The 143,572-nt window shown below is 52.2% G+C and overlaps 4 protein-coding genes across 10 annotated transcripts in view; 3 read left to right on the forward strand and 1 right to left on the reverse strand.

The window, feature by feature from the left end:
* The window catches only part of SWT1 (SWT1 RNA endoribonuclease homolog), a 22,678-nt gene extending 19,937 nt beyond the window's left edge, over positions 1 to 2,741 (forward strand). For 3 of the 5 annotated variants that reach the window (XM_078877982.1, XM_078877984.1, XM_078877983.1), the window contains exons 15-16: positions 1,322 to 1,389; positions 2,190 to 2,741. In XM_078877982.1, the coding sequence (XP_078734108.1) occupies positions 1,322 to 1,389; positions 2,190 to 2,295 (174 nt within the window). In that variant the 3' untranslated portion in view covers positions 2,296 to 2,741. Of the gene's footprint in view, positions 1 to 1,321; positions 1,391 to 2,189 lie in introns of those variants that run through there. The other 2 variants (XM_078877986.1, XM_078877985.1) reach the window with 2 other exon arrangements.
* Positions 2,742 to 4,072: 1,331 nt separating this feature from the next.
* On the forward strand, positions 4,073 to 72,689 carry LOC144948479 (protein Niban 2-like). The gene is made up of 14 exons (XM_078877977.1): positions 4,073 to 4,556; positions 27,287 to 27,417; positions 39,471 to 39,599; positions 54,272 to 54,383; positions 57,040 to 57,186; positions 60,929 to 61,044; positions 63,734 to 63,838; positions 64,363 to 64,525; positions 65,411 to 65,598; positions 66,415 to 66,576; positions 68,170 to 68,286; positions 69,425 to 69,532; positions 70,060 to 70,171; positions 70,638 to 72,689. The coding sequence occupies exons 1-14, from the start codon at positions 4,502 to 4,504 to the stop codon at positions 72,122 to 72,124; spliced, it is 3,132 nt and encodes a 1,043-aa protein (XP_078734103.1). The 5' UTR covers positions 4,073 to 4,501; the 3' UTR covers positions 72,125 to 72,689.
* A 12,937-nt stretch (positions 72,690 to 85,626) lies between these two features.
* SLC31A2 (solute carrier family 31 member 2) lies at positions 85,627 to 94,852 on the reverse strand. 2 transcript variants are annotated; one of them, XM_078877993.1, is made up of 4 exons: positions 94,330 to 94,852; positions 91,341 to 91,407; positions 89,006 to 89,282; positions 85,627 to 87,921 (listed from the first exon to the last, which is right to left on the reverse strand). In XM_078877993.1, exons 1-4 carry the CDS (start codon positions 94,336 to 94,338, stop codon positions 87,564 to 87,566), a joined length of 711 nt encoding a protein of 236 aa, XP_078734119.1. In that variant the 5' UTR covers positions 94,339 to 94,852; the 3' UTR covers positions 85,627 to 87,563. The 2 variants fall into 2 exon arrangements, with proteins under 2 accessions (XP_078734119.1, XP_078734118.1); XM_078877992.1 differs by lacking the exon at positions 94,330 to 94,852 and having other exon boundaries at positions 91,341 to 91,488.
* Positions 94,853 to 102,213: 7,361 nt separating this feature from the next.
* Positions 102,214 to 108,414, forward strand: PIERCE1 (piercer of microtubule wall 1). 2 transcript variants are annotated; one of them, XM_078877980.1, is made up of 4 exons: positions 102,214 to 102,545; positions 103,313 to 103,436; positions 105,650 to 105,728; positions 106,727 to 108,414. In XM_078877980.1, the coding sequence occupies exons 2-4, from the start codon at positions 103,318 to 103,320 to the stop codon at positions 106,961 to 106,963; spliced, it is 435 nt and encodes a 144-aa protein (XP_078734106.1). In that variant the 5' UTR covers positions 102,214 to 102,545; positions 103,313 to 103,317; the 3' UTR covers positions 106,964 to 108,414. The 2 variants fall into 2 exon arrangements, with proteins under 2 accessions (XP_078734106.1, XP_078734104.1); XM_078877978.1 differs by having other exon boundaries at positions 102,216 to 102,643.
* The last annotated feature ends 35,158 nt before the right edge of the window (positions 108,415 to 143,572 follow it).

A 143,572-nucleotide genomic window follows, 5' to 3' on the forward strand; every position in this document is an offset into this window, starting at 1 on the left:
CAAATGCTGGTCTGTACGTGTCAGTGAAATGTGGGGAGCGGCGTATGAGCGCACGGTACCAAAGTTCTGTTGTTATTTTTTGCCCATTGCCATTGCCCCGGGCTGTGCACAACACAGCCCCGCAGCAGCTTATCGCAACCAGTTCAGCGGCGGTGCTCGCCCAAACAAGAACTATGGAGGCTCATGCCCCCGCTCTGTTTCCAAGATACGACGAGATCGGGCACATTTCAGGCGATTTGCCTTCGTAGGCACAATTCGTTAAGAGGAGGTGAATATTAATACCGCGGTCGTAGCGTCCCATTGGGGAGATATTTTCGACCACCGATAGTTTGTCAGGAAGGGTGGGCACCGATAGTTTGTGGGTACGGAAGGGGCAGGGAGGAGATTTAGGCGAGATGAGTGGGTCTTGTAAACATGCGGAAGAGGAAAGCGCGGCAGGAGTATTGAAGAGGGCCATGAGTCGCGATGGCGGTGGCGATGAAGGGGGCCGACTAGGCTGTGGATGTTGCACACGAGGCATATCCTGATGCTAGCCCCAAAACAATAGGATGCCAAACCAGCCGCGGGTAATAGCCCTAACTAACCAGCATCTCACTAGTCTGAACCCTGATGAGCCAACCAAATGGTAGTCCCTACTTCGAACTAGCCAACTATTTCTAGATTTGAAGCTTTCGTGACTGCAAGGATTCATATTCTTAGGTTTTTTCGGTAAAGTCACGTAGGTAAAAAATTAAAATTAATAAAAGTAAAAAAAAAACAACTATCCACGAGGACTAGATCTAACGCGCTAACCACAATGACCAGCCCAAACACTCACAATACCTCTGATCCAATAGCACTAGCCCTCTCGCCCACTTAAATCCTACCTGCAAGTCTAACCAACTCTACCAACCGGACACGAGCGCGATAGTTCTACCCCTAACCTCAACACGAGCACTTCGGCAAGACACCGTTGACTATTCTCTTTGCGCCGATCGGTAATAACCCAGAGCAGCACGGAGGCACAGGGCCTCTTGTCCCGGGGCTGACACTAACGACCCTTATACTAATAGGGTTTTTCCCCTTTTTTCTGGCAACAAAACTGACACCTTTTGCAAGGAATCATGCTTACATTAACCACAATACTTGCAGTCAAATGCAAACAAAAAAACAATACTCTGATAATTTATGCATTGTCTTTGAATCTGATTGTTCCACACCAGAGACAGCTTTCTTTGGAGCCTAGTCTCATATGGTATTCGACCAGATGACGCCAAAAGGTGCACAGTTCAAAGAACTAATGACCCTTGTTGGTTTCTCCCATGTTGCGAGTGCGCTGCAGCTGAGGCTTCGACAGTGCACGCTGACCCCACAGAGCCTCTTCCAGTGTCTCTTTGGTCCACAGCAGAGGTGAGATATGGCCACTAAGTGCCCCGGGTTTGGCTGGGACAGCCCCTCTAAAGGATTTGTGAAGAACATGATTTTGTCCCGATTTAATATTTTCTGGCCTCGTACGCCACTCATGATCAAGACAGAAGGCGGGGCTACCTGAGTAGTGGGCGGGGCTACCCGAGTAGTGGGCGGGGCTACCCGAGTAGTGGGCGGGGCTACCCGAGTAGTGGGCAGGGCTACTCGAGTAGTGGGCGGGGCTAGTCGAGTAGTGGGCGGGGCTAGTCGAGTAGTGGGCGGGGCTAGTCGAGTAGTGGGCGGGGCTAGTCGAGTAGTGGGCGGGGCTAGTCGAGTAGTGGGCGGGGCTAGTCGAGTAACTCGAGAAGTTCACGCAGCTCCGCGAGCGATCCGAACGGCCGCTTCGCCTCCTCATGGCGGTGACGTCAAAGGCGCATTTCGGATAAAATTAAAAGAGAAAAAGATTTAAAAAAAACACATTCCTTCAATTTCGATTTAAAGCTTTCGTGACTGCAGGGATTCATCTTCTTGGTTCTTTCGGTAAAGTCACGTAGAATGGAAATAATAAAATAATAAAAATAAAACAGAATTATTTTATAATGTTTTATTTTTATTATTTTATTATTTCCATTCTACGTGACTTTACCGAAAGAACCAAGAAGACATTCCTTCAAACGAAACTCCCCCCGCCCCCCTCATCGCCCCCCCACCGCGTTTGTCGTGAGGCCCACGCGCGTAACGTCTCTCTGTCCGCCCCCCCTCCTGCTCCCCCGTGCCTCGTCGCGCCACTCCCCGTGTGGCAGGGAGAAGCTGGAGATTGGATGTGCCCAGCTGGTGGAGGCGGCGGCGATGCTGGAGGGAGCGCGTCTGTCGCTGATGCCACACGCACAGCTCGCCGGCTGGTCCTGAGCGCGAGTTGGGGGGGTCGTCTCCCCCCCTGGCCCCCCCCGCCCCCCCCCCACCCCTCCCGCTCCTCCTTACCCCTTCCCCCATGCTTTGTCAATTGAATCGGGGGGCCCCAAACGATGACAATTTTCATCGCTAGCCGGGAGTCAATTGTTACACGCCCAATTTAATAGAACTACTGCGGTATTTTTTTTTCTTCTTCCAGATAATAAAACGCCCTCCGGAAAGTAAAGCAGCATCCCCCAAAACTTTCAGCGATGTCAATAAAAGTTGTACAACATCAGCTCTCTCGCGCACGCATACATACACAACAATAGGGGCAATGTCCCCACTGGCTTTAGAACACGGCGGATAAAGCGTGCGTCTGTTCGCAGCCTTGCTGACTGCAACTTACTCTTCAGAGTTGTTGCTGCTGCATTCGTTGGTTTTTCGGAATAAAACATTTTACTGAGCCGATTTGAATGTTGCGAACGTGTTCAGTTTAGCTCTGGGGCAGTCTACAAATACAGTACCGCATTGGCATGTCACTATTGAAAAACTCCGAATACCTGGTGAATATAATGAATCAAACATAACCCCTATGATGTTCTGGTCAACTTTGATGTAATTTTCTGTTCAATTTCCCAATTCACTCAATGACCCGTATATGGGTCGCCAAAACTGACACGAACATTGACAAAGGATATAAAGCAAACGTTTAAGCGGATTCCTGGAATTACTTTGAGAGACAGAGAGGATGACTTGAATTGAGGAATAAACGCAGTTTCGAAACATCGCCACATCGACTGCGAAGAAAGATGGGACGCGTCATGCCTAGCATGGATGATGCTCGGACCATCTCACGAATAAAACTTAATTTTTCGTGACTGCAGGAATTATTATTTGGTTCTTTCGGTAAATTCACGTATAAAGATAAAATAATAAATTAATTAAATACTAGCATACGACGTTTCGATTGCAACACAAGCAATCATCAGGTATAAATTAAATAGAAACACAAATCTAGTATAATTAGAAATGTAATGTAATACAACAGAGAGTCGGATAACATAACAGTCAACACCCTATCTGTTTGATTACGTTCTTCCTGAGAATGCTAAATTTGAGAGAGAGATTTAACACAGAACCAGAGATGGAGCGATGAAGTCCGCCCACGTGTGCGGGTACTCGATGGAGTGTGAGAGCGTGAACGCTGGGGCCAAGGGCTGTGGTGAGATGGGGATGGCAGGTGGAGTCTAGTGGATGTTTCCAGCAGAGGGCAGCAGCGGTCTTAATGGCAGCAATGTAACGAGGTACCATCTTGCCCCGCCCCTCCACCTTGCCCCGCCCCTCCACTGAGCCCCCGCCCACTTTGTGCCCCGCTCGACTGCACCCTTCCCCACTCTCACTGAGCCCCCGCCCACTCTAACTCAGCCCCGCCCCTCTTGAGCCGCTCTTCTACTCAGCCCCCGCCCACTAACTGAGGCCCCGCCCACTTTCACTGAGCCCCCGCCCACTCACTGAGTCCCACTGAGCCGCTCCTCAACTCAGCTCCCCGCCCACTAACTGAGTTCCCGCCCACTCACACTCATAGCCCCGCCCACTATAACTAATGCCCCGCCCACTACCAACTGATGCCTCGCCCACTACCAACTGATGCCTCGCCCACTACCAACTGATGCCCCGCCCACTATTAACTGATGCCCCGCCCAGCCCCGCTGTAGGCCCCGCCTCTGTGTGGGGTCGCGCGCCCCGCTTGCCCGGGGTATAAAAGCAGCAGCAGCGGCAGCACAGCTGAGAGGCAGTGGAGAGAAGTTCGTGGTGGAGTGACACAACAACCACATCGACCAAAGCCACCACCACGCACACAGCTGCAGCCTGGCGAGAAGAGAGAGAGAAGGCTGCCTCGGCTCGCCACTTGCCCCAACAGGCAGCAGGAAAGCCCGTCGCTTGTTCGCAATTGTTAGTGGCGGGAGGCGTAATTATCTTAATTGATTTAAAGGAGGGAGGGGTTGGTAATTTATTTGGCGTACATAGCTGCTCAGGGCGTGGCTGTTGGCCCCTCGAGTGGAGTGGTGGTCGTGGGGGGGGGTTCGTGGTGGTGGTGGTCCTGGTGAAGAGGTGGCTGGTGGACGAAGTGAAAGGTGGTGGTGGTGGTGGAGAAAGGTGGACTACGAGGTGGACGAGTTGGTGGAGGTGGTGGCTGGGTAGACGAGGCAGTGGATGAGACATGGGCGACGTGGTCTCATCGCACGTGGACGAGGCGAGGAAGCTGCAGATTAAAGGTGAGAGTGATGATGATTATTCTTCTTAACTTTTTTTTCCTGAGGGCTCAACACTGAACTACGCAGTTTGCCGTCACCAACGTGTCATTTAACATCGTGTCCACTTGATTTATTTGTTGCTTTGTTTCTGCGTGTTACCCGGCCACGGCTCTGCATAAACTTCTTTCGCACCGTACGTAGCGTAGCTGAATCGGAGAGGGAGGTGAGGGGCAGGGGAACGACGAACCAAACGCACAAAAATTAGTTCTAAAGTAACGAGCTTGTCAATCTTAGACGATGCTTTAAAGGCGCTTTTATGCCCCCAGTGGTTTCCGAATATTGGATGGAAGAGCGTTCCAGACGGCAGGTTTTACATCGCAACCCACGCCCACCAAAGACAAAAGATCCCACGCCCTTGTAGCCTTCACCAGACTGTTGGGGCAAGTGCTGTTAGCGAGTTTGCAGCACCTATGAAGGCCGGCACGGCACACGTGGGGATGGATAGCAACCACGCACGGCCGCCTTTGTCTCCCTAGTGGCGATGGTTACTCATTTGAGGCTGAGTCTACCTAGTCGACCACCACCCCTTCGCCAACCCGCACTGACCAGCGTGGGGAAGTATGGTCAAACAACCCCCAATGAGCGACATGGTGTGGAGGATTTTTCATCCAGCAGTGGATCGGGTATTGCCTGCAGCGTATTACGTGTGCAAGTGTTTATTTAATAATACACAAATGTCAACCCACTGGATTAAGGGGTTGTTTGACCATACTTCACCACTCTGGTACATGTATTTTTTAAATATTTATACACGGTATAGTTAGGCAAACTGCTTGATCGATTTAACACGCAGTAGGCTTTCGCGACCAATATTAAAAATATCGGTTTTATATAAATGTGTCGTTAAACCCGCCACCACCCGACACGGTCAGTTAGTAAGAGGGTTTGGGGCCGTCCATAAATGACGTCACGCACCTAGAGGGGGGGGGGTTTGAGAAATGTGACGTCAAATCAAAATTCGCAACTTTAAATAAATATAGACAACACATTCTACTTAAATAGACTTTTAAATAAATATTTTCTCCTACAACATCAGAGTGCAGCGCCACATTAAATACGCACTACAATGACAATAGTTTAAAGCGATTTGAAGCATGTTTTATTTGGGGGGGGCAGAGCTTTGTGACGTAATTTGAGGGGGGGGGTCTGACTTTTTGTGACGCCGTGTGACGAGGGGGGGGGTCATAAATCGTCCAAAATCGCGTGACGTCATTTATGGACGGCCCCTTTGTCCCGTGAACAGAACGTAACCAAATTCGTTCCTAGTACAGCAACAACGCCGGTGTGTTGGAGAGCAAAACCCGCAACATTTTACAACCTTGAGCTTGATCGACATTTGCTTTCGCGTGAAGCCCTTTGGCATGTGTGTTTTTTTTCTTATGTGAGGTTTTAATTTGCGAGCCGGTTACCTTGTGTTTTGTTAATCCTCGACGACGTTTATGATCCACGTTTAACCAACCAGCAATTGCCCAATCCACCCACACGTGACGATGTGTGACGAGGGGGGGGGTGGAGTTTGAGAAATGTGACGTCACATCAAAATGCGCAACTTTAAATAAATGTAGACAACACGTTCTACTTAATTAAATATACTTTTTAATAAATGTTTTCTCCTACAAGATCAGATTGCAACGCCACATTAAATACAATGACAATAGTTTAAAGCGATTTGAAGCATGTTTTATTTTGGGGGGGGGCAGGGCTTTGTGATGTCATATTTGAGGGGGGGCGGTCTGACTTTTTGTGACGTCCAAAATCGCGTGACGTCATTTATGGACGGCCCCTTAACACGTTTTCGTAGCATGCAACTGGGTGCGTACTGGTGCCGGATTATAAAAGTAGCTACGTATGCTACGGACTTTCAAGGGCCCCACGCTAAATGCTTTCACGCTATCAATTCCGGTTCAGTGACTCTGCACTTGCTCTATTACTATAGTACTATATCGCCGTCAACTTTTATGAACGACTGGGTGTGTAAGGTTATCGATTTGTCGTATTATCTGGCTGTATAGCAAATGAAAAAATACAATTACTTGACTATGCAAGTGAAAAATGTGAGAGTTGTTTTTATTTAGGGCCGCTTTATAACAGATGCTACAGGCCCGCACTAGCTTAATCGGGCAGTGCTCTACGATTTAATTCAGGACTATGGTTCAAAAGGAACACTTGATCTCACCGATTGAATTTGACGTCAAACAAATCTCAGCAGCTCCCCCTTCACCTTGCGTCTCTAACTTCAACGAGATCTCGTCCATTCTAAAAGGCCTTCAATAGGTTTGCCTAACATCTTGCAACTCTCCCTTGGCACCCGACTACGAAGTATAAGAATGCGATCTCACTCGGCACGGTGAATAAATAGCAGTCCAATGAGCCTCGCTTAACTCGTGTCTTTAACAACAACAACCACCGCCTCTCGGTAACCACGGCAACCCACTTGATCTGCTGTCAATCATCCGTCTCGCCTGTCAAGCGCGCACGTGCTCCGGAGCTCCACCCCTGCCACCTCGGTGACGTCACGTGCAAGGTTTCTGTGAAGACCTTTCATCCGTGCGAGTCCAGAGTGTATGTGTGTGGGGGGGGTCTTTGTAAGATTATGTGCTCTTCGTATGGGGCGCTGCGGTGGCTAGGAGATGTTAACTCCCTCGCCTGGTATACAGGAGGTCGTGGGTTCGATGCCTACCCTGACGCCTGCTGTATATTTTGAGTTTGCGTGTCTCTCTCTCTCATCATCATCACGGTGGCTAGGAGATGTTAACTCCCTCGCCTGGTATGCAGGAGCTCGTGGGTTCGATCCCGACCCTGACGCCTGCTGCTGTATATTTGGAGTTTGCGTGTCTCTCTCATCATCATCACGGTGGCTAGGATATGTTAACTACCTCGCCTGGTATGCAGGAGGCCGTGGTTTCGATGCCGACCCTGACGCCTGCTGCTGTATTTGGGGTTTGCGTGTCTCTCTCTCTCTCTCATCATCATCACGGTGGCTAGGAGATGTTAACTACCTCGCCTGGTATACAGGAGGTCGTGGTTTCGATGCCAACCCTGACGCCTGCTGTATGTTTGGAGTTTGCGTGTCTCTCTCTCTCTCATCATCATCACCACGGTGGCTAGGAGATGTTAACTACCTCGCCTGGTCTACAGGAGGCCGTGGGTTCGATCCCGACCCTGACGCCTGCTGTATGTTTAGAGTTTTCGTGTCTCTCTCCCTCATCATCATCACGGTGGTTAGGAGATGTTAACTACCTCGCCTGGTATACAGGAGGTCGTGGGTTCGATCCCGACCCTGACGCCAGCTGTATATTTGGAGTTTGCGTGTCTCTCCCTCATCATCATCATCAAGGTGGCTAGGAGATGTTAACTACCTCGCCTGGTCTGCAGGTGGTCGTGGGTTCGATCCCGACTCTGACGCCAGCTGTATATTTGGAGTTTGCGTGTCTCTCTCATCATCAAGGTGGCTAGGAGATGTTAGCTACCTCGCCTGGTGTGCAGGAGGTCGTGGGTTCGATGCCAACCCTGACGCCTGCTGTATGTTTAGAGTTTGCGTGTCTCTCTCTCATCATCATCACGGTGGCTAGGAGATGTTAACTACCTCGCCTGGTGTGCAGGAGGTCATGGGTTCGATCCCGACCCTGACGCCTGCTGCTGTATATTTGGAATTTGCGGTGTCTCTCTCTGTCTCCCTGTGGTCGCGTGGATTTTTCTCCGGGTCCTCCGTTTTTCCCCTCCACGTTTAGAAACGCGCGTTCAGAGTATTTCGCTGCTGCTATAAATGTCAGCGCGCTAAGCCAACTAAGTTGAGCTATCGCTTGTAATGGCCAGGCCGCTTCTGAAAAAAAGCGCTATGGGAGCTCCAGTGGGTTCATATAGCTACTAAAATAAAAAAAAGTTCAGTTTAAGTTTACGATAGTTCATACGAGTGCGCTGTGTCGGTCTCTACGCAAGTCTGTGGGTCTCTATGCAAGTCGCCGAGGGTTGGGTGGTGGTGGGGCTATTGGTCTCTCCGTGCGAGGCCTCCTGTATCCACCTCTGCAAGTTACAGTGGCGTACAGTATCGTGGGTCCACACACCGCTGCAGATCGTGCGGTGGCACAACATTTCTTGACATCATCCAGTCGCAGCAACATAACTCGTGGCCCCAACACGGTTGACGTCTCTCTCTCGCTCGCCTGTCAACCTGCAGCCCGGAACCGGTTTCGACCTTCGATTGAATCTCATCGCCAGGGCGTGGTTCGGTTTGCACCACCCGCCGACCCCAATGAGCTCATGGCGGGGGGGGGGTGAGTACGCTTGGCATGTGTCAAGCAGCCACAACGTGAAGAAAGGGCGTCGTACCACGAGTGAGTTCCACCACCACCCCCCCACACTCCCCCTCCACGTGTTCGAATCATCATCTAGAACCTCATTAAACCCCAATTTTTCACGAGCTCTTAAGCACCGGCATTGTAATGTCACACGTTGGGGGTGGGGGGGGGTGGTAGCGAGGTGTGCGGTGCCATTTAGCTCTCGCTGGGCGCGACTACGCAGTGTTGCGTTGCACGTTGGGACTAATTTTGTCGCCGTGCGTAGCCGGACCAGACCCCCCGTGCCCCATTGGAGGGTGCTGGGTTGAAAGGACCACACAGCGGTTCTAAAGGAACGAGTTCGTCGATCCTCTGTCGATGCTCTAAAAGGGGCACCCGCTTCCCAGTGGCTTCTTACACCCGTCGGGAAGGAGGAGGAGGGAGCGTTCCAGATGGCCGCGGGACGTCACCTGAAAGCGTCGAGTGGTGCCGGTTGCTGATCTTGGCTCGACGGGTTTCCAAAAGCCGCCGCTGCTGCTGCTGCTGCTGCATCACGCGAACTCGGATGACCGAGTTCGCGTGATGACGGTTCATGCTCCTTGACGTGACCTTGACGTGACCTTGACGTGACCTTGACCTTATTGGTCTGCCGCGTGCGACGCTCCATTTAATCCGGAACGCTCTGGAACGAATTGTTCTGTCACGCAGCATCCGTCTCACCGGTGCCTCTCGCGCCTGTCCTCGTGTCGCCGCGGTGCCGTGAGCGGTGGTCGTGCAGGGTGCCACAGGGTGCCACAGGGTGCCACAGGGTGCCACAGGGTGCCACAGGGTGCCACAGGCTGCTGCTGTTGCAGGTTAACGTCGGTGGTGACGGGGCAATATCTCAACCGGTCGTGGGCGCGTCCCCCCCACACCACCCTGTGTCACGGGTTAGGTCGATTCGGCTTTCCATGAAAGTACCCTGCCGTGGGCATGGTACACCACACACACTTGGGGGGAGGCAAAGGCGGGCCCGGATTTCCGTTGCGTCCCGCACCACAACGGACCCGGCGCACATGGCAACGCTGTGATCGCTCAATAGGTGCTCGCTAACAGCACTGGGGCGTGCGGGGGTGGTGGTGGTGGTGGTGAGATCTTCCCAATGGACATGCAACGCTGACGCGAACGTGGCAGGGAACGGCCGAACAGGATTTGTGAAGTTTTGGCGGCCACCCAGTGACGGATTATATCCTAGTAGCACAAGTAGCTACATGTGTAGTAGCTGCTACACATGTAGTAGTAGCTGCTACACATGTAGTAGTAGCTGCTACACATGTAGTAGTAGCTGCTACACATGTAGTAGTAGCTGCTACACATGTAGTAGTAGCTGCTACACATGTAGTAGTAGCTGCTACACATGTAGTAGTAGCTGCTACACAAGTAGTAGTAGCTGCTACACAAGTAGTAGTAGCTGCTACACAAGTAGTAGTAGCTGCTACACATGTAGTAGTAGCTGCTACACATGTAGTAGTAGCTGCTACACAAGTAGTAGTAGCTGCTACACATGTAGTAGTAGCTGCTACACATGTAGTAGTAGCTGCTACACAAGTAGTAGTAGCTGCTACACATGTAGTAGTAGCTGCTACACATGTAGTAGTAGCTGCTACACATGTAGTAGTAGCTGCTACACATGTAGTAGTAGCTGCTACACAAGTAGTAGTAGCTGCTACACATGTAGTAGTAGCTGCTACACATGTAGTAGTAGCTGCTACACATGTAGTAGTAGCTGCTACACATGTAGTAGTAGCTGCTACACATGTAGTAGTAGCTGCTACACATGTAGTAGTAGCTGCTACACATGTAGTAGTAGCTGCTACACATGTAGTAGTAGCTGCTACACATGTAGTAGTAGCTGCTACACATGTAGTAGTAGCTGCTACACATGTAGTAGTAGCTGCTACACATGTAGTAGTAGCTGCTACACATGTAGTAGTAGCTGCTACACATGTAGTAGTAGCTGCTACACATGTAGTAGTAGCTGCTACACATGTAGTAGTAGCTGCTACACATGTAGTAGTAGCTGCTACACATGTAGTAGTAGCTGCTACACATGTAGCTACATAATGCTGCGGGGCCCCGCGCGTTTAAGGGCCCCGCGCTAAATGCTTTCAAAGCTATCAATTCCGGTTCGTTGATTCTGCACTTGCTCTATTACTATAGTACTACACCGCCTTCAACTTTTACGAACGACCGGGTGTTTAAGGTTAGCGATTTGTCGTATTACTCGGCTGTATAGCAAATGAAAAAATACAATTCACTGTGCAAGTTAAATATTTGTGTTTTTAATATTAGTGGGTTTTTTTTTAATTTAGGGCCCCTTTATAACAACATGTGCTACAGGCCCCGCTTAATCCGGCACTGCTCCAGTGGCTTTGCTGAGTGTTCCGTGGGGGGGTGGGTGGTTCTTGGCGGCAGTGTTCCTGACCGTGGTGGTTAATAAGTAAAGGATTTATGTCATCGGCGGTTGTGCGTGGGCCGGCGATTGTGAGCCCTAATTGCACTGTATACGGGCCGGGAAGCAATTGTCTAAGAGAGAGAGAGTTTTACTTTGTTTTTTTTAATTATTGTTTTAGAGAGAGAGAGGACTGCCAAAGTCGGGGGCAGCGGGTGGGGTGCGTGGCACAATTCTGGAATGTCCAACTTTTTATGAGGTTGGACATTTTAAAAACAAACTCCAAATGTATTATCCCTGGTATGTGGTCAGGACAGGATAACTCCTCTAATCCGTGATCCTCATTACCCACGACTTCTATTATCCAACACAGGAGTTTTCACGGACCCTACAGCAATCATTCTAGATTTGAAGCTTTCGTGACTGCAAGGATTCATATTCTTAGGTTTTTTCGGTAAAGTCACGTAGGTTAAACATTAAAATTAATAAAAGTAAAATAAAATACAGCAATCGTCCGCTGCCCCCTATTTTTCCGCCTGTTATCCGTGATTTTACGCATAAAGTGCCAGTAGCAAAGGCGGCTTCTGAACACCGTAGGGGGAGGAAGTCGCGTGGGTAGAGGTCGCAACCGGGTACCCGATACCCGATACCCGGCTACCCGTACCCGACCGGGTACGGGTACCCGTTTGCGACCCTGGTGCGGCCGGGTACAGGTACGGGTAGGCCGTGAGTCACTGGTGAGTAACCGTTTGTCACTCATTTCCCAACGTCTTGACTCTTCTCACAATTCAAGTTTCTAAAATCAACCCACCCGCGCCTGCAACATGGCTTCATCCCGGCCGGGTACGGCCGGGTACGGCCGGGTACGGCCGGGTACGGCCGGGTACGGCCGGGTACGGCCGGGTACGGCCGGGTACGGCCGGGTACGGCTACCCGTTTTCGACCCTGGTGCGGCCGGGTACGGGTAAGGAATCAAAACCCGTTTGCGACCTCTGCGCGTGGGTAACCCTCTTATTGTCCGTGGGCTACAGCCGCGGGTAACGAACGTTGCGTCGTCGCTCCGAGCATCGTCGTACTCCCCGTTATCGACGCAGTCTGTGCAAACGCCTGGCTACGTGTGGACTATCTTGACCCTGCGTTCGCGAATCTGCGGCGTTAACCGCGTGGCGCTTGCGAGAATTTCCCGTCTGCCCCCGTCTGCCCTCCCCCCCGTGTGGGGCTGTCCACACCCAGGTTGGAGGAAGCACCTGGGCCACGTCAGACGGAGCACGTTGGCGGGGTTTCATTTTTAAATATTTTTTTATTTTCGCCACCGCGTCAACGCCCATGGCCCCAGCGGCAGGGTTCGGCAATCTCTGCGGCTCTAACTAAAGCCGCGCGCTAAACACTCTTAAAGTTTGACTTAAAACTTTCGTGACTGCAGGAATTCATATTCACTATTTTAAAAAATATATAAAAATGTTACTGTACTAGGTAGGGCGCCACTGAGCTATGTAGCTATTATTTCGGACACGACCCTGGCCATCGCAAACGATAGCTCAATGCAGAGGTCGCAACCGGGTACCCGATACCCGTACCCTACCCGATACCCGGCTACCCGTACCCGGCCGGGTATGGGTAGCCGTTTGCGACCCTGGTGTGGCCGGGTACGGGTAGGCCGTGAGTAACCGTTTGTCACTCATTTCGGGTAGGGTACAGGTACGGGTAGGGAACGGGTACCCGTACCCGGCCGGGTACGGGTACGGGTACCCATTTGCGACCCTGGTGCGGCCGGGTACGGGTAAGGAATCAAAACCCGTTTGCGACCTCTGGCTCAATGAGATGACAGCTTATCATCGTCGCGTGGAGTTTCATAGCAGCCAAAAAAACTCTTCAACGCCGTGTGGTGTTGATTCTAAAGTTGGATGGAGGATAAAGCGGAGGCCCCGGAGAAAAATCCACGCGGCCACGGGGAGAGAGCGAGAGAGACACGCAAACTCCAAATATACAGCAGCAGGCGTCACGGTCTGGATCGAACCCACGACCACCTGTATACCGGGCGAGGTAGTTAACATCTCCCAGCCACCGTTGGATTAGTAAACGACATTCTGGCGTTCAGTCGTGATTCGTATTTTGATTTATTTCGGTTTGGGGAGGGGGGGCCCGGTAAATGATCCGGCTAAATTCGTGCCATTATACGAAGCCGCCGCCGCCACTACCGCCAGCGCCACCACAGCCCGGCGTAGCCAAATCGACTTGCACCGGCCACGTGTGTGGACCGCTGTGACGCAGCGCCAGTCACCGTTTCGGTTCCGCTCCGACCGCGTGAGTTGGTTTCGCGGCTTTGGCTGCGGGGGAACAAAAAAATTCCGAGCGCGTTCACGGGTCGTACGGAAAACTGTTGTTGTCGTTTTCTCCAACGCCAAACGGATGAGAGGAAGACGTACAAACGCTCGCCGATTTTTGGCCGGGAAAACATCTCGATATGTAGAGAACTGCAGGGCAGTTTCGATTTAAAGCTTTCGTGACTGCAGGGATTCATCTTCTTGGTTCTTTCGGTAAAATCACGTAGAAGGGAAATAATAAAATAATAATAATAAAACATGATAAAATAATTCTCACGACGTTTCGGCCACAACGCAAGCAGCTGTCCTCAGGTGAAGAACAGGACTATCGGAAAGACACTGTGTCTTCGAGATTATTTTTTTTTTCAAAGCGGAGTGTCGTGGTGGTTGTGTGGGGGGAGCGGTGGTGTAGCAGGTTAGCGCACCGCGCTACGAACCCGGTGACCCGAGTTCAATTCACGCTCACGGCCAACGCCAGGTGACGGTTATATTCATCTGAACCGGTCCTGGGCCTCCCCTAGGTCGACTCGGCCTCAAATGAGTACCTGGTGCGGTGTGTAATAAATATCGCTACTGGGGAGACAAAGGTGGCCGGGCGTGGTTGCTGGCCACCCACCCCTTCGTCTGCCGTGCCGGCCTTCATAGGTGCTCGCTAACAACACTTGCCCCTACAGTCTGTTAAGGCTACACGGGGGGTCTTTGTCTTTGTAGCGGCTAGCCTGCCCAGCCATCAGTCTGGTGGCCATGTACCCACGCGCGGCCCTGTTGTGTAAATCCACTGCTGGATGAATGAGCGCCTCCTCGCGGTGTGACGTGTGGTGGTCACGGGAGTGTTGGGTGGGAGGGGGGGGTCTGTAAAGGCAGCGGAGTTTCAAATTTCACGCTTCAAGTTTATTTTGTTTTAACCAGGGGAGAACTCGAGATGTCGGGGGTGGGATCAATCCCGTAGACGCGGGTGCAATAGTAGAGCACAACATTGGATAGTGTTGTTGTGCTGCCACACAATGTAACCCACCCCCCCCTACCGCAGTACCCTGTAAACAAACGTGTTGTGCATGACGACAAACAATAACAACAATTTTTATTTTATCAGGTAAGGGCCCACTGGAAGCGACCTGCCTATCGCAAATGATAGCTCAACGAAGTGGCTCATCATCATCATCATCACGCGGAAACGCATATTGCAGCCAAATAGTCTGAACGTGTGATGTTGATTTTCTAAATGTGTAGGAAAAAAAATCCATGCCACCACAAACTCCAAATACGCAGGCCAATCGTCACGGTCGAGATCGAATCCACGACCTCCTGCACACCAGGCGAGGGAGTTAACATCCCCCTAGCCGCCACTGTCACCCTACCAGGCTCAACCCTTGCTCGGCTTCTGCCGAGATCGGATGAGATGGGGTGACCCACTCCTCCGGCCGACTTCTTTTGATTGCAAGGGCCCCCCCCCCCCCACAAGCTTTTGTGGTTCATTGGCTCCGGTTAGTCATCGCCACCGCGTGACTCACCGCATGTCCCAAAAGTCGCCCAAACTCTCTCGTTATGGGTGACGGCACCGGAAGTCGCTGCGTTACCAACCCCGGACTAACCGGCGTGGGGAAGTATGGACAATACTCTTTGGTTCTTTCGGTAAAGTCGCGTATGAAGATAAAATAATAAATTAAATACTAGCATACGACGTTTCGATTGCAACACAAGCAATCGTCATCAAGGTATAAATGAAATGGCAGCACAAATCTAACCAGAAAACTATAGACAGACATATAAGCGGACAGATATCACAGAGATACATAGAGAGAGAACACACAAGTACGTGTATGGCCAAACATACCGCGGGCGTCCGACCCAGAGCGCGCGTAGGGGGGGAGCGGTGAGGGGTGCGCTTTCATCCGGCAGCGGATCGACGCGAAAGAGGCCTGTTGCTGCAGCGAGACTCCGCCGGGGGTAGAGGCTTTGCGGCCAGGATCTTGAATCTGTCTTTGTTCTCGCAAAGAACAAAATAAAATAATAAATATCGATGCAAAGAAGAGCGGTCAAACTGCGCTGGGGGGGGGGGACGTGTTGGGGATGAGTCAGGGTTGACTGTGAGGAACACGTGTTTGTGTGTGTGGGGAGCGGTGGGTGTAGTGGTTAGCGCTACGCTGCGCTACGAACCTGGCTACCCGAGTTCGATTCCCGCTCACGGCTAACACCCGCTGTCGATTATTTGAACCGGTCCTCGGCCTCCCCTAGGTCGACTCGGCCTCAAATGAGTGCCTGGTGCGGTGTGTAGTAAACATCGTCATTGGGGGAGACAAAGGCGACCGGGCGCAGTGCCAGAACGCCCCCCCCCTCCCCCCGTGTGTGTGACGGTGCCGGCCTTCGTAGCCGCAGCTACTCGCTGGCAGCACTTGCCCCCCCCCAAACAGCCCGTCGAGGCTATACGGGGGACCTTTGCTTTTGTGGTTGTGTGTGGCTAAGGGGCTGGGGCCGAGAGAGACTTCGCAACAAAAAAAACCCAGCACACTCCCCCCCCCCCCCGGGACTCCTCCTCCGTTCCGTGTGCGGTGGGAAGAATTCTTCCAAACGTCTTTTGAGAGAGTTTGGATTTTTGTAGAGCAAGAGTGGTGACTGTGGGGGTTGGGGGGGTGGTGGTGGTTGTGGTTGAGAGGGTACGTGGTGTCGAGTGGTGGTGGTTGAGTGGTTGACAGGTAGTGTAGAGTGGTGGTGGTGGTTGAGTGGTTGAGAGGTTACCTAGTGTAGAGTGGTGATGGTGGTTGAGAGGTTACCTAGTGTAGAGTGGTGGTGGTTGAGAGGGTACGTGGTGTCGGGTGGTGGTGGTTGTGATGGTGGTAGGGAGAGAAAGTGGTTGTGCGGTTGGGGGAGCTATTTGGTGTAGAGGAGCGGTAGCAGCAGCGGTGATGTTGGTCGTGATCGGCGTGAGTGGAATTCTGGAAACAATCACGCAGCCGTTTCCCGTTATGCGTGCTGCTAACTTACTTCCTGTCACAGTTACAACAGCGGAGGCCAGGTCCGCTGCTCTGCGCAGACGCTGCCCGGATGAGCGGTTCGCGCTAACGAGGATTTTCCAGTCTCGAGACGCGCGATCCAAAATGGGCGAGCGGGCGACGCGACCCCGCCGGACCGAGGTCGATTCCCCGCTCGCGACCGATCACGGTTGGCGGATGGTTGTGACCGGTGCTAGGCCCTCCACCGGGTCTGCTCGGCCTTGAATGAGGCACTTGGTGCGGTTGTGTAGGTAGCGAACGTCAACACTCGGGAGAGGAAGGCGGCCGGGCGTGATGCCGGACGTTGACGGCTTGCCAGCGGGATCCCTCGTGGGTGCTCGCTAACGGCACTTGCCCCGACAAGCCGTGAAAGGCTATGCGGTGGATCTTTGTCTTTTTTTTTTGTGTTCATCAATTAGCCATGGCCGTTTTGGCAGTGCTTGTTAACGTGGGTTATATACCCGTGATCTCCACGGGTTCGAGTTGGGGTTACATTTTTTTTTGTGCTACAAAACAATGGTGACGTATGTCGCGTGTTAGTGTGACCATATCTCCAAACGTATTTTCACTTGATAGAGGGAGGCAGTCGGTGATATGTCTTCGAGTTTAGGTATCTGTGGATATATGGGTCTCTATATATGTCTATCTGTCCCTAATGTGAGTCTATGTACCTCTCTCTGAGTATATGGGCCTCTGCGTGATTTTACTGGTCTGTTTGGGTGTGGTAATGCGAGTTTATGAGTCTCTGTTTGGCAGAGTCTGTGTGAGTCAGCAGGTCTGTATGTGCGGTCTGGATCTCTGTACGAGTGTGTGTGAATAGTGTAGCGGTTAGTGCACTGCGCTCCGAAACCTGGCGACCCGAGTTCGATTCCCGCTCACGGCCAACACCAGGTGACGGTTATCTGAATCGGTCCTGGGCCTCCCCTAGGTAAACTTGGCCTCAAATGAGTACCTGGTGTGGGGTGTAAAAAATATTGCCACTGGGAAGAGTCTAAGGGGTCGCTGCATGAATCTGTGGGCCTCGTTTGGCAGTCGGTAACAATGCAACGCGTATTTCCGTTGCATGCAAACGGTGACCCCGTATCTCGAGCTGCCCGCTGCGGAGAAACTGCGGGCCGGCGTTTGTTTTGTAGATGTGGGTCGTAAAGTGTTGGCATGGTTTTTTTTTTGCGCTGTTGGTCATTGTGGAGGTGTGTTTTCAAACCTGTCAACCCCTTACCAGTGGCCCACCTTATTGCAGACCAATTCAGATATTATTGGTCATCCCCTGATCTGAAATCTCAATTTCTCCGTGCTAGAATACGGGATAAATCGTCTGGGTCGACAGGTTTTGGATTTCCACTGCTGTGGGATCCTGCCTGTCATCGGCAACGAGCGACCGCTCCCAACACTGCCACGCTCACACGGGCTTGGAAACAGACTTCTAAATGTAAATTAAAAAAAAGTTCCCCCAAAATGCGAATTTTCACGCGACCCTTCACGTGGTGAGCCGCGTCGAGCCGCGACCCCTGAGGTTGGATTCTAGGCCGTGGTCTGTAAACGTCGTTGGTTGGGCGACCCTTCACCTGGGAGCCGCTAGCCGTCAAGCACCGCGAGCCCGAGTTCGATTCCCAGGCCGTGGTTTGTTGTAAACGTCGTTTGGCTGGGCGAAATGTCTTGTGACCCGGATTAGTTTTATTTCTACGATCACTGCGACCTACGCTTCTCTACCCGGGGAAAACTTTTAGGGATTTTTTTTTCTTTCTCAAGACTCCTTTTCAGGAGGGTCTTGCCGGGTTTTTCACAGTCGTGTTGTTTTCGATGTCGCCGCTACCGTTTGCTGGATGTGTTCGCCGAATTTTTAAGTAATGTGCGGTGTAATTTGTCAGTCATTGGGATGTTTGGTCAATACCGGTTCCATTGTATATGGGGTTTGTTTTCTTACCTTAACTATGGGAGGAAACTGGAGAACCCTGAGGAAGCTCACGCAGAACGGGGGGGAGGGGGGGGGACATGATATACAAACTCCACACACACACATACGGAGGGGGAGAGTGGGCCACAGTCGGGAGTCGAACCTGGTGAAAATGTTGCTGCGAAGGCGCGAGCCGCGGTTGCTTCCCACCGATGCGCCAACTCGCATCGGACCGCCCGGGAGGGAACGTTGCAAAAGTTTTCCACCCCCCCCCCCACACGCTCGCACCCCTCTCCTCGCCGTTTTTCTTTTGCGCAACGAGGAGGGGGAAAATAACGACGACGACTGTCTCCATGCGCTGCGCAATGACAACGCCGCTTCGCATTTCTCAACTCGTCCGCATCTCTTCCCCGCCCCCCCCCCCGTGGATTTTTTTAAGTTCGGGTCCTCCTCCTGTTGTTATTGTTACTGCAGTTGTTTTTGTTGTTTTTCCTCCATTCCACGCTTAGAATCGACGCGCCACGTGTCTTAAGAGTGTTTTGGCTGCCGCTGTAAATCCCCGCATGTGACGATGATGATGGTGATGATCGTGATGAGCCAATTCGTTGGGCTGTCAATTAGTGGCCGCTTCTGAAAACGAGCCGCTACGTAGTTCAGGTGTGGGCCTTACGGGGTAAATAACAAATCGTAAAAAAAAGTTGGTTTCAGAATCTGAATATTTATTTATATTGCAGGAGGAATCCGATGAGCTACAAAGCACTTTTTCTTCTCAGAGACATCCAGGAAGGGCACGGGGTCAGAGCGTTGCAACAACAAACGACACAAAAAACACGATAGTCGTGCAAAGTACAAGAAAGGTAAACAAATCGCCCAAACACAAACAAAATAAAACTAAACCATCCCCGTCCCACCAGCCAAAACGCGCGGATTTATTAACTTAATTTTTCAGAAGCGACCTGGCCACAAACGAAAGACCGGCAAAAAAGTGGCTTGTGCCGCGGAAATTTATAGCAGCAAAATTATTATCTAAATAATCTCGACGCGTGTTTTTTTTTGAACGTGGAGGGGAAAAACCTGGAAGACCCGCAGGGGAGAAAAACTAAATCCACGCGACCACGTGGCGAGAGACATGCAAACTCCAAATACGCAGGTTGTCATACTTGTATGTTGAACTTCTTTCGCACCGTACGTAGCCTAACGTGATAATCGGAGGTGCGGGGAGTGGGGGGGGGGAGAAACTAAACGACAACAAGAATCGGTTCTCAAGAAATGAACCCCCGGTGGCGAAGCGATGTTCGATTCTGAACCGGTCCGGGGCCGCCCCTAGGTCGACTCGGCCTCAAATGCGTAGGCGGTGCGATTTTGTGTGGAAACGTCGCCACCGGGGAGACGGAAGGTTGCCCGGGCGTGGTTCTGGCAACCCCAACCAAACACCTCGTTCGTCCGTGCCGATCTTCATAGGCGCTCGCTAACACCATTTGCTCCCTGGCAGTCTGTGGGCTATACGGTGGTGGTGAGGGCGGGGGAGGGTTGATGGGAGCTTTTGTCTTCGCGGCGCGTGAATTGCTGTAGTTTTGCATTTAATTGAGCGTGTGATCGACGGGTGTCCTGAACCGAATCGGCAAATGGGGAAAAAAATAAATCCACCCACCCACCACCCACCACCACGACCACCAACCACCGTGGCGAATCTGAATGGATTCTCCCCGATTTGAGAAATTGGCAGAAACTCTTGTTCCAATTATCCACGCTTCGTTGCGGCCGAGATTGACGTCTGTTGCAAGTGGTGGGAAAAAAATGGGCTGACGACCGCCGGGGAAGGGGACGAGAGCGATTGCCATTGAGCAAATGCAGACACGGGGGGGGCGCGGGGGGGGGCGGAGGGGGGGCGGGGGGGGGCGGGGGGGGGGGCGGAGGGGGGGCGGGGGGGGGCGGGCTGGGTGGCATGGACAACAGCGACAATGACGACAGCGACGACGTTTTGACGTTCAAGCGCGAGTGAAGCGGACTGTGCGGAGCGGTCATCGTCACGCTTTAACGTCCCGTGCCACCCGCGGTGTTAACTGGGGTGGGGCCGCTGGATTCGAACCACGAAACCTGCCCCCCACCCCCCACCTCCCAACCTTTCTAGAAACGTTCGACCGCTCTGGGGCCCGTTGACGGATTCATTTGCGTCTCTCTCTGTCTCCCGCCGTGTCGTGTCGTGGGGCTTTTCTGTGGAGCGCGCGAGCGACGTTCGGCGGCCATGCGGCATCTCGTCTGCTCGCCCCCCACGTGCCCCTGGGGTGTTGGGGGTGGGGGGGTGGAACGAAACGTCGGACGACGACGGAGAAGCTGCGCGGCGGTCGCGGCGAACTAGAACGGCGAGAACCTCCGACGCGATTGTTGCGTTTTTTTCGGCCACACGGTGGTTGGGTGGGTGGGAGAGATGGTTGGTGGTAGAGGAGGTTTTGGGGTAAGTACATCGCATTCCTGGCGCATTTTTGGCGAGGAGGTGGGAGGAGGGAGGAGTGGGTGGGGGGTGGGGTGGAGGCAAGAGGGGGGGGGTGGAGTTGTTGATGGTCGAAGAAGACGAAAAAGGCGGCAATACATCTTCACCGGGTTCCCTCGAGGGGAAATGTGTGCGAGGAATGCTTGCTCTGGGGGTGTGTGCGTGTGCCGGAGTGCGCGTTTTAGTTGGTGGGAGGAGCGGTGGCGCAGCGGTGGGGGCGATGCGCTACAGACCCGGAGGACCCCCGAGGTTCGATTCTGGCTCGCGGCGCAACATCGGTGCCGATTTTTCTCGGAACCGGTCCCGGGTCCCCCCCCCACCCTCCCTCTCTCTCGCTCCTCGGTCGACGCAGCCTTGACAATGAGTGCCTGGTGCGGTGCCGTAGCAAACATCGGCACTGGGGAGACAAAGGCGGCCGGGCGTGGCTCCTGCCACCACCACCCTCCACCCCCTTCCCCCCGTCGTGTGCCGACCTTCGTAGGTGCGACTCGACTAGCTTGACCGCACTTGTCCCCCAGCAGTCTGTGAGTAGAGGCTATACCCGGAGGGGGGGGGGGCGAACCTTTGTCAATGTTGAGTGGCGCGCGCGCGAGTGTCACTCGATCTCGTTTTAGGGGAAGCTTTTCGGTGCTAACGCCGCACAGACACGGGCGGGAGGGGGTGGGGGTGTTTCACCATTGTGTGGTGTGCAATAAACAAGCACTTGGGTCAGATCTCCCCCCCCCCCGAGCAGAGTAAACCTTTAAGCCCAGTGGCTTGCGTGAAGAATGAATTGTGAGCTTTTGTTTTTGGCGAATTCTGAAGTTTCGTCTGCGTGCGCGCGTAGGGGAGTTAGATGCGCTGCGCTACGAACCCGGCGATCCGAGTTCGATTCCCGCTCGCGGCCAACGCCGGTGACGATTATCTGAACCGGTCCTGGGCCTCCCCTAGGTCGACTCGGCCTCGAATGAGTACCTGGCGCGGTGTGTAAAAGCATCTCCGCCAGGGAGACAAAGGCGGCCGGGCGTGGTGCTGGCCACCCACCCCCCTCGTGTGCCGTGCCGGCCTTCATAGGTGCTGCTCGCTAACAGCACTTGCCCCAACAGTATGTTAAGGCTATACGGGGGAGGGGGAGTTGGTGGAGCTTTGTCTTTGTCCCTCCCTACGTGCGTGCACACGTGGTTACGCTGCGCGTACACGCGGGGGTTGGTGGGTCGCTGCGAGACTGGCAGCTCACGGGGGGGGCGGGGGGGGGGGGCGTTTTACTGGGAGCTGTGGATGGAGAGGCGCGTGGCGGTGACGGCTCGCGACGGAGCGGCGGTCGCAAGCGGCGTGGTGGGGGAAGAAGCGTGCCCCCCCCCCCTTTTTTTTAGAGAGAGGTGGGGAACGTCCGCCGCGGAGACGGAGCGATTTTTGATTCGGATCGTACGCGGGAGCCGGGGGGCGGGGGGGGGGTACGGGCGACGGCTTTAAAATCGGGGCGGTGGGTGGGGGTTGCTGAAGACAATATATCGTCTATGCCCCCCGCGTGGTGAAGTATGGTCAACTAACTCCCCGAAAGCACGGCGTGCCGGAGGGCCCCCCCCCCTCGCTCTGAAAGTGGCTTGACGAGGGGAGGGGTTGGTGGGTGTTGTTGGGCGTGTGCGTGTAGGATGATGATGATGATTGATGATGATGGTGGTGGTGTACAGTACTCCTACTTATTTTCTCCCACATGGCATTCGCCGCCGAGGTAGCAAGTCTCCCCCCCACCCTCCACCCCTCCACCACCCTCCCCACCACCCTCTCCCCCCTCCCCACCACCCCCCCACCACCACCCCTGTTTCTGCAACTGCTCAATAGCAGAATCCCCCGGCTGGCCCGATCTGTGATGTTGCTGCAGCAGCAGCAGCTTCAGCCTCTTCCCGTCATCTGATAAAGGAACGCAAGTCCCTCTCGTGACTCTTGCCCCAGGGGCCCCCACGGTTACACCACAGAGGCACAGACACCGACCACCAGACGAGATGGACACGTTATCTGATAAAGCCACCACACCCCCCCCCCGAACAACTTGCCACGCGTACACGCGCACACACACGCGCGTGCACAGTCATCGCTTATTTCGCGATGACCACCGGATTTGGGTGGTTATTGTTTTGTCCATTTACTGGAATCTGTCACCGCTCTGTGCGTGTGTGCGTGTGTGTGTGCGTGCGTGCGTGTGTACGTGCGTGCGTGTGTGTACGTATGTGCGTGTGTGTACGTGTGTGCGTGTGTATGTACGTGCGTGCGTGTGTACGTGTGTGTGCGCGTGCGTGTGTGTGTACGTGCGTGTGTGCTGGGAGTGGTACTATAGCGGGTAGCGCGCTGCGCTATGAACCCGGCGACCCGGGTTCGATTCCCGCTCACGGCCACCAACAACCCAGTGGCGATTATCTGAACCGGTCCTGGGTCTCCTCTAGGTCGACTCGGCCTCTAAGAATGAGTATCCGGTATTGTCGGATATTCGGGGATATATGTTTCATGCGAGTGCCGGGGGTGGTCGGGGAGAGGCAGGAAGCGAAGGATGTGGCCCTGAGATTATTTTGGCTCCTCTGCTCTGCGAATGTTATGGGTTAGCCCCGTCTGTTGGGCGTATCGGCTTTTATTTGGATGGAATTTTTTTTGTGTGTGTGACCCAATTGCGTCTTCTTCCAGCGACGCGTGGGTGGGTGGTGCACAAAGAGCGTGTTTTAAACACCGATTTTTTTTAATTTAAAAAATCCTCCGGATGGTTAAGACTTGCCCGCAACATTCACATTCCTGTTAACCCCTTATCAGTGCCCTACCCTATTATCAGTGCCCTACCCTATTACACAGACCAGGTAGACCATTATTGGTCACCCCCGTGCCCTTGTACATCTCAACGTCCATCCTATACACTAAACTTTATACGGCGCTATACACTACACTATACACTACACTAAACTATACTATACACGCCACTATAAAATACACTAAACTATACACGGCGCTATACGCTACACTATACACTACACTACTACATACCTCTTGATTTAAAGCTTTCGTCACTGCAGGGATTCATATTCTTGGTTCTTTCGGTAAAGTCACGTAGAAGGGAATAATAAAATAATATTAACATAAAACAATAAAAAATATTAAAATTATTTTATATCAATATTATTTTATTATTTCCCTTCTACATGACTTTACCAAAAGAACCAAGAATACTACATACCTGTCAATCCCTTATCAGTGCCCTACCTTCTTACAGACAAGTCAGACCTTATCGGTCACCCCGTGGCCCTTACAAATCTCAGCGTTCATCCTACAAAGTCCCATCACAAGGGAGAAACACAAACAAATAGACAACAACTAAAAAAAATTGCCCGTATTGTAACGGCTGTGCGCCATATGGACCTGAACTCGATTTCCCTGCACAACAATACGGACGGGGTAAACCCTCCATGGTTGACGGGTCTACTTTAGTGCCGTTGAATGTGTGTTTTTTATGTGATCGTTGCTTGGGAGAATACGGTAATGTGCCGGAGAGAATGCCCTCCTTGTCAGAAGATGATTGTGGACACGCTGCTCTACGTTTTGGGGAGAAATTGTCTTCCGGACGGATTATTCCCAACGGGCGGATTAAAACACACGAGACGCACGCACGCACGCGCACTCCTTCTGGAACGTAACGTATTGGCTCGCAGGGCCGTCTTCCAGAAGATGATCACGAATGTGCCGCCTTGACGTTGTGGGGGGGGGTGGGGGGGGGTGGGGGGCGCCTTCCGGAAGACACTTCTGGGACTCCGGTCATCTGGGTGGCAAACATCGTGGAGCGATGAACTCGACGCCTCGTGCAGGGACAGGCGGACGGATCGCGGCAGCTTCGTTCCCTGTGCCCCAATCCCCGTGTTGGGTCATTCTCCCTCCTCGCAACCCCTCCACTGGAATCGACTTACCCTGTGCATTGAGCAGCACTGCACCATAGACTAAGTACTGCACCATAGACTCAGCACTGCCCACAGACTCAGCACTGCCCACAGACTCAGCACTGCCCATAGACTCAGCACTGCCCATAGACTCAGCACTGCCCACAGACTCAGCACTGCCCACAGACTCAGCACTGCCCACAGACTCAGCACTGCCCACAGACTCAGCACTGCCCACAGACTCAGCACTGCCCACAGACTCAGCACTGCCCATAGACTCAGCACTGCCCACAGACTCAGCACTGCCCACAGACTCAGCACTGCCCACAGACTCAGCGCTGCCCACAGACTCAGCACTGCCCATAGACCCAGCTCTGCCCCTATGCACTAAGCAGTCTCCCTCCTTAACCTCATTCCTTTCTTAAAGCCTCACCTCTTCTCCATCATCGCCCATCCCCTTCCTCTTCCCTCCCCTCGCCCCTCCACTCCTTCCCGTCCCTCCCCTGTTGCCCTCGTGACCCCCAACCCCCCCCCCCCCTGCTGTGCCCCCTGTTGCGGTCGCGCATTCCTCGGCCCTTGCGCTGCCCCTGAATCACGACTTTTGTTATCGCTTTTAAACTATGCAAAGCGCCTTGAGCTAAGCGGGTGGGGGGGCGGGGCTGAGGGGAGGGCTGGTGGGGGGGGGCTGTTCGGGGGGTGGTGGCACGGGCGGGGGGGGGGCAGGCTGCGGCATGGATACTGTGCAGGAGAAATGTTTTTGCCGAGCGCGGTGCGATCGAACCACGCTCTGCTCCCTGCCTCCTCGATGTGAAATTCCAAGCGTGTCGGCCGACGGGGTGCAGCCCCCGCCGCCGCCACCTTGAGCTCCGAGATTATTGGGGCACCGCGAATGTGCCGCCGCGGCCGCCGCTGCTGCTGCTGCTGCCAGGGGTGCGGCGGTGGTTGGCGGCGGTGGTTGGCGGGGTGGGTCGGCCTACGGCTAAACGGCATCGTCGTGCCGGCTCTGCCAGGCCACCAAGCCACGCCGATGAATATTTAGCACCAGCGGTCGAGAAAGTTCGGAGCGTGGGGGGGGGCTGGGGGGAGAGGTGGGTGGGTGGGTGGGGGGGGACGGCGCTTTGCCACAGGGGATGAAAAACAAGAATCAAACGCGCCAACTTTGCCGTGAGGTTGCGCCCGAAAGGAATATAAAGGTGCAGCCCCTGCAATTTGCTCGCTCGCGCCACCGCCTGGCGGAAGAGCGTCCCACTTCTTTTTTTTTTAGGAGGGCAGCTCCTTCGAGTGGCTCTCCTCCAGCAGGGTATGTTGGCCTCCTCTTCCACCGCCGTTCAGACGTTTTTAAGAAGGAGGAGGCGGGGGGGGGACTGGAAGCGGGAGTCGTCGCTATTTTTAGGCCGAGGCGGAGTCGAGCCGTGTGCCACCTTGCAAGATTGCGAGGATTTTGCCGCAGCTGATTAGCGCAGCACCAAGCGGATGATCCCAGTTCATCTCGGCGGGTGGGTGAGGGGGGGGCGGTGGTGAGTGGGGGGGAGGGGGGGAGAGGCTTGCGGGGGAGGGTGGCCGGCTCGTCGTTGAAAGTTCGACACAGGACAGACAGACGCACACGCGTGGCATCGATGGAAATCCTCTGGGGCATTTGCCCTCCTTTTGGCTGCCACTCTGTGTCCTTAATCTCGACCACGATCAATATTCCCCTTGTCGTTGTTATGCGCGAGTAGTCGTGTTTATTGCAATACTGTTGGCAAGTTTATTAAATTCGCCCTCTCCCCGTGCCACCTCCGTCCACCCCACGGGGTTCGCCGCGGTTGGCCAATCGGCAGGTCGCGTGTGGTGGTGGTGGTGGGGTCAGGCGGTGGGGTCAAGTGTCGGGGTACTCCCACGACGTCGTGGCCGGCGCGGGAGAGTCGGTCTGATACCCTCCAGTAGGGGGTCTGGCGGAGAGCTCGCTCTGGTGGTGGTGCTTCCGCCAGCAGTGGATAGACCATGGCTCGCGGTGATCATAGACGATGACGATGGTGATTGCATAGTGGGCCTCCATCCAGCAGTAGAGAGATTTTGGCTCCACGGTGTTAAGGATGATGATGGTGGAGGTGGTGACCGTGGTGGGATGGCGAGTCCTTCAACATTTGCTGGGCCGTGGCCCAATGATGACATGTAGAGGTCGTCATCCAGCAGTTGATAGACCATGGCTCTCGATGAGTCGTGATGACGCAATCACGATGAATTTGTGAGTTCATCGTCCAGCAGTGGACGGACCCTCTGAATGATGATCGTGATGATGATGGTGATGGTGGTGATGGTGGTGGTGGAGGCTTCCCTCCGGCAGTAGATCGACCGTCGTTGTTGTTCTAACGTCCTTCTAACGTCGTTCTCGCGATCGCCGTCTTGTTGCAGAGAGCACGGATGGCGTGCTGGGCCCGTTCGGCGATCACTACCGGGCCCAGTTCCCCGTCTGCCTTTTCAACCACATCCGGCGCGAGGTGGAGGAGAGGGGAGACTTGCAGCCACAGTTGCTACGGCGGAAGGTAACCGTGGTGACGAGCGCCGATGTTGTCGTCGTCGCTATGGGGGAACGTGAGACGTCGCACGAAGGCGATGGTTGATATCGTCCCAGGCTAGGTGCACTTGCAGCTCGGAGCGTGTGTGACGCTCCGCTGCTGCCAGGAGGTCACGGGACAGACCCGGCTGCTGTGGGTGAACCGGTCGATATGACCGGCAGATGCACCACCTGTGCTGCCCACTGTGCCACTCAAAGACAAAGTCACTCTCCCCCCCGTATGGCGCACAACAGACCGTCGGCAAGTGTTGTTGGTGAGCGCCGAATGAAGGCTGCCGGCACGGCACACGAGGGGGGGGGGGGGTGGCCAGCACCACGCCCGGCCACTTACCATATCCAAACACGCACAAAGACATCAAAGATCGCCTGTTTTAGCCTTCGGGGCCATCCATTTAGTAGGTACGCAAAAATCTGTCACAACTTGAGCCCTCTCTCCCTCCCTGTACGCACGCGTACTTTTTACACCCCCCCCCCTCCCCTACCTGCGTACGTACGGCTTGACGCCCCCCCCCCCCCCAATCCTATAGAACGGCCATATGTAATCCATGCAGAAACGATCAAGGATTAATAATATTAACGTGTTTAGACAAAGTCCACCGCCGGACTATCTAACTCATTGGAAGGCCAATGTAGACAAATTATTAATCGAGGCCTCACCCCCCCCCCCACCCCCGTTTCCGTTGTCAGTAGACCCCCCATACGCAAGCGAACGCATTTGGGTTAACCCCCCCCTCCCCCGTCCATGGGTACGTACTAAATGGATGTCCCTTAACAGACTGTTGGGGAAAGTGCTGCACCTATGAAAGCCGGCACGGCACACGAGGGGGTGGGTGGCCAACACCACGCCCGGCCGCCTTTGTCTCCCCAGTGGTGATGTTTATACCACACCAGGTACTCATTTGAGGCTGAGTCGACCTAGGGGGAGGCCCAGGACCGGTTCAGATAATCGTCACTGGTGTTTTCCGTGAGCGGGAATCGAACCCGGGTCACCAGGTTCCTAGTGCAGCGCGCTAACCGCTACACCACCGCTCCCCATTAGAGGCATACACGCGCACACACACACGCAGAGACACACGGCAAAGCGACGCAGATTAGCGGAACTGGGTTGGGGAAATAGGACTGCAGACGTCATATTTACGTTCGCTTTTAGAGAGTCGAGGAGGCAATGGGGGTCTGGCTTCATTGCTTCTGGAAACGCAGCCGATGCGGAACAACGCCACGGGGCCTGCGGGCTGCATCTGTCGAGCTCTCGCGTATTCGCCCGGCTCACGGCCTCAACGAGCCTCGCGAAACGTGGTTTGGCTTTTAACATTTTTATTTATGAATGAGATTACTTCCAAGTCAAATTTGTCGCTGCGTTCGTGGAGTATACAACTCGCCGTACGTGCGTGTGTGTATATAAAATAAAAATCTACTGCTGGATGAAGGCCTGTGAAGGCCCCCTCCTCCAGCACACCTCTGCTGGGCACTGTCGGCTATTAACAGTGAGAAGAGAGACGTTTGGAGGGAGGGAGGTCTTGCCAAGTTTTTCCCGCAGTGAGAGGGGGGAGACGGGAGGGGAGGGGCAGCGATGATTGCCACGTAGTCTACCAATGGAGTAAATTTGTGTGGTGTTAATTTTTAGTTGGTTTATATGTACTGCATATATTTTTTTATTTGGACCACGACGCCGATTGCGGCACACAGAGTGGGCCCCCCCCCCGCCGCTCCTGCGAGCAACGTCACGGGATCTTTTACATCCAAAACTCGCGAGTGCGGTCTGTGCACAACGGCAGCATTAATCGGGGTGGGCGCTGGGTTCGAACTAAACTAATTAAGAATTTTACTACTTAAGGCCTCACTGAGCTACGTAGCTCTTTTTCCGAAGCGACCTGGCCACAAATGATCGCTCAACGAAGTGGCTCGTCATCATCGACGTCATCGCATGGAAATTCATAGCCGCCAAATACTCTGAACGCACGTCGATTCTAAATGTAGGGGGGAAAAAAACCCACGATCATCCGTTGCCCCCTCTAAACGAAGTGAACGCTGAGCCGCTCACGCGTTCTGAGACTCGGCGGTGAACGGGACCCCCTCGACGGGACACCCCCTCGAAGGGGGTCCCCGTCAAGGGGGTCCCGTCGACGGGGACCCCCGGCACGCATCTCGCGGCCGTATCGTCACGCAAAAGAGTCAAAGGTCTAAACAATTAAAACCTTTTTTTAACGCCGGTGCTAAAATAAATTAAATGACCCTAAAATGTGTCCTGACATTTTTAGGGGGCCGCCCTGTAAGACCGTGTGTGTGTGTAATATAAACAAACAAACAAACCGGAGAAGAAGCAGTGATCTGAGACTGCCCGGGCGGGCTCCAAGCGCACGTGGCCCACTAAGCCATCAAACCAGTTCTGATTTGGAACCCCACGTCCGCCTCTCGGCACTAGTGAGCCCCCCCCACCACCACCAGCCCCCACCAGGTGATAAAGGCGCAGGCCGTGCAATTGCCGCTCTAGAACGAGAGCACCCTCCCGTGAGCCGTGGTCTGTCCACTGCTTGCCCGATGAAGGCTTCTTCTCCGGCCAGCCATGATCGTCGTTGTGGGCTGCGGTCTGTCCGCTGCTGGATGAAGGTTCCATCATACTCTTCGTTTTTTCGGCAAAGTCACGTAGGTCAAAATGAAATAAAAATTAATAAAAATAAAATAATAAAATTCACGACGTTTCGGAGGCAACACAAGTCTCCGTCATCAGGTGGGACCGTCACGGCTTGATGCAGCAAATCTGGCTGTGTCTGTCCCACCTGATGACGGAGACTTGTGTTGCCTCCGAAACGTCGTGAATTTTATTCTTTTATTTGTATTAATTTTAATTTCATTTTTTACCTACGTGACTTTGCCGAAAAGACTAAGAGTATGAATCCTTGCAGTCACGAAAGCTTCAAATCTAGAATTAAAGTTCCATCACCCTACCACCACCGTCACCATCCGCAATGAACCACGGTCCATCTACTGATGGGCAGGAAGGGCAACCACCAGAGTGCGCGCTTGCCCAGGGCTCCCCCCTGGTCGAGGGTGTCTTTTGGCCTACTCTTCCATGCTCGGCAGAGGTGGGAGGTCGTTTACCGTTGGAAATTCGGTTATCCGATTTTTTTTTTTTTACGTGGTTACTTTTTTAAGTCTCGTCTTTAAAACGCGTCTTCTCAAGCCCGTTCATCGCGTTCATCTCCTCGTCTCCGCCTTTCCGTATCCTTGATCTTGCAAGGCGCCTCGAGACGTTAGCGGAAGGTGCCCTTTACAGACAAATGTGAATTATTACGATTTAAGTGCCCACCAACGCTCGAGCCCGGCACGTGCCACGTGCCCCTGCGGGCATGTGGGGGACGGCAGGCAAGGTGACGATTCGGTGGCGGTCGGTCGTCTTGGGCCTGTTGCCCGCCACTAATTGCGAGGGGGGCCACGCGGAGGCCTGCAATTGCAAACCGATATAAAAAAAACAGTGACTGCAACTTCGATTTAAAGCTTTCGTGACTGCAGGGATTCATCTTCTTGGTTCTTTCGGTTTCACGTAGAATGGAAATAATAAAATAATAACTTCATTCAGACGCTGTCTCCCCCGACAGACCTGGTCTTCACCTGAGGAGGACGGCTGCTTGCGTTGTGGCCGAAACGTCGCGAGAAATATTTTATTATTTTTTAGTTTTTATTATTTTATTATTTCCATTCTACGTGACTTTACCGAAAGAACCAAGAAGATGACTGCAACTTGGCGCGGCTTGTCCCATAATGATGGTAATAGCAGTGGCGGTAATTACGCATTCGGAAGCCCTCTTTCCAGCGCTCGAGTGTGCTTATGTTGGGTCTTGTCTCAACGGGGAGGGGAGAGGGGTGGGGGGGGCTGTGGCGTTGGCGGGCGTCGAGAGGCGAGTGATACGAGATGCGCTCCTGGCTCCTCCTCCCACCCCCGAGATCGACTCGGGCCCCAGTTGAGTACTGTAACCTGGTGCGGTGTGCAAATATCAATAATGATGCTGGGGAGACAAAGGCGGCCGGGGTGCGGTGTTGGCCACCCCCCCCCCCCCCCTCTCGCGTGCTGTGCCGTCCTTTTTTTGTCCTTCCCCTGCACCTCCGATTTGGCCACGGTTGGCTACGTATGGTGCGAAAGAAGTTCTACGTACAATGGGCCCCCCCCCCGAGGTCACGCTCGTTCTGGTCTCTCGAGTTCTCTGCTGGCTCTTGAAACTCGGTATAGGCGAGGCCCTCGCGAACAGCACTTGCCCCTAGAAGTCTGTGGGGGATCTTTGCCTTTGTGATGACGCACGTGCTTTGAACTTCTTTCTGCACCGTACGCAGCCAACCGCGCTGATGGGCGACGCGGGGGAAGGACAACAAACTAAACTCGTTTCTGTCGTTTTGATGATGACGACGACGGTGGTGACGATGATGATACTGGCCGTGTGCGGCGACCCGAGTTCGATTCCCGTTCCCGGCCGGTACCAGTGACGATTATCTGGACGGGTGCTGGGCCTCCCCTAGGTCGACTCGGCCTCAAACGAGTACCTGGTTCGCTTGTCGACAACGTGGCCACTTGTGAGACGAAGGCTGGCGGGCGTGGTGCTGGCCACCCGCCCCCTCGTGTGCCGCGTCGTCTTCGTTGGCGCTGTCACTCCTCGCGAACGGCACAAGCCCCCAACAGTCTGCTAAAGGCTACACGGGGGGGGGGAGGGGGGGTCATGATGATAATTGTGATGATCGTGATGATGGTGCCACCCTTCAATTAGAACACTTGGTGGGGGGAGGCGGGGGGGGTGGGCAAGCCACCTTTTTTTCTCCGCCGCGTTCCTGCTCGCTCGCTCTCTCCGCTCTCGGCCTCCTAACCCCGGTGCAAAGTTTCGTGCCGTGCGAGTCTCGGCCCGTTTCGGTCTCCAGCCACACCCCTCGTGCTGCGATGCCGAGCTACCAGAGGTATGTCGACGAGCACAAAGACAAAGATCCCCCCCCCCCCCCGTATAGCCTTCAGCAGTAAGCTGGGGCAAGTGCTGTTAGCGAGCAGCAGCACTTTGTAAACGGGTGACAAGGGGTGGGGGGGGGAGCGTGTGGGGTGGTCTGCACTACTACGCCCGCCCAGCCCCCTTTGTCTACCCCCCCCCCCCCCCAGCGGTGATGTTGACTGCACACCGCCCGCACCAGGCACTCGTTTGAGTCCGAGGTCGACCCTGAGGGTCGAGGGCCAAGGGGGGACCGGTTCGGATCCTCGCGATCACCGGTGTCGGTGTTGCTGGTGGGCACCTGGAGGGAGACTCGAGGTGGTAGAAATCGCGGAGGAGCTGAGAGAGAGAAGAGGCTCTGGGGGCGTGGCACGGTCGTGTCGTGTGACAACGGGGACCTTCACGTGGGTCAGAAGGTGCCAGCGATGCAAGTGGACAGGAAAAGAGGTCAACAGAAGAAGAGGTGGGGGGGGGGGGCAATGTGGTGCGATCGGTAGTGGCGGCACTAGGAGCTGAAAGAGAGATGGCGTGGACAAGGTTGGCAAGGGACGGGGGAAGGGAGGGGACCCCCCCCCCCCCCCCGCACGAGTGGGACAAACGCGTGGTGGAAGAAGACTAAGACGAAGAAGATTGACGTTGCTGTGATGGTGGCCGCGATGTGGGGGAATCGAACTCGCACCGCTGCCGCTCGCATGCTCCAGTCCCCCAGCCGCACCCCTTGAGCGAGCCCGGGCTCGCAGACGTTGCGTCGACGATGGCAAAAGATTACGAAGATTTCCCCCCCTGGCTTAGCGCCGCTTGTGATCGGCACCTACGAAGGCGGAGAGGGTGGGTGGCCAGCAGCACGCTCGGCCGTCTTTGTCTCTCTGTGTGTATACACACACACGCCGCATTGGGTACCGTTCTAATTTTAGGCCGAGTCAACCTGGAGGTGGCCAAGGACCGGTTCGGATTAATCGCCACTTGGCGTTGACCGTGAGCAGGAATCGAACTCGGCTCGGCAGCTTCGTTCGCTCTGTTGGCTACGTGGAGTGTGCGAAAATAAGTTTTTACATGCTTAGCGCAGCGCGCTAACCATTGTGCCACCCCTCCCAATGCACACACGCACACAACCACAAGCGACCGCAACACACACCAAACCAGATGTGCCGCTTAAAAATAATCCCTCCCCCCTCTATCCCCCCCCCCTTACGCCGGATGCTCACGTCATCCACAAGCCGCAAGAGACGTGGGCTGTCCGGCTGAGCCAGCCGGGCAGATGCCGCGTCGGAATACCGAGCCGGATCTGCCGGGGATCCTGCGGTTCCGATCCGGGTCTCCGGTTTGAGAGTGAAGTCACTTTCAGGGTCTAAACATTTGCTGAAGTTTCACTGGAAGGGGTAGGCAATGCACGGTGCGAAATAACTTGAACGTACATGCAAGAAATGAAGTAACTTTATTGGGACCGAGGCTCCCGCAAGGCCCTATGCAGGAGGGCGTGTGGCACAGTTTAGAGCCGACTGTCGCAGAAGGGCGGTTGTGTCGCTACAGTTGTATTTTTTTTTCCCTGAATAAAATTACCGCTGAACCACTCGCGCATTCTGAGAGTCAGCGGGGAACGTGATTTCCCCCGCCCCCCCCCCCGCCGCTACCCTTGCGACCCGCAGGCATCTCGGGAACGGGTGAACGAGCGTTTGTACGCGTTGGTGCAAAACCGGAGCACCTGGAGAAAATGCGCGCGCGTGCAGATGGAACGGGTGGATTCCTCATTTTGCCGTAACCAAGCGAGGTCGAGGGAGGGGGTGGGGGGTTAGGCGGGTCACGTGGCCGTAGACTGGCGTTCACCTTCCTGGCAGCGAGCCCGACGCTCGCAGCTCCCGCTGGGTGGGGCTTCCTGCGAACTTTGGATAATTTTCAGCGAAAACAACGCCAAACCCTGCCGCGATATCCAACCTATTCTTCAGCTACACAAAGCCATTGGCAAGGACCATTGTTTCACCGCAAGGTTATGCCCCCCTCCCCCCCCCCAAAAAAAAATGGGCGCCACGGTGGCTAGGAGATGTTAACTACATCGCCCGGTATGCAGGAGGTCGTGTGTTCGATCACAACTCTTGACGCCTGCTGTGTATATTTGTAGTTTGCATGATCTGTCTCCCCGTGGTCGCGTGGCTTTTTCTCCAGCCCATCCGGGTTTTTCCCCTCCGCATCGCGCGTGTTTGGAGTATTTGGCTGCTACAAATGTCCACACGATAAGCCCACGGGGCCACACGGGGCCACGGATCACTCCTGCTAAGCTGATCCAACGCGATTCAAACTTAATGTGGTAAGGGATCGACTTGGGAGAAAACCGAGTCGCGCGTCTGTCCGTCTGCCGGTCTATTTACGATAACTCCTGCGGACACGGTCCGATGCGAACGCAAACTTCGGCGTGAAATTCGCCCCCCCCGAGTGGAAAACCGGACATTTTCGTACGAGGGTTTCCTCCACAACGTAACGTGAGAGACGCGGAAGCGCACGCGGCACAACGGACTACTGTAACTCGCGAGGATTAAAATCCAGCTGGCTCTGGCCGCTGCCCCCTCCCCCCTCCCCCCTTCCCCCGTCAGCTTCCGTACGGCCAAATAAGTTATTGCCCCGGACGAAAGGGGCGCGTTGGAAAGCGTCGCAGCATTATCCCGCGCCTGTTGTCACGACACACTTCCCCATCTTGTTTGAATCTCTTGCTCGGTCCCCCCCTCCCATCGCTATTCTGTTGCTACTCTGCCACCCCGGTGACCGATTCCTGTGAGCGTCACTCGTGGATTCCTTCCTTCACCTGCCTTGGGGACTCCAGGGATGGGAGCCACACCGTGTTCAACCACCACCACCACCTTCTTGGTTCTTTCGGTAAAGTCACGTAGAAGGAAAAGAATAAAATAATAAAAATAAAACATAATAAGATAATTCTCACGACGTTTCGGCCACAACGCACGCAGCCTTCTTCAGGTGGAGAATAGGTCTGCCACCTGAAGACGGCTGCTTGCGTTGTGGCCGAAACGTCGTGATAATTATTTTATTATGTTTTATTATTTATTATTTATTATTTTCCTTCTACGTGACTTTACCGAAAGAACCAAGAAGATGAATCCCTGCAGTCACGAAATCTTTAAATCGAAACACCACCACCACCACCACGTTCAACCACCACCAGACTGCTTGTCGCAATAAAGGCTTAAGATCCCCATGTCGACTTAACAGACTGTTGGGGCAAGGGCTGTTGGCAAGCACCAAATGAGAGCCGGCACTGCACACGATAGGATGGGTTGCCAGCACCACGCCCGGCCGCCTTTGTCTCCCCAGTGGCGATGTTGACTACTCGTTTTGAGGCTAAGTCGTCCTAGGGGAGGCCCAGGACCGGTTCGGATAATCGTCACCGATGTTGGCCATGAGCGGGAAGCTAACTCGGTCGGCTGGGTTTGTAGCGGAGCGTGCTCACCACTGCCACCGCTCCCCACTTATCACCTTACTCGCTCATCAACTCACTCGCTAACCCCCTTACTCATCAACTCGCTCACTAACTCACTCGCTCACCACCTTACTCACTCAACTCGCTCACTAACCCACTCACTCGCCGCACTGCAGGTCACAACGCTTTGGAATTCCCTGCCGTCATCTCTTTCGCCCAAGTTCTTAAAGCAATAACTTTCGCTCAACTCGAGCAACTTATTCTTTACCTACGTGACTTTACCGAATAAACCTAAGAGTATTATTCTTACTTGTGAACTATTGCACCTTCGGGTGGTGCTGTTCGTTGCTGGCCGCTTGGGCACTTTGGGCCTGTGTGCTCGGTAACTCTGCGTGCAGTGGAAAAAAAAAAAACCTCGACCGTAAAAGCGGGACGGAGTCCGTGCGTCTGCATGGTTTGTCTTCCTCGTTTATCTCCTGCGCCCTTGGACATGCTTTCCTTCCACCCCTGCTCCCACCACCGCGCGCCGCGACCACGTCAATAACCACGTCAATAACCACGTCAGTAATCCGGCCTTGGCTCCCTCGCGGGAAGCCGGCCCCACTGGCTGGGAGAAAAAATCCTGCGGAGTCTAGGTCTCTCCTTGGCCCCCGGGCGAAAAACAGATGTCGGAATGCTGCTGCTGCTCCTGCTGCTGCTCCTGCTTCGCGTTTCCATCGTCGAGGACGTTTGGCTGGCGGTTGTTGTTGTTGTTGCTCGCGCTGGTGGGAAACAAACCCAGCGGACCTCGGCCGATCAAGTGAGCCCCCTCGGGGTTTTGTTAGTCGGGAGAGAGGGAGGGGGGGGGTGCCGTAGGTGTCAAGACATAGGTGTGGTCCAGGCCAGGGAGGAAACCGGTTGAGTTGCATGCAACAAAGTTGTTGCAAACTGGTTGCCCGTTTAACGCGAGACGCAAAAGACTCGACTCTCAAACGGTTGGATCTACCCAGTAGGTTTGCGCAACCTCGCGATTTGGTTGCTACAATCCCATTGTGGGTGGCTCGGGTAGGTGGAGCTAAGCAGGAAATGGGCGGGGCTCTGCCGTGGGGGGCGTGGTCAGACTTCAGCTACATCCCAGGCAGTGATACTATTTGTTCAGACTCGGACAGGCGATTTGAGTCCTGCGGATGTCGAGAGCGGTTTGCTTGGTCTGTTGATCGTTCAGCTGGGGGCGCCGCGGTGGCTAGGACATGTTAACTACCTCGCCTGGTATGCAGGAGGTCGTGGGTTCCATCCCGACCCTGACACCTGTATATTTGGAGTTTGCGGTGTCTCTCTTTCTTTCTCTCATCATCATCACGGTGGCTAGGAGATGTTAACTACCTCGCCTGGTATGCCGGAGGTCGTGGGTTCCATCCCGATCCTGATGCCTGCTGTATATTTTGAGTTTGCGTGTCTCTCCCTCTCACCGTGGTGGTGCTTTTTCTCTCCCACATTTCGAATCAACGATCACGCGTTCTGAGTATTTGGCTGCTATCGATTTCCACATGATGATGATAAGCCACTTCGTATCATTTGTGGCCACGCCGCTTTTGAAAAGAACTTCATAGTCCAATGGGCCTTACCTGCTAAAATGAAGAGTTTAGTTTTCGTAGCTCAGCTGGACCTCATTCCAGATATTGAATCTCCCGTTGTGGCAGCTTAAGCAACGGTGCAGGTTTCTTAAATTCGCGCTCCGCCCCCCCTTGCTCCACCTCTGTCCACCCGGCAGCGCCAATGGGGTTCACCGCCACCTCCTTTCAAGAGTCCTGAGACTCGGTGAGGCTTTCCTGGATAAATAAGGGAAATGTCATTGTGCAATCATTTCCTGGCATAGTAGTAATTGTGGTTGAACCCGGAGTTCAATTCCTGGCCGCGGCTAACCCGGTCCTTGGCCCCAACCAACCAGCCTGCACTGTCCAAACGTGCTCAAGTATGGAGTCCGACTCCCAACACATTGCTCATCACTACAGCAGTAAGTGGCTTTCAAATTTCATTTATTTCCGTTGCTGCCTTCGCCACGACATGCAGGAGAGATGGGAGCTGGCCACAAGCACACACACACGTGTGTGCTTGCGTGTGCCTGTGGGGGAACGGTAGCATGGCGGTTAGCGCGCTACGCTACGAACCCGGCGACCCGAGTTCGATTCCCGCTCACGGTCAATACCAGGTGACGATTATCTGAACTGGTCCTGGGCCTCATCTAGGTTGACTCGGCCTGAAATGAGTACCTGTTGCGGTGTGTAAACATCGCCACTGGGGAGACAAAGTCGGCCAGGCGTGGTGCTGGCCACTCACCCTCTCGTGTGTCGTGCCGGCCTTCATAGGTGCTGTTCGCTAACAGCACTTGCCCCTTCAGTCTTAAGGCTATACGGGGGATCTTTGTCTTTGTGTGCCTGTGGGTGCAAGCAAGTTGGCACAGTAGTTGGAGCACAGCTTGGGACATCTGCCAGTCATCTCAATCGGCCAACCCATGGCACCACCTGACTGTCAGCGGAGCCTTCGACACTTCACGTGGCCTCAAAGCCTCAAAGGCCTGGCACAAGTGCCGTGGGGACGTCACCACCACTTATTGGCGAATGACAGCTGTTGTTGCGTGTGTGTGCATGAGTGTGAGCGTGGGGAACGGTGGCGCAGTAGTTAGCGCAGTGCGCAACAAACCAGGTGAACCAGAGTTGGTGAACAACAGTGTTGATTATCTGAACCGGTCCTGGGCCTCCCCTAGGTCGACTCGGCCTAAAACATGGCCAGTTGGAAGACAAAGGCGGTCGGGCGTAGTGATGGCCACCCATCCCCCTCGTGTGCCGTGCCGGCCTTCATAGGTGCCGTTCGCTAACAGCACTTGCCCCTACAGTCTTAAGGCTACACGGGGGATCTTTGGTGACCGCTTGGGCGAGGCCTTCATCTGGCAAGTGGATATCTCCCTGTGGTGGTGTGAGCTGTGGCTATTGCAGGGCTGCGCCTTAACCTTTTCCCCAGCTCCAGCGCTTGCCCCCAGAAAGCGTTCCCGTGCGGAGCCCTGCAACGGGCGACCGGAGTTTGCCCAGTGCGCGCGTGCGTTGAACTTCGCGCCGTACGTAGCCAGCCTTGGTAATCGGAGGTGCGGGTCGAAGGACAACGAGCAGTTCTAAAGAAGTGAGATTGTCAATCTAGACGGTGATTTTTTTTAAAGTGCGCAGCTCCCAGTGGCTTGCGAATATCTGGAAGGAAGAGCGTTTTTCCGGACGGTCGCGGAAGCTCATCTGAAAGCGCCGTGCGATGCGGCGACCGCCTTTGTCCGACGGGCAGCCGGAAAAAAAAAAAACGCCGCCGCCGCTGGCGAAGATGGGACTGGAGTTTTTTGGCGTGGCGATTTTTTTTTTGTGGTTTACGTTCTTTTCGACGTGATTGGCTTTAGGGGCATCGCGGTTCGTCTGCGGGCGAGCGCTTGGTGCGTGTGCATAACGAGAGCCCCCCCCCCCCCCCCTTTGCGTTTGTGCTCCTCGTGCGTCATGCAGCAACAGAGGTGTGGACTCGAGTCATGTGACTTGGACTCGAGTCAGACTCGAGTCATGAATTTGATGACTTGCGACTCGACTTGGACTTGCATAACAATGACTTTGTCCCACCTCTGTGCAGCAAGCGATCAAGGAGCGGCCGGTCGGCGACGGCTCCCTGCTGATGCTCGAGGACGGCAAGAAGTGGAGGGAGAAGTACGTCCGCGTCACCGCCGACGACTACCTCGTCCACGTGTTCGACAGCAAAGAGGTGAGGTGTGTGTGTGTGTGTGAACTGTCGTGGGCTGGTGGGGCGGGTGGGGAGGGGTGGGGTGGGTGGGGAGGTGGGGAGGTGAGGGGCGGGTGGGGGGTGGGGAGGTGGGGGAGGGAGGGGACTTACTTTAAGAGACGTGCGCTGCTGTTGTTTCAACTCTCACACTGCGAGTGCTAACAATGACAGCACGGCATCTTCCATGTGTAGTGGCATCGCGGATGTCACCGTGTAATGCCGCCCCTAGAGAGGCTCGGTGAGCACTGACTGGCAGCGCTGGATGATGGCCCCACGCTCTGCGTGCAGTGCCGACCCCTACAGGATAGGGTGTGAGAGTGCCGGCCGTGTGAATGGGGTCACTAAGGGCCATGGTACTCTGGATGACCCCGAAGGACACGTGACCGGTAAAGTCTACACAGGGGCCTCCAGGTGGGGGCTAGGGGTGGTCACGTGTCAGGGCCGATGTCTTGCTCGAGGGTTCTCTGAGGTGGTCGTGGCTAAGGGCGAAGCTGGCCACGCCACGGACGAAGATAGAAGCCGGGTCCCCGAGAGGGACCGGCTGTTGTTGTTCATCCTGAAGAAATCTACGTCCGGGGAAGAATCGCCAACACGTGGACCTGGACCCTGGTTGGGGTCCTGTCCGTTGTAGCTACTCCCAGTGTGATTGGTGTAGTTAGCCGGGTGGTCCGCTACCATAGGATGTGACCTGGTCAAGGGGCAGTAACCCTTTTGTGTTGGTATCAATAAATGTGTTGCCTCCGAATAGTACGTCTGCGACTCAGTTGAACTCGCTACACATATATATATAAATGTGTATAAATGCGTATATGAAAGGTAACTTCGCTTGAAAGCACTGTGGAGAGAGTGCCAGACTCAAACCTTGGAAGGTTACGAGATCGAATTCCGGTCAGTAATTAACTAAAATAATGCGTCTGTGGTGGGAAAAACACGGGGGCGGGCGGGGGGCCAATGAGGTTGCCGGTGCAAGCGAAGGCCCCTCTTCGTTGCAGCGGTCGTTGAGCGCCGTGCGTGCGTGCGCGTTGACCCGGATGGATGTCATACTCTTAGGGTTTTGTCGGTAAAGTCACGTAGGTAAAAAATAATAATAATAGAAATAAAATAAAAAATCACGACGTTTCGGAGGCGACACAAGTCTCCGTCATCAGGTGGGACCGTCACAGCCAGATTTGCTGTATCAAGTGAAGCAACAAAAATGTTGCAGTCACGAAAGCTTCAAACCGGATGGATTTCTCTTCTTGGTTCTTTCGGTAAAGTCACGTAGAAGGGAAGTAATAAAATAATAAAAATAAAACATAATAAAACAATTCTCACGACGTTTCGGCCACAACGCAAGCAGCCGTCCTCAGGTGAAGAATGCTGCTTGCGTTGTGGCCGAAACGTCGTGAGAATTGTATTATATTATGTTTTATTTTTATTATTTTATTACTTCCCTTTTACGTGACTTTATCGAAAGAACCAAGAAGATGAATCCCTGCAGTCACGAAAGCTTTAAATCGAAATCGGATGGATTTCGTTTACCTTTTTTTCTGGTCGGCGCACCTGCGGGGTGACATCCACCCCCACTTCACCCCCCCCCCCACCCCCCGTACCTTTGTCAACGCCGTTGCAGTTGGGTCTGCGTGAATCTCCCTCCTTGGGTGTCTGCGCGTGCCCACAAAGTTTAATGACGAGCGACCTCAGAATCTCAGATTCGAACCCGGGAAACCCCGGGCAGTGCCGGCTAAGGGTGCCATGGCCCGGTGTCTCTGCCACGGCCGTTTCACGAACCCCTCCACCACCAACCTGGTCCCCAACCCCCCCTTCCCCCCGCTCCCTTACCTCCTGTGCGCTCGGCACTAAAGTGGCTGTCGCAGAACAACCAGAGAGAGAGAGAGAGAGGCCAAAGCCCGTGGCGCAAAAAATAAAGATACGACGCTTGGCTTGACGGAGAGCGACAAACAAAAAACATAACTCTGATAATGATATGATAATTGTTTTTTTACCCTTCTATCTGGCAACAAAACTGACACCTTTTTTTACAAGGAGTCATGTTTGCATAGACCACAATACCTGCAGTCCAACACCATGTGAGACTAGGCTCTAAAGAAAGCTGTCTCGGGTGTGGACCAATCAACTTCAAGGACAGTGCATACATTATCAGAGTTGTGTTTTTTGTTTGCATTATGACTGCAGGTATTGTGGTCTATGCAAACATGACTCCTTGTAAAAAAAGGTGTCAGTTTTGGTGCCAGATAAAAGGGTAAAAAACCAATTATCATATTTTTTACTGGCAAATGAGGTTCCAATGGTGGGAGAGCGACAAGTTTGTGCGGCGCGAGTTCCCCCCCCCCCAAGTCTCTCATCGCGGCCGCGTGACGCCGCGGCGGCTTCGTGACTCGGGGTGGCGGGGGGCGTGGGGGGGGGACGACTCGCCCGTAGGGTGCACGCGGCGGGAGAGGCTGCTGGTGGCGCGGTAGCCGCGGGGTTGTTGCGTCATCACGCCACCCTGTCTCTCTCTCCTCCTCCTCCTGGCCGACTCACGCGGACGCCAAGTCTGCCCTTGGCTCAGAGGCAGCGGCGGCGGCTGCTGCCGCTCTGTGTGTGTGCGTGGAGGCGCGGCCGTGTTGGCTAAGCAGCTTCTGTTACGCGGCTGAATTCACGCGCGCAGTGCGGGGAGGGGGGTGAGCGGGGGAAGAGGACGAGTGGCGAACGGGGCGTGAAGAGGAGCCCACGTGGGGGAAAAAAAGTAGCTGAGATTTTTATGATTTCTAGCTCGAAAAAACGGGCGGTGGGGATGTGGGTGCAGAGGGGGGCCCCCACCCTCTCCTAGTTTGACCTGATGGTGAACGTGGGTGTTGCGGTACCCTCTCTTGTTTTGTTTTATCTTACCAGGTAAGGCCCCCGCTGCGCTGCGTAGCTCAACGAAGTGGGCTTATCGCCACCGCGTGGGCATTTATAGCGGCGGCCAAACACTCCAAACGCGTTATGTTGATTCTAAATGCGGAGGGGACAAACCGGAGTGACCCGGAGGGAAAAATCCACGGACGTTGGGGGATCGTAGAGGTTCAGTACAACAGTGGATTTTACTGCACTGCTAACGGGGGGGGGGGGGGGGGCTATAGCACCCGTTTTGCACGGTGGGAGTCACCCATTCAAGGAAGTTTTTTCCAGGCTCGCCCTCCCCCCCCCTGCTTAGCTTGCGAGGATCAGATGCATTCGGTGGTGGGGGGGGGGGAGTGATTTGGTCGTGGCAGCAAAGTAACGAGAGGGAGAGACTTTCGCAAGACTCCCGCCGCTGCTGCTGCGAATGTAAAAAAGAAGAAGCGATCCACTGTGTGCGATGGGACTGAAAGTGAAATAACCGGCTGGGGAGAGACCGTCCGCGTATTCTGATGTTTATTGCCAAGCAGCCGGCGGTGATGGGTGCGGGAATTGGCAACGACCTCAAAGTCTCGACGCGCAAGAGTTGTGCTGCGGGTAGAGGTGAAAGCCAGTTGCTCAACTAAACTGTTTATTTTACCCGGTAAGGCCCACTGAGCGAAACAGCTCTTTCAGAAGTGACCTGGCCACAAATGATAGCTCCACGAAGTGGCTTCTCATCATCGCGTGGACATTTATAGCAGCCAAATACTCTGAACGTGTGACGTTGATTGGAAATGTGGAGGGACACGCAAACTCCAAATATACCGCAAACATCAGGGTCCGAATCGAATCCACGACCTCCTGTATACCATGCGAGGCAGTTAACATCTTGCATTGAATGATCATCTGCCATTCAATGATCATGACGCGAGGCTGGGGTCACTGTTCAATCAAATAGTAGATTTGTTATTTATTCAAAATCTTTGTAACCCGTAATAAATAAACAAATAGAATCAAACATTCTAGATTTGAAGCTTTCGTGACTGCAAGGATTCATATTCTTAGGTTTTTTCGGTAAAGTCACGTAGGTAAAAAATTCTAATTAATAAAAGTAATATAAAAAATAAAATAAAAATTACATCACCTTAGCATTCTTAAGAATAGTGGCTATTTCAGCTCTTGCTACATCCGCATGGATGTGTCCTATGCCTCCTGAGGGCTACATCAATCTGAGAAATCACATCCTCTACTGGTATATATTTAGGGGTGACAGCGAAATGTAGTCCTCTGGCTAGTTCCGTCTTCAGATTGTCAGAATCAAACAATCTCAGGCGGCCAAATCTTCGGGATGCTCAACCTCCCCTCCCCTCCCTCCTTTAGCTCCGCCCACTTATTACATAGACACGCCCACTCCGCCCCTAGCACCGCCCACACAGTGGGTGGACCTGCCCACCTCGCTGTCAACACCCTGCCTCCATACAATTTGAGTCTCCTGGCAGCAGGTACATGACTTTTGAGTCTACTGGCAGCTATTCGCAGGCGTGCGTTCCACACGTGAATCCGCGGAACGCACAGCTGCCAAAGACTACATAGGTCGGCAAGCATCCCGAGTTGAGAGTGAGATCAGAACAATTTTTAGAAAACTGGGGAACAATCTTGACGAATTTTTTTTTGTCGTAAGAACAAATATCATTCCTTCACGGGGTGGACACCAGGACAGACTTTTCGAGCCCCACTGCGGCTGTCCCAGCCAATCCAGAGGCATGAGGTGGCGAGATGTTGACTACCTCGCCTGGTATACAGGAGGTCGTGGGTTCGATCCCGACCCTGACGCCTGCTGCTGTATATTTGGTGATTGCGTCTCTCTCTTATCATCATCACGGTGGCTAGGAGATGTTAACTACCTCGCCTGGTATGCAGGGGGTCGTGGGTTCGATCCCGTGTCTCTCTCTCTCTCTTATCATCGTCATCATCATCACTGTGGCTAGGAGATGTTAACTACCTCGCCTGGTATACGGAAGGTCGTGGGTTTGATCCTGACCCTGACGCCTGCTGTATATATGGAGATTGCGTGTCTCTCATCACGGTGGCTAGGAGATGTTAACTACCTCGCCTGGTCTACAGGAGGTCGTGGGTTCGATCCCGACCCTGACGCCTGCTGCTGTATATTTGGAGTTTGCGCGTCTCGCGTGGATTTTTCTCCAGGATCCTCCAGTTTTAGCCCTCCACATTTTAGAAACGTGCATTCCGAGTATTCGGCCGCTTCTAAATGTCCACGCGATGATAAGCCACCTTGTGTAGAGCTATCGTTCGTAGCCTGCCAGGTCTCCTTCTGAAAAAAAGATCTGTCTAGCTCAGTCGGCCTTGCCTGGTAAAATAAAAAAAGAGATATTTTTGGTGGTCTGAGCTCTGGCTTGGGGCTGTGACTGCTGGAGTTCAATATTTACTCCGGGCTTTGCTGTGGATTTCCGTCAGCGGGTGACTTTAAGTGCAGCCAAACAAGTGACTCCTCTTTTTCATAAACGTGTTTTACTTTTTCACGAGTAATAAAAATGTTGGAATTTGCATCGCGGTTCACCGGTGCTCTCCCCGTGTACTCGTAAAGAATACATATTTGCAGATATAGGCTCTACAGTCCTTTTGGCGTCATCTGGTCCGACCCATGTGAGACTAGGCTCTAAGGAAAGCTGTCTCGGGTGTGGACCAATCAACTTCAAGGACAGTGCATATATTATCAGAGTTATGTTTTTTGTTTGCATTATGGCTGCAGGTATTGTGGTCTATGCAAACATGACTCCTTGTAAAAAAGGTGTCAGTTTTGTTGCCAGATAGAAAGGTAAAAAACAATTTCTACAGTCCTTTGTTAATCCACTCCTCAAATCTGTAAATTATCTGGAACAGCCATTGTAACAGAATAATAATATTTTTTACAAATGTGTTACATGGATAGTGGTGGCTCTCTTACACAGACCGATGGAGATACATAGAGACCCATAGAGATAAATAGACAAGACACGGAAAGAAAGAGATACACACACTGGTGGAGCCGGTGGGGTGGCACGTGCCCCCCCTCAATGATTCGATCGAAATCCCTAATTTCGATCGGATCATTGGGGTTTATTAGTAATAAATCGGCATTTTGCGACCCCCACTGCCACTGTGTCGCATATTATTACGTGCCAGGGACTCTATGAGATGATAGGACAATAGTCTGAGTCCATAATTGGCAATACGTAACGGCAAAGCAGTTATAAGTGACTCACAGAATTGTGCGCAGTTGCGTATACAGTACACGACTTCCCTGAAGGCATCAACAGCTTCAACGGTTCGAATTCGACCGTCAATCGATGGCTGCGCCATCGCTGCACACGCATCGAATAAAAAGCAAGGGACAAGTCCTTACTTGCTAACAACTCCTCTATCATTTTTCATTGCTGGAGGGGTTGCCCCCTCTACCTGAAACTCCATAGAAATAAAGGAGACCCATAGAATGTAAAAAAACAAGAATAGCTTTTACTCCGTTCTGGCAATAAAACAGGAGGTGTTATGATGTTCTAACGCCAAATGGAATCAAGTCTGCATTGACCACACGTTACTTGTAGAAAAACGTGCATTGTCTTTGAGACTGATTGGCAGTTTCCATTGCTGCATCATCATCGTCATCGTCATCTACAAACTAAACTTGACAAGCTATTTGTTCCATTGGAACCTCAATTGCCAGTAAAAAAATATGATAATTGGTTGTTTACCCTTTTATCTGGCAACAAAACTGACACCTTTTTTTTTACAAGGAGTCATGTTTGCATAGACCACTACCTGCAGTCCAACACCATGTGAGACTAGGCTCTAAGGAAAACTGTCTCGGGTGTGGACCAATCAACTTCAAGGACGGTGCATACATTATCAGAGTTGTGTTTTTTGTTTGCATTATGACTGCAGGTATTGTGGTCTATGCAAACATGACTCCTTGTAAAAAAGGTGTCAGTTTTGTTGCCAGATAAAAGGGTAAAAAACCAATTATCAATCTATTTGTTATTTTACCAGGTCAGACCCCAATGAGCCCACGTAGATCTCTTTCCAGAAGCGACCTGGCCATTGCATTGACAGCTCAACGGAAGTGGCTCACCATCTCGTGGAAATATACAACAGGCAGCCCAAATACTCTAAACCTCCCCTGGCATTCCAAGGCGGTCTCCTATCCAAGCCAAGTGCTAACCAGGCGCTCGGCACCTGCTGTCAATAAGAATAATGCGCCATGCGTGGAAAGCGGGAAACAAAAACGGAGCCAGGGCAATTGACCAAACTCAAGAGGGGAAGGCCATATTCTTAGGTTTTTTCGGTAAAGCCACGTAGGTAAAAGAAAAAATTACAGCACGATACAGCTATCGTGCTGTGACGGTTCCACCTGAAGACGGAAGCTTGTGTTGCCTCCGAAACGTCGTGATTTTTATTTTATTTTTTATTTTACTTTTATTAATTTTAATTTAAAACATTTCCCTACGTGACTTTACCGAAAAAACCTAAGAATATGAATCCTTGCAGTCACGAAAGCTTCAAATCTAGGGGAAGGCCATTTGAAAGAGATGGATTTTCAAAGCAGACTTAAATATATCTACCGACCTCCGATGGCCTGATTTCAAGTGGCAAGGCGTTCCATAGCTCGGGTGCCACGTTAACAAAATCCCCATCGCCAAAAGGAGCGCAAGCTAGAGACCTGGGAGTGCTGAGCAGTTGAAGATCGGAAGATGTTAAGGACCTTGATGGAATTATATAAATGTATTAGTTCCTGCAGGTAATGTGGGGTGTGAGCCCCCTTTTAAAGCCTTTTAGGTTAATAACATTATCTTAAAATCCACTCTGAATTTGACCGGTAGCCAATTAAGAGATGAGAGGACCTGGTGTAATGGTGCTCACGTTAACAGTCCACGTGGTATAAGCACTCGAGCAGCCGCGTTCTGAACCAGCTGGAGTCTGCCCAGCACTTTGCTCGGTATCCCACCCAGTGAGGCGTTGCAGTAGTCGGGTCGGAGCAGAGGTCGCAAACGGGTTTTGATTCCTTACCCGTACCCGTACCCGGCCGCACCAGGGTCGCAAACGGCTACCCGTACCCGTACCCGGCTGGGTACGGGTAGCTGGGTATCGGGTAGGGTACGGGTATCGGGTACCCGGTTGCGACCTCTGGGTCGGAGGTAACACAGAAAGCATGGACCGGTCTCTCCAAGGTGAGCTGGTGAGCAGGTGACAGGAAGTGGTGCTTCCTGGCAATACTTCTTAGGTGGATGATGACCAGTCGAACTGAATGCAAAGTGTTTCTGACCTCCCGTGTGGAACTGACACGTCGTGACCATCAATCAACAAACGAGGCGAGCCAATTTTGGAAAGATGCCGAGTGGGGGCCGATGAAGATGGCTTCGGTCTTGTCAGCATTTCTTTTTTGTAAGCAAAGAGTTTCGGCGCAACCATGAATTCACGACTGTTGGTGATGCAGATAGCGCGGAAGAAACTGTTGCATCGCAATGGTAGTGTAATGACAACTTGACACTTCTCTTGAGATGGCACTTTATTGAAGACACATTCACGTGACATCGGGCGGAGACCCCCATTGCAACAGCCCCGAGTCTCCCGCGCATCTCCCCCTTTTATACCAACACGAGGCCACGCCCCCCCTTCTGGATCATTCTCGCTGACTCTGGACGCTCGCTCCACCGGCAGACTCCACCGTCCTCTTCCGTCGCCTGACCACGCTCCCTTCTCGAACATTCCCGTAGCCACTGGTCCCTTCACACTCACAACTGACTCCCTCGTCATTACCTCCCGTGGCCACCAGTCCCTTCGCACTCACAGCTGACTCCCCGTCATACCTCCCGTGGCCACCAGTCCCTTCACACTCACAACTGACTCCCCTGTCATTACCTTCCGTGGCCACCAGTCCCTTCGCACTCACAACTGACACCCCTGTCATTACCTCCCGTAGCCACCAGTCCCTTCACACTCACAGCTGACTCCCCGTCATACCTCCCGTGGCCACCAGTCCCTTCACACTCACAGCTGACTCCTCCGTCATTACCTCCCGTGGCCACCAGTCCCTTCGCACTCACAGCTGACTCCCCTGTCATTACCTCTCGTGGCCACTAGTTATTTCGTACTGTAGGCTGACCTCCCTGTCATTGCCTCCCGTGGCCACTTGTCCACTCACACCACATGCAGGCTCTGTTGTCATTACAGTAGGATAAAGTAGGATAAGCCAATGTTGTTGGAGCAGAGTACCCAACGGTGCCACCGAGATGCTAAAAAGTGATGGGCCAAGCACCGATCCCTGCGGAACACCACGGAGAACCGGCCTAATTGGTGATTTGAAGCTACCCTTTGTAACGTGGGACCCGCGATTATTTAAGTGAAGAGTGGAACCACAACCCAGCTATGCCAGAGATCCTCTCCCCCCATTGAAACGTCGAGTTGCTCAGGGAGAAAACCCCGCGGTCAACGGAGTCGAATGCCGCGCGCAGATCGAGCAGAATGAGGAGGCTGACGAAGCCTTCATCTGCTGACGAAAGTAAATCGTCGACCACCCTTGCCAGAGCGGTCTCGGTGCTGTGCTGTGGCTTCTGAGCTCCGGCGACTTGAGCCTTCGGGTGATTTGATTTTGTTGTTGTAGTTTTTTAACTTGGCCGTGGGGCAGTAGCCTGGCAGGCTTCCCCACCCACACAGTGACTCGATGGCGTTGTCAGAATCTGTAGGAAAGAGATGTTTGTACAAGGACTGGGGGAGGTGCGTGGGGGGGGCAGTGGAGGGAGGTGCGTGGGGTGGGGGCATGGTGGGTGGGGGGGGTGCACTACTGGTAGCCGTAAGGGATATTTTTGTAAAATGTGGATCGGCACGGATATTTCACCCCATTTAAGGAAACGTTTTCCAGGCCCCATTTCGATTTTGCACGAGCTGGAGTAGTTTCTGCATTTGTGCTCTTCAACTGAGGCTGCGATGAGACCAGGGGGGGGGCGATGCTGTGGCCGAGATGTTAACTACCTCGCCTGGTATACAGGAGGTCGTTGTGGCCAAGTTGCTGCTGAAAAATCTGGTCAAATAAAAAAATAGTGTTTTTAATTTAGAACGGCATGCAAATTCAACTAACAGTTCCTGAAGAAGTGCATTGTGGTCCTTGTTTTAGACTGTACCATCGGTCTCTCCTTCGTTACCGCTTCCAAAAATCCGACGAGGATGATTCCGTCTCAATTGTAATGTTTTCTTAAAGCTGTACAGCAAAACGGAACATTCATTCTAAGAATAAGGTCAAGAATCGTACTTAAGTTTGGGGCGCGGTGTGGGAGACTTCAAAGCAGCACCGCCCTCCTCCTCCTGTTGGTGCCTTTTTCGGCTTAAAAATATTAAATTTGGGAAAGGGAAAAAAATAGCTGCGTCTGAGCCGTAGCCACGGCAGTCGGTGTGCCGCCCGTCGTGGTCGCGCTTGGGGAGCGGCTTTTCAAAGGCGCAGTTTGCAAGTTGAGATTATTTATTGTTACTGTTACGTTGCGTTTTCATTTTTAAATTCTTTATATTAAGTTCACTTGCTTGCTTGCACGCTTACGATCGTGCAAATCTTTCGGTCGTTTTTTAACCCACTTCCCGTGATCCAATCGAGCTGACATTTTGCACACAGACTCGTTGTGCGTGACAATTTATTTTCGTGAAAATTTTTTTTCCATGACTTTACACTTTTTGGGGAAAAAAAATTATATTTAATTACCAATTGCTTAATGGTGGCAGGCAATCATCTGACCCATAGGTGGCAGCCATCTCAAGCCAGAGGACGAGAGGACTCTAGCCGCCACGCATATAAAGGATTTATAGTGAAAAACTTTGTTTTTACAGGTTAATTTTTTTAACGCTGCGTTCACTCGCAAAGGCCACACTTTTCCAAAAATACAATCCCTGCCTCCCCTGCCCGCAGAACGACCTCACCGCACGCCGTTTACCGTGACACTGCTCATGATGCCCCTTGTCCTTTACCCCCCCCCGCCCACCAAAAGGCCCAACTCACACCAAGACGTCACCGTCGAGGGTGTAGGAGGTCACGGTACAATTTGTGCCAAGTTTTGAAAATGATCGTCAATTGTAACTGATGGGTTTTATTGAGCGTGGCCGGTCTTCACTCCCACGCGTGCGCGCAAAATCGGTCGGTCGTCAGCCGGTCGATGGCGCAATGCAGAGACGGGGGGGGGTGGTGGTGACAACGATAACGGCAGTCTGTGTCAAACCGTAAAAAAACAAATCACGATAGGGCCGTCCAAAAACAAACGTGCGCAAATTCCGCAACAGTTCCTAACACGCGTTTTAACGAGCGATTTAGTAACGTCAGTAGGCTGCGATGACACACCGGGGGCGGGCGACGTTTCGAGCAGCGCGCGGCCGGTTTCCTCTCGGGCGACTGCCTAAAGCGCAGCGCAGACTTCACACACCGGAAGTTGCGTTCGTGTCGGATCCACACGGCAGGAGTTATCGTGACCCCACTGACAGGTGAAAAATAAAGGCAAAAGTGGGTTTCCGGCTCGAAATGAGCATTGAGGCGTTGGTGCTCTTTTTTTACCGTTCACAGCTCTGAGTCTCCCACATTTGGGTGGAGGACTCGAACTCAGGTTGCCGAGTTCGTAGATAACCGCCGGGACCAGCCACTACTCGAACGCTGCCGTGTGATTTGCGCGAGCGATTTTTTGTTAAATAATCGATTCCGAGTCGCGCGCCGTTTGACGCCTGAGACACGAGCGCGGTGACCGTTTTAATACGGGAAATATCTTTACACAAATATACGCGCGCACGCGCAAAATAAAAAGGAAATGGCCAAACAATATAAATCAAGCCCCTTTGGGCTGTCCGAGACGCGTCTCCGGGTAAATAACCAAATTCTCCCGCGCGAGTGTGTGACGGCGACGCGTGAATGCGAGCGCTGTCCTGTGCACATCGTCGCTGCCCGTCGGTGACGACGCGGCACGGAGCCAGGTGAGGCCCAGGCGGTTGGAACCACCCCCCCCGGCAGGCCGCCCTGGTTATTATCGCCGCGGTTGTTGTTGTACCAACCGCTCGCGTGCCGTCCCGTTCCTTCCACGGCGAACGTCGACGATTCCGCGGCGTCGCTCGTCGCCCGGCCGTCTCGCGGTTTACAAATTCCAACGGTGGGGGGGGGGGGCAGGGGGGAAATCCCACACGCGGGTTTCGCAATCCGTTTTGGGGGCTGACGCGTTGCGATCGCCGCCGCCGCTGCCTACTGGCCAGACTCGTGCCCAAATGGAGGCTGGCTGCGCAGTCGCCTTGCTACAGCTGCCACTCGGGAGAGGACTGGGGGAGAGGTGGGGGGCAGTTTTGGGGGGCAGGGGGAAGTGTGGGGGGGCGGGGGTGTGGGAGGCGTGGGGGGGGGGGCCTTTAAATATTTTCAGACGCGACGCAAGTCGCTGGTTGCGCGTCGAGCGGTCTGCGACGCCACCGCTCTCGAAGAGGAGGGTGGTGGTGGTGGTGTTGGTGGTTGAGCTGCTGCTGCTGCTGCTGCACGTGGCTGCCTGTAATCTGCCCACTGTGTGGGGGTCTTCAAGTTGCCGGCAGTCGCTGGAGACGAGGAACGGGTGGCGGGGAGAGCGTTTGTCACCTGGCTGACGAGCGCTGTTACGTGCCACATTCCTGCTGCCGCCATTCGCGTTTCTACCGCCTGGGTTGTCGTCTTCTCTCCGTGAGCCCCCGTTGTGTGTCGGTGGCGGCGAGGCCGTCGGCCACCGCCGCCTCCTCTGCCTCCTCCACCACCTCCTTGTTGAATGTTCATCGGCGTTGGTCGCTGTCGGACTTTGCCGACGCGTCGAGTGTGTGATCCGGCGTACGCACAACGCAGTGGAAGCTGGACATGGGGATCGAGCTGTTACTGCTGGCGCTGCTGCTGCTGGACTGGTGATCCAGAGGTCCCGGTTTGACCCCCATCATCCGGCGCGGCAGTTGAAACGATGGGGCAAGTTTCTTAAATCCAACAGCAGCAGCAACAACAACGACGGCGGACGGCAATCGGCGTTCACCGTTGAGTGAGTGGCGGTGATGTCACCACGGCGCTTGAGCCAGGCTAGGTGCGGTTTGAGGTCACGTGAAGTGTCGAAGGCCCGCTGGCAGGAGGTCACGGGACCGACCCAGGTGCCGTGATAACCCCCCCCCCCCACCATCGCTCCCCCTTCACTCCGCTGCCCTCTTCACCCAACAGCCACATGAATGTGTTGGGCACCACAGCTCTTCAAGTGTGGTGGGGTAAAGTGTGGGTACCCCACTACCCATGACCGACATGGTATGGGGGGGGGGGGGAGGCCTTCATCCAGCAGTGGATTCGCTGCGTGTTGTAAATAACGATAATTATTTTTAGTAAGCAAAGTGCTTTTAGGCGCGGTAGGGCGGCTACGGGGTGGAAAGGGGGGTTTGGCTCACGGCTTCCTGTTTGTTACACACAGAGAAGCTTTTGTTGACGTTTTGCTAATGGCGAGTGGCGGGGGCCCGCGGAATGTAAATTAAAGTCATATTTTGAATTCTCAGAGTCCCGAGCAATTAAGCGGAGCTTCCAGCGTACTCTGACAACCTTGTTTATACTCTACCCGCCCCGGGGGGGCGAGATTACCCTCTTAATGTATCCCGGGTTTCTGTGGTAGACCGGAGGAGGTGGCACGTGACTAGTGGTGCTGGCCGCAGCCACCGGTGGTGAGAGAGGAGCGGTATACTGGATGTGGTGTGCTGGGCTCGGGAAAAAAATGTGCGGGTCGCCAAACCCAACGCACCGTGACCCCCCCACCGAAGATTCAATCTTTAATTTTTAATAATTTTTAGCTGCTGTAGTTACGTTGTGACGAGCCTCCCTTCGGCACTGTTCCCAAACAACACGACGGGCCTCATGCGCCCCTCCCCGGCGTCGCGTCGTCGGACGAAGGAATCGACGGCGGGTCGTCGTTGTACCCCCCCCCCCTTGCCCCCGTCGCGTGAGCCCTTGCAGAGAAGCAGCGCATCGGTTGGAAGCAGATTTCGCAGAACTATTTCCTGACATCCCCCCCCCCTTCAAGTGACCTCCCTGGGGGGCTCCGTGCACTCTCCAACCGAGGCCCCGCTTTCAGAGACGGTCGCCTTGCCAAGCCCACCGTGGGCCGCTAACTTCTCAAGAGCTGGAGGAGATCTGGCGAAAGCGAAGTGCGTTTTGTGCGGAAAGCGAAACAAAACAATTGCCGGCGCGTCAATTACGCAACCGGGCCGCGGAACGGACGGAGATCGCACGGCGGTGCACGTTTGGACGAGACAACGAGAGGGAGCGCGGGGGGAGGGGTTGCAGGCCCATTCGTCGGTCCCCCTCCGTCGGTTCGTCGCGGCGATCGGACAGCGCACGGTGGACACGCTCGTGGTGGCGGACCGGAATCGCTCGTCGGAACCGAATCGTGCAAAAGGGAATGCGCCGTGTCCGCTCCTGCTCAGAGGTCACCGTGTGCGTGCCTGTACCCCTGTGTGTGTGTGCGTGTGTTAACAGCACTTGCCCCCCCCCACAGTCTAATGAAGTCTATATGGCGGGATCTTTGTCTTTGTGCGCGTGGGGAGTGGTAACACAGCGGTTCGTGCGTTACGCTACGAACCCGGCGACCCGAGTCCCATTCACGTTCGTGAATGGGACGATTGTCCGAACCGGTCCTGGGCCTCCCCTAGTTCGGCTGAGCCTTAAAAACCAGCACCTCGTGCGGTCTGTAAATCTCGCCGCTCGGGAGACAAAGGCGGCCGGGCGCGTGGTGCCTTTGTCATGCGTGCGTCTTCCTCCGTGACAGGTGTGCAGTCGGGGAGGGAAGCCGCGGCTGAGCTTGGACGCGGCAGGATGCAAGCTAATCACGTCGCTGGAGGAGTACCAGGGCCTCCTGGATGGAACCCCGGAGAACAAAGGTCAGCGAGGGGACTCCCACGCGCGTGTGTGTGCACGCACGCGCACGTGTGTGGTGTGTGTGTGTGTGTGGTGCATCGGCAAAGATCCCCCGTATAGCCTTAACAGACTGTTGGGGCAAGTGCTGTTAGCGAGCACCAATGAAGGCCAGCACGGCACACGAGGGGGTGGGTGGCCAGCACCACGCCCGACCGCCTTTGTCTCCCCAGTGGCGATGTTTACACACCGCACCAGGTACTTATTTGAGGCCGAGTCGACCTAGAGTGGGCCCGGGACCGCTTCAGATAATCGTCACCGGTGTTGGCCGTGAGCGGGAATCGAACCCGGGTTGCAGGGTTCGTAGCGCAGCGCGCTAATCGCTGCACCACCGCTCCCCAGTCATCTCAGTCAGTCGACCCATGGCACCCCCTGGATCTGTTCCATGACCTCCTGCCGGCGGGCGTTCGACGCTTCACGTGGCCTCGACGTGCACATAGCCTGGCACAAGCGCCGTGGTGACGTTCACCGCCACTTAGTGGCGAATGGCCGTTGTTGTTGTTGTGTGTGGGGTGCAGCGATTGGCGCGCTCCGCTACGAACCTGGTGGCCCGAGTTCGATTCCCGCTCGCGGCCAATATTAAGTGCGCCTCCCATTAGGTCGACTCAGCCTGAAATGAGTACCTGGTGCGATGTGTAAACATCGCCACTGGGGAGACGAGGGCGGCCGGGCGTGGTGTTGGCCACCCACCCCCTCGTGTGCCGTGCCGGCCTTCATCGGTGCTACTCGCTAACAGCACTTGCCCCAACAGTCTGTTCGGGCTACACGGAGTGACGTTTGTTTTTGTTGTGTGTGCGCGCGTGTGTGCACACGTGCGGTTGTCTGCGTAACGTGCGCGTGCGCATGTAGCGTGTGGCTTGTACATGAAGACGCGTGGAACAGTCGCGTGTGCACTATGCGTGTGCCGTGTAACGAAGTGGCAGCACCACGGCATCAATCATTCTCCCGACGAGACTCGATCACCACCGGCTCTCAAGTTGCCCTCCCGAGAGAGGCGGCGGGGGGGGGGGGGGACCCCCACCTCCGATTCGAGTGTCACCCCGTGGCACTTGACCCCAATAGCTGAAACTGAGATTGTGGCTGTGGAGTGTGCGTCACTGTATGAGTGTGAGTGTGTGTGCGTGTGCGCGCGCGTGCATCCGTGTGTGTGCATCCGTGTGTGTGTGTGCGTGCATCCGTGTGTGCTTGTGCGTGCGCGTGCATCCGTGTGTGTGCATCCGTGTGTGTGCATCCGTGTGCGCGCGTGTGCATCCGTGTGTGTGTGTGTGTGCGCGCGCGTGCATCCGTGTGTGTGCATCCGTGTGTGTGCACGCATGTGTGCAGCGGTTAGGACGCCGTACTACGATCCCGGCGGCCCGAGTTTGAATCCCCGCTCGTAAGTGCTGGGCCTCCCCTAGGTCAACTCCGGCGTCCAATGATTACCTGGTGCTGTGCGTAAACATCGCCACTGGGGAGACAAAGGCGGCCGGGCGTGGTGCTGGCCACCCACCTGCCCTCGTGTGCCGTGTCGGCCTTCATAGGTGCTCGCTTAACAGCAACTTGCACCAACAGTCTGTGTGGCTATGTTGGGGGGAGGGGTGGGGGGGGGATTGTATGTCTGTGTTATTGTGTGAATGCCTGTACATGTTGAAGTGGTGGCATGGGCAGCTCAGCTCGTAGTGGGAGGCGGGCGGGGGGGGGGGTGTAGGGTGGTATGGGTGGCAGGGTTGGGGCGCGCAGGCGGTTAGAACGCTGTAGGGGCGGCCGTCATATAAATTCTTAATCGGGTTCGTTGCAGCGCACAAAAGGTCGTTGTTACGCAGCACGAGCTAGGAGACACGGGGGGAGAGGGACACGGGGCGAGAGGGACGCGGGGAGAGGGACACGGGGAGAGGGACACGGGGCGAGAGGGACACGGGGAGAGGGACACGGGGAGAGGGACACGGGGAGAGGGACACGGGGCGAGAGGGACGCGGGGAGAGGGACGCGGGGAGAGGGACACGGGGCGAGAGGGACACGGGGCGAGAGGGACACGGGGCGAGAGGGACACGGGGCGAGAGGGACACGGGGCGAGAGGGACACGGGGCGAGAGGGACACGGGGCGAGAGGGACACGGGGCGAGAGGGACACGGGGCGAGAGGGACACGGGGAGAGGGACACGGGGAGAGGGACACGGGGCGAGAGGGACACGGGGCGAGAGGGACACGGGGCGAGAGGGACGCGGGGAGAGATTTTCACCTACGGCTACGATGGGGAAATATTCCACGTGGAGATTTGAATATATATATGAAAACATGGGTTGGTTTTCGCAGGTGCACCGCTACACGGTCCTCCGATTGGGTTTTTGGGGTCGTGCGGCGCACGCGGCGAAACGTCGGACGTCACGCCGCGTGGGCTGTATGTATGTCTACAAAGACAAATATCCCACTCCCCGTGTAGCCTCAACAGACTGTTGGGGAAAGTGCTGTTAGGGGTGCACGAGGGGATGGGTGGCCAGTACCCCTACCCCCCTTTCCTCCCCCGGCCGCCTTTGTCTCCCCAGTGGCGACCGTGCTGCTCCACCTCTGGGCCCCCAAGCCGCGAGACTAACCTTCGACGTCTCCTGACCTCTGACCTCTCCCGTGCCCGCCCGCTCGTTTCCAGGCAAGCCGTGGCTCTCCTGCCCCACGCCTCACCCCATCATCCTGCGCCACCCCTACGAGAGGGACCAGTTGTTCGCCGCCGGCAAGCCCGAGGCCCAGCGCCAGTGGAGCGCCGTGCTGGGCAGCTGCCTGCGTCACCGCAACAACGGTGAGGGCACGGGGGCCGCCAGGGCGCTGAGGTCCGCCAGGGCACGGGGACCTCCAGGGCACGGGGACCTCCAGGGCACGGGGACCTCCAGGGCACGGGGACCTCCAGGGCACGGGGACCTCCAGGGCACGGGGACCTCCAGGGCACGGGGACCTCCAGGGCACGGGGACCTCCAGGGCACGGGGACCTCCAGGGCACGGGGACCTCCAGGGCACGGGGACCTCCAGGGCACGGGGACCTCCAGGGCACGGGGACCTCCAGGGCACGGGGACCTCCAGGGCACGGGGACCTCCAGGGCACGGGGACCTCCAGGGCACGGGGACCTCCAGGGCACCGCGATCGCGATCGGGTAGCGGCTCCGCGCTGGTGCCGTCCGCCGCGTGCGTAGCTCCCAGGTGACCTGCCTGCGGCAATTCATTGTCCACCTGCATGTCGAGCGGGTGGCTCGACGACGATGACGGCGGTGATATACGGAGGAATAGAAGTGTTTGACAGGGTGATGGTGAAGTGTTTATATCCCGTCAAAGATGGGGAGGTGGGGATGGCAGGGGCGTCGGTTCTTGGTTTTGTTCTCCCCGCTGTACGGCGCCGTCTCCGCTGGGAGGTTTCCGAGTCCTGAAGTCGTTGAAGAAGATCCCGGCACGTGGGGGGGGGGGGGGGGGGGGGTGGAACGTCGAGCGCCGTGCCGCCCAAACCGCACGCGGTCACGACCCTGCCCAAACCGTGCTGCGCGGAGAATCATTCCCCCCCCCCCCCCCCACCGTTCGTTCATTGAGGTTGAGCAAAGTGTCCCGGATGTAGCGTCCGCCGGAAAGAGAGGGACGGTTCAGAATCTTGTTGCTCGGATTTGGAAACAAAAAAGAGCATTATTAATCATCGGTGCCCATGCTCTGTGTAAAAAAACATAATGTGTGACCTTTCACAAGACAAGTTGAGAGCCGCGCGAATGCGAACCGAGGGAAATGAAAAAGGGGCATTCACTGCTCACATTTTAACAGATTCCTGCCCCCACATTCCTGCCGTCGTCGTTGTGCCCACCCCAGCTACTACCCAGCCAGCCGAGGCGAACGCCCGCTCGCCCATCCGCCCAGCAACGCACCGAGCAGACGTGGCCAGCTAGCGAGCCAGTCCCCCGTACAACCAGCCGGGGTTCCCCGTACAACCACTCACCCGCCCACCCACCCAGCAATACTTCCACCAACCCAGCCAGCCACCCACCAATACTAAAGCTAAACCCACAATCGGTCCCCAATCCATCGACGCAGCCAGCCAGCCAAGCCACCCCATAGTTGCCATACAACCGCCCCCTGTACTCCACACCCTGTGTTCCCAGTACCACACAATGCACTGCGTTGTGTGTGCGGGGGGGGGGGCGGGTGGAGGTGGTGTCGTGAGTGTCACGGTGATTGGCGTGCGGCGAGTTCGTTTTGCCGAGCGAAGGGAGACCGATTTGTGTTTTTGGAAAGTGTGGTTTTCGCCCGTGTATACTGCGGCTTTTACGCATCGTGGGAATAATAAAGACTAAATAATCTCGCAACTATGCAGCAGCAGCCGCAGTAGCAGCAGCAGCAGCAGCCGCAGTAGCAGCAGCAGCAGCAGCAGCCGTGCAGCGCGCTCCCTCTGCACGCGAAGGCGTTTGGCGCTGAACCGGCGAAAAAACAATTGTGCCCCCGAGCTCTCTGCGGCCCTCTAACATGCATGGGGAGGTGTTATCGGCCAATTTAATGAGCGGCTTGCATGTTGGGGGGGGGGGGTAAACCGAATTGTTGGGAAGGGCTGGGGGGAGTGGGGGGAGTGGGAGGAGCGCCGCGTCGCGTTTTCACCAGCAGAGGGCGGTGCAGCACCGACAAAAACTTCACCGTTGTCCGCCCCTGCCCCCCCCCCCCCGCGTCTACACTCCCACGTCTCCTGCTGTCCGCCTACACCCAGCCACAATGACCGGCCTGGCGAAGTATGGTCCAATAACCCGCACGGGGGTGTGTGTGTGTGTGTGTCTCTGTGTGTGTGTTTGTGTGTGTGTGTCTCTGTGTGTCTCTGTGTGTGTGTGTGTCTCTGTGTGTGTGTGTGTGTCTCTGTGTGTGTGTGTGTGTCTCTGTGTGTGTGTGTGTGTGTCTCTGTGTGTGTGTGTGTGTGTCTCTGTGTGTGTGTGTGTGTGTCTCTGTGTGTGTGTGTGTGTGTCTCTGTGTGTGTGTGTGTGAGCGGTGGTGTAGCGGTTAGCGCTACACTGCGCTACGAACCCGGCGACCCAGGTTCGAGTCCCGCTCACGGTCACCAACGATTATCTGAACTGGTCCTGCCCCCGCTACCCCCCCGGTCGACTCGGCCTTAAATGAGTATCTGGTGCGGTGTGTAGTACACGTCGCCACTCGGGGAGACAAAGGCGGCCCGGCATGGTGCAGGCCACCCCCCCCCCCCCTAGTGTGCTGTTCCGGCCTTTGTAGGTGCTCGCTTTACAGCACTTGCCCTAACGGTCTGTTAAGGCTACACGGGGGATCTTCGTCTCTGTTTGGGGGGCGGAGGGGGGGTGGAGGAGGGGGGAAGGCCCCCTCATCCAGCTGTGGAATTGGCAGAGAAGGCCGTACGTGTGGCGATCGTCGCCCGCGGACCCTAGCGTCTTGAACGGCGTTTGTTGTCGCGCGGTAAACAGTGAATTCTGCCGAGGGGCAGAATTCACTGTTTACCAATCGGCAGGTGCGAGCAGTGCGTTGCGACTTCTAATAGCCGAGCGGCGGTGGTGGTGGTGGTGGCTACTATTACCACTACGATACAAATGATCGTTTTCATCAACACGTATGGTGCGGCCTTAGTGCGTTTGCTTTTCTGAACGGACACAAAATAAATAAATCGACCCACCCCCTCTGCCCCCACAACCAGGATTTGAACCCTCGAATCTCGTGCTCACGGGATGTGCCGCAGTAGTCAACGCAAATGATGTCAAGGGGGGGTGGGGAGGTGCTGGCAATGCTGTGAGCCGCAACGGTTTTTGGGAGTTTTCTCATTTTTTTTTTTACTTCACTTTCGTGACTGCAGGAATTCATATTCTTGGTTCTTTCGGTAAAGTCACTTAAGTAGAAAACCAAAAAATGTATTAAAAAAATTTAATGAAATAAAAATAAAAAATAAATTGAAAATAATGAAAGCAAAAAACCCACGACGTTTCCATCGCAACACGAGAGCGGTCTTCATCAGGCGGAGAGAAAAGAAGGGGGCAAGCCTCCAAATGTATTTATAGTTTTCTCGTTCCCGGGGTGGCTTTGCGCTGCACTGACCCCCCCCCCCCGTTCCTGATGGCCTCTTGCGGGAGGAGCTCCCCCGGGCGTCGTTCGCCGGTCTTTGCCTCACACGGTCGGCTACGTACGGCGCGAAAGAAGTTCAACGTACATACGTACGTCCGACGTTTGGCGCCACGTGCCATGGCCAGGGGGAGGAGGGGGGAGGGGAGCTTTTGCGGGAGACCATTTCTGATCCCGGAGAACCTGAAAACGCACGGTTCAGAGCACCGCGGGTACGCGGTACGTGTGTTCAATCGCGAACCCTGACGATGCCTGACGTCACGTATGTTGATCTGCTTTCGCGCACCGTACGTAGCCAACGGCGCAACAAGACTCGCCCTGCCTTGCGATGGCGTCATCAGCCGCCGCCTCCGAATAAAATCTCATCGCTCGGTGGGCTTTACACGGTAAGATGAAATGTTAATTTGTGTGTGTGTCTCTCTTGCGCGCTCTCTCTCCGTTCTGTGCAGGCCTCTCCGAGCCAGACTCTGTGGAGACCCAGACTTTCTCGGAGGCCGTGCGCCTCTACCGGCAGGACAAGAGCCACTTCTCCACCTGGGACATGTTTTGCGGTAACGAGACGCAGGTAAATGGACGATTGTCGTCGTCATTATCATCGTCGTCGTTGTTATCATTGTAATCATCATCGCCGTCATCGTCGTTATCGTCGTCGGCATTATCATTGTCATTGTTGGCCGTGATCAAACCGCCGCTGGGCGAAAGCCTCCCACAATCCGTAGCCAAGTCAAAGTATTATTTTAGTTCAACCGCGTGAGATTTGTAAGTGAATGGTGGGTGAGTAAGTGGTCACGCTGAGAGCGGTCGGTTTATTTAGTCCAACCAAAATGAGAGACTCTAGAGACGAGGATGAGTGCCGACGATGCTGCGAGTGGTTGTTGGTTAAGTTTCTACTTTTGTTTTAACCAGGTGACAACTCGGGGGGGGGGGGGGGGGGGGCGGAGTGTGTTATCATTCTCGCTTTGTAAAGAGAGTGACCCCGGGTCCCGTGTTGAGACGGTGACACGGCGGGAGGTCATGCCGCAATTGGGGTCAACGTTGAGACCGTTATAGAGTGACGTTTCTTATCTCATTGAGTATTTTTATTTTTCATTTAAAGACTGAGAACAACATACCACTTTACCCGACATGGTACGCGCGCGTAACGGACAGTCGTGAAGTGTGTCAAGGCCTCTGATTGGTGCATGGAGGCCTCGAAGGGGATTGGCTAAGGACGGAGAATTAAAATGATTTGGGGGAGAGAAATTCAACCGTAAAAGGATGAGGGAACGGAAGGTGGGCTGGGAGGGGGAACGGAAGGCGGGCTGGGAGGGGGAACGGAAGGCGGGCTGGGAGGGGGAACGGAAGGCGGGCTGGGAGGGGGAACGGCTGAGAACCGTTGGATGAGGATTGGTTGAAGGGGAGAGGTTGAGAAAATCTTCCAGGTAGAGGAGGCCGATCTAAAATGTTGACTAGCAACAAGGGGAAGGGGATGGTAATGGAGAAGACGAAATTTAAACCGGAAGAACCGAAGTCTCCGGGCCTCGGGATAGCGTCGGTGTCCACAACAAAGGCGCTTGGTAAAGCAAGGGAGGGGGGGGTGTCGACATCGTTACGCTTGTGTATAGAGAAAGCCTTCACTCAAGGCTCTTGCTGTTGTTTAGAAAAAAAAAACGATGACAGAATGGAATGGGGCACCGCCGCGGTGACGAGATGTTAACTCCCCTCGCCTGGTATGCAGGAGGTCGTGGGTTCGATCCCTGACCCATGCTGTATATTTGGAGTTTGTATTTCTCTCTCTGTCCATGATGCTGTGCTCGGAGCATTCCTACGACTAAACCACATGCGTGTTCTACTCGTTTTTTTTATCGCTAAAACCCGCCCAGCCTTTAGCGCTGCTACAGCGGCGGCGTGTAGACACGTGGAAAGTATGCGGCTCCGTCACAATACAGAGATTCTTTCGGACGGGGAAAATGTAATGAGAAGAGACGTTTGAGAGAGGATTTGGTGACATTTCGCGATCGGGCGGGGGCGGTGGGGGGGGCTAGGGGGGGGTGGGGGGGGGGCTGGGGGGCGATTTACGCCTCCATCGGAAAGTTCTTTCTGTCCTTTCGTCTATCCACCTCTTCTCAAAAAATGACGGCGGCGGCGTTCGTGATGGCGGGACGTTAGTGGCCTGCGTTATCGGGACGTACAATTCCGCCTTTGACGAAGAAGAAGGGGGGGGGCAGCGGTTTGTCTTGGGAACTCGTGCAGGATTTTCCAAGAATTCGGACCGACTGCCAAAACAGCCATTGGCCGTGTAGGTCATCCCCCCCCCCACCACAACCCCCACCACCACCACCCACCCACACTCCCATAGACCCACAACACACACACGCCAGCAGTGTATTCACATGATGAAGGGGTTTTTTTGGGGGGGTTAGATCTGGTAAATATAAATGTGTCGTTAAACCCGCCCAGCACTCGACCACGTCAACAAAACGTGGCAATTAGTTACTGCTTCAGCACACCGCTTGTGCGTTGGAGGGTAAACCCACCACACTTACAATTTGAGTTCCTTAACGTTTCGCTAGCGACGACGACGACGACAACAGCTTTTCAGTTTTCTCAGTTTCATTGATTACAACCGGCTTCATCGGGTGACGAGCCAAAACTGTGAAGAGATCTTCCTGCGTCGCCAATCGCCGTGAGCCTATCGGGCGTTCGCCGAGAATATCGATGGTGGTGATTTTATGATTTTCACGGCCCATTGTGTGTCCATGTTTTGGCCGGATGAAGGCCCTCCGCCCGGTCGTTGCCATGCGACCGAACGTTGCGCCCGACGTTGAGCCCGGCGACATTCCACGCTCACCGGGCCGTGCGCGGCGCGTGCGATTCTTGGCCATCCAATTCATATTCTTAGGTTTTTTCGGTAAAGTCACGTAGGTAAAACATTTAAATTAATAAAAGTAAAATAAAAACTCAATTAAAATCACGACGTTTCGGAGGCAACACAAGCCTCCGTCTTCAGGTGGAACCGTCACAGCACGATAGCTGTATCAAGTGATTTTTACCTACGTGACTTTACCGAAAAAACCTAAGAATATGAATCCTTGCAGTCACGAAAGCTTCAAATCTAGACATCCAATTCATCTTCATCGTGGTCGTCTTCTTCTTTGCTGCGGGGGAGTCTGGGGGGCGGGGGGGGGGGGGGGAATGGGCGGTGAGACGATCGCCACGCGGCGTCGTCTCGCGGCGTCGGCGGATGATGATCGGCGACCGTTGCCCGTCGACAGATCCTGAGCAACCTGGTGATGGAGGAGCTGGTGACGAGCCTGCAGGCCGACATCACTCCCAGGCTCAGAGGGCGACCGCAGGAGAAGCACAGAGCCTGGGCCATGGTGAGATGGAGCAACGCGCGTGCACATGCATACACACGCACACACGCGCGTACACACACGCGCGTACACACACACGCGCGTACGTACACACACACACACGCGCGTACACACACACGCGCGTACACACACACACATGCTTACGCATGCGTACACACACACACACACGCTGCTGGTGACGCGCGGTAAACCTCCAGCATGGGTTATTCCTCCAATATCAATGCGTGACGATGCTTTCACGTTGCGTGTCGGCGGTGTTTTTTATCGCCGCAACGTCGTACCGACGTCCCCTCCCTCCCCAGCCGCACCCCAATTTTCCTCCTGCACGGTATCCACACCGCAGCCTGCGCTCCGGGGCCCGAGGTTGAAATCCGCAGGATAGTCGGACGTGGCCCCGGGGCTCGGGGGAAGCCCTTCATCCGGCAGTGGATCGGCCACGGGCGACAACAACAACGACGACGACGATGATGTTGAGACTCCAAAAAAAAAAAAGCCCCCGTGCGCCACACCCTTTGCCACCACCGCAGATCTCGTCGGCGGTCTACCGCCTGGTGCAGGAGCAGACGAGCGAGGGCCACGCGGCCCTCCGCCAGGAGTGCCAGGAGATGCGGCCGGCGCTCGAGTCCCTGATCCGGCCGGACCTCGACCAGATCATCTCCTCCAAGGAGCAGGTCGCCGGCAAGATGCGAGGTGACGATGCGGCCGTCGCCGTGAGAGCGGGGACCCAACTCCCCTGGGGTCTTTGCCCCCCCGCCCCCTCCCCCGGCACCCCCCCCCCCTCCCACCACGGCTTCAGAAGGCTACCGCCCCCCCGCGTTTCGCAGAGACGAAGGTTATCGCCTTAATGGGCTGTTTGGGGGGGGGGGGTGCAAGTGCTGTTAGCTCGTTGCAGCACCGCCTACGAAGGCCCGGCACTGTGGCACGCGACGGGGTTGGCCGCCTCTGTCCCCCCCCTCCCCCCCTCCCCCCGCCTAAGTGGCGACGGTTACTACACACCGCACTGGGTACTCGTTTGAGGCCGAGTTGACCTAGGGGGAGGCCCCAGGACCGGTGCAGATAATCGTCGCTGGCGTTGGCCGTGAGCGGGAATCGAACTCGGGTCGCCGGGTTTGTGGTGCGCACACAAAGACAAAGATCCCCCGTGTGGCCTTAACAGGCTGTTGGGGCAAGTGCTGTTAGCTAGTAGCAGCACCCTACAAAGGCCGGCACGGCACACGAAGGGGCGGGTGGCCAGCACCACGCCCGGCCGCCTTTGTCTCCCCAGTTGCGATGCTTACACACCGCACCAGGTACTCGTTTTGAGGCGCCTAGGGGGAGGCCCAGGACCGGTTCCGATAATCGTCACCGGTGTTGGTCGTGAGCGGGGTGGGGATCGTACAACGTAGAACGACGCAATGCCCCGATCCACAAATACGAAGGGGACATCGCGACAATGACGACGATGATGATGACGATCCACTCCTCCGCTTGCTCCTGACGCGGTTATCTGGCATCTACGTCAGCGGTACAGAAGAAGCGGGAGAGTTTTGTCGCGCATCGCGCTAACCGTCGCGCCACCACTCCCCACGCACGCAGGCTTCCTGCAGCCCAAGGTGGACGCGTGCTGCCGGCAGCAAGTGCAGCCCGTGCTGGGCGGGGCGCTGGAGGCGCTCATGGGGTGCGTGAGCGACGGCTTCAGCGAGGGACGCGGAGTTCTCGCCCGCGAGGTGCAGCACCTCGTCAAGAACACGCAGAACGACGGCGGAGCCAAGCGCCTCGCAGAGGTGGGCGGGGGGGGGGCACCTGGGGGGGGGCACCTGGGGGGGGGCACCTGGGGGGGGGGCACCTGGGGGGGGCAGCCTTTATTGGTCCTGACTAACAGAGCCAATGCAGAAGATCCCACTGTTTTGATCTCCCAGTGTTTTTATGTCCCAGTGTTTTGATCTCCCACTGTTTTGATCTCCCACTGTTTTGATCTCCCACGCGGCTCGTGGGTCCACCCCTAAACAACCGTGGCGGCAGCAGATGCGCATGACGCCTGACGCACGAAAGGGGGGAGCGTGTTTCTCGAACGCCTCCGGCAGCGTGCGGGACCCGCGGTCATCTAGAACAGGGACCGTAGTACGCAACCGTGTAGACGACGCGGCGATGATGTTGATGATGATGGTGATGTTGATGATGGTGATGTTGATGATGGTGATGTTGGTGATGGTGATGATGGTGATGTTGATGATGGTGATGTTGATGATGGTGATGTTGATGATGGTGATATTGATGATGGTGATGGTGATAATGATGGTGATGATGGTGATGATGGTGATGTTGGTGATGGTGATAATGATGGTGATGGTGATAATGATGGTGATGTTGATGATGGTGATGTTGATGATGATGGTGATGATGGTGATGATGGTGATGATACACTGCTCCACGCCGCTCCACACGTGCGGTTGTCTCCCGGCGGTCGTTGCTCCGCATCTCCGACGTCCGCAGCCGTCCGGAAGAAGACGACGACGACGTCGACTTACCGGCAACAGTCCATTACGGCTTCACGGTGTGGTTGTTGTTGGTGGTCACCTCTCGTGTCTCTGCGCGTGCAGTACGTGGAGAAGCTGGCGATGGCGCCCTCCGACCCGGTGAAGATGCTGCCGTGCGACGAGAAGGTGGAGAGGCTGAAGGCGCAGCTCGCAGATCTCAAGCAGCGGGTCGACTTCTCGTCGTCCGACGCGCTCATCCACAGGGGCCAGACGCTCGTGCAGGAGGTGGTGCCACGCTCACACACAGACACGCTCACACACAGACACGCTCACACACAGACACGCTCACAGACAGACACACTCACACACAGACACGCTCACACACAGACACGCTCACACACAGACACGCTCACACACAGACACACTCACACACAGACACACGCGCACAGACACACGCGCACTGCTACACAAAGACAAAGATCCCCCGTGTAGCCTGAACAAGCGGTTGGGGCAAGCGAGCAGCCGGGGGTGGTGCTGGCCACCCGCCCCCTCGTGTGCCACAGTGCCGGCCTTCATCGGTGCTATTCGCCAACAGCACTTGCCCCAACAGCCTGTTAAGACTATATGGGGATCTTTGTCTTGCGTATGACGTGCACCCGCCCACCTGTGTGTGTGTGTGTACATACGTATGTGATGGTGTACATGTGCTTGTGTGTGTGTGTGTGTGCGTGTACGTGATGGTGTGTGTGAGTGTACGTGATAGTGTGTGTGCGCGCGTATGACTGTGTGTGTGTGCGCGCGTATGACTGTGTGTGTGCGTATGACTGTGTGTGTGCGCGCGTGTGACTGTGTGTGTGTGTGTACGTGACTGTGTGTGTGTGCGTGTGACTGTGTGTGTGCGCGTGTGACTGTGTGTGTGCGCGCGTGACTGTGTGTGTGCGCGTGTACGTGACTGTGTGTGTGCGCGTGTGACTGTGTGACTGTGTGTGTGTGTACATGACTGTGTGTGCGCGTGTGACTGTGTGACTGTGCGTGTGACTGTGTGACTGTGTGACTGTGCGTGTGTGCGTGACTGTGACTGTGTGTGTGTGTGTGACTGTGTGTGCGTGCGTGTGACTGTGTGTGTGTGTACGTGACTGTGTGTGCGTGTGACTGTATATGTGTGTACATGACTGTGTATGTGTGTGCACGTGTGACTGTGTGTGTGTGTACATGACTGTGTATGTGTGTGCACGTGTGACTGTGTGTGTGTGTACATGACTGTGTATGTGTGTGTGCACGTGTGACTGTGTATGTGTGTACATGACTGTGTATGTGTGTGTGCACGTGTGACTGTGTATGTGTGTGTACATGACTGTGTATGTGTGTGCGTGTGACTGTGTATGTGTGTATACATGACTGTGTATGTGTGTGCACGTGTGACTGTGTATGTGTGTATACATGACTGTGTATGTGTGTGCACGTGTGACTGTGTATGTGTGTATACATGACTGTGTATGTGTGTGTGCACGTGTGACTGTGTATGTGTGTATACATGACTGTGTATGTGTGTGCACGTGTGACTGTGTATGTGTGTGTGCACGTGTGACTGTGTATGTGTGTGTGCACGTGTGACTGTGTATGTGTGTGTACATGACTGTGTATGTGTGTGCGTGTGACTGTGTATGTGTGTATACATGACTGTGTATGTGTGTGTGCACGTGTGACTGTGTATGTGTGTGTACATGACTGTGTATGTGTGTGCACGTGTGACTGTGTATGTGTGTATACATGACTGTGTATGTGTGTGCACGTGTGACTGTGTATGTGTGTGTGCACGTGTGACTGTGTATGTGTGTATACATGACTGTGTATGTGTGTGTGCGTGTCTCTGAGCAGCTGCTAGACGACGCGGTGTACACCTTCGAGCGTTATCTCCACCAGAGCCTGGCCCCCGAGGCCACGCCGACCCCCGTGCCCACCGCCGCCCAGCGCGCCCTCGAGCGCGTCCTCAAGGTGAGCGCACGCCCGGCGTGCAGGCGGTGAGACTGCACCGGGAGCCTGTGCGCCAGGCTGCGAAGAGAGAGATGTTAGACAGAAAGTTCTAGATTTGAAGCTTTCGTGACGGCAAGGATTCATATTCTTAGGTTTTTTCGGTAAAGTCACGTAGGTAGATTTTTATTTTATTTTTTATTTTACTTTGATTCATTAAATTTTTTTACCTACGTGACTTTACCGAAAAAACCTAAGAATAGACAGAAGGTGTCCGTCTCCCCCCGTGTGTAATTCCTTGCACCAGGGTCCGTGCCAAGCTTAGTTTAACACGCAAGCTTTCGTGACCAATATCATCCATAAGAGGTATTTTTTGGGTTAGATCGCGTAAATGTATAAATGTGTCGTTGCACCCGCCACCACCCGACACAGACAACTAGTAAGGGTTGTCACGTAAACAGAACGTGGCCAATTCGTCACTAGTACAGCACTAGTAGTTGTAGTGTAGTGTACAGTGTAGTGTATAGTGTAGTGTAGTACACTAGTACAGCACACCGGTGTGTGTTGGAGAGCCAAGCCACAACATTTACAATCTGAGTACGACGTTTCGCCAGTAATTGTAATAAGCTTCATCAGGCGACAGCCACAAATGTGGCCTGTTAAGGCCCTCCAACACACAACCGGTGTGCTGTACTAGTATAGTACACTATACACTACACTATACACTACACTATACACTACACTATTATACACTACACACTAGTGCTGTACTAGTATAGTACACTATACACTACACACTAGTGCTGTACTAGTATACTACACTATACACTACACTATACACTACACTATACACTACACTATACACTACACACTAGTGCTGTACTAGTATAGTACACTATACACTACACTATACACTACACTATACACAACACTATTATACACTACACTACTAGTGCTGTACTAGTGACGAATTGGCCACCTTTTGTTTACTTGACAACCCTTTGCTCGGTTGCTGGCGGGTTTAACGACACATTTATATATTTACGCGGTAGTTTAACCGTGTTTGTGCTGTGCTATGTGGGATGAGTAACTCGATGCAAATTGTTCCTTGTTCCCCTGCCCCCCCCCCTGCCCCCCCACCACTGCCCCCCCCCCACCCCAGAAATACGACTACGACAGCAGCACCACCCGCAAGAGGTTCTTCCGTGACGCTCTGCTGCAGATCACCGCTCCCTACCTCTTCGCTTCGCTCGGACCCAGCTGCAAACCGGTGCGTGGTGGTGTTGATGGAGGAGGGGGGGGGGCTGTGGGAGGGGGGGGCCGAGGGGGTTGGCCCCCCTCCCACCCCTTGGCCTGTTGTCCGGGACGTTCCGTTACATTTCGGGGTGCGATCTACGGCACGCGCAAGTCTCCTTGTCGCTACTACGATTGTTTGTTTATTGTATTAGTGTTGTTAAGTTACGTCGGATGGCTGATGGCTGGATACTCCGATGGTTCCCTTCCACGTGTTGAGAATTTTTACTTCTTTTTACTCCATCGCAATTTAAACGTCGTCATCATCGCACCCCCCAACCACCACCACCACCACTGTGAAAACTCGGCCAGGTGGGGGGAGGGGGTGGGGGAAGGGGGATGGGGGGGAGGCCTTCCTGGGCGAACGTGGGGAGAAAACGGAACGCATTTGCAGCCGTGATAATGAGAATCGGTCCGTCCGTGTGACCTAACATCGCAATCGCTGGCTGTGGTGGTCACCCCCTTCTCCTCACCCCCCCCCCCCACCGGGACCCCCCCCTGCAGGAGCTGCCACGCTACGAGGAGACCATCTTCGAGGACCACTCGCGCGTGGTGCGCGTGGAGAACGTCTACGAGGAGATCCTCCTGCAGTCGCTCTCCAAGGACATCTTCCAAGGTACCGACGAGCCCCCTGCCAGCAGCGAGCGCCAAACGCGTCCTACAATCCTACAACGCGGGGGGGGGGGGGAGTGGGGGGCGGGAGTGGGGGGGGGGCTCATGATGGCCGTGTCGAAGACACCGTCAAGATGCTCGGTTTTTCACGCCCTGTTGATCGGTGTCGCTCTCTCGCTCCCTTTTTCTCGTGGGATTCATGATGGCCGTGTCAGGAACATTGAGATCCCGGGTTTTTGAAGTCCTTGGGTTTGGGTCGCAATCCCAGGAGTTTCCACGCTGGCCGTGTCGGAGACTCTCAGCCAGCAGGGCAGAGGTCAAGCCGTGAGTCTGGGTGTCTCCACGTCTTTCTGTCACGGGGTACAATAATGGCCAACGTTCCCCCTGTACCTTCTCTCCCTCCTCCCTCCACCTCCCTCCATCTCCCTCCTCCCACCTCGCTCCCTCTCCCTCCCATCTCTCAAACGCAGTGGTGAAGGCGGCGGCCGTGCAGAGCCGACACAACCTGTACCGCGACAGCATCGTGTTCGTGGGCGACGGCGACCTCAACCTCGCCGCGCTGGCCGACGACCCCAACATCGACTGGAGGGCCATCCTGGCCGGCCAGGCCTCTCCTCCGGGCGCCGGCACGGCCGCCACCGACGGCCGTCGCGCCGTCCCCGAGAAGAAGGCGCGCAAGCAGCTGCTGAGCGCCGCCGCCGACGTGGACGGCGAGAAGCCGGCGGCGGAAGCGGGCGACGCCGCGGACGGGGTCAAGGCCGCGAATACGCGGGACGTCCTCTTCGTGGAGATGACGCTCGTGGAGAACAAGGCGGCGGCGGCGGACGGAAACGTCAACGCCAACAACCGGACCGCCGGTACCGAGACGGTGGTGGCGGCGGCGGCGGTGCCGGCGGCGGACGGAAACGTCAACGCCAACAACCGGACCGCCGGTACCGAGACGGTGGTGGCGGCGGCGGCGGCGACGGTGGTGGCGGCGGCGACAGTGGCGTGTGGTAGCGCTGTGGCCGAGCCGGCGGAGGTGGTGACCAAGGAGGTTGAGGAGGAGGCAAAGGCGGAGGTGAAGGTGGAGGTGAAGGAGGAGGTGAAGGAGGAGGTGAAGGAGGAGGTGAAGGAGGAGGTGAAGGAGGAGGTGAAGGAGGAGGTGAAGGAGGAGGTGAAGGAGGAGGTGAAGGAGGAGGTGAAGGAGGAGGTGAAGGAGGAGGTGAAGGAGGAGGTGAAGGAGGAGGTGAAGGAGGAAGCAAAGGAGGAGGTGAAGGAGGAAGCAAAGGAGGTGGAGGAGGCAAAGGAGGTGGAGGAGGCAGCAGAGGCACGGCCCACGCGGCCGGAGGACGAGCGAGGCGCCGGCGTTGCGGAGGCGAAGCCCGACTTGGGAGACTCGGGCAGCGGCGCTCCGGCATTGCCCGTCAAAGATACCGGCGAGGTGGGCGGCGGCGGCGGCGGCGACGCCGACACAGCCGCCGACGACGGTGGTAAAACCGCGCAGGGGAAGCCTGCCGACGGAAATGATTGGGGGCCGAGCAAAGGTGACGCCGCTGCCGATGACGACGATCACGCGCGGATGCTCGCGGCCGCCGTCAAGGAAATCGACGACGCCATCCTGGAGGCTCAGCCCGCCGCCGAGGATTCTGGGATCTCGTCTCCCGTCGCGGAGAAGCAAGAGGGGGGCGCGGCGTTCGCGCCGGAAGCCGAGCCGCAGCTCCCGCTGCTGCAGCTGTCGAGCGAGGGGGAATCCGGCATCGTGGAGGAGGAGGAGCAGCAGCAGGAGCAGCAGGAGCAGCAGCAGGAGCAGCAGCAGCAGCAGCAGGATGAGGATGTGACGGAAGGGAGCAAAGCCGATGGGAGCGTGGAGAAGTCGTCGGTGCCGGCGTGCGGTCCCGACGTGGAGAGGGGGGCGGCCGGGATGTTTGACCGGCACTCGAACGGCTTCGAGGAGAGGGAGCCCGTGTTCGTGTGACCCTCCGCGCGACGGAGACGAACCCCACCGACGACGCATTTTAATAAAACAAAAAAGCGCGTGCACACACGCACGTACGTACGTGTACATGCCCGCTGATCACAACAAAAAAAAACTAAAAAACATTTTACGCACGGAGTGGGAAGGCTGTAACATTCTGCGGCACGACGGGGAGGATGACGAGGAGGGATGACGAGGAGGGTGACGTTCGTGTCTGGTGTTCTGCCAAGGCTGCCCTCGTGTAAAGTGCGGGCAAGACGGCCAGTTCCGTCCTGTCCGCGATCACACACTCGGCAGCCATCCCATTCGCACGCTCCCGCGGTCGTGCCGCTGACGTCGCTCTCAACGCATCGTTCGGGGGCGACGTCCGACGTTTTGCCCGCCCGCCCGCCCGCCCGCCCCCCCACTCCCGCGAAAGACCTTGTAACACGGTGGTGGCGGGTAAAGTGGCGCGCCGACAGCCACGCTCCACCCGGGGGCCCGCCCGCTGCAGCCTCCGATAAGGCCCGTGCGCCGCTACAGGAAATCCTGCCCAAAGAAAGAGTTTATCGTGGTGGGGAAAGGGGGGGGGGTGTTGATGAGTCATCGCTGGGGGGGTGCGGGGCACGGGGGGAGGGGGGCCTCGGCCCCCCTCCCCCCGTGCCGTCGAGCTGCGGCGCCGACCGAGCGCCGTCTGTTCCTTCGCGACGGCGCCCGTTCACGCTCAGTCGCGCCTCCAGAATCCGGCCGGGAAGGGGGGCGGTGGTTTGGCCGCGTGTCCGGGGGGGGAGGTTTGTCTTGTTTTTATCACTATGACAGGGTTTTGTGTAATCCGCTGAATTTTAGCTTTAGTTCTTTTTTTTAAGTTTTAAATTAAACTGCGGTCACGGTCACCGTGACTCTGAATGCGTAGAGGGGTTTCTGCTTGTCCAACCCCCCACCCCCCCCCCTCTACAATCTTTACATCGAATCAAACAATATGGATTCGACGTTTCACACCCCCCCCCTACCCCCGTCGTGGGGGGCAGCTCATCCGGCATTGGCGCACACGAATTGGGGTGGGTGGGGGGAGGCAGCGGTGGCCGACGTATGTTGAACTTCTTTTGCACCATATGTAGGCAACCGTGCTAAATCGTGAGGTGGCGGGGTTGGGGGGAGTAAGGACAACAAACGAAAACGCAAAAAGCAGTTCTCACGAAATTCGTTTTCATTCCTGCATTTTAAAATGCATCGCGAGGGGCTGTCAGGAGGCGAAGTGACCAATCAGAGGTGCAGCCCTCCGATTGGTCACATACTAGCCAATCGGATGCCATGAACTTGCCCCGAAACTAACAAACTAACCGGATGATAGAAACTTGCTCTAACACGAGCCAACTAGCCAACTGAGTACGAGCAGCAGGCCCTAACACTAACAAACTAGCCAATCGGACCATACCCCTAACACTAACAGACTAGCCAATCGGACCATACCCCTAACACTAACAGACTAGCCAATCGGACCATACCCCTAACACTAACAGACTAGCCAATCGGACCATACCCCTAACACTAACAGACTAGCCAATCGGACCATACCCCTAACACTAACAGACTAGCCAATCGGACCATACCCCTAACACTAACAGACTAGCCAATCGGACCATACCCCTAACACTAACAGACTAGCCAATCGGACCATACCCCTAACACTAACAGACTAGCCAATCGGACCATACCCCTAACACTAACAGACTAGCCAATCGGACCATACCCCTAACACTAACAGACTAGCCAATCGGACCATACCCCTAACACTAACAGACTAGCCAATCGGACCATACCCCTAACACTAACAGACTAGCCAATCGGACCATACCCCTAACACTAACAGACTAGCCAATCGGACCATACCCCTAACACTAACAGACTAGCCAATCGGACCATACCCCTAACACTAACAGACTAGCCAATCGGACCATACCCCTAACACTAACAGACTAGCCAATCGGACCATACCCCTAACACTAACAGACTAGCCAATCGGACCATACCCCTAACACTAACAGACTAGCCAATCGGACCATACCCCTAACACTAACAGACTAGCCAATCGGACCATACCCCTAACACTAACAGACTAGCCAATCGGACCATACCCCTAACACTAACAGACTAGCCAATCGGACCATACCCCTAACACTAACAGACTAGCCAATCGGACCATACCCCTAACACTAACAGACTAGCCAATCGGACCATACCCCTAACACTAACAGACTAGCCAATCGGACCATACCCCTAACACTAACAGACTAGCCAATCGGACCATACCCCTAACACTAACAGACTAGCCAATCGGACCATACCCCTAACACTAACAGACTAGCCAATCGGACCATACCCCTAACACTAACAGACTAGCCAATCGGACCATACCCCTAACACTAACAGACTAGCCAATCGGACCATACCCCTAACACTAACAGACTAGCCAATCGGACCATACCCCTAACACTAACAGACTAGCCAATCGGACCATACCCCTAACACTAACAGACTAGCCAATCGGACCATACCCCTAACACTAACAGACTAGCCAATCGGACCATACCCCTAACACTAACAGACTAGCCAATCGGACCATACCCCTAACACTAACAGACTAGCCAATCGGACCATACCCCTAACACTAACAGACTAGCCAATCGGACCATACCCCTAACACTAACAGACTAGCCAATCGGACCATACCCCTAACACTAACAGACTAGCCAATCGGACCATACCCCTAACACTAACAGACTAGCCAATCGGACCATACCCCTAACACTAACAGACTAGCCAATCGGACCATACCCCTAACACTAACAGACTAGCCAATCGGACCATACCCCTAACACTAACAGACTAGCCAATCGGACCATACCCCTAACACTAACAGACTAGCCAATCGGACCATACCCCTAACACTAACAGACTAGCCAATCGGACCATACCCCTAACACTAACAGACTAGCCAATCGGACCATACCCCTAACACTAACAGACTAGCCAATCGGACCATACCCCTAACACTAACAGACTAGCCAATCGGACCATACCCCTAACACTAACAGACTAGCCAATCGGACCATACCCCTAACACTAACAGACTAGCCAATCGGACCATACCCCTAACACTAACAGACTAGCCAATCGGACCATACCCCTAACACTAACAGACTAGCCAATCGGACCATACCCCTAACACTAACAGACTAGCCAATCGGATTGCTAGAGCTACTGTCCCTAAAAACTGAGCAACCAGACCGTGGCCCGACCTTTCTAGCACAAACAAAACTAGCCAATCGGATTGTAGCCCAAAGCTTAACTCTAATCTCACTCGCCAACAAAACCCTTAAACGCTTAACCAGACTGACCAATCTCACACTAACGCCACCCCTAACCCTTAACCACACTAACCAATCGGACACTAACTCCACCCCTAACCTCTGACCTGTCGTTCCTGTCTCGTGGGTTGGTTGGGGTGCCCTGGTGGCAACATGTTGACTACCTCGCCTGGAATACACGAGGTCGTGGGTTCGATCCCGACCCCGACGCCTCTTTATTTGGAGTTTGCCTGTTCCCTCTCCCCGTTCAGTCGAATCGACGTGCGTTTAGAATATCTGGCTGCTATGATATTCCACAGAAGCCCATTTCGTTGGGCTATCATTTGTGGCCAGGTCGCTTCTGAAACACGTACTTACCTGGTAAAATGAAAATAGTTTATCGTTGGTAGGTTTCCCCGTCGCACTTTTCACCTAGTGTTAGGGTAGGTGGGGGGTGGGGGTTGCTTCACCACACTTCGCCACGCTGGTCAATGTGGGTTTGGCGTAGGCGGTTAGCGGCTGTGCCCTCTTGCTGCCACACGCAATGCCCTTAGCGAGCACCTGTGCGTCTGTAGATGCCGGCTCAGCATCTGGCCGCTGGGGGTTTATTGCGGCGGTCCGTAACTCCGCCGCCTCCGACCGAGATGACGATCACCTGCCCAGGGTGGAAGAAAAGACGCTCAGAATAGGTTTTACCCCTTGTTGGCAATAAAAAACAGGTGTTGAGATGTTGTTCAAATGGATGATAACCTTTCGCAAGGAGGGTCGTGTACCTGCTCTGATAGTGCGCAAGTGTTTGCACGTTCGGTGCAGGTACGTGTGGTTGATGCAGACGCGATTCCTCGCAAAAGGTTTCTGTTTGGCGTTTGAGCATCTTAAACACCTCCTGTTTTATTGCCAGAAAGGGTAAAATAAAATAAAAACCAAACCTATTCTTATTTTTTCATACTTTGATACTGGCAACAACAAAAAAAGTCCCATTTTGTGGAAGAGTAGGCCAAACACACCCTCTCGTGGTGGTTGTGGTCCCCTCTCCAACGGCGGCGTTGAGAGCAGGCAGTTTTCAGGGCTGCACCTCAACATTTCCGGAGAGACGTTACAGAGAGCGCCGATAGTATATTGATAAATTGAATAAATGGTATTCACGGTGCTGTAATCGAGCGTCGTCAACACGGAGTTGCGTGCTCGCGCGTTCGTTTAACCCGCTATAGGCAAGTTGTTTTGTCGTTGCCAAGCCGCCCGTCGTCCCGTTTGCTGCGTCGCATTCACAAACGACGTCTTGCGTCCACACACACGAGGATTTGTTTGGGTTTGATCGCGTAAATATGAAATGTGTCGTCAAACCCGCCACCACCCGACACAGCCACTGAATAGTAGCGGTTTGTCACTAAATTGGCTGCGGTCGTGTGCTGGCGGGTTTGACGACACTTTAATATTCACGCGATCTAACCTAAAAAAAAGCCCACCTTGTGGATAATGTTGGTCGCGAAAGCCTCACTACGCGTTTGCAAACTGGCGTGTTGCGTGTATCCCACGTCCGGGGCGATCCAATTTCTAGATTCCCCCACGAACTTCTCAGTACGGTCAGTATTGTCATGCGCGTTACTGCTGCCAACAGGGGGCGGTGATACGACCGTCGTGCTCGAATTGTAAGATGCTGTGCGAGTGCTGAAACTGGTAACCAAAATTGACACGTTTTTGTTTCCGTGACGAACCTCGTTCGTTGGCCGTGTTGGGTGGTGGCGGGTTTAACGACACATTTTATATTTACGCGATCTAACCACCCCCCCCCCCCCCCTCCACAACAAACATAAAACGCATATGGATAACCGTTCGGGGCAATCCGTTTATGATGCCCCCACAGATTCTTTATGATGGGGGCCCCCTCTGCTTTCATGCAAGCACGTGGCTGGTGACCAGAGTCCGTGCCGTTGGATTGGCGCAAGCCACTTTCCACCCCCTGCCCCCTCGCCAACTGGATTGTGCCCCCACATGAGATGTCGACCACCTCGCCTGGCCGCGCAGAGGGGTCGTGGGTTCGATCCCAAACCGGACGCCTGTGCATTTGGAGTTTGCGTGTCCTCTCTCTCTCTCTCCCAGTGGTCGTGTGGATTTTTTTTCTCCGGGTTCTCCGCTTTCTATTCCCGCCACGTTTGAGAATCGATGTGCCTTTCGAGTAATTAGTCTGCTGCTATGAATGTCCACGTCATGATCAGCCGGCTCTGTTTGGGGGGGGGGGTATATCATTCGCGTTGACCGGGCCTGTTCTGAAAAAGAGCTACACACCACGACGGGCCTTAACCTGGTAAAAATTAAAAAACTAGTTATTAGCATTATCGTTTAATCCACCACCCCCCCCGGACTTAACCCAACTGGGTTGTGTGCCATACGGCGGTGCATCACGGAATCGCGCGTGGGTACACGACCAAGCCACGGCACGGTCGACAGCAATGATGATGATGACGACGACGACATCATCGTCGTCTATGACAATGACGATCTCCGCTGTCGCGCGCCGTCGAATGCACGCTGTGGGCAAGTCGCGCACCCACCGGACCCGGGCAGTGTTGGACAAAGTGTGCACAGTATCGTCACGCAGAGACGTTTTTACACATACACACACATACGCACACGCATACAAAATATATTTAGCCGGTGAATTGAGCGTCGGTGGGAGACGGAGGCTGCGAAAATAACATCGGCGTTTTTCCGTCGTCTTCATGATTTCTCCCGATTTTGTAAAAAAAATATATAAAAGGGGGAGGGGGGGGTGTATCTACAAAAATGGATCGCCCCGCGTTCCCAACACGCCTCTGTTGGCATCCACGCCGTCGCCCGCCCTCGTCGCTTCTCTCCGTCCGGAGGCAGGCAGCCGTTCGTGGCCTGGACAGGGGGTGGTGGTGGTGGGTAACGCGAGCCGTCGTGCGGCGCCCAAGAGGTTCTTGAATCGCCGGCAAAACGCCGACGCGACAAAACCCTCTCGCGGTGACCTCCCCCCCCCCCCCCCCCCCCCATTTGTTGGTCGGGTTCGGAGGTTTCGTTGGAGGGTCACGTGCGCGCCGTCTTTGTCTTCCCGGCAACCGCGGACGATGACGCCGAGGCCGCCGATGGCATTTTTCGTTTTTTTTGGTGGCCGGAACGAGCTCCGATCGTCAGCCGCCCACTCTCTCTCTAAAAAAAAAAGATGTATGTTATTATTATTTTATTACTGTTCTTGTTGTCGTTATTTCATTTCAATCGCTTTTCATGTCGGAAAAAATATATATCTACGTTAAGCCGCGAATGTGTGTGTGGGTTTTTTTTGTTTAGCCTGCGGTGGAGATACACTGATGTCCACTTGTCAGTGGCCGTAGCATGGTTGGTAACGGGCCCTGGTGCAAGGAATTATATTGGGGGGGGGGGACCCCCATCCAATTTCCCTGAGCCCCCTTCACACCTTTAGTCCGTGTGATGGGAGCACGGTCACATGGTGAGTTTAATGGGACTCTATGCAAGTTGCAAGTCCATGGGTTCTGTGCAAGTCTAATGGTCCCCCACCCATGCCTGACACTCAGTCGCAGCCGATTGTTGTGGGCGCCACCATCGCGGTGACCTCGGGTGGTGCCAAAGGGACATTTGTTGGTGCAGTGCCCCACCCTGGCTGGCACCAGCCTTGTGGTCCACTTTGCAGGACTAATTGGGGGGTTCGGTGTCGTCGCGTAGATGACATGGGGCCCAAGAATTTAAATTCCTCTAGCACCCCCCCCGCCGCCCATCCGATGTTCGGAGGCCCCCGACGCGTCGATGCCCCCCCCCCTTCCGTGGCCCATGGTGCCACCGGTGCAGTTGCACCGCCTGCACACTCGCTGGCTATGCGCCACCCTGTCGCTCCGAAAAACCCCGGGCGGGCGTGCCAGGCGGAAACCACAAAAACAAAACAAAAAGCCAGGCTGGGTTTCAGGCACGCACACCCCAGGTTGGGGCTCGGTCGCTGGGAGTGTCACAAACTGGTGTTGGCAAGTGGCTTTATCTCAATATGTAGTGGCTTCGCATGCCGGGGCCTGGATTTTATGAAGCGACATTGTGGTGCGGCGGCGACGGCGACCTGCCGGGGCTTTGCGGCAATTGTTATCGGATTTTAATATTTGTGTTGTTGTATTGCGTTGCACTGGTACCTGCTTTGTTACTCTCTTATCGATGTGTGTAAAGTAAAACACAAAACCTAACACGTCCAATGATTACGGACGCCCACAGCGGCGTTAATGGATCAGCGCGCTGGATTTGCAATCCAGAGTTCGCCGGTTTGATTCTATATCTCCCGGCGCGGTGGTGGAAAACAATGGAACACGTTTCTTAAATACCCCCCCCCGAAACACACACACAACCCGAACAAACAACGGATGGGTACAGCCGCATTTCAGTCGATCGGCAGGATCGCGTGTGGGGGGGAGGGGGGGAGGTACACTGTGCGTGCTCCCCACCGCTTCCGAGATTTCTGGCCCTGCGTGAAAGAGGAGGCCAGGATGTATGCCCCGCCATCCAGAGCGGGGGCCCGTCCAGGAGCTCCCTCCTCGGAGCAGTTGCAGGGCTGCACCTTTGACTCGTCTTAAGACGTCGGCACCATTCGTGGCTTCGCGGGATGGGATGCCCTGTCCACGCTTCCATTTCTCTCTTTTCGATGTGAAGTAAAACAAATACCAATTTTATTCACCAGCCTTCCTTGCTTTGAACAATCAAAAGCAGCTTTGCCGTATTCGTGTACAGAATAAAAATCAAAAGTATAACAATCAAAAGTATAAATGCTGTTGTTGCTGTCCTCGCCGCGGTAACTGGCTGGGATTTTTGTTTTGTGTTTTTGTTTTGTGGTGGTGGTGTGTATCGTGCCGCGGCTGCGCTTAAGAGGATTGGTGAAGCTTCCAATAAACCAAATTTGTCTCAAACTCTCAGATCGGCGGGTTGGCTTCTTGGAGAGATTTCTCGTGGCCGCAGCGCTAAGTACGAAACGGCTCTCATCTTTGTCAAGCCCCCCCCCCCCCCCCCAGTGCCGGATTAAGCTAGTACGGGGCCTGTAGCATATGTTATAAAGTGGCCCTAAATATTACAAAAATGACGATTTTTTTAAATCCTTTATATTAAGTTCACTTGCTTGCTTGCGTGCTTACGACCGTGCAACTCTTTCGGTCGTTTTTTAACCCACTTCCCGTGATCCAATCGAGCTCACATTTTGCACACAGACTCGTTGTGCGTGACAATTTATTTTCGTAAAAAAAAAATTTTCCCAAAATTTTACACTTTTTAGGATTTATTTATTTAATTACCAATTGCTTAATGGTGGCAGGAAATCATCTGACCCATAGGTGGCAGCCATCTCAAGCCAGAGGACGAGAGGACTCTAGCCGCCACGCATATAAAGGATTTATAGTGAAAAACTTTCTTTTTACGGGTTAATTTTTTACTTTCATAATAAAGTTATTGTATTTTTTCATTTGCTATACAGCCAGGTAATACGACAAATCGCTAACCTTACACACCCAGTCGTTCATAAAAGTTGAAGGCGGTATAGTACTATAGTAATAGAGCAAGTGCAAAATCACCGAACCGGAATTGATAGCTTGAAAGCATTTAGTGCGGGGCCCTTGAAAGTGCGGGGCCTGTGTAGCATTATGTAGCTACTTGTGCTACGATGATATAATCCGGCAAAATTTGCCAAATTTTGAACCGTGTGACGAACTGACGTGGGGGGTTTGGTGGGGGGGGGTGCGCACGGAACGTCGTACACCTCGCTTCGAATGCCCGTCACACGGGGCGGCTTGATAGCCCATGGCGTGAGAAGCGGACGGCAATGTGCGGTGAATGCCCTCGTCCATGCGAGCCCTCCTCGTCCATGCGAGCCCTCCTCGTCCATGCCAGCCCTCCTCGTCCATGCGAGCCCTCCTCATCCATGCGAGCCCTTCTCGTCCATGCGAGCCCTCCTCGTCCATGCGAGCCCTCCTCGTCCATGCGAGCCCTCCTCGTCCATGCCAGCCCTCCTCGTCCATGCCAGCCCTCCTCGTCCATGCGAGCCCTCCTCGTCCATGCCAGCCCTCCTCGTCCATGCGAGCCCTCCTCGTCCATGCGAGCCCTCCTCGTCCATGCCAGCCCCCCTCGTCCATGCGAGCCCTCCTCGTCCATGCGAGCCCTCCTCGTCCATGCCAGCCCTCCTCGTCCATGCGAGCCCTCCTCGTCCATGCGAGCCCTCCTCGTCCATGCCAGCCCTCCTCGTCCATGCCAGCCCTCCTCGTCCATGCGAGCCCTCCTCGTCCATGCCAGCCCTCCTCGTCCATGCGAGCCCTCCTCGTCCATGCCAGCCCTCCTCGTCCATGCGAGCCCTCCTCGTCCATGCCAGCCCTCCTCGTCCATGCCAGCCCTCCTCGTCCATGCGAGCCCTCCTCATCCATGCGAGCCCTCCTCATCCATGCCAGCCCTCCTCGTCCATGCCAGCCCTCCTCGTCCATGCCAGCCCTCCTCGTCCATGCCAGCCCTCCTCGTCCATGCCAGCCCTCCTCGTCCATGCGAGCCCTCCTCGTCCATGCCAGCCCTCCTCGTCCATGCCAGCCCTCCTCGTCCATGCGAGCCCTCCTCGTCCATGCCAGCCCTCCTCGTCCATGCGAGCCCTCCTCGTCCATGCCAGCCCTCCTCGTCCATGCCAGCCCTCCTCGTCCATGCCAGCCCTCCTCGTCCATGCGAGCCCTCCTCGTCCATGCGAGCCCTCCTCGTCCATGCCAGCCCTCCTCGTCCATGCCAGCCCTCCTCGTCCATGCCAGCCCTCCTCGTCCATGCCAGCCCTCCTCGTCCATGCCAGCCCTCCTCGTCCATGCCAGCCCTCCTCGTCCATGCGAGCCCTCCTCGTCCATGCGAGCCCTCCTCGTCCATGCCAGCCCTCCTCGTCCATGCCAGCCCTCCTCGTCCATGCCAGCCCTCCTCGTCCATGCGAGCCCTCCTCGTCCATGCCAGCCCTCCTCGTCCATGCCAGCCCTCCTCGTCCATGCGAGCCCTCCTCGTCCATGCGAGCCCTCCTCGTCCATGCCAGCCCTCCTCGTCCATGCCAGCCCTCCTCGTCCATGCCAGCCCTCCTCGTCCATGCCAGCCCTCCTCGTCCATGCCAGCCCTCCTCGTCCATGCCAGCCCTCCTCGTCCATGCCAGCCCTCCTCGTCCATGCCAGCCCTCCTCGTCCATGCGAGCCGTCTCGCTTCCTTTTCCCTTTTGACCAAAGCCGAGGGGCTGCGGCGCGAACGACTCAGTGGTGGCCCGCGAGACGTTTTACTCCGAGGCACAGTAAAAGGTCACGGGTTTTTACTCGCAGCTCGTGGGATGACTAAAATAAATGATAATAAACATTTATTAGCCTGGTGAGGTCCTCCTAAAACCAAAGCGCCCTTAAAAAATATGTTGCAAAGCCCTTCAGAAGAAACGCCGGGTTGTAATAAAGTTGCAAGCCTCCGTGTTCTTCTCGACCCCACCCCACCCCCCCGTCTGTTACTTTCATGGCCACATTCCGCGTAACTGATTCTCAAGTCAATCGGACGGGAACCCTTCCCCCATGGTTTTGAAGGCCGCACTTTAAAGCCAGAGGACCCCCCTTTTTGAACGGGAATGAGCAGGCCAAACCTGGTTTTAGCCGCTGCGTACATTTAAACTAAGTTCTCATTTGACACCCCCCCCCCTACCCCCACCCCACCCCCCCGTTATAATTTCATCTTCGTCGTGAGTGGCCATTCGTAACGCTCGCACAGCGATGGGACGCTCCATCAGAGGGAATGGCGCACACCCGAAGCGGATATTGCAGAACTACTGCCGAAATGACTCGGTAGGCAGCTCTATCCACAGACTCAGGAAGGGGTGGAGCACTTTTCCACACACCCCGCTTCTCATCGTGGCGGCCTGCTAATGTGGATGATGCAGAGCAGAGACGACAATTTCACACACTCGGGTGGTAAAGCCCCGACAACCGCGTGGAGAGCAGGGGAGCGTGGCATCGCTGCGGTGGCAACTTCGTATTTTGTGGATCGGGGGGGGGGGGGGTCCCGTTGCGTCGTTTTGCTGTCACGGTCTGTTCTGGATGACCACAGTTACACGTTGGAGAGGTTCATCTTCTTGGTTCTTTCGGTAAAGTCGCGTAGAAGGGAAATAATAATATAATAAAAATAAAACATTTAATATTTTTATATTGTGATATTGTATTATAGAATTATATTACTTTACTTTATATTATTTTATTGTTTTATTATATTATTTTTATTATTTTATTATTTCCCTTCTACGTGACTTTACCGAAAGAACCAAGAAGATGAATCCCTGCAGCCACAAAAGCTTTAAATCGAAGCTGGAGAGGTTTTTATGTTTTACATTTTGTGCATTGGGCGTATATTCGCGTCCGCCATGGTGTGTACTGCCTGTTACAAACATATTAATTGAATGGCAGTCCAGCCGGAATTTATCCAAATAAAGTGAAAGTAAATGTACCAAGTTGTTGTTGTTGCGTGTGTGTGCACAGCCATTGGTGACTAAGCAGATGCCATTAACTGGGTTACAATCGAGAACCAAGTTTGAACACGGGGGAGCTGTCACAAGAGATCCAAATCTCTTTATTTGGTTTGAGGTCAGGGGGTCGGGAATCTGCGGCACCAGAACTGCCTGGGGTGGCTCTTTAAGGACTCAGGTGTGCGGCTCTTGAAATCTAAAAACTAAATGGCTATTCTTGTTATTTTGGTTGCTCACCTCTCAGCATGGAAGTCTAGTTTACCGTGGGAGTCCAGTTCACCGTGGGAGTCCAGTTCACCGTGGGAGTCCAGTTTACCATGGAAGTCTAGTTCACCGTGGAAATCCAGTTCACGTGGAAGTCCAGTTCACCATGGGAGTCCAGTTTACCGTGGAAGTCCAGTTCACCGTGGGAGTCCAGTTCACCGTGGGAGCCTAGTTTACCATGGAAGTCCAGTTCACCGTGGAATTCTAGTTTACCGTGGAAGTCCAGTTTACCGTGGAAGTCCAGTTCACCGTGGAAATCCAGTTCACGTGGAAGTCCAGTTCACCGTGGGAGTCCAGTTTACCGTGCAAGTCCAGTTCACCGTGGGAGTCCACCAGTTCACGGTAGAAGTCCAGTTTACCGTGGGAGTCTAGTTTACCGTGGGAGTCTAGTTCACCGTGGGAGTCCAGTTCACCGTGGGACAGGAGTCACCAACCTGTGACTCTGGATCCGAATGCGGCTCTTTTAAGGACAGCTTCGTGACAGTGATGTATTAAGGACCCACCGTCTCATATTCACCCACGTGGTATTGCGGCTCTTGAAATCGTTTTTTTTACTGAATTCGAAAAAAATGGCTCTGCTTGTTGTTTGTTTTGGTTGCCCGACCCACCGGTTTAGGTCGCAGTGTTGGATACGAAAACGTGCAATTTAAGTTGACCGTAACAATTCCACGCAAACAACGGGGCCAGCTACCAGCCCAGGTGATGAATACCACCCCCCTAAAACTCCAGCACAGTCGGCACCTTTCTCAGCTTTATTTAACGGCTGTGTTCAGAAAAGGCTGATGCAGCCACACCGGGAGGTATTCGTAAATCAAAACATCCACTGCAAGACAAATAGAAAGAAGAGTTAATCAGCACCTTACCAACCCCTGCAGCCGAAAACGCAACAGCATTTTGGCAGATTTGAAGCTTTCGTGACTGCAAGGATTCATATTCTTAGGTTTTTTCGGTAAAGTCGCGTAGGTAAAAAATTAAAATTAACAGCTGTCGGGCTGTGACGGTTCCACCTGAAGACGGAAGCTTGTGTTGCCTCCGAAACGTCGTGATTTTTATTTTATTTTACTTTTATTAATTTTAATTTTTTACCTACGTGACTTTACCGAAAAAACCTAAGAATATGAATAAGCAGTTTGGCAATGAAAAGGGGGACGCTTGCTTTGCGTGTTAAAATAAAGTAGAACCCCTCTTAACGACCAGCCCTGCTAACGAATAATGAATCGCTTAACTACAGGCCTCCACAGAGCCCAACGTTTCGATTTAAAGCTTTCGTGAGTGGTTCTTTCGGTAAAGTCACGTAGAATGGAAATAATAAAATAAAACATAATAAAATAATTCTCACGACGTTTCGGCCACAACGCAAGCAGCCGTCCTCAGGTGAAACTTCAGACGCTGTCTCCCCGACAGACCTGGTCTTTACCTGAGGACGGCTGCTTGCGTTGTGGCCGAAACGTCGTGAGAATTATTTTATTGTTTTATTTTTATTATTTTATTATTTCCCTTCTACTTGACTTTACCGAAAGAACCAAGAAGAAGAGCGCAATGTGTTCGCTTACTGGCCCATTCCCCTGTTAACAACGGGGCTATTGTAGGTACAGTAAATATTAATTAATGCATTGAATAGTATGTGTTTATAATGTGAGTTTAACACGTAGGCTTTCGCGCCCAATATTATTCATAATAAAGGTATTGGGTTAGATCGCGTGAGTATAAATGTGTCGTAACCCTCCACCACCCGACACAGCCAACTAGTAAGGGATTTGTAATGTAAAGAAAACGCCAAATAGTTAAGCGACAACTCCCTTACCAATTGGCTGTGTCGGGTGGTGGAGGGATACGACACATTTATACTTACGCGATCAAACCCAAAAAACCTTTATGATGTTCATAATGTTTCTAGATGATGTTCATAATGTTTCTAGTATCTTCATATCCATTGTATAAATATGACAAAATAAGTTTTTTTGGTGAAAAAGGGGTAACTGGATGCTTTTTGAAACGCATTTAGCCTTTTAACGTCCAATTCCTCGACTCGCCTAACAACCAAATCGCTTCACGATCGGTTTCGTGGAACCGATCACCGTCGTGAACAGGAGGGGGGGGTTCTACTCTATACACGCCTTCAAGCTCGACACTTGTACACCGGACAGAGACTTAAAAAAAAAGAGAAATCAGTCAAACAATTCAATTAGGTATTTTTCCACGTTGCAACAATCGCCGTGAAAATAAAATCTGCAGGTGCCTCTGCACGGTCGAGTCGAGAGAGAGGCACCGATGGAAAGGGGTGTAAGACTCCACTAGAATGATTCACACTGACAACAATTACAAAACAGGGATATCTCCTGCAGTGCCGTGGGACGATGATTTTGAGTGTCGGATAATCTATTTCCGTCGGGTTCGACAATCTCGTCGAGTTGCAAGGCACTTGGGCGCGAGGATACAACTTGATGTGTACTGCGCAGAAAGAAATGTCGCGATAAGTCAACCCTTAAAGTCGGACAGTTTTGTTGTGCAGGGATGCAGCAAAATTGCAGGAAGTGTACGTCTGTACGGTATGTAAGAACAGATGTGCGTACATTGCACGATGGCCTGAGGGATTGGGGGGGGGGGGGAGGCCTTTATCCAGCAGTGTATTGATCACGGTTGATGTTGACGTTCACATTAACCCCGCCTCGTATTTTACAATTTTAGTATTTTTTTGGCATCTCCGAGATGGCTGGCATAAACGATTGACTTCAAACAATAATCGTTGTCATCGTCAGGTGCGATCAATTCACTGCTGGATGCAGGCCCACCCCAAAGCCGTCGCCGTCTCTCGCGATCCTGCCACGTATCAATCCCACCTGGCGTCGACCTCAATTGCCCGCACAGGAAACAAGTCAAAGGAGTCGTGAGGTCTCGTGCCCTTGTTGGCAATCCAATGGCACGCCGCGCCTCTCCTCCTAAGGGCCGACCTGAAGCCATCTCTCCGCTGTACGCGCAAAGTCAACAGCGTGCGCACGGCGTGGTCCAGATATCGCGAGGACCAGCGAGTGGAGGGCTGTGGTAAGGGCGGAAACTTCGTAGGTCATGCACCGGCTGCAGAATCTTGAAAACGGTAAAAAGCTTTGGCGAGGTGGTGGTGGCGGTGGTGGCGGTGGTGGCGGTGGTGGCGGTGGTGGCGGTGGTGGCATCAACGTTTTCGGCCGTGCCATCTTCTCAATCTTGAACGCCCCCCTCCACCGCCCCCTCCCCCAACTGACGTTTGCCGCACCCCGTAAACAACAGGAAGCGCCGACGATGACGGCCGACGATGACAGCAATTTCGAATCGTGCGCGGAGCCTCGCCCGTGTTCACGCTTCCGATTGCCGACTACTCGGCAGCTGGGGCTCCTCCAGCAGCGTCGCCATCCATCGTCGGCGCGAACTCCGACGCCGGCTGCGATCGCGGGTCACGCCGATTGGGGGACGACGCCGCTTCGGCCTCCACGGTCGCGCCGGGGAAGGACGGCGACGACGACGGCGACGGCGACGACGACGATGACGGCGGCAGCGGCAGCAGCAGCAACGCCGGCAGGAACGGGTAGGCGAGCAGGTACCCGAGACCCGCGCCCAACACGACGGCGAGGAAGACCCACGCGTTGTAGGTCATGGCGGCGAGCATGAGCAGGTAGCCCAGCGTCACCTGCACGACGTGCAGCAGCGTCAGGAGCAGTTGCCGCTTTATCGGCCTGCCCCCAGCGTGAAGAGGGGCATGGCGGGGGGGCGGAGAGGGGGGGGGAAGCATATCTTTGTTACATTAGGTACAAGTGTGCAGCCCCGCAACTGCTCGCTCACCGACACTGCTGGTGGAAGGGCCTCCTCCACTGGAAGGAACTCTAAAGAGTGTCTGTTTTATTTTTTTCCGCGGGCCATTTGGCCTGCTCATCCCCCACTGGTCAGATGGACTTTGGTGACACGAGTCCGTCTACTCTTGACCCTTTCCCGTTCCGAGACGGCTGCAGTTTACAGGGTGCGGGGTGTCCCGTTCACCTCCAAATCTCTTACGTAGAGAGGTGCAGCACCGTTGTTTTTAAAGACGTTGCTACTCGCCGCAGAGAACTGTAGCGACGCGACCGCCACTCTACGATAGTACGGCACCAAAAAACTGCCACACGGCCTCCCGCACGGCCTTGTGGGAGCCTCGGTACCGATAGAAGTTATTCGATTTTTGGTACTCACGTTCAACTTATTTTGCACCGTCCACAGCCCACCGTGCTCATCGAATTGTTTAGTTTGTGGCCCTTCCCCTGCACCTCTGATCCAGCAGTGTTGGCTACGTCCGATGCGAAGTTAGTTCAACGTACATACATCCATACGATCGTACGTCATCGGAATCGGAATAAAAACTGATGACGTAGGCGTACGCGGGTGTGCACGTACGTACGAGGCAGAGGTCGCAACCGGGTACCCGATACCCGTACCCTACCCGATACCCGGCTACCCGTACCTGGCCGGCTACGGGTACGGGTAGCCGTTTGCGACCCTGGTGCGGCCAGGTACGGGTACGGGTAGGCCGTGAGTCACTGGTGAGTAACCGTTTGTCACTCATTTCGGGTAGGGTACGGGTAGGGAACGGCTACCCGTACCCGGCCGGGTACGGGTACGGGTACCCATTTGCGACCCTGGTGCGGCCGGGTACGGGTACGGGTAAGGAATCAAAACCCGTTTGCGACCTCTGGTACGAGGGCGTGTACAAAGACGTACGTCATCAGAACGGGAAAAGGGTTACATCGCGACGAACCTAAACAGCAGGGGGCGGGGGGCAACACTCGCCTCCTCTGCGCGCCGCCGATCGGCTTGAGAAAGCGCAGGGCCTCCACGTCGTTGCCGTTGGCCGTGGCTCCCGGGCAGCAGGCCTGCATGGAGTCGCAGGCGCCCTGCGGTACCTGGGCGCTCTGACCGTCGCTCTCGGGCTGCGGTCCCGAGCCGCTGGGGCCGCCGCGGCCGCCGCCGGGAGCGGCCTCTCCCACATCGATGCGCCACCGAGCAACCTTGAGGGCCTCGTAGCCGATGGCGGCCACGATGAGAATGAGCAAGGATCCGACCAGGCCTGGAGGGAGAATCGGATGATCTGTTGATTCTGGTGGAATCCGATGAGCTATAAAGGGCTCTTGGTTACAGATGTCATGTAGGTAAAAAATAAATAAAATAAATGAAAACAACTAAATTAAATCACGACGTTTCGGGCGCAACACAAGCATCCTTCTTCAGATGGGGACAACGTAGTGAAAGCACACACTCACCATGGCCCCCCCCTTCCCTCCATCCCCCATGACTATATCATTCCTCGTCACAATCATCTCTTAGACGTTGTTCCCACCTGAAGAAGGACGCTTGTGTTGCGCCCGAAACGTCGTGATTTAATTTAGTTGTTTTCATTTATTTTCATTAGATTTTTTACCTACGTGACTTTACCGAATAAAAAAAACAAAGAGTATGAATCCTTGCAGTCACGAAAGCTTCAAATCTAGAATTCACAGATGCCCAGTTCGAGGCGGGTAAGAACGTTACGACAACAATACAAAAACACGGTAGCAGTGCCAAGTACAGGAAACACTATGAGATCTCTTTTACCAGTGGCAAAATATAATGGTAGGTTTTTACCCTTTTAACTGGTACAAAACTGACACCTTTATTCAAGGCATCATGTTTGCAATGACCACAACACAAGTAGTCAATAAAGCAAACAAAAAGAAGCAACTCTGATAAGGATAATAATATGCACTGTCCTTGAAGTTGATTGGCCCACACCCGAGACGCCTTTCTTTAGAGCCTAGTCCCCATTGGTGTAGGGCCAGATGACACCAGAAGGCGTACAACTCAAAAACAGTGCAATATCAGAGTATTGAGAGTTCGGGGTAAACATTTACACTAAAATATAATGGTAGGTAAAAACCTACCATTATATTTTGCCACTGGTAAAAGAGATCTCATAGTGTAAATGTTTACCCCGAACTCTCAATACTCTGATATTGCACTGTTTTTGAGTTGTACGCCTTCTGGTGTCATCTGGCCCTACACCAATGGGGACTAGGCTCTAAAGAAAGCCGTCTCGGGTGTGGGCCAATCAACTTCAAGGACAGTGCATATTATTATCCTTATCAGAGTTGCTTCTTTTTGTTTGCTTTATTGACTACTTGTGTTGTGGTCATTGCAAACATGATGCCTTGAATAAAGGTGTCAGTTTTGTACCAGTTAAAAGGGTAAAAACCTACCATTAAGTACAGGAAAGGCTGGCAAATCGCCCAAAAACATACAAAGAAAACCATCCTCCGTCCGACCAGTCAAAGTCCACCGAGGTATAAATGTATCTTTGAGAAGCGACCTGGGCACAAATCACCACTCAACAAAGTGGCTTATCACGGTGCAAAATGTATAGGAGCCGAATGATTGAAATGCGTCTCTCTAAATGGGGAGGGCAAAAATCCTCGGAGGACCCGGAGTGTAAAAAAAATAAAATGTTTCGATTTAAAGCTTTCGTGACTGCAGGGATTCATCTTCTTGGTTCTTTCGGTAAAGTCACGTAGAAGGGAAATAATAAAAGAATAAGAATAAAACATAATAAAATAATTATGTTTTATGTTTTATTTTAAATATTTTATTCTTTCCCTTCTACGTGACTTTACCGAAAGAAAGAACCAAGCAAATAAAGAAAGAACCAAGAAAATAAAATGTGTCCACGCGACCAAGGGGAGAGACACCGTGATGGATTACAGGCCACGTGCGTAGCATCCCCCCACCCACCCCACCAGCGGGCCAGGTGAGAAACTCAAGGTGGCCAGGTGAAGTAGCATAAGCAAAGGAGTGACCTGGGTGACCAAAAAAATTTATTTACAAAAGCAAGAACAAAAACACACTTCAGAAATGAAGCTGCGGATAGAAGTAAAAAAAGATAAAAAATCGTCGGGACAATTACAGCCGGTAGTCGAGATGTCGGCACGTAACCACGGATGTTAGAAACAAGGAAACAAAACGAGCTTGTGCCACGTGTCCCGCCTTTCAGTTCTCCCATGAACGATCAGTAACGCATGTCTATTGCAGCTGATTATTGTGCAATAAAACAGGCTAATAATTAAATGAGAGGATTTTATTTTTGTAGAGAACTCACCACCAGGGCCATGCGTTTGCCAGAATTCGAAGAGGAGCGTGACTTTGTCCGAGAACTGGAAGAACATCTGTGGAGAGACGAGGTGCACAGTGGCTTCAAGAACCTTTAACATCAATATCGTGTTACGTACGTACGCACGCACATTGATCTTCTTTCACACCATACGTAGAGATCCGCGCTAATCGGAGGGGTGGGAGGGGAAGGACAACCAAACTGAATGCAAAAAGCAGTTCTAAAGAAATGAGTTCTCAATTTCGTACCCTGGTGTAGTGTATAGTGTAGTGTACAGTAGTCTATTTATGTATGTTGAACTTCTTTCACACCGTACGCAACCAAACGCGCTAATCGGAGGTTGCGGGCGGGCGGACAAACTAAACTGAACACAAATCAATTAAAAAGGAATGAGTTTTCAACTTCGGCGAACATCGAAAGCAAACCCGTAGAAAGGCAGACAACACAAACATGGACACCGGCAGACGTCAACAGAGACACACTGACATGACACACAACACCAAGATCTCCAGCGTAGCCTTCAGCGGGCTCTGGGGGAAAGTGCGGTTATAGCGAGCACCTTGTGATGGCACCTTGTGATGGCCAGGACGGCACACGAGGAGCTTCCAAGCGAGCATGCGTCATTGGCCCTCAATGTCCGACGTTTCGCACGGAACGCGGAGTGCTTCTACAGCAGAGGTCGCAAACGGGTTTTGATTCCTTACCCGTACCCGGCCGCACCAGGGTCGCAAACGGGTACCTGATTGCGACCTCTGGGATGAAGCCATGTTGCAGGCGCGGGTGGGTTCATTCTAGGAACTTGAATTGTGAGAAGAGACAAGACGTTGGGAAATGAGTGACAAATGGTGACTCACCAGTGACTCACGGTCTACCCGTACCCGTACCCGGCCGCACCAGGGTCGCAAACGGGTACCCGTACCCGGCCGGGTACGGTTAACTGGGTATCGGGTAGGGTACGGGTATCGGGTACCCGGTTGCGACCTCTGTTCTACAGCAGCCGCATTCGGTTCGGAGCCGAGACCCCTCGAGTTGGTTCGCTCCAAAACCGCGGCACGCGCTGGGAGCCGAAACGGCGTCAGACCGCGCAGCGTACACCGCAAAGAAAACCCGACAGAGCAAATCCCTTCAAATCACAATTAGCACGCCTCGACCACAATTGCCCATTATGAATCTCACGTGTGCACGTACATCCCCTTTTTATAATGGCCACCACCGCCCACTCCATTACCGTGTCAACCCACACGGTTTACCCTGTATTCTTGTGCAGGGAAATTGAGTTTTCAGGGTCATCCCTTGTGATGGGATTTTGTCGGATGAACGCTGAGATGTAAAGGGGCACTGGGTCACCAATTAGATCTGAATTGGTCTGTAATAAGGTGGGCACTGATCAGGGGTTGACAGGTATGTAGTGTCTTCTTGGTTCTTTCGGTAAAGTCACGTAGAAGGGAAGTAATAAAATAATTAAAACAAAACATAATAAAATAATTCTCACGACGTTTCGGCCACAACGCAAGCAGCCGTCCTCACCTCACCTCACCTGAGGACGGCTGCTTGCGCTGTGGCCGAAACGTCGTGAGAATTATTTTATTATGTTTTGTTTTTATTATTTTATTACTTCCCTTCTACGTGACTTTACCGAAAAAACCAAGAAGATGAATCCCTGCAGTCACGAAAGCTTTAAATCGAGGTATGTAGTGGTGAGTGTACTAGTGGTGAAGGTCTATGTGTGTGTTCTCCCTTGTGATGGAGTGAACGCTGAGATGTATAAGGGAAACTGGGTCACCAATTATATCTGAATTAGTCTGTAATAAGGTGGGCACTGATCAGGGGTTGACAGGTATGTAGTGGTGAGTGTAGTCGTGGTCAGTGTAGTGGTGAGTGTACGAGTGGTGAAGGTCTATTTGTGCGTTTCTCCCTTGTGATGGAACTTTGTAGGATGAACGTTGAGATGTAAAGGGGCACTGGGTCACCAATAAGATCTGAATTGGTCTGTAAAAAGGTGGGCACTGATCAGGGGTTGACAGGTATGCCAATCCCACCCCATGCGGTCTAGGTGGTGGGGGTTATTTGACCATAATTCACCATCCGTAGTGCCTTGCAAGTCCTTTGATGGCCCTGCGTGTGTGCCAGAGGTCGCAACCGGGTACCCGATACCCTACCCGATACCCGGCTACCCGTACCCGGCCGGGTACGGGTAGCCGTTTGCGACCCTGGTGCGGCCGGGTACGGGTAAGGAATCAAAACCCGTTTGCGACCTCTGGTGTGTGCACGGTGCGTGTGTGTGTCGCCCATCCTACTAAGCAAGAAGCATCGACCACAATTAACAAACATCCGCAGACATCTTGTCAAGGGGCAATCAACCAACGTCACACGAACTCCGGTCATCGGGCCGTCTGGAACGCTCTCTCCTTCCGATATTAGGAAATCCCACTGCGCAGCTGTGCGCTTTTAAATCACCCAGATTGAAAACTCATTTCCTTGTAGAGAACTGATTTTTGTTGTTGTTGCGTTTAGTTTGTTGTTACCACCCCCAAATCCTGCACCTCCGATTGGCACGGTCGGTTACGTAGGGTGCGAACGAAGTTCAACGTACATCACATGACAGAAGCTGCCACTCAAGTGACGGAGACGTCACACGCAGGGGATGTGGGTGGGTGGGTGGGTGGCCGAAAGGTCGTGAGAATTATTTTATTGGTTTATTTTTATTATTTTATTATTTCCATTCTACGTGACTTTACCGAAAGAACCAAGAAGATTAATCCCTGCAGTCACGAAAGCTTTAAATCGAAATTTAACACACACACAAGATAAAGTTTCCCCCCCCCCCGGTATAGCCCCTAACAGACTGTCGGGGCAAGTGCTGTTAGCGAGTAGCACCAGTGAAGGATGTCTACTACACACCGTACCAGCTACTCATTTGAGGCTGAGTCGACCTAAACACGAAACTTCGGCGCAGGCGGTATCGATGCGTTCTTACCTGCATCATCTTGACAGCAGCCTTGTAAATCTTAGCTCCAGCGAAGTGACTGTCAATAAGCTTGAATAGAATCCTATATATGTTTTAATCTATGGGGGAAGGGGACGTAAATCCCATACAATTGATAGGGCCGATGTCGAGCAGTCTATAGTATACAATCCCTGGCCTTACAGTCCGCTCGCACGCGATAATCGATAACTCTGTATAGTTCGTTGTCCACTAAGCAATGTTGATTAAATCGTCTAATCAATTCACCGTACAACATTACCAAGTCATCTACAGCAACAACGAGGGTGGCGGTAACAACGTCAGCGGCTGTCCGATTAACCCCTTCGAGTTTGCCAGCGGCGCAAATATCCGTAAGAGCAACACAAGCATCCCCTATTAATAAACTAAACATATATATCCGTAAGGTTTTGTTACATCCAACTTGTGATAATGTAATCTTCGTAATAAACCAAACACGCGCATGTACACGCCGGCTAACGTTAAAGACCCCTAAACATATCTGGGAACAGCTGAGACTGGGTTTTCTCTTTCCGGGTCACGTGACGGTGGTGGGAGTTACTTATAGAAGCTAAATATTTAAATATATTTCTTATTTAAAGCCACGCATTCCTGTCTCGGTCACGAGTTTTCTCTCTCGCTACTATCATTATCCTGTTGCGCAAGGCGTTTTTTTTCTTTGTATTTTGTTTTACTTTGTAAATTCATTAATGAATGAATGTCCGTTTTTTCTGGTTTAATCATTAACTCTGGGTGGTTAAGCGTGGAATTGCAGTGTGGCATTTGAACGTTTAAAGACACGTGTTTTTTAACACTAAAGAAGACGAAGATTAACATTTAATCCAACCATTGTTTTTTGTTTTGCTTACTAACACGATAATGGGTACGTAACACTGCCAAATCTAAAATTCACCAGCTATGATTGTATTTTTTTTAACCACTAAGTAATGGTTATAACGTTGCAGCTACGTTCAACGTTGACGTTGGTTTGCTCTTACCGCAACGCTGACGGACGCAATGGTTAAAGGCGCAGTACTGCAACCGCTTTCGCGCACGCCTATGCTAGGGCTGAACGATTTGGGGAAATTATTCTTTGGTTCTTTCGGTTAAGTCACGTCTAAAGATAAAATAATAAATTAAATAATAGCATATTACGACGTTTCGATTGCAACACAAGCAATCGTCATCAGGCATAAAAGAAATAGCAACAAAAATCTAACTAGAAAACTCTGTGTCCTTGTTGATGTCTGTCTGCTTGTATGTCTGTTTAAAGTTTTCTAGTTCGATTTTTGTTGCTATTTCTTTTATGCCTAATGATGATTGCTTGTGTTGCAATCGAAACGTCGTAATATGCTATTATTTAATTTATTATTTTATCTTTAGACGTGACTTAACCGAAAGAACCAAAGAATAATTCCTGCAGTCACGAAAGCTCCAAAATTAAGATTGATTTGGGGAAAATATGTAATTGCGATTTTTCTGACAGATTGCGAATGCGATTTGATTTGCGATTAAAACTTTTTTAAGTGAAGCTTCAGTTCAATCTTCACTGAGTAATAGATTTTACAACATGTGATGGAGCATTACCACATGATACCATCAAAATATGAACTGCTCTATATATTCTAACTAGCTGTACTACCCGGCTTCGGATTCACCACGCCCGGCCGCCTTTGTCTCCCCAGTGGCGATGTTCACACACAACACACCAGTTACTTGTTTGAGGCTGAGTCGACCTAGGAGAGGCCCAGGACCGGTTAAATGAATCGTCATCGGTGGTGGCCGTGAGCGGGAATCGAACTCGGGTCGCCGGGTTCGTAGCGCAGTGTAGCGCCAACCACGACACTACAATGCGTTACCCTTCCACGTGCGCGGGTCACGTGACAGATTTGACGTCACAGCTCACTTGGCGTGCAAAAAATAGATGCATTGTTGAGCCCCCCCCCCCACCAAAAAAACCACAAAAGTGTATTTTAATAATCTTTGCATGGTGTACAGTCTGGAAAGTACCCACATGCCACATTTCAAGTATTTTGCATGTCGGGAAGTACGCTAAACATTTTGAACAGACACACATAATCACAACTTTGCCTTTTATATAGATGGAGATGCAAGGATGAGAACTTAAAATATATGAATTGCTTCCAACATATATTCATTAAGATGTTTTTATTGAAATAGAACAATCAAACATATAACATAAAAGTGAAGTAAATAAAGTTTGAATCATAAAAAAAATAAACAATTCCAATAAGAAAGTAAGAGGACTTTTCAAATCGCAACCTTTGCGATGAGCTAATTTGCATTGTTTCAAGTTGCGATTTCGATTTGGAATCGATTAATCGTTCAGCCCGAGCCTTTACACTCGAGGGAGCTGCAGAGAGTTAGCCACCCTCTGGGTGCTCCAGTTAAACACACCACGTTGGGCCAACCGCATGCCAACGTTGTCTAGAACGTCTTGCCAGAGGTGGGAATTTCCCAGAATCAGAATTTTTTTTTTTGCTGGAGGAATCCGATGATCTCGAAAGCTCTTTTCCACAGATGCCCAGTAGGGGCAAGCGGTCAGAACGTCACAACAACAAACGATACAAAACACGATGGGAGTGCAAAATATTTCAAAGGTAAACAATTGACTTAAAAATTTAACAAATACTACCTTTCTATTCTTACCAGCTAAAACTTCTTTTTCAGACGCGACCTCGCCACAAATGATAGCTCAACGAAGTGGCATATCGCGTGGAAATATGTAGCATAAAAACAGCCCATGACTGTCGAGTTGTATATTTATCACAGGAGTGTGAGAAAAGCCGGAGCACCCGGAGATATTCTAGATTTGAAGTTTTCGTGACTGCAAGGATTCATTCTCTTAGGTTGTTTCGGTAAAGTCACGTAGGTAAAAAATAAAAATAAAATTAATAAAAGTAAATTAAAACAGAGAGAACCAAAACGCCTTGCGCGAGCGGGCAACACTCCATCCCCGTACAGATGGAAACGGACGGCGATCAGTCCACTGTGCTGTACTGCCGGTCAGGGCCCGGCTCCTCCTCGACCCCCCCTCTCCCCACGGGGGAAGGGACTTTCACATTCACAGCACCATCTGTGCGGTGACCCACCAACCCTCGCTCCTGCCTCCACAGCGCTGGGTTAAAGGCAACCCACCGCATGGCATTGAATTCGCTGCCCACACGCTGTGTGATTTTATGTCTCCTAACAGTCATCACGATATTTTTTTAGTATACTGATGATACTATGTAATTTATACTTTAGTTTTTTACGTGGTGGTTTAGTTACTGCAGCTACATACTATTAGCATTCCTTCCCTTTATTAATGCCACCCCCATCCCCTCCCTTTGATGCTGCTAATCCTGCATAATGCACGGGCATAATATGACTTTGAAACCCCCCGCCCACCTCCTACGCATTTCACAAGTAGTACTAATCCCATATCTACATTTCCCATAAATATGCTACAATCCTCTTGATATGAAAATTATTTTGTCAAGGCGCTCTTCCCCCTCCAACCCAGCTTAAATATACACTCCAAGCCTGGGGTGTTTCATTCAGACGCTGTCTTCCCGACAGACCTGTTCTTCACGTGAGGACGGCTGCTTGCGTTGTGGCCGAAACGTCGTGAGAATTATTTTATTATGTTTTCTTTTTATTATTGTATTATTTCCCTTCTACGTGACTTTACCGAAAGAATCAAGAAGAAGAGTCAGCACGATGTTTGCGAACTTGCACGCGTTTCTCGAATCCACGTGCTCCTCTGTCAGTGTCATTGTTTCTTCGTTACGTTGCATAACTGCATTTTTTAAAATCTTCATCCAAATGCGTTTCAATCCTCCTATCACACCCGTCCCCTCTCCCGTACGACGGTATTTAACTGGCATTGAAACCGCGTTGTTTACATTTGCATGACGTCACGCACCTGGGGGGGGGGGGGGTCAGACATTTGTGACGATCTGTGACGAGGGGGGGGGGGTTTGAGAAATGTGACTTCACATCAAAATGCGCAACTTTAAATAAATATAGACAACTCGTTCTACTTAATTAAATATGCTTTTTAATAAACGTTGTCTCCTACAACATCACAGTGCAGCGCCACATTAAATACGCACTACAATGACAATAGTTTAAAGCGATTTGAAGCATGTTTTATTTTTTTGGGGGGGGGGGAGAGCTTTGTGATGTCATTTGAGGGGGGGTCTGACTTTTTGTGACGTCGTGTGACGAGGGGGGGGGGGGGGTCAAAAATCGTCCATAATCGCGTGACGTCATTTATGGACGGCCCCTAAGTGGGTACGGTGGTCTGTTTCTCAGCTCGTGTTCACGATCCTAGACTGATCGTTGAATGCCGAACCCGTGCAAGAAGTCATTGCAAGGGCTTGTTGGAGAGGTTTTCATCTAGCAGTGGAAAGCCACTGGAGTTATAGTTAGAAAGCCACTGGGGCATTGCACTTTTAAATTTAGACCTGAAAAACTCGTTTCTTTAGGACTACTCTGTTGTGTTTAGTGTGTTGTCCTCCTCCCCGCACGTCCGATTAGGACGGTTGCCTGCGTGCGGTGCGAAAGAGGTTCAACGTACAGTACATACTTATATAGTCCAGTGGTTCTTAACCTGGGGTGCACGCATCGCCTGTGCGAGACGCCGTCTATGGGCGTGCGAGACACGGACAGATTTTGCTGGTAGGAACCTCCTGGTTACATCAGCCCACAGGGGATTATTGTGTCCGTCGTGCAGGGAGGGGCTGGGTGGGGAGGGTGGGGAGGGGCTGGGTGGGGAGGGTGAGGCTGGGTAAGAAGGGAGGGTGGGGAGGGGCTGGGTGGGGAGGGTGGGGAGAGGCTGGGTTGGGAGGGTGGGGTTGGGTGGGGGTGGGAGGGGTGGGACTGGGTGGGGAGGGTGGGGCTGGGTGGGGAGGGTGTAGTTGGGTGGGGGGTGGGAGGGGTGGGGCTAGGTGGGGAAGGTGGGGCTGGGTGGGGAGGGTGGGGCTGGGTGGGGGGTGGGAGGGGTGGGGCTGGGTGGGGAGGGTGGGGCTGGGTGGGGAGGGTGGGGCTGGGTGGGGAAGGTGGGGCTGGGTGGGGGGTGGGAGGGGTGGGGCTGGGTGGGGGAGGGGCTGGTCACCCCGTGGTGCCCTTAATAAACTCAACGTTTAACCTACTCACGACGGCTTGTGCCCGCCCTCACAGTCGGGCATATTTGCGGAATACACCACGCCGCCGTTGACCCTGGCCATTGACCGAGCAACCAAACGTTCCTACCAGCTCCCTCCGCAGGAATGTGTTCAACATATTTGTTTTACAATTGAGAACCAAAGTGGCGCAAGGCTGCACTGAAGGTTAAGAACCACTGCTATAGAGCATGACTCATAAGAATCATGATTGAAAGCGTTCTTACTTTTGCCGGCTTTCTGGGAAATAAAATGCGCCTACTCTCCCCCCAAGATGTTCTTACCAACTCTGCTTTCACTCAGAATAAACACACAGCTCCCGATTCTAATGAACTACAGCAATTATGTATCCCACTTACAAAGAGTCGTTTTAAAACAGTGTAGCCTGTTGGTTGGAGTACAACTCATACAACCGGTTCTTAGAGGTCGGCAAGCTGAGACTTGACGATTGTCTGTCTCGGCCCTCAGGGCCCCACAATGTTGTTGCTCGCAGCTGATGATGTGGTTGATACAACAACAATAACCAATGCAGCCATGGCACGTGGGGTGACCTTGTGTGTGTGGCATCCAGATATATATAAACACAGACACAACTTCAATCGAGAGGATGGGTACAAAACTGAGCAATCATTAGAAGGACGTTTTTAACCAGGTAAAGTATTAACTGACTGTGATGTTTCCATCCTACCTGCCGATGTCAGCTGTTGTTTCCGACTCTCTGTGTGTGTCTCTCTCTATGCCTCTCTCACATTAACATAGCCACTTCCGTGCCCTCTAGTTTCTCACATTTAACACATGCTAATCTCTCACATTAACATCATGCTAATCTCTCACATTAACATCATGCTAATCTCTCACATTAACATCATGCTAATCTCTCACATTAACATCATGCTAATCTCTCACATTAACATCGTGCTAATCTCTCACATTAACATCGTGCTAATCTCTCACATTAACATCGTGCTAATCTCTCACATTAACATCATGCTAATAACATCATGCTAATCTCTCACATTAACATCATGCTAATCTCTCACATTAACATCGTGCTAATCTCTCACATTAACATCATGCTAATCTCTCACATTAACATCATGCTAATAACATCACGCTAATCTCTCACATTAACATTATGCTAATCTCTCACTTTAACATCACGCTAATCTCTCACATTATCATCATGCTAATCTCTCACATTAACATCACGCTAATCTCTCACATTAACATCATACTAATCCCTCACATTAACATCATGCTAATCTCTCACATTAACATCATGCTAATCCCTCACATTAACATCATGCTAATCTCTCACATTAACATCATACTAATCCCTCACATTAACATCATGCTAATTTCTCACATTAACATCATGCTAATCTCTCACATTAACATCATGCTAATCTCTCACATTAACATCATACTAATCCCTCACATTAACATCATGCTAATCTCTCACATTAACATCATGCTAATCCCTCACATTAACATCATGCTAATCTCTCACATTAACATCATACTAATCTCTTACATTAACATCATGCTAATCCCTCACATTAACATCGTGCTAATCTCCCACATTAACATCATGCTAATCTCTCACATTAACATTATGCTAATCTCTCACATTAACATCATGCTAATCTCTCACATTAACATCGTGCTAATCTCTCACATTAACATTATGCTAATCTCTCACATTAACATTATACTAATCTCTCACATTAACATCATGCTAATCCCTCACATTAACATCGTGCTAATCTCCCACATTAACATCATGCTAATCTCTCACATTAACATTATGCTAATCTCTCACATTAACATCATGCTAATCTCTCACATTAACATCATGCTAATCTCTCACATTAACATCATGCAAATATATCGCATTAACATGCTAATCTCTCACATTAACATCATGCTAATCTCTCACATTAACATCATGCTAATCTCTCACATTAACATCGTGCTAATCTCTCACATTGACATCATGCTAATCTCTCACATTAACATCATGCTAATCTCTCACATTAACATGCTAATCTCTCACATTAACATCGTGCTAATCTCTCACATTAACATCATGCTAATCTCTCACATTAACATCATGCTAATCTCTCACATTAACATCATGCTAATCTCTCACATTAACATGCTAATCTCTCACATTAACATCACTAGCCCCGGTCACTTATTTATGACCCTTGAGCTACACCCATTTCAAACCTTTTAAAACAGTCTGCCTCAGGGGCCGTCCATAAATGACGTCACGCACCTAAGGGGGGGGGGGGGTCAGACATTTGTGACGATCTGTGACGAGGGGGGGGGGGGGTTTGAGAAATGTGACGTCACATCAAAATGCGCAACTTTAAATAAATATAGACAACACGTTCTACTTCATTAAATAGACTTTTTAATAAATGTTTTCTCCTACAACATCAGAGTGTAGCGCCACATTAAATACGCACTACAATGACAATAGTTTAAAGCGATTTGAAGCATGTTTTATTTTTTGGGGGGCGGGGGGGGGGCAGAGCTTTGTGACGTCATATTTAAGGGGTGGGTCTGACTTTTTGTGACGTCGTGTGACGAAGGGGGGGGGCGTCAAAAATCGCGTGACGTCATTTATGGACGGCCCACCGCTCTCCCCGTGAGCATTCCCGTTGCCAGGCAACGGTTGCACGGGGCAACGTTGCCACAACAACAACAACGACGACGACGCACGCGCATCACCACCATCATCACCACCATCATCACCACCACCATCATCACCACTATCACCATCATCACTATCACCACCACTATCACCATCACCACCACCACCATCATCACCACCACTATCACCACCACCATCATCATCGCCACCACAACCATCATCACCACCACCATCACCACCTTCATCATCGCCACCACCACCATCATCACCACCACCATCACCACCTTCATCATCACCACCACCATCACCACCACCACTATCGCCGCACTCGCACAGAAGCACGCTTCAACCCCACAGAGAGACACAGAGAAGACGACTTCGTAAGACGTTCGCTTTTGTGGTGAATTTTTTGTGTTAGTTCCTTTCGTTTATTTTTTGTTCAAAGCGTGAAGAATCGACCGCACGTTTTACGCATCACGTAAGTCGAGCGGCTCGCTTGGACGCTTCGCCAACAATAACGATCTGAGTTGTTTTTAAATCCGGCCACGTTTTGGGCGGTGTTCGTGTCCGGTTTTTAAAAAAATTAAATTGACTTTTTAATAAATAAAACATAATAAAATACAATTCTCACGACGTTTCGGCCACAACGCAAGCAGCCGTCCTCAGGTGAAGAACAGGTCTTGTTCATTCAGACGCTGTCTTTCCGACAGACCTGTTCTTCACCTGAGGATGGCTGCTTGCGTTGTGGCCGAAACGTCGTGAGAATTGTATTTTATGATGTAACATTTTTAATTATTTAATTATTTCCCTTCTACGTGACTTTACCGAAAGAACCAAGAAGATGAATCCCTGCAGTCACGAAAGCTTTAAATCGAAATTTGTAATAAATGTTTTCTCCTACAACATCAGAGTGCAGTGCCACATTAAATACGCACTACAATGACAATAGCTTTAAAGCGATTTGAAGCATGTTTTATTTGGGGGGGGGGGCAGAGCTTTGTGACGTCATATTTGAGGGGGGGGGTCTGACTTTTACTGACGCCGTGTAACGACCGGGGGGGCGGGGGGGTCAAAAATCGTCCAAAATAGTCCAAAATCGCGTGACGTCATTTATGGACGGCCCCTTGGGATCTTCCTCTTTGAGCAGCTGCGATGGCGAGCCAGGAGCAGGCGGGCGAGGAGCCTGACGATCGATGCACCCACGAGCTCTACCGAGTGAGCCCTCACCTGCCCAGGAGATTCGATGAGCCTCACCTGCTGCTCGCCTACGGGTGAGGAGGCTCACGGTCCGGGGAAGGGCTCGCGCGAAGTTTCCCTCGATATTCGCGGCCGGTCGATAGCAGTGGTGATGGTCGTATTGATGCGTTACAAAACAAACGGGCGCACAACGCGGACACCGCACGAGCAGACAGCTGTCTTGCCGAGTAGCAGCACACAGTACACACACACAGTACACATTACACACAGTACACACACACAGTACACACACAGTACACACACAGTGCACACACACAGTACACACACACAGTACACACACAGTGCACACACACAGTACACACACAGTGCACACACACAGTGCACACACACAGTACACACACACAGTACACACACACAGTACACACACACAGTACACACACAGTACACAGTACACACAGTACACATTACACACAGTACACAGTACACACACAGTACACACACAGTACACACACACAGTACACACACAGTACACACACACAGTACACACACAGTACACACAGTACACACACAGTACACACACACAGTACACACACACAGTACACACACAGTACACACAGTACACACACACAGTACACACACAGTACACAGTACACATTACACACAGTACACAGTACACACACAGTATACACACAGTACACATTACACACACAGTACACAGTACACACAGTAAACACACAGTACACATCACACACACACAGTACACACACAGTACACACAGTACACACACACAGTACACACACAGTACACATTACACACACAGTACACACACAGTACACACACAGTACACAGTACACACAGTACACACACAGTACACATTACACACACTACACACACAGTATGCACAGTACACACCCACAGTACACACACAGTACACACACACAGTACACATTACACACACCACAGTACACACACACAGTACACACACACAGTACACACAGTGTTGTATCTGTGTGTGTATCTCTATCTGTGTGTGTATCCCCGTGTGTGAGACAACTGCCTGCCCGAGTAGCACACACAGGCAGTACACACAGGCAGTACACATACACAGGCAGTACACACACAGGCAGTACACACACAGGCAGTACACATACACAGGCAGTACACACACAGGCAGTACACACACAGGCAAAACACAGTACACACACAGGCAGTACACACACAGGCCACACACACAGTACACACACAGGCAGTACACACACACAATGCACACGCAACGCTGTCCCATGTCTGACCGCACAGCAGAGCACATTTAGGATAGAAACAGGTTAGCCGCATGCACAGCGAGGGAAATCCGTAAATAGAAGTGAAAAAAACCTGTCGTTTTTTTTTCTTCAAGTTGATCATTTTGCAACGTTGCCTCTCATCGCCTCTCATCGCTCACGCAATCATCTCATCTCTCCATCCTCTGCTTCTCTGCCCTGCCTCCAGGCGTCCGCCGGCAAAGATGCAATAGCCACTTGTTTGGCCTTTGGACCGATTTTGTGTGAACGAGCCGTAACTTTTGTGGCCGCTCCACCACCGCTCCCTCCTGTGGAAGATTTCCTGGCTTTGTTGGGAAGTCGGTGATCCGTGGTCTGGGATGTGCGCGTTGTTGTGATACCTCTTGCTGTTGTTTGTGCTTTGTGCTGTGGTGCCATTTCTGCAAATTTGTTTATTAACTTGAGACTTTTTGGCTTGGTAAGTAGTAGTAGGGGGTTTGTATTTACTCGGCGTGTGTGTGTGTGTGTTGGGCTCGCTAACAGCACTTGCCCCAACAGTCCGCTCAGGCTATGCGGGGGACCTTTGCTTTGTGTTGGGCTTCTTTCGCGCCGTACCAGAGGCCGCAAACGGGTTTTGATTCCTTACCCCCGTACCCGTACCCGGCCGCACCAGGGTCGAAAATGGGTACCCGTACCCGGCCGGATACGGGTACCCGTACCCTACCCGTACCCGTACCCTACCCGAAATGAGTGACATACGGTTACTCACCAGTGACTCACGGCCTACCCGTACCCGGCCGCACCAGGGTCGCAAACGGGTACCCGCACCCGGTCGGGTACGGGTAGCCGGGTATCGGGTAGGGTACGGGTATCGGGTACCTGATTGCGACCTCTGCGCTGTACGTAGCCAACCGCGCTACATGGGATTCCCTTCTCAGACATATCAAATTGACGCAACAGCGTTGTGGGATTGCCGTTGGCGCCAATGACGCTGCTAACATTATTGTTGTCGTCGTCGTCCCACGCAGCTCCAAGCCCACGCACCCCGTGTACCGCACGTCGAACCAGGCGTACGGACGCAGAGCGCCAACCGTGCACGAGATGCCGGTGAGTGGCGCAGCAAGACGGGACGGCGAGTCATCGCCTAACGCCGGCCGGTGGATTGCCTCTCCCCTGAGAGAGTTGTCGCGCTAAAAGCGAAAAAAAATTGCCTCCCCGTAAACAATGTGGCGGCAATGAAGAGTGGCGGGACACGACGCGCTACGGCGGCGGCGGCTACCAGCTAGCACTACGCGCACCGCGCAGGGCTCGTGGCGGGACAAGTAACCGGGGGTACGGCGCCGCCGCCGCCGCGTCACCGCGGCGTTCCGCGTGCCGTATCGCTGTGCCGCTCAGCTGCGCGGGGGAAGAAAGTCGTTCGGCGCCGACCGCTCAGATTCCGCGTTATAACGGTGCGCGTTTCGCGTTATAACGGTGCGTTTCGCGTTATAACGGTGCATTTCGCGTTATAACGGTGCGCGTTTCGCGTCATAACGGTGCTCGCTCCGCATTATAACGGTGCGCGTTTCGCGTTATAACGGTGCGCGTTTCGCGTTATAACGGTGCCCGTTTCGCGTTATAACGGCGCACGCTCCGCGTTATAACGGTGCTCGCTTCGCATTATAACGGTGCGCGTTTCGCGTTATAACGGTGCTCGCTCCGCATTATAACGGTGCGCGTTTCGCGTTATAACGGTGCGTTTTGCGTTGTGCGAAAAGTGTTTCCCGAATGGAAGAACCGCGTCATAGCGAAAATGCGTTGTAGTGTGAACAACGCCACGCGTTAAGCGAGAACCCTACAAACACAAAGATCCCCCCCCTCCCACCTCGCCCGTACAGCCGCTACAGGCCGTAGGGTCAAATGCTGTTTGTGAGCAGCACCTGTGAAGGCCGGCACGGCAAAGCGCGCGAGGAGGTTCTGCGGTCGCTTAGTGTGAGAGAGACACGCAAACTCCAAATATACAGCTGGCGTCAGGGTCGGGATCGAATCCACGACCTCCTGTATACCAGGCGAGGTAGTCAACACTTACCCCCCCTCTCCCCATCCCCCTGCTCCCCCCACTCTAGACGGTGTTCCGAGGCCGTTCGCAGGATTTCTCGACTCATCTGGGCCAGTGCGGAATGTACCGCAACCGCGGACTCAACACGGCCGTCGACCGCAGCGTGGTGGATGCCGGGGGCGGTGGTGGTGGCGCTCTCGCCGTCTCGGCACGCCACCAACGTATCGCCTTCCACGAGGCCGTACGGGCGCTCGCTGCCGGCACCCTCGCCGGCGCCGCTGTCGGCACCGGCAACGGCCACTAGGACAAAAGCCGCTGAGCGAACGGGCGCGGAATCCTTGCAGTCACGAAAGCTTCAAATCTAGAATTCAAATGTACACTGCGCATTCCATCCTTCGGATCACAATGCGCAACGCATGCAAAGCAGGAAACCAAAACGGAACCGGGGGGGGGGAGGCACCGACCAAACTCGAGAAGGAAGGCCGCTTTAAAGAGACGGGGATTTCGATTTAAAGCTTTCGTGACTGCAGGGAATCATCTTCTTGGTTGTTTCGGTAAAGTCACGTAGAAGGGAATACAATAAAAATAATACGTAATAAAATAATTATTTTTTAATGTTTTATTTCAATTATAATAATTTATTTTATTTTATTATGTTTTCTTTTTATTTGAATACATTTTTTTATTAAAATAAAAATAAAACATAATAAAAGAAATATTTTATTATGTTTTATTTTTATTATTTTATTACTTCCCTTCTACGTGACTTTACCGAAAGAACCAAGAAGAAGAGACGGGGATGTTCTGGACATACACACCAACGCCACACAACCACGGGTTAAGGGTCAGGGGTCACGGAAGCACTGCCGTGCACGACACGCAAGCCGGTGATTGAGTGGAGGATGCACTGATCGGATTGGTGCGAGAACCTGTTCTATTGCCAGAGAGGGTAAAACCTACCGTTATGTTCTGATGCTGGCAAGAAAGGTCGCATAAGGGTCGTCCATAAATGACGTCACGCACCTAGGGGGGGGGGGGTCAGACATTTGTGACGATGTGTGACGAGGGGAGGGGGGGTTTGAGAAATGTGACATCACATCAAAATGCACAACTTAAATATAGACAACACGTTCTTAATTGAATAGATTTTTTAATGTTTTCTCCTACAACATCAGAGTGCAGCGCCACATTAAATACGCACTACAATGACAATAGTTTAAAGCGATTTGAAGCATGCTTTATTGTGGGGGGAGGGGGGGCAGATCTTTGTGACGTCATATTTGAGGGAGGGGTTTGACTTTTTGTGACGCCGTGTGACAAAGGAGGGGGGGGTCAAAAATCGTTCAAATCGCGTGACGTCATTTATGGACGGCCCCATATCATGATAGAGGTGTTTCGGGTTCGATCGCGTAAACGTGAGTTGTGTCGTCAAACCCGCCACCGCCCGACATGGCAGTTTAGCGAGGCTTGTCGCGTTATCGCGACAACGCTTCGTAGATTAGACACCGCCACGCGTTAAGCGAGCGCTTATCCGCAACCCTGCTGCTTTGTAATTGCAGGTTTTTTTGGGGTCAAAATTTGGCGGCGGCGGTGGTGGTGATGGGGAGGGATGGTTGGACCACGTTTCTGGCACCCCGATCGTTCGTTGTCGCCAAATGTTTCCGCTAGATGGCAGCATTCGCCTTGTGATGTTACTTTTCGCAGATTGACGATGCCTTTGTCACAGACGCACACAAAAAAATAAAAGGTCAAAAGTGACTTCCCGCGCCACTCGAATGAGGCATTGGTTGATGTTCATCTTCCGTTCACAGCCGCGCAGAGTCAGTGGTGGAAATTCCACATTCCTATGACGCGCGGGGCCAGTTTATCTACGGGACAATCACCGCGGCGTTCCTCCGCAGAGCGCGACCGTTCTTAATTTAACAACAACCCCGAGGGTCAAATGGGCTGAGTCGACCCTCGAACCTGGAATTGAACTCGCACCTTTCCGATCGCGAGCCGCTGCACGGTTGACTGCAGTGCATGCTTTACTCAGCGAAGCTATTCCACTCATTGGTAAACAACAACAACAAAAACTCTGAACATTGCCCTGGCCTCACCTTCCCTAACCCTGGCCTAACCTTACCTTAACCCTACCAAAACCTGAATCTAACCCATCCCTAATCCTCACCTAACCTTCCCCCAACCCTACTCAAACGCTGACCTCACCCCAACTCTATCCCTAACCCTACCCTAGCCCTTACCGAGCCCTATCCCTAACCCTATCCTCACCCAAACGTAACCCGAACAAGAAAGAAACGATGGGAGGAAATCACAACTTCGTTGAATAAAAAATAATTTAAAAAATCCATTCATTTTTTCCAGTCTGTAACAGCTTTCCCTAGGCTCCACGCGGGTTCGCTCTGTGGCTTTGTGCGATGTCGCGCTCTCTGTGCGGCTCGCCTGCTCCCAAAATCCGCTCTGCTTGTGCGTTCTGCACGTGGGACAAAATCTGTGTGTGTATGATGTGTGTGTGTGTACGGAGTGTGTATGATGTGTGTGTATGGTGTGTGTATGGTGTGTGTATGATGTGTTTGTGTGTGTGTACGGTGTGTGTATGATGTGTGTGTATGGTGTGTGTATGGTGTGTGTGTATGGTGTGTGTATGATGTGTGTGTATGATGTGTTTGTGTGTGTGGTGTGTGTATGATGTGTGTGTATGGTGTGTATATGGTGTGTGTATGGTGTGTGTATGATGTGTGTGTATGATGTGTGTGTGTGTGCGGTGTGCGTATGATGTGTGTGTGTGTACGGTGTGTGTATGATGTGTGTGTGTACGGTGTGTGTATGATGTGTGTGTATGGTGTGTGTATGGTGTGTGTGTATGGTGTGTGTATGATGTGTGTGTATGATGTGTTTGTGTGTGTGTACGGTGTGTGTATGATGTGTGTGTATGGTGTGTGTATGGTGTGTGTATGGTGTGTGTATGATGTGTGTGTATGATGTGTGTGTGTGTGCGGTGTGCGTATGATGTGTGTGTGTGTACGGTGTGTGTACTGTGTGTGTATGTGGTGTGTGTATGGTGTGTGTGTATGATGTGTGTGTGTGTGCGGTGTGTGTATGATGTGTGTGTTTGTACGGTGTGTGTATGATGTGTGTGTTTGTACAGTGTGTGTGGTGTGTGTGTGTGCGGTGTGTGTATGGTGTGTGTGTGCGGTGTGTGTATGATGTGTGTGTGTGTGTACGGTGTGTGTATGATGTGTGTGTTTGTACGGTGTGTGGTGTGTGTGTGTACGGTGTGTGTATGGTGTGTATATACGGTGTGTGTATGGTGTGTGTGGTGTGTGTGTATGTGTACGGTGTGTATGATGTGTGTGTACTGTGTGTGTGTACGGTGCGTGTATGGTATGTGTATACGGTGTGTGTGTGTGTGGTGTGTGTATACGGTGTGTGTACCGTGTGTGTGTACTGGTGTACGGTGTGTGTGTGTGTGCTGTGTGTACGGTGTATATGATGTGTGTGTGTGTACTGTGTGTGTGTACGGTGTGTGTATACGGTGTGTGTATGGTGTGTGTGTGTACGGTGTGTGTATGTGTGGTGTGTATACGGTGTGTGTGCTGTTTGTGTGTACTGGTGTACAGTGTGTGTGTACTGTGTGTACGGTGTGTGTGTACTGTGTGTACGGTGTGTATGATGTGTGTGTGTGTACTGTGTGTACGGCAAGGCCGTAGCCATGGAGTGAACATTGGGGGGGACCAAATCTTCCAGGGGGTCTGGGGGTCCCCCCCCAGAAAAAAAAAATCTAAATTTGAAAACTAATTTCCTACCATTTCCTGCCTAAAATATTAAAAAATTCACTAACCCATAGGATTGACTTTTTATTTATTTTTTACAATAATGTCTAATAGTGTATTGTATTACATTGCTCTGTTTTTTCTTTTTTTTACCTTGTCTTGTTTCATTGTATGTAATGGCAGAGATTAGGGATTCCTAAAGTACAACCATAATCATATCAACAGAAATCAATGCATTGTTATATGAAGACAAGTCCAGATATTGTGGCCAAGGTTTAGCAAATCGTTTTCATTTACATAGCATAGCAATTAAAAACACATTTATATAGCAATATATTGGGGGGGGGGGGGGACATTTTGAGCATATTTGAATATTGGGGGGGGGGATGTCCCCCTCCCCCCCCCAATATATAATAATTACGGCCATGGTTGGAGTACGGTGTGCGTACTACTCGGCAGACGCGGCAGTACGATTGTAGCCGTGCAACCCAAACCATGGACCCAAGTGTACACCCATAGACACACAGAGAGACACCGAGATAGATACATGGAGACACTTGGAGACACATGGAGATAGATACATGGAGACACATGGAGATAGATACATGGAGACACATGGAGACACATGGAGACACATGGAGATACATGGAGATAGATACATGGAGACACATGGAGATAGATACATGGAGACACATGGAGATAGATACATGGAGATACATGGAGATACATGGAGACACATGGAGATACATGGAGACACATGGAGATAGATACATGGAGACACATGGAGATAGATACATGGAGATACATGGAGATACATGGAGACACATGGAGACACATGGAGATAGATACATGGAGACACATGGAGATAGATACATGGAGACACATGGAGACACATGGAGACACATGGAGATACATGGAGACACATGGAGATACATGGAGACACATGGAGATACATGGAGACACATGGAGACACATGGAGATACATGGAGACACATGGAGATAGATACATGGAGACACATGGAGACACATGGAGACACATGGAGATACATGGAGACACATGGAGATACATGGAGACACATGGAGACACATGGAGATACATGGAGACACATGGAGATACATGGAGACACATGGAGACACATGGAGATACATGGAGACACATGGAGACACATGGAGATACATGGAGACACATGGAGACAGATACATGGAGACTGATATAGGTACATGGAAACACATACAGACACATGGAGACTCATGGAGGTACATGGAAATACATGGAGATACATGGAGACAGATACATGGAGACACATGGAGATATATGGAGATACATGGAGATAAACACATGAAGTTAGATACATGGAGACACATGGAGATACATGGAGATACATGGAGACAGATACATGGAGACACATGGAGACACATGGAGATAGATACATGGAGACACATGGAGATAGATACATGGAGACACATGGAGATAGATACATGGAGACACATGGAGATAGATACATGGAGATACATGGAGACAGATACATGGAGACACATGGAGACACATGGAGATAGATACATGGAGACACATGGAGATAGATACATGGAGATACATGGAGACAGATACATGGAGACACATGGAGATAGATACATGGAAACACATACAGACACATGGAGACTCATGGAGGTACACGGAGACACATTAAAGACAAGCGAGCGAGTTCGCAACAACACCCAGCCGCCCCCATGTCCAGGTGCCGTCTCAATATCCATTCAAGGAGCAGGCCTCCTCCTCCTTGCTCGCGGAGATTGTGGGCGTTGGGTACTATCGCTTCTAATGGGAAAATACGCGGATAATAATACGTTGTAACATGATAACAAATGTCATGTTAAATTTCGATTTAAAGCTTTCGTGACTGCAGGGATTCATCTTCTTGGTTCTTTCGGTAAAGTCATCACGTAGAAGGGAAATAATAAAATAAAACATAATAAAATAAATAAATCTCACGACGTTTCGGCCACAACGCAAGCAGCCGTCCTCAGGTGAAGAACAGGTCTGTCGGAAAGACAGCGTCTGAATGTGTGACGATGAGAGGGGGGGGGGGGGTTTGAGAAATGTGACGTCACATCAAAATGCGCAACTTAAAAATAGACAACACGTTCTTAATTAAATAGACTTTTTAATGTGTTCTCCTACATCATCAGAGTGCAGCGGGATTCATCTTCTTGGTTCTTTCGGTAAAGTCACGTAGAAGGGAAATAATAAAATAAAACACAATAAAATAAAATAATTCTCACGACGTTTCGGCCACAACGCAAGCAGCCGTCCTCAGGTGAAGAACAGGTCTGTCGTCTGAATGTTCTTCACCTGAGGACGGCTGCTTGCGTTGTGGCCGAAACGTCGTGAGAATTATTTTATTATGTTTTATTTTATTATTTTATTATTTCCCTTCTACGTGACTTTTACCGAAAGAACAAAGAAGATCAATGTCATGTTAATAGCTTCAAACAAGTCAAAAAGTCTCCCAACTTGTTCGCCGTTGTCAACATGCGCGTCCTGGAATCTCCTCCAGGTGGTCTCCAGAGACCGGGGGCGGCACATTGATTGCGGTGTTGTTTCAAAATTCTCAGAAGCGTTAAGAAAACATTCTTGAAGCAGCCTGCTACAAAAGCGTCGCTGTGACCAGCCTCTCCCCAATAAGCCACCTGCCTCCCCATCGTAAGCATCTTGGTTGTTGTTGTTGTTGTTCTCGTTACGAATCCTGGCAGCCGCGGTGTTCAAAGTTCAAAGTTCATGTATTAGGTATAGCCCTGTGAGCCATTCGGCTCTTGAATCGGATGCAACCGCAACGAACAAAAAACAAAAACATGAACAAGAAAACATCTTAAAGTGACTATGTGACTAAGTGCAAACAGAAAATCCAAGAAAAGGCAGCAAAATATTGCAGAAAAAGCACCGTACACCAACACTGTGTGCAAAAATCCCAGTGGGATGCACGTCAAACAACAACAACAACAACCACAAGACAACTTAGATTAAGGCCATCAGTCTAACTCTGTACTACAACAAACAAACATGGCCAAACCAAAAAACTTTTCGAAAATCACCAAAATAAAGCCATGAATTTCGATTTAAAGCTTTCGTGACTGCAGGAATTCATCTTCTTGGTTTTTTCGGTAAAGTCACGTAAAACATAAAAGCAATGAAACAGTGATCATACGAACTGTGACCGAATTTTGTGAGATGTCGGTCTATCGCTACGGGGTGGATTGTCCCCGCGACTGCTGTAGAGTGCATTAATTCTAGATTTGAAGCTTTCGTGACTGCAAGTATTCATATTTTTAGGTTTTTTCGGTAAAGTCACGTGGGTAAAAAAATTAAAATTAAAATTAATAAAAGTAAAATAAAAATAAAAATCACGACTTTTCGGAGGCAACACAAGCGGAAGCTTAGACGGAAGCTTGTGTTGCCTCCGAAACGTCGTGATTTTTATTTTTTATTTTACTTTTATTCATTTTAATTTTTCTTTTTTACCTACGTGACTTTACCGAAAAAACCTAAGAATATGCTGTAGAGTGGTGAGGAAAGCTGCAGAGAAAACACTCCGCGGCTTTTGTGATCGCTTCGGGGGCCACGTGGAGCGAGGGAGGTAATGAATCTACGACAGCGACGTGGACTCTGCGTCACCACCCTACGACATCTTCTTGGTTCTTTCGGTAAAGTCACGTAGAATGGAAATAATAAAATAATAAAAATTAATCATAATAAGATATTTCTCACGACGTTTCGGCCACAACGCAAGCAGCCGTCCTCAGGTGGACCTGTTCTCCTCCTGATGATGGCTGCTTGCGTTGTGGCCGAAACGTCGTGAGAATTATCTTATTATGTTTTATTTTTATTATTTTATTATTTCCATTCTACGTGACTTTACCGAAAGAACCAAGAAGATGAATCCCTGCAGTCACGAAAGCTTTAAATCACCCTACGACAGTGAACGTTGCAGAACCGCCAAGATGCATGCGGACTCCCCTTCCACGACAACTGCGCGGAGGAAAATCTGCCACGTCTCGGAGCTCCACGCGCCTCGGAGCTCCAAATCCTCGGAGCTCCCCACCTCGGAGCTCCACACCCCTCGGAGCTCCACATCCCTCGGAGCTCCACGTCTCGGAGCTCCACGTCTCGGAGCTCCACGTCTCGGAGCTCCACGTCTCGGAGCTTCGCACCCCTCGGAGCTCCACACACCTCGGAGCTCCCCCCACCTCGGAGCTCCCCGCCTCGGAGCTCCACGTCTCGGAGCTCCCCACCTCGGAGCTCCACGTCTCGGGTGTGAATGAGAGGGAGGTAGTGGTGGTGGTGGGGGGGTCACAGCCGGGCCCGCCGCGATGGAGTCCATCCATTACGGCGCTAACGAGATAGCTCGCCTCGCCTCGCGCTAATTACGCGTCAGACGCGTTAATTAACGCGCGTGCTGCCTCACTGGCTGGCTTGGGCCCCGCGAGGAGGAGGATGAGGGTGGGTGGGGGAGAATGGGTTCGTGGGTGGGTGGATGGGTTGGTTGGTGGGTGGGTCGGTGGTTTGGGAGGGTGGATAGTGGGTGGGTAGGTGGGTTGGGTGGGTGGATGTGTTGGTGGTTGGATGGATGGGTGGGTCGATGGATTGGGTGGGTGGATAGGGGATGGGTGGGTGGATGGGTTGGTGGGGGGTGGATGGGTTGGTTGGTGGGTGGGTCGGTGGTTTGGGAGGGTGGATAGGGGATGGGAGGGTGGATAGGGGATGGGTGGGTGGATGGGTAGGTGGGTTGGGTGGGTGGATGTGTTGGTGGTTGGATGGATGGGTGGGTCGATGGTTTGGGTGGGTGGATAGGGGATGGGTGGGTGGGTGGGTAGGTGGGTCGGTGGGGGGGTGGGTGGATGGGTTGGTTGGTGGGTGGGTTGGTGGGTGGGTCGGTAGTTTGGGTGGGTGGATAGGGGATAGGTGGGTGATTTGGTTGGGTGGGTGGTTTGGTTGGTTGGGTGGGTGGGTGGTTTGGGTGGGTGGGTGGGTGCGGTTGGCTAGCGGTTCGTGCGCTGTGCAGCGCTACGAACCCGATGACCCCGGGTTCGATTCCCGCTCACGGTCAACATCGGTGACGATTATCTGAAGCCGTCCTGGGCATCCCATAGGTCGACTCAGCCTCAAATGAGTTTCCCGGTGGCGTTGTGTAAACATCGTCCACTGGGGAGACAAAGGCGGCCGGGCGTGGTGTTACAGGCCATACGGAGGGGGGGGATATTTGCGTGGAGGCAGGAGAAATGGGAATCTGCTTGAAGAGATCGCGAAGAAACGAGTCGGGGATTTAAAAATAAATAAATAAAAATCAGATTTTTAAGGACAATTTGCGACCCGCTTTTTCTAGTTCGCATCTTCGCCAACGCTTGGAGCGCGTCGCCGAATCGCAAAACGGCCTCGAATCGCGGAAAAACAAAAGGTGACGTCACGCGACGCGCGCACCACTCTATTGTGACGTCATCGCGGGGGGGGGGCGTGATGTTACGCGCCTGTGACGTCACTCCAATTGCCCGCACCAATCCCGAATTGGACGACGACACCAAAAACAACAACAACAACATTCGGACTTTCGGAAGTGTTGTATCGACAAGGCTGGTTTTTGTTTTACGGATTTTTGTTTTTCTTTCCCCGAATCAATTTGACTGCCTCGCCTCGTCCGCCCTGCCCGTTTGCGGCTCGGGAGAACGACCCGCGGAAGTGGTCACCGAGGAACTACCACCACCCGAGATCCCCTTTCATGCAAGCGACAATAAAATATAGTAAAATGGTAACCCCCGTCGCACGCGGTAGGGGGCAGCACTCTCCTGCCGGCCCCTGCCGCTGACGATTTTGTAGAAAAATAAGAAACTTCTTTGAATTTTTTTTTAAACAACAACGGGTTTATTAACAACTTCGTTTAACTCACGGTGGAGAAGTACGCAGAGGTCGCAAACAGGTTTTGCTTCCTTACCCGTACCCGTACCCGGCCGCACCAGGGTCGCAAACGGGTACCCGTACCCGGCCGTACCCTACCCGTACCCGGCCGGGTACGGGTAGGGTACGGGTATCGGGTACCTGATTGCGACCTCTGGGATGAAGCCATGTTGCAGGCGCGGGTGGGTTGATTCTAGGAACTTGAATTGTGAGAAGAGACAAGACATTGGGAAATGAGTGACAAACGGTTACTCACCAGTGACTCACGGCCTACCCGTACCCGGCCGGGTACGGGTAGCCGGGTATCGGGTACCCGGTTGCGACCTCTGGAAGTACGTCAATGATGCGGCGACTGCTCGCACATCAACGCTTACTTGAATTAATTGATTACTTGCGTAACTCGTTCACACGGAGCAGGCGATTGGAGAGTTTAAGGACCGCGGCGTTTTTAACCTACACACAATTATGTAAATATATAAATAATAAGGCGTCCAAGCACAATGTAAATTGCTGTAAAGTAGCGAATTAATTGCATTGTTACCGGATCTGAGTACGTGTGCAACATTTGGAATTGATTGGGCAACAGGAAGTAGACCAACTTTTGATTACAAGATTTGACCACGACAAACATGGGAGTCAAGTTAAGTAAAACCGTAAAATAAAATAAAACCGTAAAAATAAAAAAGTCGCTATTTATTTGTGAATGTCGCAGCCGGAATGTTGCCAAATTCATCGCGATAAGTGCTTCTAACGAGATGGTTTATTATGATCAGGGGAGGGGGGAGTGGGGTGTAAAATAATCGAAACTTTTATTTGAAACTACTCAATTATTTTTTTGATTTAAAGCTTTCGTGACTGCAGGGATTCATATTCTGGGTTCTTTCGGTAAAGTCACGTAGAAGGGAAATAATAAAATAATATAAATATTAAACAATAAAAATTCCCACGGATTTCACACCTGATGATTGCTTGTGTTGCAGTCGAAACGTCGTGAGATTTTTTATTTTTGATATTTATATTATTTTATTATTTCCCTTCTACGTGACTTTACCGAAAGAACCAAGAATACTCAATGATTGTATTTAGTTACCAGGCCCCACTGAGTTGTGTATCTTTTTCTCAGAAGCGACCTGCCTGGCGATCACAAATGAGAGGTCAACGAACATGGCTCATAATTCATAATCAACGTTTTTGGGTTTAGATCGCGTTATTTATAAATGTGTCGTAACCCTCCACCACCCGACACGGCCAATCAGTAAAAAAAAAGTGTCACGTTGACAAAAGACAAAATAGTTCACTGCTTTAGCCCACCGGTGTGTTGAAGCGTGAAACCACAACATTTACAATTTGAGTAGCACGACGTTTCGCTGGTAATTGCATCCAGCATCATCGGGCAATTCGCCAGAATGGTGAGGCTCTGCTCTGTCTCCCGTTCTTATATAGAGCAGCAGCAGGGTGACGTCATCATTAACTCTTTGTCTTTTGTCAACGTGACACTTTTTTTTACTGATTGGCCGTGTCGGGTGGTGGAGGGTTACGACACATTTATAAATAACGCGATCTAAACCCAAAAACGTTGATTATGAATAATATTGGTCGCAAAAGCCTCACACGTGTTAAACTGACTCATCATCGTCACTGTGGAAATGTACAGCAGCAGCCAAACACAATCTGACACCCGTGGTTCTTAACCTTTTACAGCAGCCTTGCAAGCCCTTTGGTTCTCAGCAGAGGTGGGACAAAGTCATTGTTATGCAAGTCCAAGTCGAGTCGCAAGTCATCAAATTCATGACTCGAGTCTGACTCGAGTCCAAGTCACATGACTCGAGTCCACATCTCAGAGGTGGGACAAAGTCATTGTTATGCAAGTCCAAGTCGAGTCGCAAGTCATCAAATTCATGACTCGAGTCTGACTCGAGTCCAAGTCACATGACTCGAGTCCACATCTCAGAGGTGGGACAAAGTCATTGTTATGCAAGTCCAAGTCGAGTCGCAAGTCATCAAATTCATGACTCGAGTCTGACTCGAGTCCAAGTCACATGACTCGAGTCCACATCTCAGAGGTGGGACAAAGTCATTGTTATGCAAGTCCAAGTCGAGTCGCAAGTCATCAAATTCATGACTCGAGTCTGACTCGAGTCCAAGTCACATGACTCGAGTCCACACCTCTGGTTCTCAGAAAGGACATCTCGCACCCACAGCGGGTGCGTAAACCGCAGGCTTAGAACCGCTGCTCGAAACGCGTGACGTTGATTCTAAATGCGGAGGGGAAAACCCGGAGACAAATCCACGCGACCACGGGGAGAGAGACACCGCAAACTACAAATATACAGCAGGTGCCAGGGTCGGGATCGATCCCACGACCTCCTGTTCACCAGGCGAGGTAGTTAACATCTCCTAGCCACCGTGATGATGATGAGAGAGGGAGAGAGACACGCAAACTCCAAATATACAGCAGGTGCCAGGGTCGGGATCGAACCCACGACTTCCTGTCCACCAGGCGAGGTAGTTAACATCTCCTAGCCACCGTGATGATGATGAGAGAGGGAGAGAGACACGCAAACTCCAAATATACAGCAGCAGGCGTCAGGGTCGGGATCGAACCCACGGCCTCCTGCACACCAGGCGAGGTAGTTAACATCTCCTAGCCACCGTGATGATGATGAGAGAGAGAGACACGCAAACTCCAAATATACAGCAGCAGGCGTCAGGGTCGGATTTGAACCCACGACCTCCTACACACAAGGCGAGGGAGTTAACATCTTATTTTATTTTATTTTGAATCCTGGGGTTTCACACAGAAAATGTGTCCCCAGCATCGGCCCTGCGTGTTTTATATTTTTCTTGCTGATTCAATCAGGGGCCAGTCAAAATATTCTGGTAAAAAAAAATGTTTGGTAATTCTCATCAGGCCCCATGGTGTAAAGCAAGTGAAGTCTCCAGCTCTTCTTTTTGGTTCTTTCGGTAAAATCACGTAGAAGGGAAATAATAAAATAATAAAAATAAAACATAATAAAATAATTCAGCTCTTATCTGTGACTCAGTCTTCTCGCCGTCCTCTCGTTTGACCCGTTCCAAGCGCCGTCTTGAAACATCGCCTCGTAGGTAAAAAAATAAAAATTAATAAAAGTAAAATAAAACAAATTAAAAAATTCACGACGTTTCGGAAGCAACACAAGCCTCCGTCTTCAGGTGGAACCGTCACAGCCACGACAGCTGTATCAAGTAAATGAGAGATCACAAGAAATACTACCCCGTATATATAATATAATGTTATTTTACTTTTATTAATTTTAATTTTTTACCCACGTGACTTTACCGACAAAACCTAAGAGTATGAATCCTTGCAGTCACGAAAGCTTCAAATCTAGAATCGCCTCCTTAAATCGGCATTCGCTATCGGTGGCGCAATTATTGGGATGTGCGGATGCCATGAGCCACTTTACAAATGAACATTATCTTTTTATTTTGTTAATGTCCTGTGACGAAAAGGCATTGCTCGAAACGTCGCCTGTTATATATTTTTAAATCCTTTATATTAAGTTCACTTGCTTGCTTGCTTAGGACCGTGCAAATCTTTCGGTCGTTTTTTAACCCACTTCCCGTGATCCAATCGAGCTGACATTTTGCACACAGACTCGTTGTGCGTGACAATTTATTTTCATGAAAATTTTTTTCCAAAATTTTCTACTTTTTAGGGATTTTTTTTTTCATATTTAATTTAAAATACCAATGTGATAAAAATGAAACTCTTACTCAAGAAAAAACTGAAATGAATAATAAAATAAAACCGATGCCACGCATATAAAGGATTTTTAGTGAAAAACTTTGTTTTTACGGGTTAATTTTTTCCTTTTTAATACCACACACATGCACGCGCGCGTTGATTTTGTGTGTGTCTGTTCGCTCTGTTTGCTCGCCACCGCCAACCCAGCAGCAGCAAAATCAGCATCGCCAGATAATTTGTATACAATTAAGATTCTATCTCTTACCCACTGCGCATTCACGCGATCGTTTTCAGAGGTCTCCCTCCTCCTCCTCCTCCGCCTCCGAGATAACGGAGCTCAGTTGGGAAACTCATCTGGTTACATAAAGGACATCAATTAATCAGCCGAGGGACAGACACTCATGTGGCTTTTCACGGGATCTGATAGCGACTGAATTAAACATGGTATTGTTTATCCTGAATCTCTCTCCCCCCCCTCCATCTTCGCACCGCCCTTCAGCAAACCCGCTCTGACCAGCGTGGTGAAGTATGGTTAAACAACACCCACGCAGTGTCGGATTATATCCTCGTAGCACAAGTAGCTACACAATGCTACGGGCCCCGCGCTAAATGCTTTCAAGCTATCAATTCCGGTTCAGTGACTCTGCACTTGCTCTATTACTATAGCACTATACCGCCTTCAACTTTTACGAACGACTGGGTGTTTAAGGTTAGCGATGTGTCTTATTATCTGGCCCTATAGCAAATGAAAAAAACACAATTACTTTACTACGCAAGTAAACAAGTATAACCCGTAAAAACAAAGTTTTTCACTATAAATCCTTTATATGCGTGGCGGCTAGAGTCCTCTCGTCCTATGGCTTGAGATGGCTGCCACCTATGGGTCAGATGATTGCATTGCACCATTAAGCAATTGGTAATTAAATATAATATTTTTGTCCTAAAAAGTGTAACATTTTTGAAAAAAATTTTCACGAACATTAATTGTCACGCACAACGAGTCTGTGTGGAAAATGCCAGCTCGATTGGATCACGGGAAGTGGGTTAAAAACGATAGAAAGATTTGCACGGTCGTAAGCAAGCAAGTGAACCTAATATAAAGGATTTAAATCAATTCTGTTTGAATATTTACGCGGTTTTTGTTGTTGAAATTTAGGGGTCCCCTTTATAACAGCATGCGCTACAGGCCCCGCGCTTGGCTTCGTCCGGCACTGCTCCCACGACTGGGAAATGACGCGCAGAGAAGCTGCGAATCCTGTCGCCGCTGCCACCGCTGATGCTGCTGATGCATCCGAGTTGCCGTGACCGCGGCGATTCGCGCGACGCGGCGCGGCCTCGCGAGCGAGCGAGAGGATCGACATCTGGCCAAAGTCCACGTGGCGTCGCATCGGGGAATCAGTGCAACAGCTGCCTTGGGGATCCTGCTGCTGCTGATGTTGATGTTGCTGCTGCTGTTGTTGCTGCTGCTGTTGTTGCTGTTGCTGCTGCTGTTGTTGCTGATGTTGTTGCTTTTGCTACTGTTGTTACTGATGCTGCTGTTGCTGCTGCTGATGCTGCTGTTGTTGATGCTGTTGTTGCTGCTGTTGTTGCTGTCGTTGCTGCTGCTGCTAATGCTGCTGCTGTTGTTGCTGCTGCTATTTATGCTGCTTCCGCTGATGCTGCTGTTGCTGTTGTTGCTGCTGCTGCTGTTGCTGTTGTTGCTGCTGCTGCTGTTGCTGTTGTTGCTGCTGCTGCTGCTGCTGTTGCTGTTGTTGCTGCTGTTGCTGTTGCTGCTGCTGTTGCTGCTGCTGCTGTTTATGCTGCTTCTGCTGATGCTGCTGTTACTGTTGCTGTTGCTGCTGATGTTGCTGTTGCCGACAACGACAACTCAGCACGCGCCGTGTCAATAAGAACGGCGTGTGGTGACCTTAAAATGGGTAAAAATACAACAACACACGGTGCACAACGTTTCGGGCGATGACCCTTGCTCTTGTGTCGATTGAGTCGTCGCGGCATCGAGACGACATCTCGACTCTCCGCGCGCCTGGCAGATTTCCGTCCCATTGTCTTTGATCGTCGTTCTCGTGATTGGTGGTGATGGTGATGTGTGTATGGGGCCGTCCATAAATGACGTCACGCGATTTTGGACGATTTTTGACCCCTCCCCCCCTCGTCACACGGCGTCACAAAAAGTCAGACCCCCCCCCTTCAAATATGACGTCACAAAGCTCTGCCCCATTGTAGTGCGTATTTAGTGTGCCGCTGCACTCTGATGTTGTAGGAGAAAACATTTATTAAAAAGTATATTTAATTAAGCAGAACGTGTTGTCTATATTTATTTAAAGTTGCGCATTTTGATGTGACGTCAGATTTCTCACCCCCCCCCCCCTTCGTCACACATCGTCACAAATGTCTGACCCCCCCCCCCCCTAGGTGCGTGACGTCATTTATGGACGGCTCCTATGTTGAACTTTTTTCGCACCCTACGTAGCCGTCAACCGTGCTTATCGGAGGTGTGATGATGGTGGTGATGATGGTGATGGTGGTTATAATGGTGATGATGGTGATGGTGATGATGGTGGTGGTGGTGATCATTATGATGGTGATGATGATGGCGGTGGTGATGGTGGTGATGGTTATAATGATGATGATGGTGGTGGTGGTGATGATGATGATGGTTATAATGATGATGATGGTGGTGGTGGTGATCATTATGATGGTGATGATGATGGCGGTGGTGATGGTGGTGATGGTTATAATGATGATGATGGTGGTGGTGGTGATGATGATGATGATGGTTATAATGATGATGATGGTGGTGGTGGTGGTGATCATTATGATGGTGATGATGATGGCGGTGGTGATGGTGGTGATGGTTATAATGATGATGATGGTGGTGGTGGTGATGATCATTATGATGGTGATGATGGTGATGATGATGGTGGTGGTGGTGATGGTTATAATGATGATGGTGGTTATAATGGTGATGATGGTGATGGTGATGATGGTGGTGGTGGTGATCATTATGATGGTGATGATGATGGCGGTGGTGATGGTGGTGATGGTTATAATGATGATGATGGTGGTGGTGATGATCATTATGATGGTGATGATGGTGATGATGATGGTGGTGGTGATGGTGGTGATGGTTATAATGATGATGATGGTGATGGTGATGATGGTGGTGGTGATGGTGGTGATCATTATCATGGTGATGATGGTGATGATGATGGTGGTGATGGTGGTGATCATTATGATGGTGATGATGGTGATGATGATGGTGATGATGATGGTGGTGGTGATGGTGCTGATCATTATAATGGTGATGATGGTGATGATAGATGTGATGGCCCATGACCGACACGGCATGCGGGAGGCCTCCATCCAGCAGTAGATTGCCAATGAGCTCTTAAAGATTATCATCATCATCATTATCTATCGCCTTAACAGACTGTTGGGGCGAGTGTTGTTAACGACTACCTATGAAGACCGGCACGGCATCCGAGGGGTTTGGGTGGCCAGCACCAGGTACTCATTCGAGGCTGAGTCGACCTAGGGGGAGACCCATGCCCGGTTCAGATAATCGTCACCGTGGCGCGGTAGCGTGCTAACCGCTGCACCACCGCTCCCCGCGACAGAGAGAGCGTCTCCACTAATTCACCACCACCGCCGCCACCGCCACCACCACCACCGCCACCACCGCCACTACCACCATCACCGCCGCCGCCACCACCACCACCACCACCGCTATCACCACTACCGCCACCACTACCACCGCCGCCACCACCACCACCGCCACCACCACCACCACCGCCGCCACCACCACCACCACCACCGCCGCCAACACCACCACCGCCACCACCACCACCACCGCCGCCAACACCACCACCACCGCCACCACCACCACCACCAACCACGAATACATCTCGAGCAGCTTGGCCGCGTCGCTTTGTGTCTCTCTGGGTAAGCTCAGAAAACAACTAATGCCCCCTAAACAATATCTCGCGGAATAATAGCAACCCCGCCCCCCCCCCCCATGCTAAAATATCTCGCACCACTACCCCCCCTTGCCCCCCCCCCTCACTGCCCCCCCCTACCCCCCCTTGCCCCCCCTTTTCCGACTCGCAGTTATCGGGATTAATGATCACCTGCCAGGCCCGGTTCTCCGCTCGCAATCGGGATGATGAAAATGTCATCCCGTGCCGCGATCTCCCACCACCAAGCTCGCTCTCCCCGTCTCTCGCTCTCTCTCTCTCTCGCCCTGCTATTCATTCCCTCACTCATTCTCTCACTCATTCACTCACTCTCTATCACTCACCTACTCATTCTCTCACTCATTCGCTCACTCTCTATCACTTACCCACTCATTCTCTCATCCATTCGCTCACTCTCACTCACTCACTCATTCTCTCACTCATTCACTCACTCTCTCACCTACTCATTCTCTCACTCATTCACTCTCTCTCTCATCCACTCATTTTCTCATTCATTCGCTCACTCCCTTTCATCCACTCATTCTCTCAGTCACTCGCTCTCTCTCGCTTATTTGACTTTAGTCTCTCTCGCTTATTCGTTTTCATTCTCTTCCACTCGCTCTCCACACTCACTCGCTAACGGCCGCTATTTCATTCTCTCGCTCCCCCTCTTTCGTTCACTCACTCTCTATCACTCTTTCGTTCACTCACTCTCCATCACTCACCTACTCATTCTCTCACTCATTCGCTCACTCTCTATCACTTACCCACTCATTCTCTCATCCATTCGCTCACTCTCACTCACCCACTCATTCTCTCACTCATTCACTCACTCTCTCACCTACTCATTCTCTCACTCATTCACTCTCTCTCTCATCCACTCATTTTCTCATTCATTCGCTCACTCCCTTTCATCCACTCATTCTCTCAGTCACTCGCTCTCTCTCTCGCTTATTTGACTTTAGTCTCTCTCGCTTATTCGTTTTCATTCTCTTCCACTCGCTCTCCACACTCACTCGCTAACGGCCGCTATTTCATTCTCTCGCTCCCCCTCTTTCGTTCACTCACTCTCTATCACTCTTTCGTTCACTCACTCTCCATCACTCACCTACTCATTCTCTCACTCATTCGCTCACTCTCTATCACTTACCCACTCATTCTCTCATCCATTCGCTCACTCTCACTCACCCACTCATTCTCTCACTCATTCACTCACTCTCTCACCTACTCATTCTCTCACTCATTCACTCTCTCTCTCATCCACTCATTTTCTCATTCATTCGCTCGCTCCCTTTCATCCACTCATTCTCTCAGTCACTCGCTCTCTCTCTCGCTTATTTGACTTTAGTCTCTCTCGCTTATTCGTTTTCATTCTCTTCCACTCGCTCTCCACACTCACTCGCTAACGGCCGCTATTTCATTCTCTCGCTCCCCCTCTTTCGTTCTCTCTCATCCACCCGCTCTCTCTCTCGCACGCTCCCCGCCCCCCACAACCTCTCTCTCGATCGCTCTCTCTCTCCACTCTCCTGCATTCTCTCTCTTTTATACGATCAGAGGAAACAAGAAGATGCTCGCGCGGTGTAGTCGGCACTTTGCTTCGTTCATCATTTCGTTTTTTATTCAATGCTTTATGTGCCCCCCCCCTTTTTTTAATGAAAGATTTCACAAAAGATGTCACGCTCTACTCTCCTCCTTCTTACATCTTCCCTCTCTCTACCCCCCCCCCCCTCTCTCCCCACCCCCCCCCCTCTCTCCCTACTCTATGTCTATGTTCGCCCTGTTTTCTATGTAATATTTGTAAAAAAAAAAATTGCACTCCCTCTTTAGATCTCTCTCACTCTCTCGCCCGCTCTCTCTCCACTCTCCTGCACTCTCTCTCTGTATCTCTCCTCTCGCTCGCTCTCTCACTCTCTCACCCGCTCTCTCTCCACTCTCCTGCACTCTCTCTCTGTATCTCTCCTCTCGCTCGCTCTCTCGCTCTCTCGCCCGCTCTCTCTCACTCTCTCTGTATATCTCCTCTCACCCGCTCTCTCGCTCTCCCTCTCGCTTTTCATCTTTAATTCATGGAGCGGTAATGAGCCGAGGCCGGCAGCCTCCTCGCTCTCTCACGTGCGGAAGCGAGAGAATGCGCGTGTGTGTACGTGTCTGTGTGTACGTGTGTGTGTGTACGTGTGTGTGCGTGTGTGTGTGTGTACGTGTGTGTGTGTACGTGTGTACGTGTCTGTGTGTACGTGTGTGTGTGTACGTGTGTGTGTGTACGTGTGTGTACGTGTGTGTGCGTGTGTGTGTGTACGTGTGTGTGTGTACGTGTGTGTGTGTACGTGTGTGCGTGTGTGTGTGTACGTGGGTGTGTGTGTCGTGGGGAGCGGTGGTGTAGCGGTTAGCGCGCTGCGCTATGAACCCGGCCACCCGAGTTCGATTCCCGCTCACGGCCAACATCAGTGACGATTATCTGAACCGATCCTGGGCCTCCCCTAGGTCGACTCGGCCTCAAATGAGTACCTGGTGCGGTGTGTAAACATCACCACTGGGGAGAAAAAGGCGGCCGGGCGTGGTGCTGGCCACCCACCCCCTCGTGTGCCGTGACGACCTTCATAGGTGCTCGCTAACAGCACTTGCCCCAACAGTCTGTCACAGGCGACACCGGGTACCGTTGTCTGCTGTTCATAATGTTCTGAATCTCTCCGTTCTTTGTGTGGTTGTGTACGAGCGCGCGGATGGGATGATGGTGAGTAAGTGAATGAATGGGGGGCGGGTTTGGGTGAGTTGAGTGTCACAGGGGCAAGTGTCCGCTGGGCTGTACTCGGGGCGAGCGTGGCGATGCACAAGCACAGAGCCCCAAGTGGCTAAAGGAAGGACACACGGGACGGGGGGTGGGCGTCGTGATTCAGGGTGCTTCAACACAAATGTTAACACTTAAACGGGACTGTCGTTTTTTAAATGGAAAAAGAACTGCAACATGATAACAAATTCACTATGTACAGCGTAGTGTGTAAAGTAGTGTATAGTGTAGTGTAAAGTAATATATTGTAGTGTGTAGTCTATAGTGTAGTGTAAAGTAGTGTAGTGTATAGTATAGTGTAAAGTAGTGTAGTGTATAGTGTAGTGTAGTGTATAGTATAGTGTAAAGTAGTGTAGTGTATAGTGTAGTGTATAGTGTAGTGTAGTGTATAGTGTATAGTGTAGTGTATAGTGTAGTGTATAGTGTAGTGTAAAGTAGTGTAGTGTATAGTGTAGTGTAGTGTATAGTATGGTGTAAAGTAGTGTAGTGTATAGTGTAGTGTATAGTATAGTGTAAAGTAGTGTAGTGTATAGTGTAGTGTAAAGTAGTGTAGTGTAGTGTATAGTGTAGTGTATAGTGTAGTGTAAAGTAGTGTAGTGTATAGTGTAGTGTAAAGTAGTGTAGTGTATAGTGTAGTGGGCGGGTGGGCGGGTGGGCGGGTGGGCGAGTCCGTACGCGTGTGGGCGGGTGACGAGTTGAGTGAAGTGGGTGAGTGAATGAATGAGCGAGGGATGACATTTCTATTTCATACGAGTCAGAGCCATACGGGGGGGCGGCGGTGGTGACTGCTCTGCACGTGTCAAGGTGCATTTGTTATTTGCCTGTAATCCAGCAGCGTGGAGGTAGCAGCAGCAGCAGCGAGGGTTGATGGAACACACAGAGACGCTGTGTGAAAATCCCTTCCCGCGCGTGTCGAGGAGGCCGTAACCCGGCCGTAACCAGCCAAGTGTGACACTCACACCATCTGTTCATTTTGTATGGGATAGCGCGTTTCCCCCTCTCACGCGTGGCTGTTCAGAATCATTTGTAAATGGTGTGGCTTGGCTCTCCAACACACACCGGTTAAATTTCGATTTAAAGCTTTCGTGACTGCAGGGATTCATCTTTTTTGTTCTTTCGGTAAAGTCACGTAGAATGGAAATAATAAAATAATAAAAATACAACATAATAAAAAAATTATCAGATAATTATTTTTAAATTCTCTGATAATTATTTTATTATGTTTTATAAAAAAAAAATAATTATCTGAGAATTATTTTTTTATTCTCTGAGAATTATTTTATTATAAAATAATTATCAGATAATTATTTTTAAATTCTCTGATAATTATTTTATTATGTTTTATAAAAATAAAAATAATAAAATAATTCTCTGAGAATAATTTTTTTATTCTCTGAGAATTATTTTATTATGTTTTATTTGTATTATTTTTATAAAAATAAAACATAATAAAATAATTCTCTTAGAATTATTTTTTAATTATCTGAGAATTAGTTTATTATGTTTTATTTTTATTATTTTATTATTTCCATTCTACGTGACTTTACCGAAAGAACCAAGAAGAACACACCGGTCAGTGCTGTACTAGTGACGAATTAGCCACGTTCTGTTTACGTGACAAACCGTTACTAGTTGCCTGTGTCGGGTGGTGGCGGGTTTTAACGACACAACATTTATATATTTACGCGATCTAACCCAATAAAAAAAAACCCTCTATTAGATATGAAAGATAAACAACACGGGGGGAGTTCAATGAATGACCCCCCCCCCCCCACACAGCCCCTCCCCCGCCTGCCCTCCCCGCTCTTCCCGGTCTCGCCAGGACGCCACCCTGGATGGGATGTAGGGGGCCAGATTGGAGATTTCCATGAGAATGAGAGACACTGGGAGAAGCAGCTGTCTCTTCGGGGTGTCGCGGGGTCCCTTCCTCCCCCCTCTCCCCCCTCTCCCTCCCCCCTCTCCCTCCCCCTCTCCCCCCCTCTCCCTTCCCCATCTCCCTCCCCCCTCTCCCCCCCTCTCCCTCCCCCTCTCCCCCCCCTCTCCCTCCCCCTCTCTTCTCTCTCCCTCCCCCTCTCCCTCCCCCCTCTCTCCCTCCCCCCTCTCTCCCTCCCCCCTCTCCCCCCCCCCCTCTCTCCCCTCTCCCTCCCCCCTCTCTCCCCCTCCCCACTATCTCCCCCCCCTCTCCCTCCCCCCTCTCCCTCCCCCCTCTCCCTCCCCCTCTCTTCTCCCCCCTCTCCCTCCCCCCTCTCCCTCCCCCTCTCTTCTCTATCCTCCCCCTCTCCCTCCCCCTCTCTTCTCTCTTTTATTTATTTTTATTTTTTTACGATCAGAGGAAACAAGAAGATGCTCGCTCGGTGTAGTCGCCACTTTGCTTCGTTCATCATTTCGGTTTTTTTTTCCAATGCTTTGCTTTATGTGCCCCCCCCCCCCCCGTTTAAATGAAAGATTTCACAAAAGATTTCACGCTCTGCTCTCCTCCTTCTTACATCTTCCCTCTCTTCTCTCTCCCTCTCTCTACCCCCCCTCTCTCTATACCCCCCTCTCTCTCTACCCTCCCTCTCTCTACCCCCCCTCTCTCTCTACCCCCCCTCTCTATACCCCCCTCTCTCTCTACCCCCCCCTCTCTCTCTACCCCCCCCCTCTCTCTACCCCCCCTCTCTCTCTACCCCCCCCTCTCTCTACCCCCTCTCTCTCTCTACCCCCCCCCTCTCTCTACCCCCCCTCTCTCTACCCCCTCTCTCTCTACCCCCCCTCCTCTCTCTACCCCCCCCTCTCTCTCTACCCCCCCTCTCTCTCTACCCCCCCCCCTCTCTCTACCCCCCCTCTCTCTCTACCCCCCCTCTCTCTCTACCCCCCCCCCATCTCCCTTTACCCCCCCCTCTCTCTCTCTACCCCCCCCTCTCTCTCTACCCCCTCTCTCTCTCTACCCCCTCTGTACCCCCCCCTCTCTCTCTACCCCCTCTCCCCACCAACCCTCCATCCTCTCAATGTCCTCCTCATCCTCGAGCTTCCACAGCCTCAGAACCAACACCCCACCCCCCATCCTTCCCCTGCCGCTACACTACAAAGACAAAGATCACCCATATAGCCTTAAACAGGCTTTCGGGGCAAGTGTTGTTCAGCGAGCAGCGCCGACGAAAGCCGCACCTCCGATTGCCGCGGCTTGGCTACGTGCGGTGTGAAAGAAGTTTGTAAATAGGGCACGGCACACGAGGGGGTGGATGGATCAGCGCCAAGCCGGGCCGCCTTTGTCTCCATAGTGACGACGTTTACACACACCACTAGAGGCCGAGTAGACCTAGGGGAGGGTTCGTGGTGCAGCGCGCTAACCGCTACCCCACCGCTCCCCATCACCACCACCACCTCCCTGCCGCACTCACTCGAGCTTTGCTGTCTGTGCTGCTGCTGCTGCTGAGTTGGCAATGGCTCACAATTAATGTGTTTTTCTTCCCTGTAACTCAACGCATCAGTCAACAACACTGCTGGCCCGAACGAGAAACGACAACGCAGTAGGCGACGTTCCAGACAACGACCCTTTGTTTATAGCAGCGAAGTGCCTGTCGTGACAACGGTACATTGCCCGAAACGTCTCTAGGGCAGTCCATGGGCTTCTCTCTCTCTCTCTCACACACACACACGCGCGCCAGCATCTCTACCCAACCCCTCCATCCTCACATCTTTATCTCCTTCCCATCCTCAGCACCATCGCCACTCTTCTCGTCTTCCCCTCGAACCGCGCTCCAACCTCCCTTTGCCCCCATTGCCTCCTCCCCCCACACACCCCGCCTCCGTCTCCTTCCCTTCCTCCTCCTCCACCCCAACCCCCTACCACCACCATCCTCCTCCCATCGCCATTAATGTTCACTATCAATCACGGGGCCGTTCTCCTGATTGTTACTCGCTCCCGTTAATTCCATGCGAGGTTCCCGGCAAGACCACTCGGACACACTTAAAATGCACGTCCCCCCCCCCATCTCCCCCCCCCCAATCTCCCCCGACTCTCTCCCCTCATCTCTCCCTCCCTCCCTCCCCACCCTCTCTCTCTCCCTCTCTCTCTCTCTCCGTCTGACCAAAAGGAGCCCTGCTTAATGACTTTCTTAGTCGCACGCGTACAGTGCAAGGCAGAGCAAACGTATGGTGGAGGAGGAGGTGGTGGTGGAGGTGGAGGAGGTGGTGGAGGAGGTGGTGGTGGTGGAGGAGGTGGTGGAGGAGGAGGAGGTGGAGGAGGAGGAGGTGGTGGAGGAGGTGGTGGAGGAGGAGGTGGAGGAGGTGGTGGAGGAGGTGGAGGAGGGGGTGTTTTTCTGCTAAGGGGACAGGACAACTTCACCGCATCAAAGGGACGATGGATGGGGCCATGTACCATCAAATCTTGGGTGAGAACCTCCTTCCCTCAGCCAGGGCATTGAAAATGGGTCGTGGATGGGTATTCCAGCATGACAATGACCCAAAACACACGGCCAAGGCAACAAAGGAGTGGCTCAAGAAGAAGCACATTAAGGTCCTGGAGTGGCCTAGCCAGTCTCCAGACCTTAATCCCATAGAAAATCTGTGGAGGGAGCTGAAGGTTCGAGTTGCCAAACGTCAGCCTCGAAACCTTAATGACTTGGAGAAGATCTGCAAAGAGGAGTGGGACAAAATCCCTCCTGAGATGTGTGCAAACCTGGTGGCCAACTACAAGAAACGGCTGACCTCTGTGATTGCCAACAAGGGTTTTGCCACCAAGTACTAAGTCATGTTTTACAGAGAGGGTCAAATACTTATTTCCCTCATTAAAATGCAAATCAATTTATAACATTTTTGACATGCGATTTTCTGGATTTTGTTGTTGTTTTTCTGTCTCTCACTGTTCAAATAAACCGACCATTAAAATTATAGACTGGTCATTTCTTAATTTGGAGCTTTCGTGACTGCAGGAATTATTCTTTGGTTATTTCGGTAAAGTCACGTATAAAGATAAAATAATAAATTAAATTAAATACTAGCATACGACGTTTCGATTGCAACACAAGCAATCATCATCAGGTATAAATTAAATAGAAACACACATCTAGTATACTTAGAAATGTAATGTAATACATCCGACTCTCTGTTGTATTACATTACATTTCTAAGTATACTAGATTTGTGTTTCTATTTAATTTATACCTGATGATGATTGCTTGTGTTGCAATCAAAACGTCGTATGCTAGTATTTAATTTACTTTATTATTTTATCTTTATACGTGACTTTACCGAAAGAACCAAAGAATGATCATTTCTTTTTCAGTGGGCAAACGTACAAAATCAGCAGGGGATCAAATACTTTTTTCCCTCTGTATGCTACCAATGAGTTCCTGGAAGCGTTTCGTCCGTAGATCGCCATCCTGTGCGATAGCAAGCTGCCCGTGATAGCCGGTTATAGGGAAGAGGACATTAAATGGGTCCACCGGAGTGGGATGGAAATGTGTTATTATTTTTTTGGTAAGGGGCCGTCCATAAATGACGTCACGCGATTTTGACGGATTTTGACCCCCCCCCCCCCTTCGTCACACGGCGTCACAAAAAGTCAGAACCCCCCTCAAATATGACGTCACAAAGCTCTGCCCCCTCCCCCCCAAAATAAAACATGCTTCAAATCGCTTTAAACTATTGTCATTGTAGTGCGTATTTAATGCGGCGCTGCACTGATGTTGTAGGATAATTTTGTTATTAAAAAAGTCTATTTAATTAAGTAGAACGTGTTGTCTATATTTATTTAAAGTTGCGCATTTTGATGTGACGTCACATTCCCCCCCCTCGTCACACATGTCTGACTACCCCCCCCCCCCAGGTGCGTGACGTCATTTATGGGCGGCCCCTTAACGTGAATACCGAACGTCGTTATCGAATAGGCGGGGGGGGGGGGGCACGGCGGTGAATCGGGAGCGCGTCGACAAAACAGACGGAGAGCACGCGGAGCTCTCAGCCCAGGGTGGACACTGGTGGACACTGCCCCTTGGTGGACACTGCCCAGGGTGGACACTGGTGGACACTGCCCCTTGGTGAACACTGCCCATGATGGACACTGCCCAGGGTGGACACTGGTGGACACTGCCCCTTGGTGGACACTGCCCATGATGGACACTGCCCAGGGTGGACACTGGTGGACACTGCCCCTTGGTGGACACTGCCCAGGGTGGACACTGGTGGACACTGCCCCTTGGTGGACACTGCCCAGGGTGGACACTGGTGGACACTGCCCCTTGGTGGACAATGCCCAGGGTGGACACTGGTGGACACTGCCCCTTGGTGGACACTGCCCAGGGTGGACACTGGTGGACACTGCCCCTTGGTGGACACTGCCCAGGGTGGACACTGGTGGACACTGCCCCTTGGTGGACACTGCCCAGGGTGGACACTGGTGGACACTGCCCCTTGGTGGACAATGCCCCTTGGTGGACACTGGTGGACACTGGTGGACACTGCCCCATGGTGGACAATGCCCCTTGGTGGACACTGGTGGACACTGCCCGTGGTGGACACTGTTCATGGTGGACACTGCTCAAGGTGGACACTGCCAATGGTGGACACTGGTGGACACTGCCAAGGGTGGACACTGGTGGACACTGCCAAGGGTGGACACTGCCCCGTGGTGGACACTGCCCGTGGTGGACACTGGGTGGACACTGGTAGTTTGTTCCACCCGAGGTGGTACCGGCCAACTGCCTTGTCGAGTGGGTGGATCGGGATGGAGGAAGAGGCGGTCTCCTCGCACAGGGGCAGCAGTGGCGTCATCGTCATCATCGTCGTCATCATTGTCATCATCATCATCGTCGTCATCATCGTCATCATCGTCATCATCATCATCATTGTCATCATCATCATCATTGTCATCATCATTATCATCATCATCATCGTCATCATCATCATTGTCATCATTATCATCATCATCATTGTCATCATCATCATCATTGTCATCATCATCGTCATCATCATCATCATCATCGTCATCATCATCGTCATCATCATCATCGTCATCATCATTCATTCGCTGACTGAGAGTGATGGACAATTACGCAGGGAGACGTGGGGGGGGAAGGATTAGTGATGATGATGATGACGACGACAATGATAACGATGCTGATGACGCCAGGTGGCTCGCGACCGGTTGCAGAAGCGACGTTCTCGTAACGAACGAACCGGTCGCGTCAAACCCTCAGCTGCGATCCTTGGGTGTGACAACCTGACCCACCGTGAATTCCAGAAGACGACATCCAGAATTCCGGGATACATATACCTGTAAGTCTAGGAGACATATGCCTGGAATTCCAGCAGACATCTGGAATTCCACGCGTCATTTAACTGGAATTCCAGCAGACACCTGCAATTCCACGCGTCATTTAACTGGAATTCCAGCAGACACCTGCAATTCCACTACATATATACCTGGAATTCAGGGAAACATATATTTTGAATTCCAGAAGACACCTGGAAGTCCAGGAGACGTAACCCTGGAATTCCAGGAGATATGGACTGGAGTTCCAGGAGACATACACCGAGATTTCCAGGAGACATACACCTGGAATTCTAGGACACATATCCCTGGAATTCCCGCAGATACCTGGAATTGCAGGAAACACGCACCTGGAATTCCAGGACACGCCTTGAATTTTACGGGGAAACATTCGGTGAGAAGATAGGCCACGACTAGCATAGTCAACAGTCCCAGGCACACACCTGGAATTCCGGGACACGCCTTGAATTTTACGGGGAAATATCCGGTGAGAAGTTAGGCCACGACCCTCATAGTCAACAGCTCCAGTCACACACCTGGAATTCCAGGACACGCCTTGAATTTTACGGGGAAATATTCGGTGAGAAGTTAGGCCACGACCCTCATAGTCAACAGCCCCAGGCACACACCTGGAATTCAGGACACGCCTTGAATTTTACGGGGAAATATTCGGTGAGAAGTTAGGCCACGGCCCGCAAAGTCCACAGTCCCAGGCCCTCCCCGGTCGCGTCTCCCGGTTGCAAATGACGCGGTGTGATCCGCGGCCGAGTCGCTGTCTCCAGGCTATCCCCACGGGTTTAGATTTTAGAACAAAGGGACGGCGTAATTGCAAATCGACGGGCACTCAAGTGGAATTTCACAAACCCGCCCACGTCCCCATGAGACACGGGCGGGGGGGGGGCACAGCCAGGGACTTGCATGGTGGGGGTAGGGTGAGAGTGGGGGGGGTGATGCTGGGGGTGGTAATGTGGGGGGTGGTAGACGGGTGAGCGTGGAGGGTTGATGCTGGGGGTGGTAGTGTGGGTGTGGTAGAGGGGTGAGAGTGGAGGGTTGATGCTGGTGGTGGTAGCGTTGGGGGTAGCGGTGGGGGTTAGTGTTGGATGGGTGGGGGATGCAGGGTGAGTTTAGTAGTGGTGGTGAAGATGGCATTGTCGATATTGGCAGTGTAAGTGGCGGTTATGGTGATGGCAGTGGTGATGGTGGTGGTGTAGCGTAGATATTTTGGTATCGGTGATGATGGAGGTGGGGTTCGTGGTGGTGAGTTAATGGCAGTGGTGTTAATGGTAGCGATGTTGCTGCTGGCAGTGGTGATTTGGAGGTGGTGGTGGTGGGTTGGTGGTGGTGGTGGGTTGGTGGTGGTGGTGGGTTGGTGGTGGTGGGTTGGTGGTGGGTTGGTGGTGGTGGGTTGGTGGTGGTGGTGGGTTGGTGGTGGTGGCCGTGATGGTGTCTGTCGCGGTGGCCATGATGGTGGCGGTAGCGGTGATGGTGGTGGCGGTGGAAGCTGTGATGGTGATGGTGGTGGCGGTGGTGGCTGTGATGGTGGCAGCGGTGGTCGTGATGGTGGCGGTGGTGGCCGTGATGGAGGTGGCGGTTGTAGCGGTGGCCGTGACGGTGGTGGTCGTAATGGTGGCGGTGGTGGCCGTGATGGAGGTGGCGGTTGTAGCGGTGATGGTGGTGGCTGTGATGGTGGCGGTGGTGGCCGTGATGGTGGTGGCGGTTGTAGCGGTGATGGTGGTGGCGGTGGTGGTCGTGATGGTGGCGGTTGTAGCGGTGGACGGGTGCAGTGATCAATTTAAAGGGTGGGTGAGCCACCACTTGGGTGAGCGATCCGGGGCCAGGCAACACGGCCCCACAACTGTACAGGGCCCGACCGTGATTGATTGATTGGTTTCTGCCCTCTTTGCTATTGATTAAAGACTTCATTAATTTAAGCGTTCCCCCCAGGCAGTCCCTTGGCCTGGCCCGGCGAATGCTCTGGCTGATAAATGATGTCCGGATCGATGGCTCCGCTTGGAGCCAGCGCCGGGGTGAGAGATTGCGTGGCAGGTCGCTCGTTCACCGTCAATCCGCTGCTGGATGAGGGCCTAAGCATACAGCCTCAAGGGCCGCACTCGCTGCTTCATCGGCCACGTTTCAGCGAACTGATTCAGTCGCGGCTTTGCGGCGATAAGGAAGCACACGTGACCGCGGCCCAGGTAGCTTCTGAACCGTCGCCCCGACAGGACATCTGCGATGAAGAGCTTTGGAGTTCATCGGATTCCCTCTAAGCGTAAACAAAAACTCTGAGCCCGATCTGAATTCAAACCCCCGTGGAGATGTTCGCGGTGGTGGTGGTGGTGATGCGGGACTCTTGATTCTGCGCTGCGTCGCCTGCGTCGATGCCGAACGATGTCCGACGTTTCGCGCCCACCACGTGGTGGGAGCTTCATCTTTCCGTCTCGCGTGAGCCGCTCGATTTTTTTGTTTTCTTCGAGAAGAAACTGCCGGGGGGGGGGGGGAGGGGGCACGCCGCGAAACGTCGGACGCCGACGCGGCGCAATTCGAACATTCCGTAAAACATTTGAATAAAAAGCCAGCGAAATTTAAATAAAAACCCCCAAAAAGGGGGAGGGGGCGCCCTTCCGTGAGGAATGAAACGCCTGAGTTCCACGGCTTCGTGCCCTATCGAGTCATCCTTCCCGCGGCACACGAGACATCCCCAGCGGCATTCGGACGCCGAACGCGGGACTTGGCTGCTCGAAGAGAATAATCGTGAAAAAAATTCGATTTAAAGCTTTCGTGACTGCAGGGATTCATCTTCTTGGTTCTTTCGGTAAAGTCACGTAGAAAAAAAAAGAAACATTATTTTATTATTTTTATTCTTATTATTTTAGAAAAAAAATACATTATTTAATTATGTTTGATTTTTATTATTTTATTATTTCCCTTCTACGTGACTTTACCAAAAGAAACAAGAACGTGAAAAAAATGTTGGGTGGAAATAAACCACGCGCGCGCGTACACACACACACGATGCTGCTGCTGCTGCTGAGACAGTATCGGTCGGGAATTGTGACTCGTCTGTCGATAGCTGGAAATGTTAAAACTGTTATTTGAGGTGGGGGGGGCGTGAAACGGACTACCGCCCCACCGCCTCCGTAGCGTTTTTTGTGTTTTATTTATTTTCAAATTTCATTTTATAAAATTTGCGTGTTGCAGAGGCTCTCTCCCTCTGTCTCTCTCCCCACCAACTCTCCCTCCCCGCCGCCGCCGTCACCCGCTCGCTCGCAGAGTCGTGCGCGTGCGATTTAATCAGAGGCGTGTGATAGCAGTGCGTGCGCGTGTGTGTAGCTGTGTGTGTGTAGATGTGTGTGTGTGTAGCTGTGTGTGTCTGTAGCTGTGTACGTGTGTAGCTGTGTGTGCGCGCGTGTGTAGGTGTGTGTGTGTAGCTGTGTGTGTGTATAGCTGTGTGTAGCTGTGTGTGTGTAGTTGTGTGTGTAGCTGTGTGTGTAGCTGTGTGTGTGTAGCTGTGTGTGTGTGTATAGCTGTGTGTAGCTGTGTGTGTGTAGTTGTGTGTGTGTGTAGCTGTGTGTGTGTAGTTGTGTGTGTCTGTAGCTGTGTGTGTAGCTGTGTGTATGTAGCTGTGTGTGTGTAGCTGTGTGTGTGTAGCTGTGTGTGTCTGTAGCTGTGTGTCTGTAGCTGTGTGTGTGTAGTTGTGTGTGTGTAGCTGTGTAGCTGTGTGTGTGTAGCTGTGTGTGTAGCTGTATGTGTGTGTGTAAAGCTGTGTGTGTAGCTGTGTGTGTGTAGTGTAACGTGGGGAGCGGTGGTGTAGCGGTTAGCGCGCTATAAACCCAGCGACCCGGGTTCGATTCCCGCTTCACGGCCGACACCAGTGACGATTATCTGAACCGGTCCTGGGCCTCCCCTAGGTCGACTCAGACTGAAAATGAGTACTCGCCACTGGGGAGACAAAGGCGGTCGGGCGTGGTGCTGGCCACCTACCCCCTCGTGTACCGTTCCGGCCTTCATAGGTGCTCGCTAACAGCACTTGTCCCAACAGTCTGTTACAGGCTACACGGGAGGGTCTTTGTCTTTGTAAGACAGACAAAGATGCCCTCCGCCACCGTATAGCCTTAACGGACTGTCGGGGCAAGTGCTGTTCGCGAGCACGACCGGTACACAACGGTGGTACACGCACAATGATGACACGCACAAAACAAACCTCCCTTGTGCAGCCCGCATGGGAAAAGCAAGTTTTATTAAAACCGCATTGCCACCAAATCATTATCGAGCGTTGTTGGCACAACGCGTGGGTACAGCCAGCCGCACGCATTTGCCTACTCGGTGCCCAATGTGCGCACACTGCACACCCGTGTACTCAGTTAGGGCTGAGTCAGCCTAGGGGAGGCCCAGGGAAGGGGTTTGTTGTCCTTCCCCCGCACCTCCGATGAGCGCGGTTGGCTATGTGCGGTGCGAAAGAAGTTCAGCGTACGTGTACACAAAGATAAAGATCCCCCGTATAGCCTTAATAGACTGTAGGGGCAAGTGTTGTTAGCGAGCACCTATGAAGGCCGGCACGGCACGCGAGGGGGTGGGTGGCCAGCACCACGCCCGACCGCCTTTGTCTCCCCAGTGGCGATGTTTACACACCGCACCAGGCACTGATTTAAGGCTGAGTCGACCTAGGGGAGGCCCAGGACCGGTTCAGATAATCGTCATTGGTGTTAGCCGTGAGCGGGAATCGAACCCGGGTCGCCAGGTTCATAGCGCAGCGCGCTAACCGCTACACCACCGCTCCCCACACATGTGTGTGTGTACACACCCGGGTGGATGATGAGCGGTGTTTGACCCGCGACACCAATAACAGAGTACAGAGAGAGACTTGAAGGTGCCCTGTGTAACCTTCATAGGAGACTATTCGGATAGTGGGGCGTCGTGGTGAGCCCATTGTTCTACGAACCACGCGGACCCGAGTTCGATATCTGGCCCATCGCTCTCATCAGTGGCGAATATGTGAACCGGGGACTTGGGTCTCACGCGAGGTCCACTCGGCCTTAAATGAGCACCTCGTACGATGCGCGAACATCAGCACTGGGGAAATCAAGGTTGGCCTATAGCGGTGCCGGCCTGCTTAGGTGCCCGCTAATAGCACTCGGTCCCCAACACGGACACACACACAGACAGACGAACCATCCCTCTATAGCCTCACAGACTGTTGGGGCAAGTAGTTCGCGCAACTGCGCTATGCACTCACAACGATGCGAGTTCGATTCCCTGGCCACAGCTATCTGTGCCTCGTTCACAAGAAACACGCACAAAGATCAAAGATCCCCCGTGTAGCCTTAACAGACTGTAGGGGCAAGTGCTGTTAGCGAGCACCTATGAAGGCCGGAACGTCACATGAGCGGGTGGGTGGCCAGCACCACGCCCGGGCACCTTTGTCTCCCCAGTGGCGATGTTTACACGCCGCACCAGGTACTCATTTGAGGCTGAGTCAACCTAGGGGAGGCCCAGGACCGGTTCAGATAATCGTCACTGGTGTTGGCCGTGAGCGGTAATCGAACCCGGGTCGCCGGGTTCACAGCGCAGCGCGCAAACCGCTACACTACAGCTCCACATACATACACAGACACATTCATAATCAACGTTTTTGGGTTTAGATCGCGTTATTTATAAATGTGTCGTAACCCTCCACCACCCGACACGAATTGCCCGATGATGCTGGATGCAATTACCAGCGAAACGTCGTACTCAAATTGTAAATGTTGTGGTTTCACGCTTCAACACACCGGTGGGCTAAAGCAGTGAACTATTTTGTCTTTTGTCAACGTGACACTTTTTTACTGATTGGCCGTGTCGGGTGGTGGAGGGTTACGACACATTTATAAATAACGCGATCTAAACCCAAAAACGTTGTTTATGAATAATTTTGGTCGCGAAAGCCTACGTGTTAAACAGACACACACGCGCACACTCGCACGCACGCACACACACACACTCGCACACACACACACACATGGCTTAGCTGTAGTCGATTTCACGCCTCTCTCCCTACGCTCGTTTGGCGTCTCGCTGCGTGCCTCTCCCATTTCGGCGAGCGCCATAAATCCTCAACGAGCGGCGCACGGAGGGCCATGCCTCGCGCCTCCCCGGACGCTGGCGCCAATCGAGGCCGGGTCCGCTGCCTGAGACGAGAGGCTGGGGGGGGAGGTGACCCCCTACATTGCTCCCGTCGAGACGAAATCGCCACAACAACGACGGCGGCTCGCATTCACAAATACAGTCAGCTCTCAATTATCCCGGGGTGACGGAGGTGTGGGAGTGGTGGGGTGGGGGGAGGAGGAGGAGTGAATGGTGTGGAAATAACAAAAGCACGGATAATTCAAAACATACTTAAATTAGGCTATAAAACCGTATGCATTGCTTATTCCAATTGCAAGGGCGGTAATTCGACCGGTGAGAATTTTTTTTAACTGATGGATATTTTACGAGGGAGAATTTGGCTGGCGAGGATTTGGACCAGATACAATTTGACCGGTGAGAAATTTGATAATTGGCTTTTTACCCTTTTATCTGGCAACAAAACTGACACTTTTTTTTTTACAAGGAGTCATGTTTGCATTGACCACAATACCTGCAGTCGGAATGCAAACAAAAAACACAACTCTGATAATGTATGCACTGTCCTTGAAATTGATTGGTCCACACCCGAGACAGCTTTCTTTAGAGCCTAGTCTCACATGGTGTTGGACCAGATGACGCCAAAAGGCGCACAACTCAAGGACAATGCACTATCAGAGTATGAGAGCTCGGGGTAAGCATTTACACCATTGGAACCTCCTTTTCTTACTGGCAATTGAGGTTCCAACGGTGAGAAATTGACAGACCAGTGAGATTTTGCCCAGGGACAATTTGAATGGTGAATTTTTTGACCGGGAAAATCTGACCGGTGATAATTGAATGCAAGATATTTGACGGGTGGCAATGTGACCGGTGATAATTCCATGAGCACGTGACCAGTGAGAGTTTGGATGGGTGGGAATTTGGCTCGCCGAGAATTTGGTGAGAATTCACCCGGTGAGAATTTCAATTACGAGAATTTAAATAGAAATAATTTAGCTGATGACAATTTGGCTGGTGAGGATCGGACCGGTGGAAATTTGAATGGTGAGAATTTGGAATGGTAAGAATTTGAATGGTGAGGCCTTGGCTGGTGAGAATTTTGGCTGTTGTGCCTGGCATGCATCACTTCGCGTTTGTGGGGTGCAGATGCCCCATTTGAAGCATTTTTCTTGCACTTTGGCAAATGTGCATTTGACATTGAATTTGCATGATGTTATGACGCCATGTCAAAAGGAGTCAGCCTATGGATCGACTAGCTCTTGCCGTGGAAATGTGAAATTTTCATCACAGGCACTAGGGCCTCCAATGATTATTGGAGCAGAAACGCAAATTGATGTAAATAATTTCGCGCTTCCACACAATTTTATCCCAATTGTGCCATCAGTGGCACGTCATCGGACAATAAATCCATTTGTCTTTCTCTCTCTTCCGCAGAGCAGTGCAACCCTTCGTGTTCGAGAACGGCCCACAGAAGTGGAGATCACAAAACTACCTCTGAAATTCCTTCGCGTGACATTTGGTCCACACGGTCGTGGGCACCACTTTCCCACACGACACTCAAACGGACACGAAGAGGCCGGCCCTGTCATAAGAATGTGGAATGTCCACCGCTGGTTCAGAATCGCCGGTACAAATCGGCGTCACCTCCAATGTGTATTTGAACAGGGAGACGTTTTGACATGACTTGTTTTCGTAAATCCTACACAAGCGAGCTGCGTGTTGAGCTGGGCCATGTGATTTATATAGAGTACCCTTGCCAATAACGTCTGGTTAGTCCCAGCAGCAATAACATTTGTCTAACAAACCCGACTGCCGATGAGAACCAGAAGATCACCGTGGCGAAATATGCCACAGTGGCGCGATGTTGACTACCTCGCCTGGTATACAGGAGGGCGTGGGTTCGATCCCGACCCTGACGCCTGCTGCTGTATAATTGGAGTTTGCGTGTCTCTCTCTCATCATCATCACGGTGGCTAGGAGATGTTAACTACCTCGCCTGGTATACAGGAGGTCGTGGGTTCGATACCGACGCCTCTGTATTTGGAGTTTGCGTGTCTCTCTCTCTCCGCGTGGTCGCGTGGATTTTTCTCTGGGTCCTCCAGTTTTTCCCTCCACATTCGGAAATTTGGGTTTAGAGTATTTGGGCTGCTATAAATGTCCACGTGATGATGATAATTATGATAAGTCAACTTCGTTGAGCCATCATTTGTGGCCGGGCCGCTTCTCAAAAAGAGATGCATAGTTCAGTGGGGCCTTACCTGGTAAAATAAAAACATATGTTTTACTTTAGTTTAAGATCAAAGACCGCTCCAGGCCTTTGCTCTCCTGAACAAATGCCGTGGGACAAACATCGTTCCGCAATACAAAGAAAGATGCTGACAGACTATCAGAACGTAAAAGTAAATCATGTTATTTACTACTATTATTTAAGTGGAGGCATAGAGTGGAGTTCCGCGTGTATTCTTCGCTTCAGAGCAATTAAATTTCGATTTAAAGCTTTCGTGACTGCAGGGATTCATCTTCTTGGTTCTTTCGGTAAGGTCACGTGGAAGGGAAATAATAAAATAATGAAAATAAAACATAATAAAATAATTCAGCTCTTATCTGTGACTCAGTCTTCTCGCCGCCCTGTCGTTTGACCCGTTCCAAACGCCGTTTTGAAACATCGCCTCCTTAGAATCGGCATTCGCTATCGGTGGCGCAATTATTGGGATGTGCGGATGACATGAGCCACTTTACAAATGTACATTATGTTTTTATTTTGTTAATGTCCTGTGACGAAGAGGCATTGCTCGAAACGTCGCCTGTTATATATTTTTCCCTTTTAATACCACACACACACACGCGCGCGTAATAATTCTTACGACGTTTCGGCCACAACGCAAGCAGCCGTCCTCAGGTGAAGAACAGGTCTGTCGGAAACACAAACGCTGTCTTTCAGAGCAATTGTTCCAGGGCACCGGTAAATAGGGGTCACACGTTGACTGGCCCTCTCGCTCTCTCTCTCTCACTCAGTCGCCGTGTAAGGCGTTGTCGTAGCCGTCACGGCGTGAACTAACGTTTGCTCGTAAAAAATAAATAAAATTGTGAGCGGCGGTCCCACTAAAGTCATGGATCGGAACACGAGTTTCGGGTCGGGCCTTCGCGTCAAACGCCCCACAAGCACAAAAAAACACCGTGGTAATTTTCCATAATTATAGAGGTTGTTTTTTTGGGGTTCGATCGCGTAAATATATTATCAACGTGTCGTTAAACCCGCCACCACCCGACGCAGGCAATCAGCAAGGTTTGTCGCGTAAAGAGAACGTGGCCAATTCGTCACTGGTACAGCACAGCGGTGTGTTGGAGAGCCAAGCTTCATCAGGCGACAGCTAGATTGG

Source organism: Lampetra fluviatilis, chromosome 49, assembly GCF_964198595.1.
Source record: "Lampetra fluviatilis chromosome 49, kcLamFluv1.1, whole genome shotgun sequence".
Classification (NCBI taxonomy): Eukaryota; Metazoa; Chordata; class Hyperoartia; order Petromyzontiformes; family Petromyzontidae; genus Lampetra; species Lampetra fluviatilis.

What these genes read in the sequence shown, in the direction of transcription:
- LOC144948479 (XM_078877977.1), top strand. Translation starts at nt 4,502, where the DNA reads ATGGGCGACGTGGTCTCATCGCACGTGGACGAGGCGAGGAAGCTGCAG. An exon ending in TCGGACCCAGCTGCAAACCG is followed by an intron (nt 69,533 to 70,059) that starts GTGCGTGGTGGT and finishes CCCCCCCTGCAG; the next exon opens with GAGCTGCCACGCTACGAGGA. An exon ending in CTCCAAGGACATCTTCCAAG is followed by an intron (nt 70,172 to 70,637) that starts GTACCGACGAGC and finishes TCTCAAACGCAG; the next exon opens with TGGTGAAGGCGGCGGCCGTG.
- SLC31A2 (XM_078877992.1), bottom strand. Translation starts at nt 91,452, where the DNA reads ATGTTAAAGGTTCTTGAAGCCACTGTGCACCTCGTCTCTCCACAGATG. An exon ending in GCAAACGCATGGCCCTGGTG is followed by an intron (nt 89,283 to 91,340) that starts GTGAGTTCTCTA and finishes TTCTCCCTCCAG; the next exon opens with GCCTGGTCGGATCCTTGCTC. An exon ending in ATCGGCGGCGCGCAGAGGAG is followed by an intron (nt 87,922 to 89,005) that starts GCGAGTGTTGCC and finishes CGCTGGGGGCAG; the next exon opens with GCCGATAAAGCGGCAACTGC.
- PIERCE1 (XM_078877980.1), top strand. Translation starts at nt 103,318, where the DNA reads ATGGCGAGCCAGGAGCAGGCGGGCGAGGAGCCTGACGATCGATGCACC. An exon ending in CACCTGCTGCTCGCCTACGG is followed by an intron (nt 103,437 to 105,649) that starts GTGAGGAGGCTC and finishes CGTCCCACGCAG; the next exon opens with CTCCAAGCCCACGCACCCCG. An exon ending in CAACCGTGCACGAGATGCCG is followed by an intron (nt 105,729 to 106,726) that starts GTGAGTGGCGCA and finishes CCCCCACTCTAG; the next exon opens with ACGGTGTTCCGAGGCCGTTC.